The following is a 144179-nucleotide window of genomic DNA, read 5'->3' on the forward strand; positions in this document are numbered from 1 at the left end:
AATGCCCATGTACCGAATAAAACATACAAGTTAAATGGGTTTCCAACTCTACTGATGGTTTTCTCACAAACGTGGGCTCTAGCTAACAGCAATTGCTGCGTTTGGCTATCTGCACACTTTTGGCTAGAGCGCATGTATAACCTACATGAGATTATTATGGCCAAAAGAGCGAGATTTTTATTTTTCTTCAACGGCAGCAAAACATCGATTATCATGTCACCAGAATAAAATCATCGCTTTCACCACCCTGTGAATGTCATCATCATTTATTTAATCTGCAGTGGTGGAAAAGGCACTCAATCTTCATACTTGATTAAAAGTAAAAAGATGCCTAAAGTAAAAGTCACCTAATAAAATACTACTTCAGTAAAAGTCTAAAAGTATTACATTTTGAACATACTTAAGTATAAAAGTGAAAGTATAAATAATTTCAAATTCATTATATTAAGCAAAACAGACAGCAACATGTTTTTTTTATATTTACGGATAGTCAGGGGCACACTCCAAAATTCAGACATCATTTACAAACGAAGCATGTGTGTTTAGTGAGACCACCAGATCAATGGCAGTAGTGATGACCAGGGCTGTTCTCTTGATAAGAGCTGAATTGAACCATTTTCCTATCCTGCTAAGCATTCAAAATGTAACGAGTAGACCTACTTTTGTGTGTCAGGGAAAATGTATGGAGTAAAAAGTACATCATTTTCTTTAGGAATGTAGTGAAGTAAAAGTTGTCAAAAACATAAATAGTAAAGTACAGATACCCCAACAAATTACTTAAGTAGTACTTTAAATTATTGTTACATACACTATATAGACAACATTATGTGGAGGAATAAGCAGCTTGTAATGTACGCCTGGTTTACCTATCAAATTCTAGATTTACAATTACTTAATTTACACAAATGGTTTGTAATGTGAGTGATGTCAATTCAGGTACATACAAATCCATTGTGCTGATTTTATGATATCCTTTTAAGTGATAATACAGTAAATTTGATTTTTTTTTCCACAGACGTGTGGTGTTGCCCAGTCCTCCACCTACCTGTTGGAGTGAAAGACCAGAGAGGTGAATAGAGCAGGTTGGTAGAGAGGAGAGGATGGGTTAGGGGTGCGTTTGACAGAGAGTCTGTCGCATCCCCCCATGTGTCCTGCCAAGAGTGCTGATCCACATTGCACAAATAAGCCAAAGTCGAAGAGACACTGTCTGTCTTCAACACACTGCATTTGTTGCACAGAGCAAAGATACAGTGCCTTGCAAAAGTATTCATCCCACTTGGCATTTTTCCTATATTGTTGCTTTATAACCTGTAATTTAAATGTATTTTTATTTGGATTTCATGTAATGGACACACAAAATAGTCCAAATTGGTGAAGTGAAATGAAAAAAAGAACTTGTTTAAAACATTTTTTTTACGGAAAAGTGGTGCGTGCATATGTATTCACCCCCTTTGCTATGAAGCCGCTAAATAAGATCTGGTGCAACCAATTACCTTCAGAAGTCACATAATTTGTTAAATTAAGTCCACCTATGTGCAATCTAAGTGTCACATGATCTCAGTATTTATACACCTGTTCTGAAAGGCCCCAGAGTCTGCAACACCACTAAGCAAGGGGCACCACCAAGCAAGCAGCACCATGAAAACCAAGGAGCTCTCCAAACAGGTCAGGGACAAAGTTGTGGAGAAGTACAGATCAGGGTTGGGTTATAAAAAATATCAGAAACTTTAAACATCCCACAGAGCACCATTAAATCCATTATAAAAATGGAAAGAATATGGCACCACAACAAACCTGCCAAGAGAGGGCCGCCCACCAAAACTCACGGACCAGGCAAGGAGAGCATTAATCAGAGAGGCAACAAAGAGACCAAAGATAACCCTGAAGGAGCTGCAAAGCTCCACAGCAGAGATGGGAGTATCTGTCCATAGGACCACTTTAATCCATACACTCCACAGAGCTGGGCTTTGTGGAAGAGTGGCCAGAAAAATGCCATTGCTTAAAGAAAAAAATAAGCAAACACGTTTGGTGTTCGCCAAAAGGCATGTGGGAGAAGGTACTCTGGTCAGATGAGACTAAAATGTAGCTTTTTGGCAATCAAGGAAAATGCTTTGTCTGGCGCAAACCCAACACCTCTCATCGCCCCGAGAACACCATTCCCACAGTGAAGCATGGTGGTGGCAGCATCATGCTGTGGGGATGTGTCTCATCGGCAGGGACTGGGAAACTGGTCAGAATAGATGGAATGATGGATGGCGCTAAATACAGGGAAATTCTTGAGGGAAACCTGTTTGCCTTCCAGAGATTTGAGACTGGGATGGAGGTTCACCTTCCAGCAGGACAATGACCATAAGCATACTGCTAAAGCAACACTTGACTGGTTTAAGGGGAAACATTTAAATGTCTTGGAATGGCCTAGTCAAAGCCCAGAACTCAATCCAATTGAGAATCTGTGGTATCACATAAGATTGCTGTACACCAGCGGAACCCATCCAACTTGAATGAGCTGGAGCAGTTTTGCCTTGAAGAATAGGCAAAAATCCCAGTGTTTAGATGTGCCAAGCTTTTGAGACATACCCCAAGAGACTTGCAGCTGTAATTTCTGCAAAAGGTGTCTCTACAAAGTATTGACTTTTGGGGGGTGAATAGTTATGCACGCTCAAGTGTTTTTTTTTTTTTGTCTTATTTCTTGTTTGTTTCACAATAAAAAAAAAAAATTATCTTCAAAGTGGTAGACACGTTGTGTACATCAAATGATACAAACCCCCCCCAAAAAAATCTATTTTAATTCCAGGTTGTAAGGCAACAAAATAGGAAAAATGCCAAGGGGGGTGAATACTTTCGCAAGCCACTGTACATTTAAGAGTTTATTAAATGTACTGTAGAGCATATGTGGGAAACAGTATGGATAAATAAAGGGGTATTACAATCATATACCAAAATACCAAATACACTTCAAATTTGTGGATTTTGCTATTTCAGCCACATGACAGGTGTATAAAATCGAGCACACAGCAATGCAATCTCCAAAGACAAACAGTAGAATGGCCTTACTGAAGAGCTCAGTGACTTTCAATGTGGCACCATCATAGGATGCCACCTTCCCAAAAGTCATCTCGTAAAATGTCTGCCCTGCTAGAGCTGTCCCGGTCAATGGCAAGTCCTGTTATTGTGAAGTGGAAACGTCTAGGAGCAACAACGACTCAGCCGCAAAGTGGCAGGCCACACAAGCTCACAGAACGGGACCGCCAAATGCTGAAACACGTAAAAAATATTCTGTTCTCAGTAGCAACAATCACTACAGAGTTACAAACTGCCTCTGGAAGCAACGTCAGCACAATAACTGTTAATTGGGAGCTTAATGAAATGGCCGAGCAGCCGCACATAAGCCTAAGGTCAACATACGCAATGCCAAGCATCGGCTGCAGCGGTGTAAAGCTCACCGCCATTGGGAAAGGGGAATACGTAATCAGTTGTACAATTGAATGCCTTAAACTGAAATGTGTCTTCCGCATTTAACCCAACCCCTCTGAATCAGAGAGGTGCAGAGGGCTACCTTAATCGACATCCACGTCTTTGGCGCCCGGTGAACAGTGAGTTAACTGTCTTGCTCAGGGGCAGAACAACATACTTTTACCTTGTCACCTCAGGGATTCGATCTAGCAACCTTTCGTTTACTGGCCCAATGCTCTAACCACTAGGCTCATTGTACTCTGGAGCAGTGGAAACGCGTTCTTGGGAGTGATGAATCACGCTTCACCATATGGCAGTCCGACGGACTAAGCTGGGTTTGGCGGATGCCAGGAGAACGCTACCTGCCCGAATGCATAGTGCCAACTGTAAAGTTTGGTGAAGGAGGAATAATGGTCTGGGGTTGTTTTTCATGGTTCAGTCTAGGCCCCTTAGTTCCAGTGAAAGGAAATCTTAACGCTACAGCATACAACAACATTCTAAACGATTCTGAGCTTCCAACTTTGTGGCAGAGTTTGGGAAAGGCCCTTTCCTGTTTCAGCATGACAATGCCCCCGTGCACAAAGCGAGGTCCATACAGAAATGGTTTGTCGAGATCAGTGTGGAAGAACTTGACTGGCCTCCACAGAGCCCTGACCTCAACCCCATCGAACACCTTTGGGATGAATTGGAACGCCGACTGCGAGCCAGACCTAATCACCCAACATCAGTGCCTGACCTCACTAATGCTCTTGTGGCTGAATGAAAGCAAGTCCCCGCAGCAATGTTCCAACATCTAGTGGAAAGCCTTCCCAGAAGAGTGGCTGTTATAGCAGCAAAGGGGGGACCAACTCCATGTTAATGCCCATGATTTTGGAATGAGATGTTTGATGAGCAGGTGTCCACATACTTTTGGTCATGTAGCATACTTTACGCCACTGTTCATCTGTAGTCGAATAAGCTGCACGCTTTCCAGACGATTCGTAGTGTGAGGACCACACACCATATCAAGTTTACTTCAATATGATGGTTATTATATCAATATATGCGCATAAAGGTGTTTCCACTGCCATTATTCACATAATTAACTTTACCGACACAAAAAGATCCTACCATGTTGAACAAACAAATGATCTGTAAGCATTTACAAAATTGTACCAAAACGTCCTGTTTCCATCGCAGCAGTCATGATTATATGGTATGACTTTACCTGCATAAAAACTGTGGATGGGAATGTGGTTTATGATGAAAACACAATACAGTACCAGTCAAAAGTTTGGACACACCTACTCATTCAAGAGTTTCTTTATTTTTACAATTTTCTACTTTGTAGAATAATAGTGAAGACATCAGCACTATGAAATAACACATATGGAATCATGTAGTAACCAATTAAGTGTTAAACAAATCAACATATACTGCTAAAAGAAATAAAGGGAACACTTAAACAACACATCCTAGATCTGAATGAAAGAAATAATCTTATTAAATACTTTTTTCTTTACATAGTTGAATGTGCTGACAACAAAATCACACAAAAATAATCAATGGAAATCCAATTTATCAACCCATGGAGGTCTGGATTTGGAGTCACACTCAAAATTAAAGTGGAAAACCACACTACAGGCTGATCCAACTTTGATGTAATGTCCTTAAAACAAGTCAAAATGAGGCTCAGTAGTGTGTGTGGCCTCCACGTGCCTGTATGACCTCCCTACAATGCCTGGGCATGCTCCTGATGAGGTGGCGGATGGTCTCCTGAGGGATCTCCTCCCAGACCTGGACTAAAGCATCCACCAACTCCTGGACAGTCTGTGGTGCAACGTGGCGTTGGTGGATGGAGCGAGACATGATGTCCCAGATGTGCTCAATTGGATTCAGGTCTGGGGAACGGGCGGGCCAGTCCATAGCATCAATGCCTTCCTCTTGCAGGAACTGCTGACACACTCCAGCCACATGAGGTCTAGCATTGTCTTGCATTAGGAGGAACCCAGGGCCAACCGCACCAGCATATGGTCTCACAAGGGGTCTGAGGATCTCATCTCGGTACCTAATGGCAGTCAGGCTACCTCTGGCGAGCACATGGAGGGCTGTGCGGCCCCCCAAAGAAATGCCACCCCACACCATGACTGACCCACCGCCAAACCGGTCATGCTGGAGGATGTTCTCCAGGCAGCAGAACGTTCTCCACGGCGTCTCCAGACTCTGTCACGTCTGTCACATGTGCTCAGTGTGAACCTGCTTTCATCTGTGAAGAGCATAGGGCGCCAGTGGCGAATTTGCCAATCTTGGTGTTCTCTGGCAAATACCAAACGTCCTGCACGGTGTTGGGCTGTAAGGACAACCCCCACCTGTGGACGTCGGGCCCTCATACCACCCTCATGGAGTCTATTTCTGACCGTTTGAGCAGACACATGCACATTTGTGGCCTGCTGGAGGTCATCTTGCAGGGCTCTGGCAGTGCTTCTCCTGTTGCTCCTTGCACAAAGGCGGAGGTAGCGGTCCTGCTGCTGGGTTGTTTCCCTCCTACGGCCTCCTCCCCGTCTCCTGATGTACTGGCCTGTCTCCTGGTAGTGCCTCCATGCTCTGGACACTACGCTGACAGACACAGCAAACCTTCTTGCCACAGCTCGCATTGATGTGCCATCCTGGATGACCTGCACTACCTGAGCCACTTGTGTGGGTTGTAGACTCCGTCTCATTCTACCACTAGAGTGAAAGCACCGCCAGCATTCAAAAGTGACCAAAACATCAGCCAGGAAGCATAGGAACTGAGAAGTGGTCTGTGGTCTCCACCTGCAGAACCACTCCTTTATTGGGGGTGTCTTGCTAATTGCCTATAATTTCCACCTGTTGTCTATTCCATTTGCACAACAGCATGTGAAATGTTTTGTCAATCAGTGTTGCTTCCTAAGTGGACAGTTTGATTTCACAGAAGTGTGATTGACTTGGGAGTTACATTGTGTTTAACTGTTCCTTTTATTTTTTTGAGCAGTGTATATTTTTTATTTTAGGCCTGATTCAGTCTCCTCTGAACAGTTGATGTTGAGATGTGTCTGTTACTTGAACTCTGTGAAGCATTTATTTGGGCTGCAATCTGAGGTGCAGTTATCTCTAATAAACTTATCTTCTGCAGCTGAGGTAACTCTGGGTCTTCCTTTCCTGTGGCAGTCCTCATGGAGAGCTAGTTTCATCATAGTACTTGGTTTTTGCAACTGCGCTTGAAGTAATGATGGGCTGTCGTTCCTCTTTGCTTATTTGAGCAGTTCTTGCCATAATATGGTCTTTTACCAAATCTTCTGTATACCAACCCTACCCTGTCACAACACACCTGACTGGCTCAAATGCATTAGGGAAAGAAATTCCACAAATTAACCAAAGGCACACCTGTTAATTGACATGCGTTCCAGGTGACTACCTCATGAAGCTGGTTGAGAGAATGCCAAGCTGTCATCAAGGTGGCTACTTTGAAGAATCTTTCATCTTAAATATATTTTGATTTGTTTAACACTTTTTTGGTTACTACATGATTTCATGTGTTATTTCATAGTTGATGTCTTCACTATTATTCTACAACGTAGAAAAATCTTGCTGTTACATGATTGTACAAAACACAGGGCCCTAGATGAGCAATGGCAGACAGCAAGGGCGTGGTAGTATAGTTATCTGCGTTTCATGTGTAGAACATATTGTAATAACAATATTTTATAATGAATGAACTTGGTGTCTTGGTACTGTTTATGAAGTCATATTTAATTTTAACAATATTAAACAAAATAATCCAATAACACTCTGAAAATGTGACTTTTTTTAAATCGGTAAATCAAAAACGTACAAAATAAATTAATTGCTGTTCAAAATGAATAGGCTAATGAAAACAATATACAACAGAAGCATCACTTTAAATACATATTTTCCCCTCAGTTTTGGCTTTATAATTATAGTGTTAAACTGTTGATAAAGATCTACATGTAATACCAACAAAAATACACTATTCATTTCTGTATTGCGCTATCAACTCAGCCAAAGTGTTCTGTATTTCCATTTGACCAGGTATGTGTAGTTAACGAAAATCAACTCTTGATGCCAAACTGTTGTATAAACCTTTCCAGGCGGAATCTGCAGACCTGCTCCTATCTGTACCTGCTCCTATCTGTGACTGCATAATGAACACCCTTTTATGCCAATTAAGAACATTGTGAACAAGCAGTAATAGAAATAGATTATTCTTTACTTATTTTTTGTATTTTACCCTCCTTTCTCCCCAAATTTTGATCTTGTCGTGTCGCTGCAACTCCTCAATGGGCTCAGGAGAGGCGAAGGTGGAGGCATGCGTCCCCCGAAACATGACCCGCCTAATCGCGTTCCTTAACACCTGCCAAATTAAGCCGGAAGCCAGCCGCACCAATGTGTTGGAGGAAAAACGGTTCAACTGGCAACCAGGGTCAGTCCGCAAGCACCCGGCCCACCACAAGGAACCGCTAGAGTGCAATGAGTCCTAACCTGGACTACGCTGGGACAATTGTGCGCCATCCTATGGGACTCCCGGCCATAGCCGGTTGTGGCACAGTCCGGGAATGAACCCGGGTCTGTAGTAACACCTCTAGCACCGCGATGCAGTGCCTTGGCCTCCCTAGTGGCGCAGCAGTCTCAGAAAAGGGTAACTAACCACTAGCCTACCTGCAATAGATGATTCTTACATGATCAGCTTGTGTACATTGTCAATTAAATAATATTAACTTTGATTAGGGTGAACTTAACACAAAAAATTAGTACCATCTTATCATGTTTACAAAATATGTTTGTATGAATGTGTGTACCAAATCCATCCTGATTAGGAATCCAGGGACTGTGAGTGGAGGTGTGGCCATGTATAGGAGGGCCCTGCTTGGAGTAGAGACAGTGCCACTGCCGGGTGGGGTGTGGTGGGAGCAGGTGAGTGGGTCAGCCTGTGCTTCTTGAGCTGGCCTAGCTCCCTGAAACAGCAGCCACACTGGGCACAGCGGTAGGGCCTCTCCCCAGTGTGGATGCGCTGGTGCTTATGCAGACTGTCCAGGTGGCGGAAACGCTTCTCGCAATACCTGCAGGGATATGGCCGCTCACCCGTGTGAATGCGCTGGTGTGTCTTCAGGCAGTAGAAGCGGCGGAATCCCCGGCCACACACGTTGCAACGATGCACCTTATCCGAGCTCTCCCTTCGGACTTCAAAAGCCCCTAGAAGACCAGCGTCCCCTGCAGAGGGTGGGATAAACCCCATGAAGTTACCATCATTGTCACCATCATTATCAATGTGAGCTTGCGTCTGTGAGAGTTGTTGTGATGACTCAGGGAGGTGGGACTCCAGCATACTTGGGATCTCAGGGTCGTTTTCAATTTTAACTGTTCTTTTGACTTCATCCACCTCATCGAGCACCTGGATCAGGCCCAGGTCATTCACATTGCCTGCTGGGTGACTCTGACCCATCTCCAACTCAAAGTTGGTAATATCAGAAGTTCTGTGAGGGTCCTCTGCTGCCACTGTTCCTCCCTCCTGCTCCTGTTGAATTATTCCAGAGTCCTCTCCTCCACTTGCATGGACTTTGTACTCTGAAAGAGATAAATGATATCATGATCAGTGAGCAGGAGACTTTTCATTTGTTGAGTACATGCAAATAGGGTGATCCCACGACAGCATAGCCTGAATATATTTTTGGTATCGCAGATTGTTCTGGCAATTATCACATAGAAATTTAATTGGGAAGATGGATGATTGATATACTTTTTACATTTGTAATCATGATAAAAAAAAAAAATAAATTTAAGTGGCAATTTTAGGCCCTTTTTAGACCTATACATGGACCCAATGATCCATGAACCGTACATGATACAAACAGCTTAAAGTCGTTACACTCCTAATAGAGTGCTCTAAAATATGGAGTATCGCTATATTCTAAAATACAATTTTACACATGCATTTATTCAACGTTAAAACAACTAATATTAATATTTCAAAAGTACCCTTTTGATTTGGTAAATTAGACATGGTTTTAAACAATATACAAGTATGTCAAATTTCCTGAGTGGGGACTGTTACTTTTAAAGTTCTGATCAATTTTAGGACCAACACAGTGAATGCGAAAATGGATTCAAGGGGAACTCAGTGGTCCTCTGTACCTCAGTTGGTAGAGCATGACGCTTGTAACGTCAGGATAGTGGGTTAGATTCCTGGGACCACCCACACGTAAAATGTATGCACGCATGACTGCAAGGAGCATTGGATAAAAGCATCTGCCAAATGGCATATATTATAACTCCCTCTGATGGTGATTTGCTGAATCCTACAGGAGGGCAGTGGTTGGTTAATGAACTATAATGTCAATTTCCCACTCTGGAAATGTGATGTGTTTGATGAGTATATTGTTGCAAACAATGTCTAAAAAAATAAGCTAAATCAAAAAGGGCATTTTATGTTGAATACATTTGTGATTTTTTTTCTTAAGAATATAGCCACACTCCATATTTTAGAGCACACTATTAGGAGTATAATGACACCAACATGTCAATCGTGTACGGTTCACAGATCATAGTGTCTTTCAGGAACCATGTGTCATATTTTCTCAAATTGTTTGTGAAAAGGGTAAAATGCATGTTAAACATCCTTTCTCCCAATGAAGTTGTGAGAATTGACTATAAAATCTGAGATACCCAAAATATTTTTGGGCTGAGCTGGAGTGGAACCACCCAGTATAAATGTCTATGTGTAGGGTGTAAGCCTACCTTTCTCCGCAACTCCATCATCTGTAATGTAGAATTGCCCCTCTGTATCCTCCTCAGTGTGATGAGGTGAGTTTCCAACCTCTAATTGTGGCACTTTGGATGTTCTTGAGGGATTGGTAGAAGAGACAATGGAGGAGGATGTCCGTATTCTTCTCAAGTTTTCGCTGCTCCTGGGCCATTCATGCTGCACTGTTGGTAAGCAAAGACCTACACTGGGGAGTGACTTAGAAAACGGTGATCGTGTGGATGAGGCTCGAAACGACTTGGGCCCACGGGTCGTGAGCATGTTGGAAGGACTCCCCGAAGCAGTGGGGGGAAAGAGAAAAGGAGACTCTTCCGAACCAGGACCTAAAGCACCTGATCTAGGCTGGTTGTGATTAAGAAGTAAACACTGTTTGATGTTCTTCTCGGCTGCTGTCATGTAGTACCGTGTTGCTTTGAGTTCACCCTCAGATACGTCAAGTCTCTCTCTCAAACTTTGGTTCTCACGATGAGACTCAGCAGCAGCAGTCCGAGCTGCGGCCAGTTTGATACCAACTACTCTAGCAGTTTCGTTCAAAACGGCTTCTACTGCACACCTCACTGCCTGTTCGATGGTCGATGCAAGTTCATATTTGAGGAAAGAGACACTGGTCTCCATCGTCAAACTCATGGTAGTGATTCGCTTGATGTTATGTTTCCAACAGATCGAAAAAGTTACAAAGCCTCGGGATTCAGTCCTTGTTTGGTAAGCAAGGTAGCTAACCTTTTAACTGGCCACCGTGTTAGCTAGCTAACGTTAGTTCGATAGCAAGCCGTCTAGTTAGCCTCTGGCCAGACAACATACTGACTGTTTGAAATTCTTAAGAAAATAGCTTTTAAATCAAACAAATGAACAGCTAAATGAGTCATCTTGTTTCTCGAAGAATCTCACTGAAAAACGTGCTTTATTTATTTATTTATTTATTTATTTTCGCCAACTCACCTCCCCACGTATCAGTTTTTGAGTGTCGCATAATTATGACGTCACGGTGTATTCTTCTTCTTTGGTGGGGTTTATCAGTGGTTGGCATCCAACGTTAAGGTGTATTACCGCCACCTACTGTACTGGAGTGTGGGCCAGAGACAGGGAGAAACGAAATACTATCTGCCAGCCCCGTTGTTCTTAAAAAAAAGATAACAAAATATTTAAGACTATATCTAAAGACGTTCTACTCAATATACTTTTAAAACTAATTTCCTGTATCCCCTTCTCCCTCATACTAGATCTCAGCCTCTCTTTCCCTCTGATACTGCCCACACTGTAGCAATACATGCTCCACGGTCTGTGTTTCCTGGCAATAATCACACTTTCCTGTTGGATGCTTTCCTATCACATTTAAGGTCTTATTCAACCGGCTGTGTCCCACACTTAATCTTGTAAAAAATAGCCTCCTCTCCTGTCCCTTCCTGCCATCCTCCCCGACTTTCCTCTGTACTTGAAATAAATGCCTGCCCTTAGTATCTCTATTCCACTGCTCCTGCCATCTCTGCACCATCACTGTCCATATCAGGCTTTTTGCCTCTGCCTTGCTCTTTGAAACTACTTTACTTTAGTGGCTTTATTGTCCCCATGGGGAAATTTTGTTGCAGTGTCATGTAGATGTTTAAAGTGGTGTTTAACAACATCAACATCCCCACTATTAAGTGCTTGTGCCCAAGAACACTAAGGTAACCTGCCTAAATGACTACTGACCCGTTGCACTCACATCTGTAGCCATGAAGTGCTTTGAAAGGCTGGTCATGGCTCACATCAACCCATAAACCCTGGACCCACTCCAGTTTACATACCGCACCAACAGATCCACAGATGATGCAATCTCTATTGCACTCCACACTGCCCTTTCCTACCTGGACAAAGGGGTGCGTGCTCAGTCCCCTCCTCTACTCCCTGTTCACTCATGACTGCACGGCCAGGCATGACTCCAACACCATCATTAAGTTTGCTGATGACACAACAGGGGTAGGCCTGATCACCGACAATGTTGAGACAGCCTATAGGGAGGAGGTCAGAGACCTGACCTTGTGGTGCAAGGACAACAACCTCTCCCTCAACGTGATCAAGACAAAGATGATTGTGGACTACAGGAAAAGGAGGACCGAGCTCACCCCCATTCTCATTGACGGGGCTGTAGTGGAGCAGATTGAGAGTTTCAAGTTCCTTGGTGTCCACATCACCAACAAACTAACATGGTCCAAGCACACCAAGACAGTCGTGAAGTGTGCACGACAAACCTATTCCCCCTCAGGAGACTGAAAAGATTTGGCATGCGTCCTCAGATCCTCAAAAGGTTTTATAGCTGCACCACCAAGAGCATCCTGATGGGTTGCATCACTGGCTGGTATGGTAACTGCTCGGTCTCCGACCGCAAGGCACTACAGAGGGTAGTGCGTACGGCCCAGTACATCACCAGGGCCAAGCTTCCTGCCATCCAGGACCTCCATACCAGGTAGTGTCAGAGGAAGGCCCTAAAAATTGTCAAAGACTCCAGCCACTCTAGCCATAGACTGTTCTTGCCATGCTCCCGCATGGCAAGCGGTACCGGAGCGCCAAGTCTAGGTCCAAGAGGCTTCTAAGCAACTTCTACCCCTAAACCATAACACTCCTGAAGAGCTAATCAAATGGCTACCCAGACTATTTGCATAGCCCCCCCACACGCTGCTGCTACTCTGTTATTATCTATGCATAGCCACTATAATAACTCTACCTACATGTATATAATTACCTCAATTACCTCGACACCGGTGCCACCCGCACATTGACTCTGTACCGGTACCCCCGTATATAGCCCCGCTGTTGTTATTTACTCTTGCCTTTTTAATTATTTGTTATTCTTATCTCTTACTTTTTTAGGGATTTTCTTGAAACTGCACTGTTGGTTAAGGGCTTGTAAGTAAGAATTTCACTGTAAGGTCAATATACCTGTTGTATACAGCGCATGTGACAAATTAAATTTGATTTGATTTGTCTTGCCAGTACATCAATTGCCTCGTTCCCCTCCACCCCCACATGGGATGGGTTTGTTGCACCTCATAAAGCAGGTCTTGTCTGCTATGTGAGGTAAAGGACTGGAGACTCAGCAATACTGCACATGAATCAGAGCAAATAACTACTCTGTCTGGCTTGACTTCCTCCATCCACTGCAAGGCCTCACTCCTCCCTATCTGAGATACCTACTGCAGCCCTCATCCTCCACATACAACACCCGTTCTGCCAGTCACATTCTGTTAAAGGTCCCCAAAGCACACACATCCCTGGGTCGCTTCTCTTTTAAGTTCGCTACAGCTAGCGACTGGAACGAGCTGCAAAAAACACTCAAACTGGACCGTTGTCTCTCCATCTCTTCATTCAAAGATTCAAACATGGACACTTACTGAAAATGGTGGCTGCTTCGTGTGATGTATTGTATTGTATTGTCTCTACCTTCTTATGCTTTGTGCTGTTGTCTGTGCCCAAAAATGTTTGTACCATGTTTTGTGCTGCTTCCATGTTGTGCTGCTGCCATGTTGTGTTTCTACCACGTTGTTGTCATGTTGTGTTGCTACCATGCTGTGTTTTTATGTGTTGCTGCCATGGTATGTTGTTGTCTTAGGTTTCTATTTATGTAGTGTTGTGGTGTCTCTCTTGTCGTGATGTGTTTTGTCCTATACTGCAGGATGTCTTTTGCCTTTTGGTAGGCCATCATTGTAAATAATAATTTGTTCTTAACTGACTTGCCTAGTTAAATAAAGGTTAAATAAAATAAAATAAAAGACCAACAGTATGGCCATCAGCTCCGCCGTATATACAGCCAGATGATCTGAAATACGTTTCCTGACTACCACCCCACATTCCTGCACTACAAATGCTGACCCAGTACATCCTGTCCTTGGGTCTTGTGAACCATCTGTGTAAATGGCCACTTAATCCTGATACACAGTATCCAGACATCTCTTAAACAAATCAGATGGCTTAACACCCTCCCTATCTTTCTGTAGTCTCTCCAACACTTCTAGATCAACTACTAGCCATGTTGAATTTACAGGAATAGCTCCCGTTGGAATAAAATCCCTTCCATACAGTCCCATCTCCTTCACCTGGGCATTACCCACCCACCCACCCACCCAAAACTTATGTTCTGTCTTCGCTTATGTTCCCAGCATGCCTCTAAAATCCCTTTCACAGGATGAGACACCCCATGTCCCTGTAGGTTGACCCAATAATTCATTGCCAGCTGCTGTCTCCTAATCTGCAATGGCATATCCCCCATCTCCACCTGTAGTGTGTCTCATCACTAAGATGGGCCCACATAACATAGCACACCTCATCTTTCTCAGGTGAAGTTAACCCTGCCTTACCTATTGCCTTTTTCACCTCTGCCATGGTAAATGGTGCATTCAAGGAATCATTTACATTCTCTTTCCTATCCAGCACTCCAGGATGCTCATCTCTCGTTCTCTCTCTCCCCCTCTGCCACAGAGCTATTCACTTGGACAAACGCTTTGGCCATCATCTCTGCCTTCTCCACATCTGTTACTGCCACATCCTTCCCACTCATCAACAGTGGATAATTCCACTCCCTTCTGACCCCACTCATCCTTTTAATCATTAATCTCCCACAGGTGTCGTCCTTCCAATGGTGTCACAGGACCGACGCCAACATGACCTCTTTCCCTGATGGATAGTTCTCACCAGGGCCTGCTTATATTGAATCAGATGTTGGAAGTTATGTGTCCTTTTCAGTACTCCAAATGCCCTGTTCCTACTCCTCACAATATCCCCACACTCCTTCGTCTACCATGGGACTCTTTTCCTCCTCCTCCCTGAACTCATAGGTATAGCCTCAGTAGCTGCCTCCATTAACGCAGTTCTCACCCAGTTATTCATACTATCCACATACACTCGCATATCCACCCGAGCCATCACCTGCTCACTCAGCTCCTGCAACGAGTCCCACTTTGCCTACTCCATCCACTGACACCTCCTCCTCCCTCCGGCCTACTGTGCATACTATGGGGTAATGATCACTGTCGAGGTCAAAGGCAGACTCCCCCCCAAAGTGTGTTGTATGCATTAAAATCCCCACACCACATTACCGTAATTCTATCCTGGCCCTCCACCCTCTCCAGCACCTCCAGGTCCAATATCTGACATTATAGTAGTTCACTACCACTAGCACCCCTCCTCTCGACCACACCTCCACCATCACATATTCCTGTTCAATAGCATTTGGCAACCAACTTCAAGGTGCCTTACCGCCATCAACTGGACTGGAGACTGGACCAGAGACAGTAAAGGTCTAAATCCTACCCAATATTGTCGTCTCCATAAGGAAACAAAATACGTAATTAAATACTACATCCCCTGAAGATTTACCCAACAGTTCACTTAATCCTGGCTCTTCAACCGCATTACTCCTCAAATATAATAACAATCGCTCCCTTTCCTCGCATATTTCTGGCACTGAACTAGAACAGGTTCCACTGTCTCCATCTTCTCCTCCCAGTCGGATGTTTTCCAACCAATTTCAATGTACTATTGAGCCCTGTGTGTCCCAGTCTTAGCCTTGTGATTACACTTTCCTCCCTTCTCTGTTGGCCTGAGGACATCCTGCCCCCACCTCTTTCTGGATCTAATACAGATGTCTTCCTTTTCTCTCCCTGTGCCAAAACTCTTGCCATTTGGTTTTAACCACTGTTCTAATTAACCCCTAATCTCTGCAGCACTCTACCAATCAGGCCTTTATGGTAGAGTGGCTAGATGGAAGCCACTCCTCAGTAAAAGGCACATGACAACCCGCTGGATGTTTGCCAAAAGGCACCTGATGGACTTTTAGACTATGAGAAACAAGATTCTCTGGTCTGATGAAACCAAGATTGAACTCTTTGCCTGAATGCCAATCGTCAAGTCTGGAGGAAACCTGGCACCATCACTATGGTGAAGCATGGTGGTGGCAGTATCATGCTGTGGGGATGTTTTTCAGCGGCAGGGACTGGGAGACTAGTCAGGATCGAAGGAAAGATGAACAGAGCAAAGTACAGAGAGATCCTTGATGAAAGCCTGCTCCAGAGCTCTCAGGACCTCATACGGGGGTGAAGGTCCACCTTCCAACAGGACAATAACCCTAAGCACACAGTCAAGACATTGCAGGAGTGGCTTCGGGACAAGTCTCTGAATATCCTTGAGTGACCCAGCCAGAGCCGGGACTTGAACCCGATCAAACATCTCTGGAGAAACCTGGATATAGCTGTGCAGCGACACTCCCAATTCAACCTGACAGAGCTTGAGAGGATCTGCAGAGATGAATGGGAGAAACTCCCCAAATACAGGTGTGCCAAGCTTGTGGAGTCACAACCAAGAAGGCTCGAGCCTGTAATCATTGCCAAAGGTGCTTCAACAAAGTTCTCAGTAAAGGGTCTGAATATTTAAGTAAATGTGATATTTCAATTTATTTATTTTTATAAATAACACTGCTCACTTAACCTGGAAGCCAGCCGCACCAACGTGTCGGAGGAAACATCATACAACTGTCGACCGTGTAAGTGTGCATGCGCCCAGCCTGCCACAGGAGTTGCTAGGGCACGATGGGACAAGATAATCTCGGGCCTACCAAACTGCGATGCAGTGCTTGAAAATTAACACAATAAAGTTAAAATAACGAGGCTATATAAAGGGGGTACCGGTACCGAGTCAATATGCGGGGGTACTGGTTAGTCGAGGTAATTTGTACATGTAGGTAGGGGTAAAGTGACTATGCATAGATAATAAACAGTGAGTAGCAGCAGTGCAAAAACAAACAAATAGTCTGGTTGGCTATTTGATTAATTGGCTTGGGGGTAGAAGCCGTTTAAACCTCTTAGGGCTAGGGGGCAGTGTTCGGAAGTTCGGATGAATGATGTGCCCAAAGTAAACTGCCTGTTACTCAAGCCCAGAAGCTAGGATATGCATATAATTGGCAACATTGGATAGAAAACGCTCTGAAGTTTCTAGAATTGTAACAATAATGTCTGTGAGTATAAGAGAACTGATATCGCAGGCGAAAATCCAAGGAAAATCCATCCGGAAAATGATTTTTTGCAGGTCACAGTCCATTTCAATGCCTGTCTATGGGATATACAAATAAATAGCTCCCAGATTGCAGTTCCTATGGCTTCCACTAGATGTCAACAGTCTTTAGAAAGAGTTTCAGGCTTGTTTTTTGAAAATGATTACGTAGTTGTAGTTTTTCCAAGGTGTCTCTCATTAGAAATGTAGTCTTGTTGCGCGCGTGAATGAGGTGCGCGCTCTTCGTTATTTATCTTCCCTATTGAACATACTATTCTCCGTCTTAAATTGTATTGTTTATTTAGATATTAGAGTACCTGAGGATCCAAAACTTTTTGGATTTGTTTGTATGCATGTTGAAAGAGTGGATTACTGAATCAAGTGCACCAACTAAACGGACAATTTTGGCATATAAAGAAAGACTTTATCGAACAAAACGGCCATTTGTTGTGTTGCTGGGACCCTTGGGATTGCAAACAAAGGAAGATCCTTAATGGTAAGTGATTTATTTTATCTCTATTTGGGATTTTGTGACGCCTGTGCTGATTTGGAAAAGTATTTTGGTGTGGGGCGCTGTCCTCAGATAATCGCATGGTATGTTATCGCCGTAAAGCCTTTTTGAAATCTGACAATGCGGTTGGATTAACAAGAAGTTAAGCTTTTAAACGTTGTAAGACACTTGTATTTTCATGAATGTTTAATATTACAATTTTGTCATTTGAATTTGGCGCGCTCCAGCTTCACCTGATGTTGTCGATTTTGATCCCGCTAGCGGGATCCGTGCGCTAAGAGGAGCCTTTTGGACCTAGACTTGCTGTGCGGTAGCAGAGAGAACAGTCTATGAATAGGGTGACTGGAGTCTTTGACAATCTTTTGGGCCTTCCTAGTATATACAGTTGAAGTCGGAAGTTTACATAAATCTTAGCCAAATACATTTAAACTCAGTTTTTCACAATTCCTGACATTTTAATCCTAGTAAAAATTCCCTGTCTTAGGTCAGTTAGGATCACCACTTTATTTTAAGAATGTGAAATGTCAGAATAATAGTAGAGAGAATGATTTATTTCAGCTTTTATTTCTTTCATCACATTCCCAGTGGGTCAGAAGTTTATATACACTCAATTAGTATTTGGTAGCATTGCCTTTAAATTGTTTAATTTGAGTCAAACGTCTTGGGTAACCTTCCACAAGCTTCCCAGAATAAGTTGGGTGAATTTTGGCCCATTCCTCCTGACAGAGCTGCTGTAACTGAGTTAGGTTTGTAGGCCTCCTTTTCGCACACACTTTTTCAGTTCTGCCCGCAAATCTTTTATAGGATTGAGGTCAGGGCTTTGTGATGGCCACTCCAATACCTTGACTTTGTTGTCCTTAAGCCATTTTGCCACAACTTTGGAAGTATACTTGGGGTCATTGTCCATTTGGAAGACCCATTTGTGACCAAGCTTTAACTTCCTGACTGATGTCTTGAGATGTTGCTTCAATATATCCACATAATTGTTCTCCCTCATGATGCCATCTGTTTTGTGAAGTGCACCAGTCCCTCCTGCAGCAAAGCACCCCCACAACATGATGCTGCCACCCCCGTGCTTCACGGTTGGGATGGTGTTCTTCGGCTTGCAAGCCTCCCCCTTTTTCCTCCAAACATAACGATGGTCATTATGGCCAAACAGTTCTATTTTTGTTTCATCAGACCAGAGGACATTTCTACAAAAAGTATGATCTTTGTCCCCATGTGCAGTTGCAAACCGTAGTCTGGCTTTTTTACGGTGGTTTAGGAGCAGTGGCTTCTTCCTTGCTGAGCGGACTTTCAGGTTATATTGATATAGGTCTCGCTTTACTGTGGATATAGATACTTTTGTACCTGTTTCCTCCAGCATCTTCACAAGGTCCTTTGCTGTTGTTCTGGGATTGATTTGCACTTTTCGCACCAAAGTACGTTCATCTCTAGGAGACAGTACGCGTCTCCTTCCTGAGCGGTATGACGGCTGCGTGGTCCCATTGTGTTTATACCTGCGTACTATTGTTTGTACAGATGAACGTGGTACCTTCAGGCGTTTGGAAATTGCTCCCAAGGTTGAACCAGACTTGTGGAGGTCTACAATTTTTTTTTTCGGAGGCTGATTTATTTTGATTTTCCCATTATGTCAAGCAAAGAGGCACCGAGTTTGAAGGTATGCCTTGAAATACATCCACAGGTACACCTCCAATTGACTCAAATTATGTCAATTAGCCGATCAGAAGCTTCTAAAGCCATGACATCATTTTCTGGAATTTTACAAGCTGTTTAAAGGCACAGTCAAATGAGTGTATGTAAACGTCTGACGCACTGAAATTGTGATACAGTGAATTATAAGTGAAATAATATGTCTGTAAACAATTGTTGGAAAAATTACTTCTGTCATGCACAACATTGACTGTCCTAACCGACTTGACAAAACTATAGTTTGTTAACAAGAAATTTGTGGAGTGGTTAAAAAACGAGTTTTAACTAATCCAACCTAAGTGTATGTAAACTTCCGACTTCAACTGTAGGTCCTTGTTGGCAGTAAGCTTGGTCACAGTGATGTACTGGGCCGTACACACTACCCTCTGTAGCGCCATACCATATCACATACACATGGTTAGCAGATGTTAATGCGAGTGTAGTGAAATGCTTGTGTTTCTAGTTCCAACAGTGCTAAAATATAGTATATACATGTGATATGAGTAATGTAAGATATGTAAACATTATTAAAGTGGCATTATTTAGTGTGCATTATATAAAGTATCTAGTGATCCATTTATTAAAGTGGCCAGTGAGTGTGTCTCAATGTAGGCAGCAGCCTCTCTGAGTTAGTGATTGCTGTTTAGCAGACTGATGCAGATAGAAGCTGTTTTTCAGTCTCTCGGTCCCAGCTTTGATGCACCTGTACCGATCTCGCCTTCTGGATGGTAGCAGTGTGAACAAGCAGTGGCTCGGGTGGTTGATGTCCTTGATGATATTTTTGGCCTTCCTGTGACATCGGGTGCTGTAGGTGTCATGGAGGGCAATTAGTTTGCCCCCAGTGATGCGTTGTGCAGACCGCACCACCCTCTGGAGTGCTTTGCGGTTGAGGGCGGTGCAGTTGCCATACCAGGCTGTGATACAGCCCGACAGGATGCTCTTGATTGTGCATCTGTAAAAGTTTGTCAGGGTTTTGGGTGACAAGCCAAATTTCTTCAGCCTCCTGAGGTTGAAGAAGCTCTGTTGTGCCTTCTTCACTACACTGTCTGTGTGGATGGACCATTTCAGTTTGTCTGTGATGTGTATACCGAGGAACTTAAAACTTTCCACCATCTCCACTGCCCTCCCTTCAATGTGGATATGTGGGTGTTCACTCTGCTGTTTCCTGAAGTCCACGATCATCTCCTTTTGATATGTTGACGTTGAGTGAGAGTTTTTTTTTTTACATGACACCACACTCAGAGTGCCCTCACCTCCTCCCTGTAGGCTGTCTCGTCGTTGTTGGTAATCATGCCCACTACTGTTGTGTAGTCTGCAAACTTGATGATTTGAGTTGGAGGCGTGCATTGTCATGCAGTAGTGGGTGAACAGGGAGTACAGGAAGGGGCTGAGCATGCACCCTTGTGGGGCCCCAGTGTTGAGGGTCAGCGAAATGGAGATGTTGTTTCCTACTTTCACCACCTGGGGCGGCCCGTCAGAAAGTCCAGGACCCAATTACACAGGGCGGGGTTGAGACCCAGGGCCTCTAGCTTGATGATGAGCTTGGAGGGTACTATGGTGTTGAATGCTGAGCTTTAGTCAATTAACAGCATTCTTACGTAGGTATTCCTTTTGTCCAGATGGGATAGGGCAGTGTGCAGTGTGATGGCGATTGCATCGTCTTTGGACCTGTTGGGACGGTATACAAACTGAAGTGGGTCTAGGTTGGCCGGTAAGGGGGAGGTGATATGATCCTTGACTAGTCTCTCAAAGCACTTCATGATGACAGAAGTGAGTGCTACGGGAAAGTAGTCATTAAGTTAATTTAGTTTAGTACAGCCCGTCGATGTGAATGGGGGCGTGTTCGGCCCTCCTTTTCCTGTAGCCATGATCACCTCCTTTGTCTTGCTCTCATTGAGGTAGAGGTTGTTGTCCTGGCACCACACTGCCAGGTCTCTGACCTCCTCCCTATAGGATGTCTCATCGCTGTCAGTTATCAGGCCTACCACCATCTTGTCGTCAGCAAACTTAATGATGGTGTTGGAGTCATGCTTGGCCACGCAGTCGTGGGTGAACAGGGACTACAGGAGGGGACTAAGCACGCACCCCTAAGGGGCCCCCGTGTTGCCTACCCTTAGCACCTGGGGGCAGCCTGTCAGGAAGTCTAGGATTCAGTTGCAGATGTTCAGGGTCCTTAGCTTAGTGATGAGCTTTGTGGGCACTATGGTGTTGAACACTGAGCTGTAATCAATGAACAGCATTCTCACATACAGTAGGTCTTCCTTTTGTCCAGGTGGGAAAGGGCAATGTGGAGTGTGATTGAGATTGCGTCATCTGTGGATCTGTTGTGGCCGTATGTGAATTGGAATGGGTCCGGCATGATGGTGTTGATGTGAGCCAAGACCAGCCTTTCAAATTACTTCATGGCTACCGACGTGAATGCTACAGAGCTGCAGTCATTTAGTCAGGTTACCTTCGCTATCTTGGGCACAGGGACTATGGTGGTACTGTATGCTTGAAAAATGTACGTTTTACAGACTCTGTCAGGGTGAGGTTGAAAATATCAGTGAAGACACATTCCAGTTGGTCCATGCATGCTTTGAGTGCACATCCTGGTAATCCTTTTGGCCCCGTGGCCTTGTGAATGTTGACCTGTTTAAAGGTCTTGCTCACATCGGCTACAGAGAGCGTGATCACACAGTCATCGGGAACAGTTGGTGTTCTCATGCATGCTTCAGAGTTGCTTGCCTCGAAGCAAGCATAAAAGACATTTAGCTCACCCTGGTAGGCTTGCGTCACTGGGCAGCTCGCTGCTGGGTTTCCCTTTGTAGTCTGTAATAGTTTGCAAGCCTTGCCACATCCGACGAGCATCAGAGACGGTTTAGCATGATTCAATCTTAGTCCTGTATTGATGATTTGCCTGTTTGATGGTTCGTCTGAGGGCAAGGCAGGATTTCTTATAAGCGTCAGGATTAGTGTCCCGCTCCTTGAAAGCGGTAGCTCTAGCCTTTAGCTCAGTGTGGACGTTGCCTGTAATCAATGGCTCTGGTTGGGATATGTATGTACAGTCATTGTGGGGACGACATCGTCAATGCACTTATTGATGAAGCCGGTGACTGAGGTGGTATACTCCTCAATGCCATTGGATGAATCCCGGAACATATTCCAGTCTGTGCTATCAAAACAGTCCTGTAGCGTAGCATCCGTGTCATCTGACCACTTCCGTATTGAGCGAGTCACTGGTACTTCCTGCTTTAGTTTTTGCTTGTAAGCAGGAATCAGTAGGATGGAATTTTGGTCAGATTTGCCAAATGGGGGAGCTTTGTATGCGTCTCTGTGTGTGGAGTAAGGATGGTCTAGAGTTTTTTTTCCTCTGGTTGCACATGTAACATGCTGGTAGAAATTAGGTAAAATGGATTTAAGTTTGCCTGCATTAAAGTCCATGGCCACTTGGAGCGTTCTTTTGGATGAGCATTTTGTTGTTTGCTTATGGCCTTATACATTCTTGTTGAGTGCGGTCTTAGTGCCAGCATTGGTTTGTGGTGGTAAATAGAAGGCTACGAAAAATATAGATGAAAACTCTCTTGGTAGACCATGTGTTCTGCAGCTTATTATGAGGTACTCTACCTCAGGCGAGCAATATTAGACATCGCGCACCAGCTGTTATTGACAAATAGACACATACTCCCACCCCTCGTCTTTCCTGACATAGCTGTTCTGTCCTGCCGATGCACGGAAAACCCAGCCAACTGTATATTATCCTTGTCGTTGTTCAGCCACTACTCGTGAAACAGAAGATATTACCGTTTTTAATAACCCGTTGGTAGTATAGTCTCAAATGGAGATCATCCAGTTTACTCTCCAGTGATTTCACATTGACCAATATTACGGATGGTAGAGGTGGTTTACCCACTCGCCAACGAATTCTCACAAGGCACCCCGATCTCCCACTGCTGTATATCTGTATTTTCTTCACACAAATGATGGGATTTTGGCCTGGTCTCGGAGAAGCAGTATATCCTTCCCGTCGGACTCATTAATGAAAAAATCTTTGTCCAGTTCGAGTTGAGTAATCGCTGTTCTAATATCCAGATGCTCTTTTCAGTCATAAGAGATGGTAGCAGCAACATTATGTACAAAATAAGTTACAAACAATGTGAAAAGACATACAATAGCACAGTTGGTGAGGCAGGAGAACAAAATAAACATAGGTCCTTGAAAGCTTTTCTGAACAGCTCAGTCTTTTGCTGTGCCTTAATATTATATATTAACATTTTGTATCTACTAACCTAACACCGGTAGATGCTGGCCAGTGGAATAGACTAGAGAAATGTCAACAACTTCCTATCTCAGTCTGCCGGTCATTTGTGCCAAAAATGGTTACAAGCGAAAAGGTGGTTACCCCCAACTCAGCCAGCTCACAGAAAAATCTCCCCATACTGTCTGCAATACAACATTTCCCAGTCTCCACCTCCCCACATTCCCCACACTTCCCATCTAGGTCTTTCCAGACTAAAAGTTACCCACTTCCCAATCCACAATGAATCAACCTCATCCTTTTCAACAGAACCCCATCCCTCCTTTCACTCCCCAGGTGCCTATTGACTTCTGAATATTGAAAAACTGCCACCCCCTCTCCTCTATCTCCTACTCACGTTGACACTTCTGGGTCGTCCCCGCCGCTATAATATTCCTGCATTCCATCCCCCCTAACGGGACCACCACATCTCCCTCCTCTCTCTTCAGAGCTTCCTTAGCTACTTAATCCACTGCCTCATTTCTCCCTACCCCCACATGAGCTGGAACCCACAAAAAAACAACCTTTCTTCCCCACCCTATAAAGCACCATCAACAGCTCAAATAACAAGTCTGAACGTGTTCTAGACCTCCCTTATCTAAGCCCGACCAGGGCAGTGGCAGAGTCTGAATCCAAAAGAACCCTTTTACGCCCCACTTCTTCCACACACCCCAATGCCCACACTAGTGCCAACACCTCAGCAGAAAAGACTGAAACTTCATCAGGGCCGCATCAAAGAAGGTGGATACATTAAGATGTCTTATGCAGTCTGTTTAAAGTTGGACAAAATGATCACAGTTCTGATCTGCTGTGGCTCTCCATTAGGCACCAATGTAATAGCTGCTGGGTCTGGTCTGCCAAGTTCAGTGACTGTATAGGAACCAGAAAGAATAAGGGCGTGGGATGTCGACTCTAACACCATTAAGTTTGCTGACGACAAAATGGTGGTAGGCCTGATCACCGATGACGATGAGACAGCCTATAGGGAGGAGATCAGAGACCTGGCAGTATGGTGCCACGACAACAACCTCTCCCTCAAAGTCAACAAGACAAAGGAGGTGATCATGAACTACAGGAAACAAAGGGCCAAAACATGCCCCTATTCACATCAAAAGGGCTGTAGTGGAGCAGGTCGAGAGCTTCAAGTCCCTATGTGCCCACATCACTAAGGATCTATCATGGTCCACACACACCAAGACCGTCATGAAGTGGGCACGACAACGCCTCTTCCCCTTCAGGAGTCTGAAAAGATTTGGCATGGGCCTTCAGATACTCAAAGTTCTACAGCTGCATCATTGAGAGCATCTTGACTGGGTGCATCACTACTTGGTATGGCAACTGCTTGGTATTTCATCACAAGGCACTACAGAGGCTACTGCATATGGCCCAGTACATCACTGGGGCCGAGTTACCTGCCATCCAGGACCTCTATACCAGGCGGTGTCAGAGGAAGGGCCTAAAAATTGTCAAAGACTCCAGCCACCCAATCATAGACTGTTCTCTCTGCTACCGCATGGCAAGCGGTACCGATGCAAGTCTGGAACCAACAGGACCCTAAACAAGACTGACCATCAAGCCATAAGACTTATAAATAATTTGTTAAAAAGTTAACCAAATAGCTACCCGGACTATCTGCATTGACCATTTTTACCCTATCTGTTTCGACTCATCACATAAGCTGCTGCTACTGGTTACGGTTTAATTATTTATCCTTTATTCCTAGATATGTGTGCTGTACATACAGTGCCTTTAGAAAGTATTCATACCCATTGACTTATTCCACATTTTGTTGTGTTAGGGCCTGAATTCAATATTTATTAAATTAACTTGTTTTCTCACCCATCTACACACAATACCCCACAAAACACCAGTCTCAATGTCAACAGTGAAGAGGCGACTTCGCAATTCTGGCCTTCTAGGCAGAGTTGCAAAGAAAAAGCCATATCTCAGACTGGCTAATAAAAATAAAAGATTAAGATGGGCAAAAGAACACAGACACTGGACAGAGGAACTGCCTACAAGGCCAGCATCCCGGAGTCGCCTCTTCAATGTTGACGTTGAGACTGGTGTTTTGCGGGTACTATTTCATGTAAAAGCACTTCTGAATAAACTACCTTCTTATTTGTCATTACTCATCAACATTAGAATTAGAATTCCGAAAACCAGGTCTCAAGCATGGATTACACTTGAGGCCCATGCGATTTCCACAGAGTTGGGTATGGCTGCCTTTTCCTGTTACGCTCCTTGCCTATGGAATAGCCTGCAGACTAAACTTAAACTTGAGACTCTTGTCCCTCTTGCCCATTTTAAACATTTTTTTGGAGGATTTTTATTTTTGTATTGCTTGTAACTGCTTCGGGTAATGCACGTTCTTGTGCTGTTAGGGGAATAACCTATGTGTAAATGTAATAATCTGCTGCTGTATTTTTTTGTGTTATCTGTGGTCGTTTTGTTTGTCTTGTGTAGTTTCTTAGTCATTGTACCTAAACTGTATGTGTAAACATGTATACGCAGGGCCCAGCTGTAAAATAGACCTTGGTCTCAGTCTGTGTTCCTTCTTGAAATAAAGGTATAATAATGGAGCTACCAGTTGAGGACTTGTGAAGTGTCTGTTTCTCAAACTAGTCCTCTTGCTCAGTTGTGCACCGGGGCCTCCCACTCCTCTTTCTATTCTGTTTAGAGCCAGTTTGCACTGTTCTGTGAAGGGAGTAGTACACAGCTTTATACGAGATTTTCAGTTTCTTGGCAATTTCTCACATGGAGCTGAACAAGGCTCACATGGAGCCTTCATTTCTCAGAACAAGAATAGACAGATGAGTTTCAGAAGAAAGTTCTTTGTTTCTGGCCATTTTGAGCCTGTAATTGAACCCACAAATGCTGATGCTCCAGATACTCAACTAGTCTAAAGAAGGCCAGTTTTGTTGCTTCTTTAATCAGAACAACAGTTTTCAGCTGTGCTAACATAATTCCAAAAGGGTTTTCTAATGATCAATTAGACTTTTAAAATGATAAACGTGGATTAGCTAACACAACGTGTCATTGGAACACAGGAGTGCAGGAGTGATGGTTGCTGATAATGGGCTCTGTACGCCTATGTAGATATTCCATAAAATATCTGCCGTTTCCAGCTACAGTAGTTATTTACAACATTAACATTGTCTGCACTGTATTTCTTATCAATTTGATGTTATTTTAATGGACAAAAAATGTGTTTTTCTTTCAAAAGCAAGGAAATTTCTAAGTGACCCCAAACCTTTGAACGATAGTGTATGTCTCTGATAAACTCTCATTTTAACTGTTAGTGTAATTTACTTGCCTGATATGAAGGTTAATCTTTTGCGGGATAATTCACGCCTCTACCTTATTATTCACTGGTCTAGACAATTGGGAGACAGCATTACTAAGCTACAGTGCATTCGGAAGGTATTTAGACCCCTTGACTTTTTCCACATGTTGTTACATTACAGCCTTATTCTAGAATTGATTAAATCCTCATCAATCTACACACAATACCCCATAATGACAAAGCAAAAACAGATTCATAGACATTTTTGCAAATTTTCACATTTACATAAGTATTCAGACCCTTTACTCGGTACGCTGTTGAAGTACCTTTGGCAGCGATTACAGCCTCAAGTCTTCTTGGGTATGACGCTACAAGCATGGTACACCTGTATTTGGGGAGTTTCTCCCATTCATCTCTGCAGATCCTCTCAAGCTCTGTCAGATTGGATGGGGAGCTTCGCTGCAGAGCTTTTTTTAAGGTCTCTCCGGAGATGTTTGATAGGGTTCAAGTCCGTGCTCTGGCTGGGCCACTCAAGGACTTTCAGAGACTTGTCCTGAAGCCACTCCTGCTTTCTCTTGGCTGTATGCCTAGGGTCGTTGTCCTGTTGGAAGGTGAACCTTCTCCCCAGTCTGAGGTCTTGAGCAGGTTTTCATCAAGGATCTCTCTGTACTTTGCTCCGTTCATCTTTCCTTCGATCCTGACTAGTTTCCCTGTCCTTGCCGCTGAAAAGCATCCCCACAGCATGATGCCGCAACCACCATACTTCACCGTAGGGATGGTGCCAGGTTTTCTCCAGATGTGAAGCTTGGCATTCAGGCCAAAGAGTTCCATCTTGGTTTCATCAGACCAGAGAATCTTGTTTTTCATGGTCTGAGAGTCCTTTAGGTCCCTTTTGGCAAACTTCAAGCAGGCTGTCATGTGCCTTTTACTGCGGAGTGGCTTCAGTCTGGCCACTCTACCATAAAGGCCTGATTGGTGGAGTGTTGCAGAGATGGTTGTCCTTCTGGAAACTTCTCTCATCTCCACAGAGGATCTCTGGAGCTCTGTCAGAGTGACCATCAGGTTCTTGGTCACCTCCCTGACCAAGGCCCTTCTCCCCCAATTGCTCAGTTTGTCCAGGCGGACAGCTCTCGGAAGAGTCTTGGTGGTTCCAAACTTCTTCCATTTAAGAATGATGGATGCCACTGTTTTCTTGGGGCCCTCCAATGCTGCAGAAATGTTTTGTTACTCTTCCCCAGATCTGTGCCTTGACACAATCCTGTCTCAGAGCTCTACGGACAATTCCTTCGACCTCATGGCTTGGTTTTCGCTCTCTGACATGCACTGTCAACTGTGGGACCTTATATAGACGGGTGTGTGCCTCTCCAAATCATGTCAAATCAATTCAATTTATCAACTTGTAGAAACATCTCAAGGATGTTTACATTTTTTATATACATTTGCAAAAATTTCTAAAAACCTGTTTTCACTTTTTCATTATGGGCTATTGTGTGTAGATTGAGGAAAAAAATGCATGTAATCAATTTTAGAATAAGGCTGTAATGTAACAAAATATGGAAAAAGGGAAGGGGTCTGAATACTTTCCGAATGCACTGTATATGGAATTGTTTTAAGAAGTTGATTTTGAATTTTAAGACCTCTTGAAGTATAAAATAAATATATACAATAATGATTTGATACATTTATTTGGGCCGTTACTGCTATTAGCCAAAGCAAACACATTGAATAACAGATTCTCTACATTGAACAACAGATATCCCCCCCAAAACAATCTAAAGGAAGTTTCTATCCTATATCTGATAGATATATAAAAAAAGTACATGTATGAAACCCCTTATTTTTGGCACAAAACAGTCTCCATAAACTTCCATATTTTTTTTGACTGGTACCGGGAGACCTTCAGACAAGGGTATGTGTTCGTGAGAGAGTCTCACCTTTACACAGATGGGTCATTTTAGTGTGTAGTAGCCCAAACTGTCCGGACACTACAGGCAGAAGTTGGCAGATCGACTGTACTGACTTCAGACAAGTCCCAAGAGGCTTGTGGGGGTCGTAGACTTTAGAGCTGGTATGTAAAATAGATTTTTTTAAATGCTTGATTATATGCGAAGTTCCATTTCTGAACCATAATCAGTTTTCCTGGTCAATTTCCAAATGTACTGTACTTATGTATTTTTTCTTCTTAGAATTAGTTCTCTCCTCTATAACACGGATGCCACTTCAAGCGGCCAAGAGGTTGAATACAAGTAAGTGAAGCATTATTCATGAAAAAATCCATTGGAGGATGCATTCTCTCCTGCTAAGTACTGAATGAATTTCAGAGGTGAAACAAGCCCCTTTATTGTAATCTATCTTTCAATTAGGACAAGCATCATATTCCCCAGCATCATATTCACCACAGCAGCATGTGGAGGACAGCCATGGAGGTATGTAATACATTCACTTTTCCCAGATGACTTATCCTATCTGTTCTTTTGTGCACAGTATTTAGTTTCAAACAGGGCCTACATTGAGACAGTTCAACGTGCCAAATGATGGTGGTAGACATGAAGGTAAGAACATACCGACTTAAAATATGAACAGTAACTTTTTTGCACCATGTATGAATGGGTGTGTACATTCAGAGGAGACACAAGACCCTTTATCTGTGTAATCTGTCTTTCAATTAGGAGACTGGACAGCCCCAGGATCATATTCACCACAGCAGCATGTGGATGACAGCCATGGAGGTATGTAGTACATTCACTTAGCCAAGATGAGACTATGCTTGTCTGTCCTGTTTTGCACAGTATGTAATTATATTAAAAAGTAACCTGCAATTTTCCACGAGGGTAACTTACTTTTAACCTTTTTCAATTTTGTTGAATTTTTCAGGGTAGAAATGCAAAGACTCCAGAAAGAACACAGAGCCCTTAGGGAAGAAGTTAAGGTGTTAAGGAGTGGGCAATCAGGTGAGAACATAACTTTCACATCTATTTTTGGTGTATAATTGTTTTTAGGGGTGTGACAGTGATTAAGTGCTTATTTTTTTCTATAGGTCCGGGTGGTATCGGACCAATGGGCCAGTGGGTCGGTAGGAGATTTGTCCTTGCCTGATGATTTCAATCTCCCGATGGGGGACCGGCAAGGACTGGAGCTGCTGGAAACCAGGCTGAGCCAGGACACCGAGCTCCAGGAGACACTGTGTGCTCAGAAATGTATATAGACATTGCTTTTTCCCGGGAAGGAGCAAGCGACATTCAACTTTGACCCTGTTGTTGCGACCGTTGTCTCGGATTTACATTTACTATGTTACTTCTACCCCTGAGTCCAGGTTGGAAATGCACGTTTGTGACTGCACTGGGCCATTAAGGGTAGGTTTAGTGTAGCTTAACTTCTTCCAGTGAGAAGTAATTGGTAGCTTGGTAAACTATATTTTCAGAGTAGCTTCACCAACACTGTTCCTATCCTACTCTTGCAGTCAGTGTCCTTAGGAACTGGGCTTCATATTGATGTGACCCAACAACGTATCCAAGGACTTCATGGCCATAGTAGGTGACATTCTCTTAAAATGGGAATACATTGCATTTTATGAAAATGATGGTCTCTGTTTTGTTGAATGTTCACTGCCACCCACTGTTTAAGCAAAGAACTGATCAGCCTCTCTTGCTTGCAAAAAAATGGAGAGCGAAATGCACCATTGTGTTTATCTAAAGGTTTAATCAAAGCTTTGTGGTGAAAAGATAAGAGCGGTCACCTGGTTTTGGAATTTAATCCAGTTAACAATGCTTTTTTAAGTAAAGCATATTAAATGTGGACTTTGCTCTGATTTAGGGGAGCCCCTATTGGAACAAAAACATCTGACCATTTATGCTTATGTGTAGTTAAGTAAGACATTTTTAGTGGCATGTATAATATTTGCATGCATGTGTATTTTCAATCTGTGGATGTATGGCTCCTTGTGTCCATCTCTTTGCTCAAGCCCTTGCTGTTGCTAGGCAAGCTATCCTCATTTACTACAGTCACTTATGGCCTGCAGAGGGACAGGGCAGGTGGGATATACCATTGCCTTACTTTGTGTAGGGGAAGGATGCTTGTCCCTGCCTATAATATTGCAGCCTCGCTGTTTCACTTCCTTGGATGTCCAAGCCCTATCACCCCTTTGTCTGACAGAGTGCACTGCAGCCAGATCCAGAGATGGTAGAGTCTACTGTATTCTGTTGAACTTCAAAGTACACCTTTCGACTTTTCCAATGACCTTTTGGAATACACTGACACACAGAGTGTCAACAAGAGCAAATCATGCATTCTCTTTAGATGTGTGTTGATCATTTACCTATCCACAGACTATGGCAGATCCCGACTCCCATTCAATCAAAACAAGTCACTAGATTTCTGGGGTCAGCCCCCCAAATCAGATTATGTTTGCTGAGAGTAAGCATACTTCTATCAAATTGAAATTGAGTTAGCTTTTTTGACTGATCGAGGGCCTAGGTAACCCCCCACCCTAGGGTCATTATTATAAATTATCATTAATGGTATGTTTGGTTAAACAATGGTCTGCTCTAGTCAAACCATGGGAATATATTTCTCAGGCCCATATGGCCATTTAGTACCAGCTGCTTGGTTCTGGTTTACTCCTGTCTTACAAATGCATTAAAATATAAGAATATAATTATTATGTATATATTGTGTGTGTGTTGTGTGGGTCTCTAAGTTCAATGACAGTTTAAAAATGCATTAGATATAAGAATAATGATTATGCATATTATGTATTGTGTGTGTGGTGTGTGTGTGTGTGTGTGTGTGTGTGTGTGCATGCACAGGCCTCTGACCTTTTTATCACACTGTAACCTTCACACAGTCTTTTGACAGTAAATAAAGAGCAAGGTTTAAAAAAAATCTGGACAGACAGAGGATTTAGAAATGAGCGGATTACTCACTATCATGAATATAAAACCATGGCTTGATAAAACCCCAGCTCTCACCAGTCTATGGCCTTGCTCTCTCACACTCACATCTGCTAATTATAAAATAATCCTTAGGTGTATAGCCTACATCTCCAGGGATAATACAGTGCTTCGGAGTAATTAGTCTACTATGAGGTATTAATTACACAAGTACTTTAATCAAAACGTGAAGGGGACGAAGTAAGAAATCTGCTATGAGTGATGAATTGAGGCGGATTGGAGCCACTTCAACGGTTTTGGTTTTCTAGGTGGGTGGGCTCTTGTAGTAATTTTCCTACAGTGGAAGTAGTTAACGCTATAAGTGCACACTGTACTGAGAGATATAGTCTTAGGCCTAATCAATAACTAAGACACGAAAAGGGTTTTCATAAAGGAGACAAATGCGGCCCTGTGATGTTCAAGATCTGCAGTAGATCGAGGACCATCTGAGAGTCATCCCACCCGTAGCCTATCCAGTAGACATCAGAGGGGGGTTCTAAAATGGTACAGTCTCTCCGAAATGGGTGTGGTTGAATCGTGCTTACGAGATCTAACGTTAGCAAGCGCAGACGGAGTGATTTAATCTGAAACTACGTTATTTTATTATAATACTGCAATTTAGAGCTTTGAATACAAGAACACCTCATGCGAATATGCATTAGGCCTATTGCATGTTTTTTTAATTTGTGTACCAATGGGTGGGTTTCCTGCTCCTCCGGCAAGATAGCCCAGTCGCTTTTAAAATATCATTTACATTTTTCTCTCAAGAGTTTAAGCCTCTGTGTTTGGCAGTTTATTTAATAATTCATTTTTTTGACGAGGAGGCGACGGTCATTACGAAGCGAGGGAGTGAGGGGAGAGAAGGAGGAGGGAGATATCCGCGAACTAGCAGAGGAGGAAGGAAGCGAGGATCACGAAAACCACAATCAAGAGAAAAACCTAGTCATAAAAAAAGCTATTTACTAATTTCATATGGTTCAATGCATTTTCTTTGATGCGTGGACAGATTGCAGTTGTGTTCAACCCGCTCCAACAAAGATGTTTTCGAGTTTATGAAGGTCTCGGGCGTAGAAAGGCAAACCATTCTGAAGAGGAAACGGGAACACAACAGCAGAACTCATCTTTTCAAGGGGTCCAGTCAAACGGAGATATGGTGTCTCTGTACTTCGATCTAATATTTATTTGATGTGTAGCCTACATTGGAGATTCACTGAGCAAAAATCTAGAGAAGACAAGGAGCAGAGAGGATATTGAAAATATCTGCATATTTCTGTCCCTATATTGTTTTCTTTTCTAAGGAAAAAGGGGCCAATAAACATCCCCAGCCTATTTGAAACATTAAATCCAGACTGTATTCGAGAAAGACTACCAACCTCATCGGAAACATTACCTAACAGGTAGCCATCCATTATAAAATGCTGTCAGAATTGTCATGGATGTAAGATGGCTGGATGATGTAGCCTACCAGTGATGGGCCTATTCATGACTAGGCTCATCATTTCGCTGAAATTATATTTCATCTGTATGTTTTGGTAGCCTAAATATAGACATATGGACGAATCTCCCCACTGTACCAAATGCTTTTCTATTTGCATATAGCATAACTTGCTGTACATTCTTGCGATAACCTATATTAACACAGGCAACCCCGTAAAGTGTTTGCATATTTAGCGGCTTGGAAAAATGACACGGTTGCCAGGGTGTCAGTGCCATTAACCGCGAATGCCAGAGGTTTACTGCTCGTGGAATTATGGCCTTAAATTCATCAAGTAGCCTAACAGCTACCTATATTAAGTAGCCTCCATACATTTGTGTGTACTGGGTAGGCTACTGTTGCTTGTAGTGAGGGAGTAGCCTAGCCGTCTGAGCTGCGCCCCAAGGCCGATGTAAGCAACCTATTTGTTGATGAGGGAGGGCTATTCTAGTGTCTATGCTGCAATTTGACCTTAAAGTGGATTTTACATTTTATGCAAGGAATTTATTTAGAATTCTATTATAGAAAATGATGCTGTAATGCACTCAATCCAATAACGCTAATATAATGTGCTTATTACTTTAGCACTCTTGGTTCGCTGTGAAATGTCAACCGAATAGACCAAGTAGGCTATCGTTTACTGTGCATGAACATAAGGGGTGGGGCCACACTGTATTTTGCATTATTTTCCAAATGAGAAGCAAGTCTTTGACCTATAGTTTAGGTAGCTTCTGTCTGTCAGTTGTCATGGGTAATATATTGTCTTGGAGAAAATGCTTAATAAGCTATTGTGGTGACATTGATGGCCACCTATTCAGCACAGGACACGTGCTGAGGTCCACAACCACGTATAGTCAATAAGGATAATTTACATCCAGCCCTGCCCTGTGTTTTGCATCATTTTATACATCTTTCAAAATGATTTTACTAGTGGACAAACACTTCTTGAACCAATTCTACCAGAAATGCTCCCTTAAAATGATGTTCTTGAGGGAGGGTTAGGAACTGGAACGTGTGTCCAGACAACAACGGATTGGGTTGGTGACTGCCTGGCAAGGTGGATTGCATTGCACATACTGTCCAGAAAGCATTGGGGAAAGGAGGAAACCAAAAAAGGGCCATTTGATGATGTCAGTGGGCGATGGTGGATCATCCCATCCCATGATGCCCAGTCCTCTCCTCTCCCACCCAGTCCTCTCCTCTCCCACCCTGGTATCTGATGGTGATGCACCACCACCAAGCCCTCAGTGCTTTATTGGCTAAATGAGCAGCTGTGCCAGGAGACTGGGACCCACCAATTTCCCCTGGTCGCCTTCCATTAGTGCTGTGTGATCCATCAGGTTGGAGGTTCCCACCGGGAACAATGACCCAGTTAATTGCTCCTCTCCCTAGCCTAGTAGATGGTGATGATGTGGATGTTCCTGTTTGTTTGTGTATGTGGAGTTGGAGGCTTTTAATAACATGGCACATGTGATGTGAGTGTTAGGTAATGTTAACATTGAGGCACTGGGATTAGAGGAAATATGGAAAATGTATATTACCTGACACTGCTGTATGGGCAGTGTACCTGTCTGTGAATGCATCTTCCTTTTTAATATGCGTGTTTTACAAGTACCGGTACACCGCCACCGAAAGAGGTACAGTATCGACAGTGATGCAAATCGAATGTGCAAAGCAGAGTACAATGGCCAGAGGTATTTCATCAGTGTCGTAACGGATTTGAATAGGCCCACAAACTCATGCAAATACTAGTGGCCATTTTTGAATAGGATTTGAATGTGAAACCTCTCTCTCTCTTCGAATTCCCTGTGCATGTGATCAAAAACACATCTGTAGGGCTAATTATGTTGATATGGAAGTGTATGGTACAGCAAATATTGTTTTGGTGAATTTAAATAATACAAATAGGCCTACCATAGTATTTTCAGTCACATTCAACTGTGACGGTAACAATGGAGGTCTAGCGGGTGAAAAATGTAGTAATTTGGAAATGTTGTTTGTGATAATGCTAGTGTCAGCCGTTTTCAGTAGTGTATTTCACTAGATGATCGAGATCTTGCTGTAAAATAGTTTTCATTTGTTTTGATACTGCAGCTTGAACAATGTCATTTTGTGTCCACTAGAATCGACCATAATCGCGGCAATGTTGAATCATTAACAAGTCATTGTTAAAACATAGTAAGAGCCAGGTAATAACATAGTAATTATGCAAATATCCCACTTGCAAATTCCTTGAATGATAGCTATGCTAAATAGAGATTCAAAACTTTTTTGTTTTATTTATTCAAGTAGGTAAATTAGTTAAGAACAAATTCTTATTTACAATGACGGCCCACCCCGGCCAAACCCGCTGGGCCAATTGTGCGCTGCCCTATGGGACTCCCAATCACATCTGGTTGTGATACAGCCTGGAATCGAACCAGGGTCTGTAGTGACACCTCTAGCACTGAGATACTGTGCCTTAGACCGCTGTGCCACTCAGGAGCCCCCCTTTAGAACACAACACAAACACACATACATTTTGTTCAATGTGCTTGTAATGAATGATAAATGCCTGCCTGCCTGCAGTAATCCTAATCTTGTTTCTGTGCATTAAGTGGTTCATGGATATCAGAGAGAGCCCATTAAATGATGAAGCTCTCTCTCAGATTATACCAGATTACAGATTATTCTCCACAGTTAAACCAGACAAGGCTGTACTACCATAAATATACAGATTACAGAGCTTTACGTATCGTAGATGTGCTATGTTAGTAAACCGTGCACTTAAAATACTGAATTAACTATTATTTTATATGCCCAATTTACTCTGATTCTAGCTGCCGCTCTGCAGCCATGTTTGTGATGGTGTTAAACAACTAGCCTCCAGGTGAAATATGCCAAAATGATTATGATCAGATCAAACCCATTGATCAGGTTGAGACCAGCAGAGGACCACGAGACCTCTGATGTAGTTGGAGTCGATTACTCACCATGATAACACTGCAATCAAATCATGCAATCTGATACGCATGCCATGTACAAACATAGCGCATATTACATTACAAGCAGAAGATTGGTTTGTTCTGACGCAGGCACTGTCCATCATTCTAATTGGACATTTCTGCTCTTAGATGGAGTCCTAATTTTGAACTTGATATCTCAGTCTGGGCGATCTACATGAATGTTTTAAGTTTAAATTCTCATGCTGTTTTTCCATCCTTTGTTCCCACCAGGTGACTGACTGAGTGACAGAGGACTTCGACGAGGCCAGGGACCAATCCAAAATGAGCGAGCTGGAGCAGCTGCGTCAGGAGGCGGAGCAACTTAGGAACCAGATAAGAGTATGTGTGTCAGAGACTGTTACTGATCTGGGCACACATTTACAAAGAGTCCCAGAGGCTAGGCATGCTGATCTAGGATCAGTTTTGCCTTTTAGATTACAGGATATATCCTAGATCAGCAATCTTACTCTGAGACTCTTTATGATCTCAATGAAAGCAGTAAAACCATTGGGTTTAGAAGAGAAGGGGGTTGGTGGAAAAGGGAGTAGGCCTAACACACCATATTGAGAGGTGGGATATTTGCCTGGGTGAGATTGAGAGAGATTGCTAATGCTTGTCTAACCACTCTCTGTTTCTCTGTCTCTTAGGATGCCAGGAAAGCATGTGGGGACTCAACCCTGACACAGGTAAGTATCACACATACCCGCATAAAAGAGAGTATGGCTGTGTTTTGACAGCCAGCCCAATTCTCATCTTTTTTTCACTAATTTGTATTTTGCCCTATCAGATCAGCTCTGTAAAAGATCTGATGTGAAAAGATCTGATGTGCGAAAAAAGATCAGAATACAGGGCATTACATTGACACAGTAACCCTGTGATGAACTTGTCTTCTTTACATTGCTTTTCTGTGTGTTTGTGTGTCAACCAGATAACGTCAGGTCTGGATCCCGTGGGGAGGATTCAGATGCGGACGAGGCGCACTCTCCGTGGCCACCTGGCTAAGATCTATGCCATGCACTGGGGCACAGACTCTAGGTGGGTGTAACGTTATGCCAACCCATTAGGGGGCTTCTCCCTCTCTTCACACTCTCTCACTCATATACCACACATGGCAGTACAAAAGCGGTGCTTTTTTTGATGAGGTATAACACAATGGCTCTACCTTTTTGTCTCCGCAGGCTCCTGGTCAGCGCCTCTCAAGATGGAAAACTGATCATCTGGGACAGCTACACCACTAACAAGGTGAGAGCTGCACCCAAATAACAACATCTCCCCTGGTCTCACCAAGGGGCCTGGAAAGGTTGACTCACTCTCAGCAAACTAGGCAGCCTTCAGGGATTGGAAATGAAATGGGAGCTGACTGTGTGTTTTGACTCATCTCATACTTCTACTTACATCATAACCTACCAGAGTCACTTTGCCATTCAAACATTGTAAATTATATTATGCAATGGCTCCCCCTGAAAAGATCCCACAAATTCAATATAGAGGAAGCACAATGAACTACTATTCTGCTCCTCCTCTGTCTGGACGTGGACTTGGCTCTGGACTCCTGCCTGGCCCCGTTAATGATACTACTCTCTCCTTGTCCATGGCCATGCCTTTATTCTGTGACACACAGTGACCAACTCTTATCCCCCCTCCAGATGCATGCTATCCCCCTGCGCTCCTCCTGGGTGATGACCTGTGCTTATGCCCCGTCTGGTAACTACGTGGCCTGTGGAGGTCTGGACAACATCTGTTCCATCTACTGCTTGAAGACCCGCGAGGGTAACGTCAGGGTCAGCAGGGAATTACCCGGACACACAGGTGAAGAAGCATTACTACACACAAATACCTATGTGACTAAGCTTGAGTCATTTTGTGTTCATTTTTATTGAGGAATCATAGAAGTGTCTTAGCTAGGTTATGTGAGTTTATTTGAACCTCCCTGATTCTAACTTCCCCAGTGACACTACATATGGTTATGTATGCAGTTCACTTGAGTATTCCTACCTGTTCCCTGTCCCACAGGGATCCCCAGGTCCCAAACCCCTAAACAAGGAAGACTTTAATTCACATGGCTAATTAGTCACAGGGCAACACAATTATAACGAGCTGAGACATCAGCCAGAAAACCTAGTGAGTCCCTTAGCTGTGTTACAGCGCTAGCTCACCTGGGGCTTTTAAATTACTCACATTCGGGAGGACGAGTATTGTTGAAATGAAGTCTTACTCCTCGATCACACCTACAGCATCATTTCGTAAAATGGTACGCAGCATCATCTGGATATGTGTGCAACAAAAGTTCAACATTCACCTTCTGCTACCATTTCTGTCAAGTCGTCTACGCATACAGTCTGACGCATACGTTCAAGAAATCCAACGTATGCACAGCACAGAACGCACTGCAACTGCCTCTGCAACGCAGTGCTGCAAGGAAAACGCAGCGTTCCATTGGAAATGAATGTACTTCTGGTGTACCTAAATGTAATGAAGCTGTTGGTGTGATCGAGGCGTTAGTAGGAGCACCATACACCATACTAGATGTTTTTATTTGTGCTACAGGTTACCTGTCCTGTTGCCGTTTCATCGATGACAATCAAATCATCACAAGCTCAGGAGACACTACCTGGTGAGTCCTGATGGATCCGTAACCAAGGCTTATGGAGAATGCAAATATAAATATACTACATTATATTGTCTATACTGTAACTAGCTATGAGCTAGCCTAACCCTACACTCAAAATGATCTGACAGCAGTTGTTAAATCCAGTGGGTCGCTCTTCTGTTCTCTTACCCAGTGCACTGTGGGACATCGAGACAAGCCAGCAGACCACGGTGTTTTCGGGCCACAGCGGTGACGTTATGAGCCTGTCCCTGTCTCCAGACTTCCGCACCTTTGTGTCCGGAGCCTGTGACGCCTCCATTAAGCTGTGGGACATCAGGGACAGCATGTGCCGACAGACGTTCACGGGCCATGAGTCTGACATCAACGCAGTCTGTGTGAGTGTGCTGACCTGCTTTCTGGTTCATGTCATGGCATTAAGCCAGGAAACCATACTCTAAGACATGTCACCGTTCCCAAAGTCCTTCATGTTAGCTGCACTAGCTAATTCTGAATGTCTAATGTACCTAATGCTAGCTGATCTAACCCATGTCTGTCACTCCCTCTCTCTCTCTCTCTCTCCTCTACAGTTCTTTCCCAACGGCAGCGCCTTTGCCACCGGCTCCGACGACGCCACCTGCAGGCTGTTTGACCTGCGCGCCGACCAGGAGCTCAGCCTGTACTCTCACGACAACATCATCTGTGGCATCACCTCCGTGGCCTTCTCCCGCTCCGGACGGCTGCTGCTGGCCGGCTACGACGACTTCAACTGCAACATCTGGGATGCCATGAAGGGAGATCGAGCAGGTCAGTGGGGTGGTGTAGTGGGGTGGAGTAGGAGCAAGCTGCTGTCTTTTAACTGGCAGCCATTGTTGTATAGTTGTGTCTGGCAATGCATCAGACCCGAGACTGAAAACAACTGATAACTTAAAAGGGAATGTTATATCTTCTAATTACATTGAGATGTTAGACTTCAATTCACAAGCTGATCTCGGTCAAATGTAATTCAACCCTCTAAGGGATCCGTGTGTTAACAGTTCAGGGGTATTTGAAGATGGTGGATTGATGAGATAGCTAACCAGGACACCATATGATAACACTTGTTTGTTTGTCCCTCTCCGTGTCAGGAGTGTTAGCCGGCCATGACAATCGCGTGAGCTGTCTAGGTGTGACTGATGATGGCATGGCGGTGGCCACTGGGTCCTGGGACAGCTTCCTCAAGATCTGGAACTGACAAGTTACCTGAGCCATGCCACACACACACACACACACACACACACACACACACACACACAGAAACACACATTACACACACACACACACACACACACACATAGACACATACATACAGAGACACACACACACACATACCCACACGCAAACACAATATTGATCATACAAAGTATTCACATCTCACATTTTGGTACACATAGTTTGCACACTGTATTCACACTGTACGTAAAGATGTACACATACACACATACACATTGAAACATTGTACATAATATATATATATAACGCCAATTAGGTATGAGTTTACACAGACACACAAATGCCACTTGCAATTGTACATGTTACCAATCACATTGTATGCAGGAAGAGTCCACCAGAATTACAAACAAATGCCCACACTACCCACAACAGATATATATGTACACAGTACACACACAGTTATGATACATTTGTAATTGGAACTACCATAAAAGACGTGACCAAATTCAATAAAATCCTGACATATGCTAAACTAAAACACGCATTTGAAATGTCACAAATTACCAGATTTTTCAACACAAATGTGTTCACACACACACACACACACACACACACACACACACACACACACACACACACACACACACACACACACACACACACACACACACATACTTTAAGTGCATACACACATACATGCACACACAAACATATAAAAATATATACATGCACACACATCTACAGTACATGTTTATTTCTGAGCGAAACTCCAACCCTTGAACTAAATGGGGGAGACAATTCTGTTTTTCGTTTGTTTACTCAAGTCCCAAATATCCTTAAATCTGATTTTCTGTGCTACAGTAGGTTTGTGTGTCTCTGTAACAGGGTGAAAAAAGTCACAGTTGAAGGAATAGAGAGTGATGGGCTGGAAAAGCATGATAATAAGTGAATCCAATAACACTCAAGACACTACAGACAGGGAGATAGATAGATAGAGAGCAGAAAGAATGCCCACAGTGACACTGTTAAAGGAAAATCAAGATAAACCATCAATTCTCTCTAGTTTCTTCTGGCTCAAACAAAATGCTATCATGTAGTTACTGTTTTTATAGATATGTACACCCACATATATAAGTAAATATATGATAGTTTTGATTTTGATGTTTTTGTTGTATTAATTTTTTACGCCTATTTTATTCATGTTTTCCCTGTGTGCCTCAGATACACTTTAAGGATAATTAATAGAGAATAATGATGAAATTAAACTAAATGAAATCAATAAAATGAGAGATTCATAAGGTGAGCGAGATTATCAAGAGACAACTCTCAAATAAGCAGGGGGCAATATTCATACTTTGACTTTGTCAATATATTATGTCAACTTTATGATGGTATACATTGTACATACTATTAATAAATACACGTAGCCTCTCTTGCCAGTTTTGGCCAGTTGTGTGTACTTCTTTTTTAACATTGTAATTTGTGTTTAAAACCATGCATGCTAGTTTTCAAGGGAGATATATGGGGATCCTGTTCAGCACACAACTTGAACATAAACAGTGAATTTTACATGCTTTGATGACCCAATTTAACCTTGATGAAACCTACCTGATGTCCAGATTTGTGCTCTAATTTCGCAACATACTACTTACTATAGACTGATTAATGATATAAATAGTTACTGGTCATTTTTAGAATGGTCAGATAATGTATTCATGTTGCGTTCCGATTCTCTACCCTTTTTCCAGAAGTGTGCACCCGTTCACTCCCCCACATGGGGATTGGATTGGTGCATACCAAGACCAGAGGGAGTTCCCAACAATGGTTTATATATACACTAGATGATAACCTGTTTTGAAGCCACTGTACCTCCATCTTGGCACACCCAACCACTGTAAAACATATTTTGGAAGCTAAAGAAATGCATTTATTTAACGTCTAAATTTGTATTGACAAGTTTATTATATTAGATGCTTTAACGCATACTTATATGTGAGCTAAAGATATTAAAATGTTTTCCTTAAAGTATAATTGTTTAATGTTCTGTTACTGTCCCCACTACAACATTATTTAAATACGTAATTTTGTCCTTGAAACATTTAATTGAAATACTGTAGAATTCCTTTCATTCATTTGGACTGCTTCATCTGGAGTGCCAATATGGCCGACCAGTGGCGTCAAAGCATCTCATTCGCCAATGCATAGCATCAGCAATCCAGGGTTTATATACATCACTGGTTTCCACCATGTTCTTTAAACCAGTCTATTCCTTTTAATTCCACAAGGTGGAGTATAAATCCACACTTCAGGGAAATGGTTGAATATTGGACCGCAAGCCTGGTAAATGTGTCTGTTGGAGTGAAGTCCTGCATGATGGTGGTTGGGAACTGGAGGCCATATATACAACACATGCTTAGCCCATTCTCTCATTGGATTCATTGTTCCTCATGCTTTACACCCAATCTATGAATAAAGAAACTATTATAGACCGTTTAAGATGAGATCAATATAGCTTTATTTTTCAAACAATTCTTCATCAAGACATTTACAGACTCATGAGTTCATTCAACACAATCTTTTAAAATATTAAAGTTCATCAGTCTATTTAATACAATCTGAAGTTAACCCCTCAAAACAGAAACACTAAACAAACATGGTAAAAGACATTTCATTTCTCAAAAACAAGAGATTGAAAAAGAAAAAGTAGAAGAGATTATAGACCCATCCAAAGATATCAGCTTTTTCAGCTTTCAGACTTTCACCTGTACTGATTCCCACAACAAGCACCTATTAAAAATCACAAATCCATTCATACTTTAATCTTATTCTACAAGAACCAAGATTTCGTTGTACAGCAGGGTTTCCCAAACTCGGCCCTGGGGCCCCCCCTGGGTGCACATTTTGGTTTTTGTCCTAGCAGTACAGAGCCGATTCAAATAACCAAATCATCAAGCTTTGACTATTTGAATCAGCTGTGTAGTACTAGGGCAAAAGCCCTGTGGTACAGTATTACTATATAATATATGTGAATGGAGTGTCTGATTAGTGTGTGACTACATTGGGTGGAGCAGGTCATTGCCTCAATAGCAAGAGGCAGGTAATAAAACACTACACAGAAGCAGGAAACCCACCCAACTGTTTATCATGTATTATAATTTATCATTCATTTATTGATCCTCCTCATACTTCATCATAAAGGCAATTACTGGATAAACGCATTAATGCAAAACTAGCATCACAACTGTTAAAGTGATGTTTGTGTATTATGCTGACTGTGGATTACAAGGTATATTTTCTTGGGATTAAGACAAAAAAAAACAGATTAAGCAATATATGGATAGCTCTCAATTATGAGACACAGACAAACAGTCCATCTTACATTCAGTTTGCTAAAGGCCACGATAAACACCCTCCCACCAAAGTCACACAGACAGAGACAGCAGAGAATCCAACTTAACACTCATATTGCTTATGAAGGAGAAGTGTCAACGTTTGATATGGCAAGGACAGCCTTCGTGATATGCCTGTTTTGTGGGGCTGAAAAATTCGATTCATGTAACAAAGCCCATTTTACTGTTACAACTTTGTCGTAACACTACACTTGACTGATACTTTATATTTAGGATGGACAATAGAAATGTTGCTATACAAAAATTAGATGGCTCACTTGATGACAAATTGTTGACCCTCTCCATCCACCCACCTTTCTGTCTCAGCTGGTTACTCCTGCATCGAACAGTACATGTCCTCAATAGACTGGTCACTTCATCTCAACCAACAGTATGACTACTAGTTAGGCTGTATCAAGAGGAATCTGTAATCCACTGGAAATACATGCAGCTCAGCCATCACTCTCATGCATCTGTCACACCCACCAAAACAGTCCAAACATTCAGTCTTAACGTACACACCCACATTCATAGCCTTCCCCTCTCTACTGTAGATTAGAATACATTGTGCTTAGATTAATGAATATACCAGACAGTAAAGTACGTTATAGAAATCTGTTTTACAGATATACATTCATTTATTTAAATCTCTCAATATCATTTACATATCCTTTAATAAAATAGTCCTTTCAGAATATATTAAGTTGGTTACTTTCTCACTGCATCTCACCCAGTCCACACACACTTGACCACCAGCAAAAACCTGCTTCTTTATCTCCATGTTTCTAGCCCCTCTAACACCACATAACAAAACCCAGGTCACTGGCTTCAGTTTCATTTGAACATATGAAATACTATTAAACTATTCGCAACAAATGTGAAGTAGCATATGGCTTTTCTATGGTATTTTGGCCCCTCTCCCACTGTCTAGAGAACCATCATATCAAGAGAGATGCATTTTTATAGGCATATCATTTTCTACATTCCAAATTGGTTTGCTGCCATCAACTGCACATTCTCCCTGTGCCTATATTCTAGTCACATGAATGTGTCATACAAGCAGATTGTATGCATTGAATGAAATGAACGCTGGTTGAAATTCTCTAGAGAATGTTTCCTCCTCCACATGGTGGCAACAGATACAGTCCCTGTAACTGGTGAGTCCATTCAATGTTTAAAGAGCAGTAGTTAAACATTGCAGTTATTATTACAAAATTAAATATAATCATTGACAATGTAAAACATTAAAAGTTGTTGAAACATATTGGGACGTTCTGGTTTCTATTTAAGTGCACTTATTTGGCACAGAACACCATTCTTAACGAGGGAGGCAACTATTAATTATTTTGATCCGTCTGTCAGTAACACCTCTTCTTCATGAAGTTCAGAGTTAGAAGATTGAGTGGAGGGTCATATTCACCCCCCCCCCCCCCCCCGTTCCCTACTCCAAGGCACTGCTTAAACTGTAAACATGGCAGTTTGGCTAACTAAGATAAGAGGACTTTTTCACAGCTGCCAGAGCTACTCGTTGAGTGTGTGTAAAATGTGACATTTGCGATATCAGTCACAAATGGCACACAGATGATATTGAATGCACTAGCCTAGAGAAAAACTATTCTAAGAATTGATACTGAATTGTGATACAGGATGAATTGCTCAGATATGTGCATGCAAGCATGCTCACATAAGAGTAAAATATAGAAATTGTAACTGTACTAAAAGTGTCAATCAATTATGTTCTTTACTCCCTTATATATTTTAATATATATTTAATGTTATAATATTTACTAAATATATTTATAATATATATAATTCATTTAGCATAAACTACATAACATACCCACAGCTTAAGCATTTCCCCTGATCTCTAAAAGAATCAAAACAGATTCATGTATGTCCAGAGGACAATTGGGAACTTTGGTAGGGAAAACAATAGCAAATACACTATATTCAACAACTTGTTGCCTTACAACTAGTTTAGTAAGATGATAAATGAAAGTGCCCAATGAGTTTGAGTCCTCTGGTTCAGTATTGCAGAGACAAATATGCCACAAAACTGGGCCTGCTAAAGAATCAGTCAGTGGATTTCAACACTGGCTCAAGAATCACACAGCTATTGCTTGGAACCACACTGATCGTTCAGTATTATCCACTGCAGCCCTATCCCTACAAACCAACATCTCCGAGTACAAACATAACAAGATCCATACCAATGAACATAATATACATCGATAACAGAGGTTACAGAGAGAGTAGATCTAGCAAGAGGGAACTATTTTTCACTGGATTACAGCCGCCAGCTGAGAGCCTGAACCCCAGCACTATCCCCCAGGTAAGGATCATGGACACCTGCTGCCATTATAATATTCTAACAAGCACATCACTCGCTCACCCAATTCCTTTGTCCTCTATATTACTGTCACATCAAAAACCTTCATACTTCATCACCCCTCGACCCCCACATCGTAAGTCACCTCACTGCCTAACTCTGGTACATTTTACACATAACAAATTAATTCAACCTAAACTCCCCTTTCTGAACAAGAACTGCACTAGAACAGCATATATATTGCAATATAACGGCAATATAACAGTAGAGAGTAAAAGTAAGAATGCCAGTTAGGCTAATACCAAATACAGAAACAGTACAGATAATATCAATTGTTTGCAGAGATATTGTTTAAATTCTTGACAAGAGAAAAGTTTAATATCTTAAGTCTGTTCGATAGGCTCCTAAAATGGTAAATAGCTCCGTCCCCGATATGAAACACGGGGAGAATAAAGAAATAGAAAGCATGACACTAGAACACAGCATTTTACCAGGACCCGAATGTTACCATGTTCACATAATGGATAGTCGGTCTTCCTAGGTTTTTTAAAACCTCCTTTCAAAATTTTTACCAAAAAAAAAACATGAACTCGAGTTTTAATCAAATACCAATTTTTCTTTTTGAATGATGAATTTAACAATTAAATCATAGGGAATCTGAAGCTTAGCATTTTGAGTGTTGCAACAATACTTCAGGGTGTGCCAGCGCAGTATATATATCAGGTCAGTGGCCCACCCTGAATGGAGGCGTTATATACACGTCATGTATATGACTTCAATCTACCCATGTTCTCTTCCATTTAAACATGTTAGATACTAGCTATTTACAATTCAATCTTGACTTATATTGGCTGAATCTTGCTTTCTTTAAAATGTATTTCACCAGGAATTGAATGTTTTTAACATACCCCCAATAAGAAGGAACTAACCACGGTAGTTACAACTAAACACAGGCGCACCAAGTGACTGAGGTACAATAATACAGGACAAGTATATACAGTACAAAGTAGAGATATTACATTAGAAGCCTGTAGTGATGTATCATAGGTAGGTACCATTCCAGAGGGAGATCAATCAGATCAGGGGAGACAGAAGATGGCAGGTGAGATGGACTCTGTCGTGAAGATTTAGGCTGGAATGGATTTACAGTATGCTTGTGTGTTGGCGAGCGCGCGCGTGTGTGTGTATATATGTGTATGAGTGTTTTGTGTCTGGGACTATGTCGCTTCACCAGTTCATGATGCAGTTCCTGTTCAGGGTCATGAAGTAGACCTGGCTGCTGCCTCCGGAGCGCACCGAGGCAAAGAACACCTGAGACACACATTAACAAGACATTAGGCTTACTACTCATATTCAATGAGACCCCAGTGCATACAGCTGTACATACCGGAGGCATAAACATAGATCACTTAAGTGATATTTTGAATACCAATGTGTGTGTGACCCACCTTGTCATTCCTCTCACAGAGAAACTTGAGCCTCTGGGCTCTCTTGTGCATGAAGACTCCGTCCAAATGGCCTGTCTCTACAGCACGGATCTCTATGGCCTTCTCTCCCCAGCCCATGATCTGGTTAGAGCAGATATGTGCTGCACACAGAGAGAGAGAGAGAACTCAGAACATGCCAATTTCAAGAGAAAGAAGTGTGTGTGCGCCTGTGACTGCGTGCAGGTACACATGCGCCATACCAACGGAGGTGGGCATCTCGCCCCACTGCAGCACCACATCTTTGATGATGCGTCCGTAGGTGTTGACGTAGACTCCCTCGTCCTCGTAGCACAGCAGCATCTCCATGCCGTCTGAGCTGGGCAGGAACACGATGGCATGGGGCATTATCTGGATCTGGATCTGGGGACACACACCGGGGCGAAGGACTAGAATCTTGTTTTACCTAACACAGTTGATGCACTGATTCTAAGTCGCTCTGAATAAGACTGAAGTGATTAAAATATTAAATGCATGTAAATCTTGAAAGAAAGTGGTAGAATCTGTGAGGAGGTTTTCACATCGATACCTTTCGGGTCTGGGCGTCTAATCAATGAAACTTATCGTTATTCATGTTTTATAGATATTTTAGGTGTGAATTAAGTCCAAAGCTTTATTTGATTTGGAAGAATTTGTCTGCGTGCGTCTTGTCCCATGAGGAACTCCTCCACTCACATGCACTGGGATGTAGATGTCATAGTTGTTCCCAGAGTCGACATCGATAGCGTGGAAGCCAGCACTGGAGCCGTAGATGACCTTCAACCTCTGTCCTTCCTCCACTGTGAGGTCAACCAACTGGGGTCTGTGGGGCAGGTCACCAAAGGACTAGAGGAGAGTGACAGAGGCAAAGAGAGAGGAGAACATGGGGTGTTTTGAATGTTGTTCTGGTCGACTGGCTGAGGGGAAATAGAACTCCTGGCATTTAGAACAATGAGGCAGGAAAGGTGAGACCTACCTTGAAGGCCATGAATTTGTGATAAGGCTTGGGAGCCCAGGCGTATACCTCCACCGCGTTCTTCATAGCTATCACCAGGAACTTGATCCTCTCATATTTCACTAGACACATACAAAGCGGGATTAGAGCCATTATGTGACGCTATAAATAAACAGTGCCAAAAAGGAAAAACCAAATGTGTAAATATACATTGTTAGAAAAACTGAATGCATTGATAATAGATACAAGGTTCAATAATGGGTCACATCACTGTTACTCCCGTCTCCTCCCTTCCTTTACTCACCCACTTTGTAGTGGACACATCCCTCCATCTCCCCTACGGTGGTCCAGCCCTGCTTCTTCTCCACCTCCGGGTCATTGTGGAGGATCTTGTTCCTCAGCCAGGCCAGGTAGTACACACGCACCTTGTTCTTCTTACCTGGGATGGACACACACACACACACACACACACACACACACACACACACACACTGGATAAGGGGCTTAGTAGCAACAGGTGGAGTTTGATGCACAGGTCCTTTTCCACAGGTTTATTAACTGAAGTGAAACGTTCAGAACGTCGCAGATAGAAATGCTAAAGTTAGAATCCTGTTAGCTCTATCTGAAGGTTTTGTGACGTTGCACTCTCCTAAACAGAACCCAGGTGAGTGCAGAGCAGTACTAATCAATCACCTGATATGGTGATGAGCAGGTTGAGTCCCTCCAGGACGTCCATCTGTTGGAACCTGCGGGAGTTGATGAGGGAGTAGACCTTCCCCTGACCACTACGGTCCAGCAGCTTCAGACCGTTCTCTGTCCCCACCAGCAGGTTCACACCTGGGGACCACACACACACGCTTAGATACAAATATCCCCCTTAATGCAATCAATCAGGACGTACAATGTGTGAGAAATGTGATACTCAAGCCGGGTGGAACAAAGCGTGTTACATGTGGTCATTGAAATACATATCATTCTATGTTTCATTTGAATTCTGTGGCTCATATGATTAGAGTGTGGGCTATAGCCAAGACCAGTGTGCCGTCTGTCTCACCCCAGAGAGCAGCACAGAGGATCTCAGAGTTGAACCTCTTCTTGTACTTGCGGATCTCGGGGGTGTCGCTGTGGGGGCGTGTGTTGGTGGGGTTCACGTTCACCATGGAGCCTTTCCTCACCTCCATCTTCAGCTGCTCAAACCTGGAGCCCAGGCCTGGACACAGCAGGAGTAGAGTTTAGAGGGAGGAGAGAAACACAAGCCGTAGTTCTCTATGAATGCTAAAACTTCCTTAAGGGAATGATATTGAATCAAGCTACTGTGGGCAACTGCTGCCGTCCTGCATTGTGAGACATTTCCATGACTTAGATTTATCAACAGCAGTAAGTAAGAGATGCTGATGATTGTGAGCAGAGTACTGAAAATAGAGGGAGTAGAATAGGAAACTAGGTATGTGAAGGTATATAGGGGAACCTCATTTAACCCCTTATGATAATGACCAGTTCTATTGTCTGTACTTACTGCCCAGAGAGATGGCATCCACAGGGCCTGGTGGTTGGTACATGCCCAGGTCGACAAAGGTGGTGAAGGAGGACTTGCCACTTGATGCCTTGACTAGACCCCTGGACTGATACTGGGGGAAACAGGAAGGGAGTGAGAAATACCACTGGTAATGGGGTTTATGCCAGAGAAACATGTACATGGAGAGACAGATTGACAGTCAGAGACAGTCTGAGAGACAGTCTGAGACAGTCTGAGACAGACAGACGGTCAGACAGAGGGTCAGACAGACAGAGAGACAGACAGGTGGTCAGACAGGTGGTCAGACAGGTGGTCAGACAGACTTACATCATAGACAGAGTCTTTCCCAGGAGAGGAGTGGGAGGCGGAGTCAGTGGGGGAGTGGGAGGGCTGCACCACATCAGGCAGGTTGGTGTATCCATTGTGGCTCCGCTTCTCTGGTGTCTGCCGGGCAACGGGGACAAACCACAGTCAAACTCCAAACACAACCGCTACATAAGAGTAAGCTGACCACCCACACACCCCCTCATGTCAGTCCTATAGGTGTGTGTTTAATGCAGATTAGTCCAGTAGGCTACTTCCTGAGAGACAGATGACTCACCTTCTGCACCAGCATGGTCTGATCCCCGTAGCCTCCAGCCTGCCCCTCCTCCCCTCCCTCCCCCTCTTCCTCATGAACCACCATGGTGTTGACTGAGTCAGAGTCTGCATCCCGGGGACTAAAGAAAGACAGGAGAGGAAGTCAGGGAGGAAGACGGGAAGGAAACAGAGGAAGGTGACAGAGCAGTGTGCAGTGGAGGATATGGAGTGGACAGGAAAATAAAAAGACAAGGAATGGTCAGGCTGGCGGTAAAAGTGGACAATGGGCTTTCAATAACATTAAGTAGCGATGTCTCTAAAAAGCAGTTCCTGTTTATCTGTGTGCCTCTCCCACCCTGGTACTGACCGGTCTGTGGGGCTGTCCTCCTCCTCATTCCCCTCTCCACTCTCACTCTCCTCACTGCTCTCACTGCCTTCTGAGGATGAAGAGTAGTCGTTGGCCTTCACCGGAGGTCTGGGCTGCTCCTCAGGGCGCTCCTTAGCATACAGCCCATGGTCCTGAACACAAACAGGCACACGCAGACGACACAGACACGCAACAGACATTAGGGAAGCATAGAGCTGGGCGTTTCCTCAATAGTTAACATACTTTGCCAGCATACCAGGACTATGGCAGGCTTGTGTAACTTAACACAGCAGCCTGACATAGTGGAAGCAAAAACATATCACAGCACACACAGAGATACTAACCTCTCCTATTGCTCTCTTGTAACTCTGTGCATTGGAAGAAGCAGTGGACAAACAGGGAAGTGAGTGCAGAGGAAAGGGTGTTATCAACAGGTACAGAAAATAGGATCATAAAAAGAGAGCAACTGTTAGTGCAGGTGTCAATATCCAGTTCTAGGGATTGGGGAGTGAGTACAGATATTACAATAGTGCAGAATAGTCAGTGAAGAGAGCAATATAGATTTCTACAAGTGATAAGCTTAAAATAAGATGAGTCTGAACAGCTGAGAAGAGATAAGGGTGTATAAAGTGTTGTCTGATTATCCATCACGCAGTGTTCAGAGTGTGGGGGGGGGGGTTACAGGTGAGGGGTACTTACAGCAGGGCGACTGGGGCGGGACGAGGTGCGTGACTCCCCTGGCTTGTGCCCCTTCATGCGCCCGTCATGGCCTAGTATGGGGGAGTCCATTTTGGAGGAGCCTGAAACCAACACACTAAATATCACATCATTGTTGGGGTTTGCTTTCATTTGGTAAGAGGGATCAAGAGATGGAGAGAGAAGCAGAGTCAGCAACAGTGTGATTTACTCACTGAGTATACGGTGCCTCTCCAGAGAGCCAGTCTGGGGCAGATTGGATACAAGGTGCATGCCATCTCCTCTCTCCCAGCGGTCGTTGCGGCTGAGGTCTGGGTTGCTGTTAAGGAAGACACCAAATCAGTTATCTGGCCTCAGCAGTCAATATCATAACTGTGTCATGATCTACCATCATTCATGTGTCATGATTAGAATCAGAGTAATCTCCCCTGACAGACGTTTAAAGGCAAATCTGGGAGACAGGGAGTAAAACAGTTTCTGATGGGTGTGTTGAAACACGGTGAGCTGATTATTTTGATGAATCACGATATCCCAGATGTGTTGCTTAGAGTGGGAACAGGGATTTTAGCCACAACTCTAATAAACACTGCTTACATGTGAAATATTAGTGGAAAACATCAGATACCTCCATGTTGTCAGCATGCAGGAAAACATATTAATAAACACAGGTGGACTTTCTGGAGAAGGAAGGAGGGACTGGGCTTTGGCAGAGGGAGGCACGGACTTTGTTGAGACAGATTGGAAAGTGTTTTCCTCCAGAACCTAAATCAAGTAGTGGGAAATTGTGCGTTCTTGACACCGAGATTAGACAGAGTAGCTCAAATGTGTCCGCCTGAGTTACCTGGCTCTGACTGGATGCCTGATGCCAGACGAGAGGTTGGTGTTGAGAGCTGTGGCAATGGAGGCTGTCCTCTGGGGAATCTGGGAAAGATACAGTGAAATACCACATTAACATATAGATCTATATGCCCTTTAGAGAGCTCCAGACTGCGACCATTTAGTCACATTTTGTGACCCCTCGACTTGGCTGTGCGAGTAAAAAAATGTATTCTACATGGTCGCTTCACTCAAAACGTCTAAAACCATGATTTGGTCAAACAGTAAAGCACATTATCCTTATGATTCCTGTAATTAAAGTGTCTGCCTGCCCCTGTAAACTGGGGCCTGCTGCTGTGTCGAGGGGGGAAAAAAAATGCCACGGGAGAATTCTTTCTGATTGTATAAGATTTCAAAATCCAATTGCGGGGAAAACACAGCTATCCGGTTGTCACGGTCAAAGAGGTGGTTCTCAGCTTTCTGTAGTATAATTTATATTTCTCAACTCTGAGCTCAATAGCAACTATTTTACAACCAAGATAATTCAAATCAAATTTTATTAGTCACATGCGCCGAATACAGTAGGTGTAGACCTTACAGTGAAATGCTTACTTACGAGCCCCTAACCAACAGTGCAGGTTAAAAAAAGTATGAATAAGAACAAGAGATAAAAGTAACAAGTAATTAATGAGCAGCAGTAAAAAAAATTGAAAATATACATGTAGGTAGAGTTAATTAAAGTGTCTATGCATAGATCACAACAGAGAGTGGCAGTGGTGTGGAGAGGGGGGGGGGGGGGGCAATGCAAATAGTCTGGGTAGCCATTTGACTAGATGTTCAGGAGTCTTATGGCTTGAGGTTAGAAGCTGTTTAGAAGCCTCTTGGATCTAGACTTGGTGCTCTGGTACAGCTTGCCGTGCGGTAGCAGAGATAACAGTCTATGACTTGGGTGACTGGTGTCTGACAATTTTTAGGGCCTTCCTCGGACACCGCCTGGTATAGAGGTCCTGGATGGCAGGAAGCTTGGCCCCAGTGATGTACTGGGCCGTTTGCACTACCCTCTGTAGTGGCTTGCGGTCGGAGATTGAGCAGTTGCCATACCAGGCAGTGATGCAACCAGTCAGGATGCTCTCGATGGTGCAGCTGCAGAACCTTTTGAGGATCTGAGGACCCATGCCAAATCTTTTCAGTCTCCTAAGGGGGAATAGGTTTTATCATGCCCGCTTCACGACTGTCATGGTGTGCTTGGACCATGTTAGTTTGTTGGTGATGTGGACACCAAGGAACTTGAAGCTCTCAACCTGCTCCACTGCAGGCCCGTCGATGAGAATGGGGTCGTGCTCAGTCCTCTTTTTCCTGTAGTCCACCATCATCTCCTTTGTCTTGATCACGTTGATGTCCTGGCACCACACAACCAGGTCTCTGACCTCCTCCCTACAGGCTGTCTCGTTGTTGTCGGTGATCAGGCCTACCACTGTTGTGTCATTAGCAAATTTAATGATGGTGTTGGAGTCGTGCCTGGCCGTGCAGTCATGAGTGAACAGGGAGTACAGGAGGGGGCTGAGCACGCACCTCTGAGGGGCCCCTGTGTTGAGGATCAGCGTGGCGGATGTGTTGTTACCTACCCTTACCACCTCCTTAGCTTAGTAATGAGCTTTGACGGCACTATGGTGTTGAACGCTGAGCTGTAGTCAATGAATAGCATTCTCACATAGGTGTTCCTTTTGCCTCTGTGGATCTGTTGGGGCGGTATGTTAATTGGAGTGGGTCTAGGGTTTCTGGGATGATGGTGTTGATGTGAGCCATGACCAGCCTTTCAAAGCACTTCATTGCTACGGGTCAGTAGTCATTTAGGCAGGTTACCTTAGTGTTCTTGGGCACAGGCACTATGGTGGTCTGCTTAAAACATGTTGGTATTAGACTTGGACAAGGAGAGGTTGAAAATGTCAGTTTAGACACTTGCTAGTAGGTCGGTGCATGCTCGCAGTACACGTCCTGGTAATCCGTCTGGCCCTGCGGCCTTGTGAATGTTGACCTGTTTAAAGGTCTTACATTGGCTGCGGAGAGCGTGATCACACAGTCATCCGGTACAGCTGGTGCTCTCATGCATGTTTTAGTGTTATTTGCCTCGAAGCGAGCATAGAATTAGTTTAACTCATCTGGTAGGCTCGTGTCACTGGGCAGCTCTAGGCTGTGCTTCCCTTTGTAGTCTGTAATGGGTTGCAGGCCCTGCCACATCCGACAAACGTCAGAGCCGGTGTAGTACGACTCGATCTTAGTCCTGTATTGACGCTTTGCCTGTTTGATATGGTTTTGAGATACGGAGCGCACGAGATGCGCATAGGCCACTGCGATTGCACAGGCCTTATGTTTATTGGGACATTAACGTTAGATTATTACGTGGCTACTAGCAGTGGGTATTATATTTCGAGTTAACGATCTAGCTAATGTGTTTTGAGTTTCCACTTACTCAGGCAGTGAACTAGTCCCAAATAAATTAAAATACAGATAATTCTGTAGCCCTGTTTTAACAGTAAAATATAACAATAGCTTAATTGTCAACCCAAAATGCATGACAATCACTGGATTAGGTTGCACATTAAAATATTTTGAATCACAACATGAAAAGATGACGAAACAAAGTAGTTCTTGAATACTGTCTCAGTAGTCTATTACACTTAAATAACGCACTGAGAGTGACTTTATAAGATGATCAAAAGATATATATATATTACGTAACGCTGTGAAAAAAATTGGTGTGACCAAATCCTGGGCTGGTGCCACCAACTGAAAAATGTAGTGGCACAAGCGCCACCAGGGAAAACGTTAGTCTGGAGCGCTGTCTTTAGTCAACATCTAAAGACTAAAACCCAGCAGGTGGTCTCTGACCTTGGGCGGCTGCTCCATCTCTGGCAGGCGGATCCAGGGGCCGCGGTCCTCCCTTGTGCGAGGCTGTGGGGCGGGGCTCTCGGAGGTGGGGTCGGAGTTCTGTCGGACCAGCTCCCTGGAGTGGACGGGGCGGGGGGTGGGGGTAGGGGATGGGTCCTGGGTGGGGAAGGCGGACATGGTCTTAGTGGGCTGGTCACACAGGGACTGGGAGCGGGGGACAGGGGCAGCGTAGGGCTTCAGCGGAACCAAGTGGGCCATCTGGAACTGCAGGGGGGCAGTGGTGAGGAAGGAGGGAGGGGAGTGTGAAGGTGGAGGAGCGGGCAGGATAGGGCAGTGAGAGCAGGCAGGGTAGAGTGGGACAGGATGGAGGATTGTGCATGTTTTAAGATGGGGAATAGAGGGATTTTTGCCATTTTATGAAATGGCAATAAAACAATATGAAAGCAATAAGAAGGGAAGAGGATGGGTCCAGGAGGAGAAGGGAGAAAAGGAAGGTAAATAAGATTGGAAATAAATAAAGTTCAAAGAAGCATTATTAGACAGGAGGTAATGCAGCTCAAGAAAGAAAGACATCGCAGTCTCCACTGTGCTAAACCAGTATTTGACCAAAATGTCTGCAATGTTGTAACAAGGGAAAACATACAAATAAAGTACACACTGACTAATACATTCCCAGATGAACACCAACACACCTTGCCCTGTCCCCCCTGAGGTTCAACCGGCCGCTGCATAGGCGGGGTCTGAGTAGCCTGGCCCCCTCCGGATTGGCTGATGGAGTCGGAGCGTGATTGGATGGCAGTGTCAGAGACAGTGGTGCAGATTTTGGGTGAGCCCTGCCTGTTGAGCTTACTGCGCTCCTCCACCTGAGACAAAGGGAGAGAAGGAAAGGGAGGCAAAGACGGGGGACAGGAGATGGTGAGAGGGAGGGAGAAAGCATATCACACAGAGATGTTGATTCAGACTAACTTTCAGGAAAAAAGATGACACCTAAGGTGATACTACATAACTGCTTGTATATGCTAGCTTGTTTACAGGGAAATAGCTAAATGTATTCCACTGGTATTACTCTATATTACTCTAGGTTATAAAACACTATGTAATGAAAGGTGTGGTCCCTAGGGTTATCTAAGGTGAAGTAAGAGCATGTTCCACTGTTCCTGTCTGTGTGGTTATTGTACCTCTCGGGCCCAGGCGGGCTTGTTGTTTGGCTCCAGGTTCTTGCTGTAGTGGTATAGGGGCTGGGGCTTCTTGTCCTGTTGCTGCTGCTGCAGGGACACCAGGTAGGCATGCTCCTGCTGCAGCTGCCTCTGCAGACGCTCAGACTGCCTCTGCTCCTCCAGCTGCTTACGTTTGTACTCCTGCACACACACCATGATATGGTCAAAGCAGACTTACTAACAACTGAGCATGGCTAGTACACAATACACAACGCTTTGACATGCCCCCAAAACAGAGACAATCCCACATACAAAGATGGGGACATCATGCAGGGTATACATAGACAAGGGCTGATTCTCCAGTTCTCTCAAGAAATGTTTTCATCAAGTAAAAAGCAACATACAGAACATGGGGTGTTTGATGCCTCTAGTGGTGAGAGGTGTGAAGTGCAAGAAGGAGGAGGAGGGTGAGCAGTATGCCCTGCAGGCAGAGGTAGGGGTAGACTAGGGCTGAGGAGAGGAGGTGACTGCAGGATAAAGGAAGGAAGAGAGTTACCATGAGCAGTGCCTGCTCCTGAAGCAGCTGCTGCTGAAGGATTTCTAACTGCCGCTGTTCTTCCTCTAACTTATTTCTTATGAACTCCTGAAGAGAGGTGGAGGAGGGGTGAAGAGGGAAAGGAAAGACAATGGAGAAGAGGATAGATATAAATAGACCACGATGTGGGGGGTGGGGGGTGATGACTGTCATACACTAGTTAGTATACAGCCCTAGTGATTTGTCATGGCTTTAAAGTTCCACATTCACACTAAAAGCTAAATGGTATTAGCTTTTTTCTATTGAATATCTACTGTTAAGAGTACAATACAGTTCCATACAGGCATCACGTCTTCTATCAGTCCTAGATGCAGGTTAGTTATCGTGAAGAAACGGGCCATGGTAGGAGAGTTAAAACGTTGGAGAAAAGAAGACTAGGAGAGTAGATTATAAAACGTAGGTTGACTGTGATATAATGCCAGTCACTGTGTGGTAGAGGTAGAGCGGAAACGGAGCAGCAGAAACTGAGCTCTTGCACAGAAAACACACTAATTTAGATCCCGGCTGCCATGGCAACCAGCGCACGGACATTCCACAGCTAGAATGGCAGTAGGCTGCAGAGTAGGCTACACCCACACCTCTCCCCAATTGGCTGATTGTGCTCCTGTGCTTCTCGTGGTTGGTTACCTGCTCCCTCTCAGCCAGCCTCCTATCCTCCTCCCTCCTTATATCGTCAAGTCTCCGATGGGGGCCCTTTTCTTGCTGTCTCACCATCTCTCGCTCTTTTCTCTGTTGCTGAGAGGGATGACAGGAGAGAGAAATTAGTGTGGAGGCCACTTTTGCACATTAGTTGTGGTTATAATGGATGCCTTGCATAAACCTTTAGTTTTTTTCCCCCTCCACCGCGAGAGGAAATGGAAAGAAAGAGAGAGGAAATGGAGAGAGAGAGCAAAAGTAAAGAGAGCGAGACAGCGAGAGAGCAAAAGAAAAAAAGAGTGAGCGAGCGTGAAAGAGAGAAAGAGCAAGCGAGCGAGATGTTAGTTGTGAGTCACTGCCAGCCCCCGTTACCAACAGCCACTGCAGCCCTGCTGAGACCACACAGCTCCCTGATTCAAACACTCGGCCAGTTGTTCTTTTAATTGCTATCACCCTGAATAGTTTTAAGCCTTCTGAAAAGACACTACAGCCTCCCTATTAAAACAACTCCCTTAAGAGAGGATGCCTCTTAGAATTAAGACGGCACTTGCTAATGACACGTTTTACATTTAAATGCTCGTCTTCTCTTTTGTTGTTGAGAATTAATGATTAACAATCTCGAGAGAATATTGAGCTATCATTTTTACTTCTCTCCCTGACGGTAAGTTGCTTCCTGACCTTGTGATAATCAATTCCCATCTACTGCACACTGTATGCAGGTAATCCAACATTAATTGAGATTTAAATCCAGTGGAAGTATTTTAATTGGCACAGAAATTATGTGCAATTATTCATAATTATCATCATTAATAAAAACATTATTATAGATATCGTCAAACCGTTGGTGTTACCAACTTGCTAAATTAGCAAGCTTCATATCCTGCTGTATTACGGTATCTCCCAAAACAGTGTACAGTGTGTTATGGCAATGTACATAACAGCTTAGTACAATCCCAGTAAACCTGTCTACTGTGAAAGCCTTAAGACTTGGAGTGACATAAATAGCTAGATAAAAGGCTTGTGATGATTCATTCTTTGTAAGGTGGGATGAAGTCAGCTGAACCATGTTGGTCACAGGTTTAACCTCAAAGGGTAAAAACGTGGTTTGCTTAAGCAAGCTAAAGAACACAAGCCGCAGTTGATAAGGTTGTCTGTTTGTGTGTGTGTGTGTGTGTGTGTGTGTGTGTGTGTGTGTGTCAGTGAGTCTGTGTGTATTACCTCTTCCAGGCGGCGGCGCTGTTCTTTCTGCTCCTCGATGCGTTTCTGTCGGTCGTGCAGCAGCTGTCTCTTGTGTTCCTCTGGGTCTCTACGCTGGGCAGCCAGCTGGGCCTGCTGTCTCTTCAGAGCCTCCGAGCGCTCCTTGTTCTCCTGCTGAAGACGCAAGAAGTCCCGCCTCAACGTCGACTCACCCGGGACATTCAGGATGGAGGTACTGGAGGAGAGAGAGGTGGAAGGGTTAGAACGGAGGATTTAGATATGGAGGAATATAGCAGGATGAGGTGATGAGAAATCATAGTAGAGAATCAGGAGATTGTGTCATTAATCTCAGGACACTATAGTATTATATTACGGGGGTAGTAATGTTATATGGGTAGTGTTGAGTTACCTGGACTCCCTGTCTTCCCCACGGTTCTCATCCTCCTCATCACTGCCACTGTATTCATACTCCGTCTCCTCTGAAACAAAGGGAGTGAGAGAAAGAATGAACAGATATGAGAAAGTATATCACATAGTAGTGAAAACATACTAGGTAACTGCCAAAAAGGAAACACATGAGTAAATGAGGGATACAAAGTATATTGAAAGCAGGTGCGTCCACACAGGTGTGGTTCTTGAATTAATTAAGCAATTAAAATCCCATCATGATTAGTCATGTATAAAAAATGCCCAGTTGCCCATTATTTTGGCTACCGTGGCTAGAAGAGATGTCAGTGACTTTGAAAGAAGGGCGTTAAAGGACCACAGGGGGTTTAAAGGGTGTGTGGTTATGTCTCAGTCACCAGATCTCAACCCACATTAACACTTACAGGAGATTTTGGGGGCTGCCTGAGACAGCGTTTTCCAACAAAACACCAAATTATGGAATTTCTTGTGGAAGAATGGCATCACATCCCTCCAATAGAATTGCAGACACTTGTAGAATCTATGCCAAGGTGCATTGAAGCTGTTGTGGCCCAATGACCTATTAAAGACACTATTTTGGTGCTTCCTTTATTTTGGCCGTTATCTATATGTACTTATAATGACAATAATCCACCCAATCCTCTCAGTCAACCTCAACCCTCCAACCATTATGCACATAGACATGTGCAAAACAAAATATCTCATGCCCAACCCAAACCCACAGAGGCGTCAGTCAGGCTCAGGCCGGCCCTTCCCTCGCTCACCCTTCTCGCCCCTCTTCTTGCGTGTGCGGTCGATGTGGTCTTTGAGCTGGATGCGGACCTGGCGCTCCGTGGGCTGGTCCCGGATGAACGAGTGCTTCAGGAGCTGCTCTGTGGTTGGCCGGCTGGTGTACGTCTTCACCAGGCAGCCCTCTATAAAGTCTATAAACTTCTTAGACCTGGAGGAGGTGGGGTGGGTGGGTCAGGTGAGGAAGAGGGAAGTGTTGAGTAACTAACAGGTGTTTGGTGGAGAAAGATGGGAGAGCTGGTATGAGTGGGAATTTTAGGAGGCCTGGTATCTCCTGTAGGTCGCATGTATTTGGGAATGAAAACTATTCCAAGATGAGTGTTCAGAAAGAAAGGAGAAGAACAGGGAAGGTCTGTGTGCGTGGGAGTGAAAGAGAGACAGAAAGACAGTCCGAGTATCCATACATTAAATGTACAACAGTGCCTCTTTCGGTAGATTTTTCACTGATATTTTCATTAGGATGTACTTGGTGTATCAATTGCAGTAAAGTTATCCACATGACTTGTCTGGAGGCCAATAGCTATCACTAAGGTATGTTGAGCAACAACTTCATTCAATACATTCTTGTCTTAGTCATTGAATAATTTGTATGAGTAGTTTAAATATGTGATTTGCAGATGACTCACTTGTTTGAAGTCTAAGAATTTCTTCCTACATGCCTGGTTTGTCAGGGGAAAAAATCGTTCAAGTAAAAAACAGGCTACATTAGTTTAAGTTAGGGCTGTTGTGGTGACCGTATTACCGCCGCACCGGCGGTCACAAGTCAGGAAGGCAGTCAAATTCTACATGACCGTTTAGTCGCGGTAATTAGGCTTCTCCAAGTTCTGATGCTGCTGCTGGTCATTAGTAGCTTACCAAACTTGCTAACTGCCTGATAATCAGCACTATATTGTCCCTCTAATTACTCTGATACAAAAAGGTGTAGACATTACCGTGAAATGCTTACCTACAAGCCCCTTAACTCCATTTATTGAACTGCATTTTTGGTTAAGAAAATATCTACTAAATAAAGTACATTTAAATCCAAAAAGTAACAAGAAAATTACATAACGAGCCTATATACAGGCGGTATCGAGCCAATGTGCGGGGGTACAGGTTAGTCGAGGTAATTTATAAAGTAACTATGCATAGATAATAAACAGTGAGTAGCAGCAGTGTAAAAACAAGGGTGGGGGGGGGGTGTCAATGAAAATAGTCCAAGTGTCCATTTCATTAATTGTTCAGCAGTCTTATGGCTTGGGGGTAGAAGCTGTTAAGGTCCCAAACTTGGCTCTCCGGTACCGCTTGTAATGCGCTAGCAGAGAGAACAGTCTATGACTGGTGTATTTGACAATTTTTTTGGGACTTCCTCAGACACCGCCTTGTATAGAGGTCCTGGATGTCAGGAGGCTTGGCCCCAGTGATGTACTGGGCCAAACGCACTACCCTCTGTAGCGCCTTACGGACAGATGCCGAGCAGTTGCCATAACAGGCAGTGATGCAAACAGTCAGGATGCTCTCAATGGTGCAGCTGTAGAACTTCTTGAGGATCTGGGGATCCATGCCAAATCTTTTCAGTCTCCTGAGGGGGAAAAGGTGTTGTCATGCCCTCTTCACAAGGCGGTATGCAAATTGGAGTGGGTCTAGGATTTTTGGGATAATGGTGTTGTGAGCCATGACCAGCCTTTTAAAGCACTTCATGGCTACAGACGTGAGTGCTACGGGTCAGCAGTCATTTAGGCAGGTTACCTTAGTGTTCTTGGGCACAGGGACTATGGTGGTCTGCTTGAAACATGTTGGTATTACAGACTCAGACAGGGAGAGGTTGAAAATGTCAGTGAAGACACCTGCCAGTTGGTCAGCGCATGCTCGGAGTACACATCCTGGTAATCCGTCTGGCCCTGCGGCCTTGTGAACGTTGACCTGTTTAAAAGGTCTTACATCGGCTGTGGAATGCGTGATCACACAGTCGTGCGGAACAGCTGATGCACTCATGCATGTTTCAGAGTTACTTGCCTCTAAGCGAGCCTGGAAGTAATTTAGCTCGTCTGGTAGGCTCGTGTCACTGGGCAGCTCTCGGTTGTGCTTCCCTTTGTAGTCTGTAATGGTTTGCAAGCCCTGCCACATCCGATGAGCGTCGGAGCCGGTGTAGTACGATTCGATCTTAGTCCTGTATTGATGATTTGCCTGTGATGGTTCGTCGGAGGGCATAACGGAATTTCTTATAAGCTTCCGGGTTAAAGTCCCACACCTTGAAAGCGGCAGCTCTACCCTTTAGCTCAGTGCGGATGTTGCCTGTGATCCATGGCTTCTGGTTGGGTATGAACGTATCGTCACTGTGGGGACGATGTCATCGATGCACTTATTGATGAAACCAGTGACTGGTGTGGTGTACTCCTCAATGCCATGGGAAGAAACCCTTAACATATTCCAGTCTGTGCTAGCAAAACAGTCCTGTAGTTTAGCACCTGCGTCATCTGACTGCTTTTTTATTGACCGAGTCACTGGTGCTTCCTGCTTAATTTTTGCTTGTAAGCAGGAATCAAGAGGATAGAAATATGGTCAGATTTGCCAAATGGAGGGCGAGGGAGAGCTTTGTATGTGTCTCTGTGTGTGGAGTTAAGGTGGTCGAGAGTTTTTTCCCCTCTGGTTGCACATTTAACATGCTGGTCGAAATTAGGTAAAACGGATTTAAGTTTCCCTGCAATAAACTCCCCGGCCACTAGGAGCGCTGCCTCTGGAAGAGCGTTTTCCTGTTTGCTTGTGGCCGTATACAGCTCGTTGAGTGCGGTATTAGTTCCAGCATCAGTCTGTGGTGGTAAACAGACAGCTACGAAGAATATAGATAAACTCTCTAGGTAGATAGTGTGGTCTACAGCTTATCATGAGATGCTCGCCTGAGGTAGAGTAAAACCTTGAGACTTCCTTAGATATCGTGCACCAGCTGTTGTTTACAAATATACATAGACCGCCACCCCTTGTCTTACCAGAGGCTGATGTTCTATCCTGCCGGTACAGTGTATAACCCTCCAGCTGTATGTTTTTCATGTCATCGTTGAGCCACGACTCGGTGAAACATAAGATTACAGCTTTTAATGTCTAGTTGGTAGGATATAGGTGCTTTTTGTTCGTCCACTTTATTATCCAGCGATTGTATGTTGGCCAATAGTATCGAAACAACTAAAGTTAAAATAATAACTCTAAATTAAGCACAAGTACCTAAACTCAGCAAAAAAAGAAACATCCTCTGACTGTCAACCGTTTATTTTCAGCAAACTTAACATCTGTAAATATTTGTATGAACATAACAAGATTCAACAACAGACATAAACTGAACAAGTTTCACAGACATGTGACTAACAGAAATGGAATAATGTGTCCCTGAACAAAGGGGGGGGGGGGGGGGGGGGGGGGGGTCAAAATCAAAAGTAACAGTCAGTATCTGGTGTGGCCACCAGCTGCATTAAGTACTGCAGTGCATCTCCTCCTCATGGACTGCTCCAGATTTGCCAGTTCTTGCTGTGAGATATTACCCCACTCTTCCACCAAGGCACCTGCAAGTTCCCGGACATTTCTGGGGGGAATGGTCCTAGCCCACACCCTCCGATCCAACAGGTTCCAGACGTGGTCAATGGGATTGAGATCCGGGCTCTTCGCTGGCCATGGCAGAACACTGACATTCCTGTCTTGCAGGAAGTCACGCACAGAACGAGCAGTACGGCTGGTGACATTGTCATGCTGGAGGGTCATGTCAGGATGAGCCTGCAGGAAGGGTACCACATGAGTGAGGAGGATGTCTTCACAGCGTTGAGATTGGACTGAGCTTGTCATTGCAGGCAATGATGCTGTGACACACTACCCCAGACCATGACGGACCCTCCATCTCCAAACCGATCACGCTCCAGAGTACAGGCCTCGGTGTAACGCTCATTCCTTCGACGATCAACACGAATCCGACCATCACCCTGGTGAGACAAAACTGCGACTCGTCAGTGAAGAGCACTTTTTGCCAGTCCTGTCTGGTCCAGCAACGGTGGGTTTGTGCCCATAGGCGACGTTGTTGCCGGTGATGTCTGGTGAGGACCTGCCTTACAACAGGCCTACAAGCCCTCAGTCCAGCCTCTCTCAGCCTATAGCAGACAGTCTGAGCACTGATGGAGGGATTGAGCGTTCCTGGTGTAACTCGGGCAGTTGTTGTTGCCATCCTGTACCTGTCCCGCAGGTGTGATGTTCGGATGTACCAATCCTGTGCAGGTGTTGTTACATGTGGTCTGCCACTGCGAGGACGATCAGCTGCCTGTCCTGTCTCCCTGTAGCGCTGTCTTAGGCGTCTCACAGTACGGACATTGCAATTTATTGCCCTGGCCACATCTGCAGTCCTCATGCGTCCTTGCAGCATGCCTAAGGCACGTTCACGCAGACGAGCAGGGATCCTGAGCATTTTTCTATTGGTGTTTTTCAGAGTCAGTAGAAAGGCCTCTTTAGTGTCCTAAGTTTACATAACTGTGACCTTAATTGCCTACCGTCTGTAAGCTGTTAGTGTCTTAACGACCATTCCACAGGTCCATGTTCATTAATTGTTTATGGTTCATTGAACAAGCATTCTTTTTTTGCTGAGTTTATTTCTTTGATAAAGGCTCAACACAGAATAGTTGCATGTGCACACGCCCTCAAATCATGGAGAAAATATTTATATTTTATTAAACTTTGTTCAATTGTAATCATCATACTATAAAATAATGCCACAGAATTATAAGCAAATATTGTCTGCTAAATGAACTAGTGTAGCCCACAGCTATTTGTCATAGCCACATCAGGACCTAACATGGACAACTCAGAGTATGCTATTCTGAAATAGACTATGTTTTCTTCATATCATGCTTCTTTAGACCTGTCTAAAATAAATAATGGATTTATTGGGAAGGTGTAGGCTATATCACATGGATTTACTATGTGTGGAAACTAGGAGATGCTAAATGTGTTTTTGTTAATTAACTGTCAATTACCTTAAGACCGACAGTTATTTGCTTGACAATCACCAGCTGATGAAATTTCGTAACCACCACAGCCCTAGTGATAACATTTCTGTCATGCCACTGTACCATGGCCAGCTGGTGTAGGATGTAAATAGCTCAGTAAAGCACAGCAGGGCTATGGTAAGGAAGGAATCTTATCATTACAAAGGGAGGGCAATAGAGGGTGGGGAGCCAAGAGAAAATAGCTGTGTCCTAAAATAAAACTGAAGTTTTAGGAAAAACAACTGCAGAAACCAAACCGCACACTCACCACTTCTTGGACTTGAGTTTGGGAGGGGGGTTCCTCGGGATGAGGAACAGAGCTCTCATAGGGTGCATATCACACAGAGCTGGGGGGGGGAGAGAGAGGGAGATAATGATGGATTGGTACAAAGCATTTAAATCAAAAGAGCATTTAAATACTGCTTGTACACTACTATACAGTATAAACATGTAATGATCACAATCCTTATGCATACAACTGTAGTCCCAATCAATATAATGTGCTCTTGATAAACCCGATCCTTATCCTTTCTTTGTTGCCTCACACCTATTGCGCCATTGTCTTGTTTGAGCAACACGTACGTATTGTCTTCCAAGCATAGCTAGCTTAACCTGTCTGGTTAGGTTATCAGCACAACAACAAAATGCCCTTTGTTAGGACAAATACACTAACGTTAGTTCTGATACTGCCCAAGGCATGCAGTGCGTTTCATTTCAGTACTTTCAGTGACTACATGTGGACTTCAGGAAACAGCAGAGGGAGCACCCCCTTATCCACATCAAACGGGACAGTAATGGAGAAGGTGGAAAGTTAAGTTCCTCGGCGTACACATCACGGACAAACTGAAATGGTCCACCCACACAGACAGCGTGGTGAAGAAGGTGCAACAGCGCCTCTTCAACCTCAGGATGCTGAAGAAATTTGGCTTGTCACCAAAAACACTCACAAACTTCTACAGATGCACAATCGAGAGCATCCTGTCAGGCTGTATCACCACCACAACCGTAAGGCTCTCCAGAGGGTAGTGAGGTCTGCACAACGCATCACCGGGGGCAAACTACCTGCCCTCCAGGACACCTACACCACCCGATGTCACAGGAAGGCCAAAAAGATCACCAAGGACAACAACCACCCGAGCCACTGCCTGTTCCCCCCGCTATCATCCAGAAGGCGAGGTCAGTACAGGTGCATCAAAGCTGGGACCGAGAGACTGAAAAACAGCTTCTATCTCAAGGCCATCAGACTGTTAAACAGCCATCACGAACATTGAGTGGCCGCTGCCAACATACTGACTCAAATCTCTAGCCACTTAATAATTAAAAATCGGATGTAATAAATGTATCACTAGTCACTTTAAACAATGCCACTTTATATAATGTTTACATCTCATATACTGTACTCTATACCATCTACTGCATCTTGCCTATGCCGTAAGGCCATCGCTCATCCATATATTTATATGTACATAATCTTATTCATTCCTTTACACTTGTGTGTATAAGGTAGTTGTGATATTGTTAGATTACTTGTTAGATATTACTGCACGGTCGGAACTAGAAGCACAAGCATTTCGCTACACTCACATTAACATCTGCCAACCATGTGTATGTGACCAATAACATTTGATACATGATGATTACACGACCAGTTTAAGTATGTCATTCTTGACAATGTTTGTGATGTATAAAAACAGTTTATGTGCATCTGTGGGAACTTTTTAATGGTGATACATGTACCAACGTGCACACTTCACCGTTTTGCACATTTAGTCATCACAACAGAATGGATGTCGGTTTGTTCACATGAGTTAAATCAGTCTGATCATGTCAGACCAGAGGGTGGTTTTATCAGGTTTTGAAAAAACAACAGCAATGCTAGCTAACAATGAGCCAGTAGCCTCCCAGTCACCAGTAGAAACTCAGTGTTAGTGAGAATGTGAGAAAGTCCATATTGCATAATTCATTGACAACAGGCATCTGACGACAACAGCCCTCGACTGTCTGGGCTGTGTCACGCATACTGGGTGGGTACAGCAACAGCAGGAGCTCCAGGGAGAGAATCCTTCTCCGGGCAGGCATCCCACTTCAAAGCTGCCTACGGTGGGAGCAGTGTGCAGTGATATGTGCTTGTGTTGTGCTATGCGGTTTGATATAGAGAAGGCTCTCTAACACCACAGATCAATAGCCCCCTCACCTCGTATCTTACATGAGCAGCACAGTGGTGAATGAGCCATCTCAAACACATGGCTTGATTTATGAGCCAGTGACGAGACTGGAGTTTCATAATGTGGGAGATGATTAAATCTCTCCACTGCAGGCTTATGTTATGCAGAATGTGCTTTTGAGAGTTTAGGAGATAAATATCAGCTGTTTGAGTGTGTGGGTGAGTGTGGATAAAAAAGGGTAATAAAGTGGAGATAAATGCGTGTGGGTGGGTGTGGATGAAAAGGGTAATAAAGTGGAGATAGATGTGTGTGGGTGGGTGCACTGAGCTGTACTTACGAGGAGCTCCCTCTGCTGTCTCTATGGCTGTGATCCCCAGGGACCAGATATCGCTCTGTGGAGACACACGTGAGATTTACTACCCACTCTCATACACAGACAGACACGTTAGGATGGAAAGGGGTCATTACCCTGTAGTCATAGGTGGAGTCGGGGTTCTCGTCACAGGCGATGACCTCAGGGGCCATCCAATAAGGTGTGCCGATGAAGGTGTTCCTGCGCCCCACGGTCCTGTCCAGTTGAGCACTCACCCCAAAGTCCACTGCACACAGTGGAGGACAGAGACTCAGTAATACTGGCTACAGTTAAGTCTTGATTAAGTTGTAGATAAAACCATAATACAAATATGTAGTGTGCTTGATGGTGAGACAATTGAGCACTATATTCAGACTTAGGGAAGCTGCTATAAAACACAGACTGGAAGATTACATATGGAAACAAAGAGCAGGATTACATATTCATCACAACCAGGGTTTGGACCCGGTTTGAGGAAAGGTAACAGAACTGGGAACGAAAGTGATCTCTAGTGTTCTGGAACAGAACCGTTATTTTAAAATCTTGAGAACCGATTAATAATGTTCTTTTTTTGTTACAAAAATATTCCTGTCTAGTATATAATCGTGATTTGGTGTAGTTCTAATGCTAGTAATAGCTTAAACACAGTCCAGTTCAAATGACGTCATGATGTTCAGCGCATCAAGCCGAGCCCCCTTCATGTCCACCCCGCTCCCTCTCCCCACCAGTGAAATTTCAATCGCATCTTGCACTTTTCTGACCAATTAAACGTGTAAACAACTAGCTTACGCGTTCCATAGCAAGCTTCTCTATCTGTGCTAATGGGTCGAGGAAATTAATGATCCATTTTGTAAAAACGATGTTGATTTCACAGGCTCAAAAAATAATGAAAATGTACTATGAACAGTCACTTTCTCTTGGTTTGAACCAATTTTGTAAATGTATTTTCTGGCCGGAACACTGGAACGGAAAACATACAAATGTTTGATTACAACAAGCCCACACACTGTACAGAAACACATGTAAACAACAAGCAGCAGCAGAGCAAACACATTAACAGTTTAGAATCAATCATCTCACCGAGTTTGACCTCTGCGTTCTCTGTCAGCAGCACGTTCTGGCCCTTGATGTCTCTGTGGATGACCTTGTGTTGGTGGAGGTGCGAGAGGCCCTGGGTATTAGAGAGGGGTCAGAGTTCAGTCAGAGGTTTGAGGCCCTCTGGAGGGCGTCTGTAATGGCACTTTTCCAATGCAGGGATTTACACTGGTGCTTGGCCTAAAGACTGTTTTGTAACAGTTCTATAACGGGTGCACTGTGTTTCCTCACCCTGAGGATCTCTCTGCAGATGTAAGCGATCCAGTCCTCCTTCAGAGAGTTGCCCTTGGTGTTCTTTACCAGGTCTGTCACTGAGCCAGCCCCACAGAACTCCATCACTAGCTGTACACAGACAGGAAGGAACTTAGCACACATAAATACAATGTTCAGTGTGTCTGTAATAAATAATATATGCTGCATGCAATAACCCTAATCTAGTTTCTGTGCATTATGGGGTTCATGGATATCAGAGAAAGCCCTATAAATGATGAAGCTCTCTCTCAGATTATACCACCAGACAGGGACAGAATCCATCAGACTGACCCAGAGCTGGTCATCATGTCCAGGTGGGCTCTTCTTGACGAAGGCTCCGTAGTAGGTGGCGATATTGCGGTGATGGCTGTACTTCTTCAGCATGTTGATCTCAGCCTTGATCTCTTCCTCTTCCTCCTCAGTCACGTCCATGACCTTGATTGCAGCCAACTGGCCTGTCTTCACGTGACGCCCCTGATTAAAGGCAGAGCAGACTTGATCATCTTAACTGGTCAATCGAAAACGAGAAAATTAAGGGAGTACAACAGATGTCAGCTCTAAAAAAATATATCCTACATTTGAGACAAAAATCTCTAATAGATCAAGAAACTCCTGCCCTGGTTTAATCCGTTTTGAGAGTGATTATGCTGTATGTTTCACCACGTCATTTACTCTTCTTCTCTCCCCTCTACTTTTTAGTTCTCTCCATATTATCTCATTACCACTACCTGTCTCCTGGGGTCCTCAAACTGACAGCCTTAGCGTGGTCCAGCACAGGTGCACTATTCTGGCCTAATCTCAGATTTACTACCACAGCTGGAGTTTGAGACACTCAGGGGAGTAACTCAGACAGCCTCAATCTGAGCTTCAACCAGCTCAGTGGTTCATCTGACTCATCCCCTCAGTGTCTCTCAGCTTCTAAACTGGGTCGCTGGCCCAAACTCATCTTACCTTGTACACCTGTCCATAGGTCCCATTTCCCACCACCTCCACCAGCTCAAAGATCCCTGCTGGGTCCTGGAAGAAAGAGTGATAGATTCATTAAGATTGGTTGCTCTCTGGCAGACTGAGACCAGAACACCAGGCCAGACAGACTGGGAGACAAGATGCAGAGACAGACATGGTACATTTAAATAGACTGGCAAATATATAGGCCTAGAGCACACAAGCATGGAGGCCTGAGCACTATTGAGATGTTTTGAGACACATAGAAGCTCTACACATCCATCCACCACTGAGGTTATAGAAACATTTGCAAGAACATTACTATTTTTCCCTACCATAAGATAAAACCACAGGTGATGTTCATAATGGCTACTTCTAGCTAAATGCTAAAATTAGCCATCGCTTTTTTTCCCTGGATAGGGCAAAAAGGCTCCCAGTTCCACTTTTACAGTGTGATTCATTATGGCCTGTGTAGGATCTGTGGGCGTTGGGGCTGCTTTGGGTTGGAAGCGTACAGCGTGACCATCCTGCTTTCATCTGGTTCCAATAATGGGTCTGTCTCCTGACTTTTTCAAGTGTTTGTCTTTAACAGAGAGAAAGTATATAAGAAGAGGAGAGGGGTGTACAAGAGAATGAGGCAAAGATAGATGTGAGCATTAGGGCTACGGAGGTTGAGAGAGAAATGAAATAAACATAATGGGAATGACAAATCGTCCAATTAGTGCATCTATGCTGTGTGTAAGAGGAGCACAGAGCAGGAGAAGCAGGATCAAACTGACAAAAGGGTTGGAGTAAAAGCGCTGGAGTACAAGTGTACAAAATAGAGAGAAAAAATGAGATGACAGGGGGAAGAGGGAACGATGGCATAGAGGAGGCTAATGCAATTATCCAGAGGGAAGAGAGAGATGGCAGCATCGCCCACGTCCAACGCAGAGAGAGGGAAGGAAGAAAGAGATGAAGGTGGGGGGTTGTGCGGAAGCTAGGGAGTGTGGAGCGCTGTACCAGCAACAAAACTGTCAACATTGATCAGAAAGTGCATTGGAGGAATACACACTGTGGACCTGTTAACGTCACTTCAGTCAACTTAACTTGGGTGCAGAAGTGCAAACTCCACTCATTAATAATGCTGTTGGATCTTTGTCTGTCAGAAGACCCCCCCTAATGTCTGTACTTACCTAAAGAAAAACAGCTTTTCCTCTCTCTCTCGACAAATAGGCCTATCAAATTCACAAATAATTAGGCCTTTAGATTCACTGTCTACTATCAAAAACTAAACTCACAGAAACCATAAAAAAAATGTCATAATCGAGAAAAACAACTGTCTGCAAAGGGGTCGGTCGCTCAAGAAATAGCCTAGAACAGATTTGGAAGTTGGAAGGTAAGCGTTGATTCTTGACACGTCCTACCACCTGACATTTGTTGATGTGGGGACTCAAAGAATTCAAGGCATCCCAACAAAAAAATCCATTACACAAAGCCTGTTCTACTAGCTAACATTTGAGTCTTCCACAGAAAACAGTCATGCACTAGTACTAGCCTAGATTGTACTTGTAGGCTATGTGAGTGTGTATGTGTAGCAGGCAGAGTGGGTGTTATATAGGACAGCCAACAAACAATGAGCTCTAGTGAATCATCCCTCTCAGAGCTCTCTCTCTCATCCCTCTTCTCTCAGAATGAAAAATGAAATAGCATTGCCTGGAGAGGTCTGGCCTGTAACTTGCTGTACTGAAATCGCAAAAGTGTGTAGGTGAGATATACCGGTAGATATTAAATCTCCCTTCCTCAAACTAAAGTGCCTCTACTCTGTTGTTACATGCCACTAGTCTTCGTTTTGATGATATACTGACACTGGATCATGGTATCAGAACAGTCAACCTACATGACGGTCCACATTACAAATAGATAACTTGAATGTCTATGGTCCTGGAGAGTGAGCTCCCAGGTGTGGGTTTGTTAATTATTTCTAACTTTGATGGTTTTGGAATATGCAAAGCGGGAGTTTCACAATACACTTGTGGACCATTGTGTGCATGTCAGAGAGAGAGTGCAGTGAAAAACTCACCTTTTGAATTCCCCCAAATCTATTTCAATCATGCTTTGATAGCTCTTGGAAGAAATGTTCTTGAGATTACGTTTTTATTACTTCTAATGACACAAAAAATAAAAGCCTAAGAGGAAGTCTTGTAGCACAACACACTGTGGTAAATACGTTTGTCAACACCTGTGTGTTGTGGTCTGTGAAGTTGTATGATAAGACACGGGTAAAAAGTACACAAGATACAGTGCAACTGTTTGATAGATAGAAGTAGATCAATGTGGACTAGTTTTAAAAGGATAAATGCAACGTATATACAGGCCTGTTTTAAAAGCCATCGATCAAACGAATCAGGCCTTCATCCTGCTCACCCATGCACTTATAAAAATGGACTCAGATTGACCAAGGTGATATGGGGGAAAAAAACAAGATAGTGTAGTCAGTAGTGACATCCAATAGACTCAAATCTAGCAACCCTCTCTGTGCGTAACCCACAACTAGCCATTTACCTAAATATAACATTAGGTAGCTAACGTTAGTTAGCTCAAGCAAGCACCAACAACGTACTGCTCTAGTTGTTTCAAGTTTCCAAAAAATGTATTATCAGTGAACTTTTGTCACGAGCATTGTGACAACTGTCTGCAGCTTTGAACTAGCCTAGCTAACGAGATGTACAGTAGCCACTTACCCTCAAAGCTGCGAGGTCTATCTCATCCAAGCTTCGTGTGGTGGCGTTTTCAGACATGCTGGCAAAAGTCGTAGCTAACGTTAGTTAGCTAATAATTTAGCTACAAAATAAAAGCAGCAACCAGTAGAAAATCCAGGTGGCCCAATGTTTAACTTAACTGTGTCCTGAGCTGTCAAGTCCCGCTCAGAACATCAATCCCTGATGAGACTTGACTTGCTAACTTAACTAGCTAACATAAACAAATGGTTGCAAAAATGGCAAGGTAAAAAGCAGTTATCTAGCTAGCATACTAAGTTCAATTGCGTTACAGAGACCCAATCGTGTGCTGCACTCTCTTACTGCGTTCATTTTGGCAATAACGTCACTGCGTAAATGCTGTTTGAAGGTCGTCGACAGATAATTTGAATGCTTCTAACTCAAATACGATGCAATTATAATGTTAATGTTTGTGACATTAACAAGTAGATAGCTAGCTTGCTAAGTTAGCAGGCTAGATAATAACAGCGTAATACAAAGGTGGTCCGCAGCAGAGCTGTCACTTTTCAGTCTGCCACAACATGAACGCTATTAGCTAGCTACCCACGCACAAATCAAAAATAAGATTTATTGTACTTAAACATGGATTTTAACTACTCGTAATTCCCATCCGGCAAATACTTAAAATGTTCCACAAATGAAGTAGCAAATGGCGAGCCGCCCGATCAATGTGGAATGTACGGCTAGCTACGTCAAATGTTCGATATCCGTACACAAACTTTCATTCCTTTCGCGTTGACAGTGATCGCGCCTTGCACTGCCTGTACCGACCGTGAAAAAACAAACAGTTTCTGTGCAGTCCCAATTGACCCTCGATCGATAAGCGTCATGGAGCTGGTTCGTACTTCTAAAATATATACTTTAGCTAGAGTAGTTGGTACCAATGACTAGGCAAGTCATTTTCCGACAAAAATAGTGCATAAACTTATTTCCTCGCCATGTTTCGGTATGGCACATAGGGATAGTCAGAGGACTCAACATTGTATATGTTCTATGGCGTCTGATCGCATGGGCAGCGCCTTCTTCTTCTATGGTATTATGGGGGTCCGTAAACAAATGTTAGAGGTGCATGCCGCGCCAACTGGACGGGGGTGAATAAATACACAAAAGAAAAATAAATTAATTACAGGAATGGAAAAAAACATGAATCACAAAAAAAAAAAATACCCAAAAATGATAATCAACAAAAAGATTCCCACTCCTTCAGATAATTCATTCTTCCGTACTCAGGCTCTGGGGTGGGACTGCTCGAGACAGTACTCCAAGCAGCTCTTCAGATGTAAAATATTTTAATATTTTCTACTAAGCTATATAGTATTGTTTTAAATCATTTTGCTATTTGAGTTGGAATTTTAAGACCCCTTGAAGTTTCCATATATATATATAATATATATATATATATATATATATATATATATATATATATATATATATATATATATATATATATATATATACGTTCAAAAGTTTGGGGTCACTTAGAATTGTCCTTGTTTCTTAAAGAAAAGCAAATTTGTTGTCTGTTAAAATAACATCAAATTGATCAGAAATACATTGTAGACATTGTTAATGTTGTAAATTACTATTGTAGCTGGAAATGGCTGGTTTTTAATGCAATATCTACATAGGCGTACAGAGGCCATTATCAGCAACCATCACTCCTGTGTTCCAATGGCACGTCGTGTTAGCTAATCCAAGTTTATCATTTTAAAAGGCTAATTGATCATTAGAAAACCCTTTTGCAATTATGTTAGCACAGCTGAAAACTGTTGTTCTGATTAAAGAAGCAAAAAACTGGCCTTTAGACTAGATGAGTATCTGGAGCATCAGCATTTGTGGGTTTGATTACAGGCTCAAAATGGCCAGAAACAAAGAACTTTCTTCCGAAACTCGTCAGTCTATTCTTATTCTGAGAAATGAAGGCTATTCCATTCGAGAAATTGCCAAGAAACTGAAGATCTCGTACAACGCTGTGTACTACTACCTTCACAGAACAGAGCAAACTGGCGCTAACCAGAATAGAAATAGGAGTTGGAGGCCCTGGTGCACAACTGAGCAAGAGGACAAGTACATTAGAGTGTCTAGTTTGAGAAACAGATGCCTCACAAGTCCGCAACTGGCAGCTTCATTAAATAGTACCCGCAAAACACTAGTCTCAACGTCAACAGTGAAGAGGCGACTCTGGGATGCTGGCCTTCTAGGCAGAGTTCCTCTAGTGTCTAGTGTCTGTGTTCTTTTGCCCATCTTCATCTTTTCTTTTTATTGGCCAGTCTGAGATATGGCTTTTTCTTTGCAACTCTGCCTGTTGTATTTGGCGCATATGACAAATAAAATTATATTTTATTTGCTGAGCACTTGTTGGCTGCTTTTCCTTCACTCAACTGTCCAACTGATCCCAAACCATCTCAATTGGTCAGGCGATTGAGGAGGCCAGGCCAGCTGATGCAGCACTCCATCACTCTCCTTCTTGGTCAAATAGCCCTTTCATTGTCCTGTTGAAATACCGCAAGGCACTACAGAGGGTAGTGCGTACGGCCCAGTACATCACTGGGGCCAAGCTTCCTGCCATCCAGGACCCCTATACCAGGCGGTGTCAGAGGAAGGCCCTAGTCATTGACTGCTCTCTCTGCTACCGCACGGCAAGCGGTACTGCAGCGCCAAGTCTAGGTACAAAAGGCTTCTTACACGGCTTCTTCCCCCAAGCCATAAGATTCCTGAACAGCTAATCAGTTGGCTTCCCAGACTATTTGCATTGTCTCCCCCCCCCCCCCCCCCCCCCCCCCCTCCCTCTTTTACAGTGCTGCTACTCTCTGTTTATTATCTATGCATTGTCACTTTAACTCCACTTACAATTACCTCAACTAACCGGTGCCCCCGCACATTGACTCTGTACCGGTACCCTCTGTATATAGCCTCACTACTGTTATTTTACTGCTGCTCTTTAATTATTTGTTACTTTTATTTTTTACATATCTATTTTTCTTAAAATCGCATTGTTGGTTTGTAAGTAAACACTTCACTGTAAGGTCTACACCTGTTGTATTCGGCGCATGTGACAAATACAATTTGATTTGATTCACACAGGCTCCTCTGAACAGTTGATGTTGAGATGTGTCTGCTACTTGAACTCTGTGAAGCATTTACTTGGGCTGCAAATTCTGAGGCTGGTAACTGAAATCATCCTTTACAGCAGAGGTAACTCTGGGTCTTCCTTTCCTGTGGCGGTCCTCATGAGAGCCAGTTTCATCATAGTGCTTGATGGTTTTTGCGACTGCACTTGATGAAACTTCAAAAGTTCTTGAAATGTTCTGCATTGACTGACCTTCATGTCTTAAAGTAATGATGGACTGTTGTTTCTCTTTGCTTATTTGAGTGTGTTCTTGCCATAATATGGACTTGGTCTTTTACCAAATAGGGCTATCTTCTGTCAACACAACTGATTAGCTCAAACGCATTAAGAAGTAAAGAAATTCCACAAATTAACTTTTAACAAGGCACACCGGTTAATTTATATGTATTCCAGGTGACTACCTCATGAAGCTGATTGAGAGAATGCCAAGTGTGCAAAGCTGTCATCAAGGCAAAGGGTGGCTACTTTAAATAATCTCAAATACAACATACATTTTGATTTGTTTAACACTTTTTTGGTTACTACATGATTCCATATGTATTATTTCATAGTTTTGATGTCTTCACTATTATTTTACAATGTAGAAAACAGTAAAAATAAAGAAAAACCCTTGAATGAGTTGGTGTGTCCAAAATTTTGTCTGGTGTTCGTGTGAGTCTCATCTTTACACATCGGGGTGTAGTCCAAACTGTTTGGACGTTACAGACAGTTGGCAGACCGGCTGTACTGACATCAGATGAGTCCCAAGTCTCTTTTCCCATTCTTTTAGACAATTGCCCATTCCTCCTTGTTTCCACCGCCATAAGATTTATGTTCACCATCCGCTTCTGCCATCTTCCTGCCGTCCATCCACCTCCCATAGTCCTCTACTCCGGAAACCGTCATCCTCCCTCCCCATGGGCAGTGCCAATGAGGCCATCTCCATTTTGAAGTAGTCAATGTTCTTCTTCCACTACTTCTTTGAGTTGGTTAACAATCTGAAAGGGTGCATACTGCCACCTGGAGTGTGTTGTTTGAACAGACATAAAGCCAAGGTTGGCGATTTACTGCTACCTGCAGTTATGGAATGTTTTCTCATGAGTATAATTCACTGGCTGACCCCTCCTGATGACCTGGATGGAATTATGTGATCCTTGCTTAACACAAAGATAGTCAACTGTGTGGGACTATTTCAAAATGGTGAAAGTGCTCAATGGCACTGCCCTGCTCAAACATGCATTTGGGCACAAAAATTCCTCTATCGCTGTTGTACAGCCCTTTTCATCTGTGTTGTCGGCTATTTCATCCCTTTCCAGCAAGTGTGTATACAACACCCTTTCCTTTCAACTCTTTTATTTGTTCTCTCTTCCCACTCCCCTCTGCCTACTGAAGAGTGCTACGGTACACCATCAGGGACAAATTACCTGAGAGGTGATCAGTAATGCATATTAGTGCCTTGGCCTGTAGGCTCGGCTAGCCTACTGTTTACCTGGCTGACTGGGAAAATCAGATTGACATGAGACTTAAAAGTCAAAACCAGAGGCAAGTTAACTAATACTGTTCATACTAAAACTTTAAATGTTTAAATGTTAGGATGTTTATTAAATGTTACAAAGATACATTCTCACACATGATCATTGAAAAAAATAAAAGCAGAGGCTATAACCTAGTTATTATAATAATTAAGTGATACATACATTTGATGCACATTAAAATGTTTTAAAGCATAGTGAAAGTTAGGCCTAAACTGTTTAAAGTTGGCAGACAGGTTTGTGATTAGACAGTACATCTTTAACATTACCATCTATAAATGGGGTTTAGACTCAGCATAAAGTAGTATGGTGAATATAATTACCATTGATAGAGTTGAGAAATTACACATTTTATTTGGTGAAATGAAAATATGAAACCAATGCCAAAATCTAAAACAAAATTAATAGTAGTTGTAGTAGGCATAGTATCATCAAATGAAATCAAATGTTATTGGTCACATAGACATATTTAGCAGATGAAACAATAGTAGTAGTAGGAGGAGGATGAGAAGGAAGAGGAGAAGTAGTAGTGGTGGTGGTGATAGATTAAGTAGTGGTAGAAGTAGTATCACTAAATAAACATTGCCATTTCAGTTAGTCTAAATAACTTGGTAGAATAAATTGGTTAAGCTCAATAATTTGATTATGCTGAGATAGGGACAACATGCTAGAATTCAGCATACACATGAGACTATCAATGGAAACATAAACCTGTTACATGCATATAAAGACTGGCAGAAAAGAGAACATCCCTGCTCCTTGTTCACCTGTCACTTGATTCCTCCCATCCCAGATTAGAAACTGTGCTTTACAAAAACACTATTTCCTTGCTCCCCTATCTCAAAATGAAGTGGAATGTTCTGGACCACTGACAACCGGGTAAGTAATGTAACAATAATGTACTTGGTTGCCATGGTGACAGCAAAAATACGCAACAATTAAAGCACACCAGGTGCACCCCCTGAATATCTTTTTCCTCATTCCCCTCTATTCACTCCTTGACCCTCTTATGGTCCTTTGCCTTCCTCTTTTGTCATGGGCTCTCTCTCACATCCATGTCTTCCATGTCACCTTCAATCTTTTCATAAACCTCTGTTTGATTCAGTCCATCGCTCATCGTACTCTGCCCCTCTGTTTAGCTCTCCTTTCCTCTTTTGGCCACAATCTAGTCAGCTCTTTGTAACCGTCACCATAACAACCACAAATGTTCTGACAGATTTGCTGGTACTGCATTGAGAGGGTAAGAGAGAGGCAGAGACAGAGCGAGAAAGAAAGAGGCAGAGAGAGGCAGAGACAGACAGAGAGGCAGAGAGAGAAAGAGAGAGGCAGAGAGCGAAAGAGGCAGTGAGAGAGAGTGAAAGAGAGAGGAGAGCTATCCACCCACAACCTTGCAACAATACATGTACGCTATGTTCTTCAATCATCTGAGACTCTTGACTTCTGATCTCCATTCCTCCCCCTGCCTATCATACAGTGGCATCCTGTTCCTGTTGTGTTCTATAATGGCAGACCCATACCTAAGCCCTTTGAAAAAATAAATACTCAGGTTCAGTATTATATCAACAAACAAATTTGGTCAGTTGAGTATAGCAATGATCCAACATCATAAAAATGTACTTTTAACATTACAAGAGTGGTAAATCCTTCAAATAACTATGTCTCAAAGTCACTTGAAGCACATACAAGGCTCATAATGCATTAGTATACATTATCATCTGGTGCTGAATTTTTTCTTCTTCCATTTTAACAGAGTTCAAATTCACTCTGTATCATATATGTAAACATCCTAAACGCCTTGCATTTATTTGCATTCTTCAAAGACACATCAGTTAGTGTTTTTTGCTAGGTGAGTTGAGTATACATTTTGTTCCAATCTTTTGATTTACAATGGAGCGGAATCTGGTCATTGCGATACAAATCTATAAAGCGCTCTCCTGCTGGACTGGGCTTTTCCAGTGTCATCTTGGTCCTTGTAGCCTGGTACTCTTATGTCCAGAGTTCTGTTGGAGCCATGCCCTCCTTGCTACCCAGTGGGGGAAGCAGATTCTCCTCAGACAGGAAGTTGAGGGGGAAGTGGACCAGTAGCCCCCTGACGGCCTCCAGCTCCTCTTTAGCCTGCTGGGGGTGTGTGTCACACATGCGTTCCAGGCCTGAATGCTCCTTCAGCTCCCTCATGTTGTGGACAGAGTTGCACGGGAGGCAGCGGAAGACCTGTTCCGGGTAAAGGGAAGGGAAGGAACAGTCCATGGGAAAGGTGAGCAGCAGAGAGGACAGGGAGAAGGGAAAGAGAGAGTGGATGTAATTGGGGATGCACATAAAAAAAGAACAAAAATAGCTTTAATTCTATTCATTTCCATTCATACCTTGTCATAAATCTTAGCATTCAGTTTTGCCGTCGTGTTCCACCCCACAAAGAATAACTGGTCACTGATTGGGTCATCGATATCGATCTGGGGTTCAGAATCGGCTCCTAAAAGCACCCTAGGAAGCACATGCACATAGAGTTGTAAGTCAGTTACTGCCAAACAGCTATGTTAACTGCACATTCAAACTGTTGCTAGAGTGACAGTTCGTAATACAGTATCTGAGTAGAGGTTGGTGAAAAAAATTCATATTTAAAAAAAAAAAATGTTTTAATGAATTCCTTCATACAGAGAATGATGACTACGCCTGCGCAAAATTGTCGTCTTAGATGGTTCCCTTGGAAACTAGAGGATATACTTGGTAGCTGCTGATTCGAAACGAATAGCTCTGCTGGCATAATAGGCTGCAGACAAGCTCTGTGAGAAGTATGCATATTCTGTCTAGGATCTTTAGGTACAGTTTCATTGCATCACAAATGCCAACAATTGCTAATCAATAGATCCATCCACTAGCAGGGGAGTCAGCGTTATTAGTATGTCAGTGTAGGGACCTTGGTTACGACCTCCCTCGCTAATATAAGGCAGGCTATGTGAGAGTGGTTCATCTCGTGAGAAACCTTTCATGTCCAAACACACCCAGGTTCAACACAGACACACTACATGACCAAAAGTACGTAGACACATGCTTGTTGAACATCTCATTCCAAAATCATGGGCATTAAAATGGATTTTGTCCGCCCCTTTGCTGCTATAACAGCCTCCACTCTTCTGGGAAGGCTTTCCACTAGATGTTGGAGCATTGCTGTGGGGACTTGCTTCCATTCAGCCACAAGAGCATTAGTGAAGTCGGGCACTGATGTTGGGCGATTAGGCCTGGCTCGCAGTCGGCGTTCCAATTCATCCCAAAGGTGTTCGATGGGGTTGAGGTCAGGGTTCTGTGCAGGCCAGTTCTTCAACATCGATCTTAACAAACCATTTCTGTATGGACTTCGCTTTGTGCACAGGAGCATTGTCATGATGAAACAGGAGAGGGCCTTCCCCAAACTGTTGCCACAAAAGTTGAAGCACAGAATCATCTAGAATGTCATTGTATGCTGTAGCATTAAGATTTCCCTTCAATGGAACTAAGGGGCCTAGCCCAAACCATGAAAAACCGCCCCAGAACATTATTCCTCCTCCATCATACGTTACAGTTGGCACTATGCACTGGGACAGGTAGCGTTCTCCTGGCATCCGCCAAACCCAGCTTAGTCCGTCAGGTCTGCCAGATGGTGAAGGGTGTTTCATCACTCCAGAGAACGCGTTTCCACTGTTGCAGAGTCTGAGCCGTTGTTGCTCCTAGACATTTCCACTTCACAATAACAGCACTTACAGTTGACCGGGGCAGCTCTAGCAGGGTAGAAATTTGAGGAACTGACTTGTTGGAAAGGTGGCATCCTATGACAGTGCCACGTTGAAAGTCACTGAGCTCTTCAGTAAGTCTAAAGGCCGGAGAGGGAGTATACGTGACAAAGGCCATTCTACTGCCAATGTTTGTCTATGGAGATCACATGGCTGTGTGCTTGATTTTATATACCTGTCAGCAACAAGTGTGGCTGAAATAAACACATCCACAAATTTGAATGGGTGTCCACATACTTTTGTATATACAGTGGGGAGAACAAGTATTTGATAACCTGCAAAATCAGCAGTGTTTCCTACTTACAAAGCATGTAGAGGTCTGTAATTTTTTATCATAGGTACACTTCAACTGTGAGAGACGGAATCCAGAAAATCACATTGTATGATTTTTAAGTAATTCATTTGCATTTTATTGCATGACATAAGTATTTGATACATCAGAAAAGCAGAACTTAATATTTGGTACAGAAACCTTTGTTTGCAATTACAGAGATCATACGTTTCCTGTAGTTGTTGACCAGGTTTGCACACACTGCAGCAGGGATTTTGGCCCACTCCTCCATACAGACCTTCTCCAGATCCTTCAGGTTTCGGGGCTGTCGCTGGGCAATACAGACTTTCAGCTCCCTCCAAAGATTTTCTATTGGGTTCAGGTCTGGAGACTGGCTAAGCCACTCCAGGACCTTGAGATGCTTCTTACGGAGCCACTCCTTAGTTGCCCTGGCTGTGTGTTTCGGGTCGTTGTCATGCTGGAAGACCCAGCCACGACCCATCTTCAATGCTCTTACTGAGGGAAGGAGGTTGTTGGACAAGATCTCGTGATACATGGCCCCATCCATCCTCCCCTCAATACGGTGCAGTCGTCCTGTCCCCTTTGCAGAAAAGCATCCCCAAAGAATGATGTTTCCACCTCCATGCTTCTTCCTCCAAACACGGTGAGTGGAGTTTAGACCAAAAAGCTCTATTTTTGTCTCATCAGACCACATGACCTTCTCCCATTCCTCCTCTGGATCATCCAGATGGTCATTGGCAAACTTCAGACGGGCCTAGACATGCGCTGGCTTGAGCAGGGGGATCTTGCATGCGCTGCAGGATTTTAATCCGTAGTGTGTTACTAATGGTTTTCTTTAAGACTGTGGTCCCAGCTCTCTTCAGGTCATTGACCAGGTCCTGCCGTGTAATTCTGGGCTGATCCCTCACCTTCCTCATGATCATTGATGCCCCACGAGGTGAGATCTTGCATGGAGCCCCAGACCGAGGGTGATTGACTGTCATCTTGAACTTCTTCCATTTTCTAATAATTGCGCCAACAGTTGTTGCCTTCTCACCAAGCTGCTTGCCTATTGTCCTGTAGCCCATCTCAGCCTTGTGCAGGTCTACAATTTTATCCCTGATGTCCTTACACAGCTCTCTGGTCTTGGCCATTGTGGAGAGGTTGGAGTCTGTTTGATTGAGTGTGTGGACAGGTGTCTTTTATACAGGTAACGAGTTCAAAACAGGTGCAGTTAATACAGCTAATGAGTGGAGAACAGGAGGGCTTCTTAAAGAAAAACTAACAGGTCTGTGAGAGCCGGAATTCTTACTGGTTGGTAGGTGATCAAATACTTATGTCATGCAATAAAATGCAAATTAATTACTTAAAAATCATACAATGTGATTTTCTGGATTTTTGTTTTAGATTCCGTCTCTCACAGTTGAAGTGTACCTATGATAAAAATTACAGACCTCTACAAAATCGGCGGTGTATCAAATACTTGTTCTCCCCACTGTATAGTGTATATCATTCCCATACCACTCAACCTCAGTAAACCTCTCTATCAGTGAACTAATTTAATGTAAAATCACAGACAGTGCAGAAGTGTATGGACTCTTTCCTGAGTCCTAACCTGAAACACTCTTTGCGCAGGGCCAGAGTGAGGGGTCCAGCCTGGTACTCCTCTCCCCCCATAATGGAGGGGATCCTTTCCTCATCCTCCACCAGCACAGCCAGCTCACTGTCCCGGCTTCCCAGCATACTGCGGTCATTGATGTTAGCTGAGCCTGGATGGAGGGAGCACAGAGAGAGTGGAGGGAATAGAAACCAGAGAGAAGAGAAAAAGAGAGACAGAACCAGAGACAGAAAGAGAGAGCAAAGAGAAGCGTGTTGTGACACTAATATCAGTGACGATGGCCATAGATGCTGCAGTGACTTGCTTACAACAAAGTATATGAGTTGGTAGCAGCAAACTTTCTTAATACCAAGACTGGGAAGATAGAAGGTTAACAAAAAACATTGTTTATAAACCCCTTTCCTGTGTCTCAAGGCCTCATCCTTATCTAGCTGACAGAAGCATCATAATTACTGTACCCTACCCAGTCCCAGTGTAATCATAATAATATCATAGCATGGAGCCATGCAACCTCAAGAGTTTCAGTGGGTTGTACCTAAAGGAGGGACATTACACAGTGTGGAGTGCATGTTTTTATATAACGATTCCAATACAATCTACCTCGGGAAAAAATGCATTCATCTTCAATGCGGGTGGTGCCTTTTAAGTTCCCCTTCCCTCCCTCCCCTAAAGTCCAGTATGTTTTTATAACTGAATATTTTATTAGCTCTGCATATCATTCACCTTGTGATTATTATGCAGAGACAGTAATTAGCAGCTTGTGATTGATCCCAGTGATGAGTCACAGTCACAAGCTGCGTCGGAAATGGAACCCTATTGCCTATAGTACACTACTTTTGGCCAGAGCAAAGGTAGTGTACTACAGTATATAGGGAATAGGGGGCCATTTTGGAAACAGCCACAGTGATGCCCCATCCCGTCTCATCTGTAAGTGTGGCTGTGATGACAGTGACTCACCGATGATGTAGCGGCGGTCATCAGCTATGAGGGTCTTGCTGTGTACGTAGATGAGCTCTGTGACCAGGGACTGGGAGAGCTGGGAGTGTGTGCGCAGACCACACAGGGTGATGTACTCACTCCACTGGTCCTCAACTGTGGGTAGGGAGACACTGGTTGGCTGACACACTGGCATAGAGCTAAAGCCAATGAATAAATGAACGCTAACGAAACAGGACCACAATTTAAACATGAGAAGACAGATGGGTGTTATAGGAAAAGAGGATGAAATGATTAAGTATGGGGAGAATGGAGAACTATACTATAGATAATATAGATAGTAAAGTTAGATACCTAGTATGAGCCTTCAGTTAGCGGAGGGTAAGCCAAACACAGGAGAGAAAGAAAAGCAGAAATATTATCAGAGATGAGACAGACAGACGGACAGTAATTCCAGATATTAGGTTGAATTGGAAATAAGTGAACAAAACTCACGTTCTCTCAGTCTCATCAGTATGGAGTACTCTCCACGGCACATGGTCCTGTCGTGAAAAATACATATTACTTACACCATCAAATCAATCTTTAAAGTTGTTTTCTTAAAACACAAAATGTATGTTTTAAAATTATGCAGTATGATACTGTAAGTTATTGTGTGCTACTTTTTACTGTGTGTGTGTGTGTGTGTGTGTGTGTGTGTGTGTGTGTGTGTGTGTGTGTGTGTGTGTGTGTGTGTGTGTGTGTGTGTGTGGGCCCATAAGGGAGGGTTCTGACCTGTAGGTGAAGTGTAATATGGCCTGGATGGCTTTCCCACCCCCCTCGCTGATGTCTCCTTCAAACCCAGGAAGCAGGGGCACCACCACAAACACCCTGTACTTCTTCTGCTCACTGAGGAACAGCAATAGAGTTAGGGAACAGGGTAGAAGAGGAGAGGGGGTTATATATCATTTCATTCAACATTGTTTTCAGGCAATATTCCAAGAGTATGGAAATCAGCTCTTGTGCTGCCACTCCATCAGGGCGGGGAAAGTAGGGATCTTAATCATTATCGGCCCGTTTCAAGGCTTCCATGTCTGGCTAAGATTCTTGAATCCTTGGTAAATGTACAATTTATCTTTTTTTTTTTATCTGCGAAATGTATTTTAAATGTAAACCAAACAGAGTTTAGGCCTGGCACTATTAAAGAAACAGTTTTAGTTGTTAATGATCTTGTCAATGCTTTCGACACTAAAGTGAAATGTGCTACTTTGTTTGTGGATCTGTCAAAAGCTTTTGATACTGTTGCCTGAGCTCTGACGCCTGGTTCATGGTTTCATGATTATCTCAGTGAAAGAACTCAGGCCATCATGATACAATACCAGTCAGAAATTCAGACACACCTACTAATTCCAGGGTTTTTCTATTATTTTTACTATTTTCTACATTGTAGAATAATATAATCAAAACTATGAACAAAAACACAGACGGAATCGTGTCGTAAGCAAGAAAAGTGTGAAGCATTTGTTTATATTTGAGATTCTTCAAAGTAGCCACCCTTTGCCTTGATGACAGCTTTGCACACGCTTGGCATTCTCTCAACCAGCTTCATGAGGTAGTCACCTGGAATACATTTCAATTAACCGGTGTGCCTTGTTAAAAGTTAATTTGTGGAATGTCTTTACTTCTTAATGCGTTTGAGCTAATCAGTTGTGTTGTGACAAGGTAGGGGTGGTATACAGAAGATAGCCCTAATTGGTAAAAGACCAAGTTCATATTTTGCCAGAACTAGCTCAAATAGCAAAGAGAAACGACAGTCCATCATTACTTTAAGACATGAACAGTCAATGCGTAAAATGGCAAGAACTTTGAACGTTTTTTCAAGTGCAGTCGCAAAAACCATCAAGTGCTATGATGAAACTGTCTCTCAGGAGGACCACCACAGGAAAGGAAGACCCAGAGTTACATCTGCTGCAGAGGATAAGTTAATTAGAGTTAACTGCACCTCAGATTGCAGCCCAAATAAATGCTTCACAGAGTTCAAGTAACAGACACATCTCAACATCAACTGTTCAGAGGAGACTGTGTGAATCAGGCCTTCATGGTCGAATTGCTGCAAAGAAACCACTACTAAAGGACACCACTAAGAAGAATAGACTTGCTTGGGCCAAGAAACACGAGCAATGGACATTAGACTGGTGGAAATCTGTCCTTTGGTCTGATGAGTCCAAATTTGAGAATTTTGGTTCCAACCGCCGTGTTTTTGAGAGACACAGAGTAGGTGAACGGATGATCTCCCCATGTGTGATTTATATAGAATTCAAGGCACACTTAACCAGCATGGCTACCACAGCATTCTGCACTGATACGCCATCCCATCTAGTTTGCGCTTAGTGGGACTATCATTTGTTTTTCAACAGGACAATGACCCAAAACACACCTCCAGGCTGTGTAAGGGCTATTTGACCAAGGAGAGAGATGGAGTGCTGCATCAGATGACCTGGTCTCCACAATCACCCGACCTCAACCCAATTGAGATGGTTTGGGATGAGTTGGACTGCAGAGTGAAGGAAAAGCAGCCAACAAGTGCTCAGCATATTTGGGAACTCCTTCAAGACTGTTGGAAAAGCATTCCTCATGAAGCTGGTTGAGAGAATGCCAATAGTGTGCAAAGCTGTCAGCAAGGCAAAGGGTGGCTATTTGAAAAATCACATATAAAATATATTTTGATTTGTTTAACACTTTTTTGGTTACTACATGATTCCATGTGTGTAATTTCATGGTTTTGATGTTATTCTACAATGTGGAAAATTGTAAAAATAAAGAAAAACCCTTGAATGAGTAAATGTGTCCAAACTTTTGACTGGTACTGTACATAAAGGTGAATCTGTTAAAAATGGTAAACTTCATCTACAGTATATATTTATATATATTTTGTGTAGAATGCATATGTTTATATTGTATTATGCAGGGTGCATTTGGAAAAGAGAACTAGGTCTCAATACGTCTTCCCTGTTAAAATAAAGGTTAAATAAAACATCTAAAAAAAACATTGGCAACAATGTGGTATTTGTGACATTAACAATATTGAATCATGATTATTTTACTTGACTTGATACAGACCATCAACTGACAAGCATGTATAAAACATGTATAACCAGGGGTGAAAGTAAGTCGGTAGGGTCTGGTATGGCGTCCCGGCAAAATAAATAGTGCGGGTACGCCATACCGGTAAAACATGAGCCTATCACATTATCCTAGGCCGTCATTGAAAATAAGAATTTGTTCTTAACTGACTTTCCTAGTTAAATAAATAACAGTAAAATAAAAAATAAAAACAAAATGTAAATCAAACTGTAAGCTATTACACCACTTTTTATCATTACCGCATGTCAGAGGCATGAACAATTTGAGAATTGACTTGAAAATGGGTGGTATAGCCTACAGTTCAAAATGCAATGTGGTTAGACGTGAACACTGACATTTTGCCAAGGCAGAGTGGAGTGGCCGACACTGAGATCTACGTGGACAGCAGTGGACTCATAACTTCTGTCCTAATGACAATCGCCGAATGTCATGACACTTTTTGGTGTTTTGTGTAACAGATGTCTCTTTCCATTCACCACTTTGTTTGGAGGCTGGAAATATGTTGTGAGTGGATGAAGGTGCGCAGGTAGCCTAGTGAAGGAGCCCTTTGACGTGACTACTTTGACAATCAGATGAAAACATCATGATCGGTTGTTTATGCCATAACAAAAGGTAATACTTTTTAAAAGTTAAATGACAAGCATTTACGACTAGGCCCACAGAGATGCTATTGAATGAATAGGGATTCTGTATGTAATTCTATGATTGGGCACAAGCACATATAGGAGGTCCCGAACCAGGAAGAAATGAATTCTACTTTCACCCCTGTGTATAACCCAGTGTGATGATCAGTCCAGTAAAATCATGTTATACAGTAAACCCAGCCGTGTGCTGACTGATTAAACCCAGACAGACAGAGCGAGAGACATGGTGGTAGAACCACACCTGTGTGCACGTAGGATCCTCTTCACGATTGCGTCACCGATGCCATTGTGCACGTTCTTCCCATCAGCACAGCTGATGAAGAACTGGTTCTGAGAGCAGAGAGGTAGACATTTGAGAATTTATACCACAACCCATACAACCCATGCATTCAATTGGACTTGATCGGACCATGTGGACTGTGGATGCATAGGGGACTGCCGTTATCGCAACCTTGACCTCCAAGTTGACTTTAGTACAGAGATACAGTCACAAGACAGCATGGGGGAGGCCAGGGCACTGAATTACCATCTTGCATTACAAAAAAACAACCTTGTCTCCTGGTTGATTTCTAGGCTTTTACAGCAATCAAACAGATAGGTAGAGAATATAGATATGGCATAGAATTAGCATGGTTTTGACTCTGGCAAATTGGTGCAATGAGTCTGGTAAGAGTCTGAGACCGAGTCTGGTAAATGGGTGCAATTAATTAATGTGTATGTGTATATAATGTATGTAGTGTGCTGGTAGCAGAGTTACCTCGATGTAGATGTAGTGTTCGCTGTTCTCGATGGTATGGATGTAGGCATTGAGGATAGAGTTCTCACAAGTTCCGGCTGACCAGCGATCCACAGAACGCAACACCTGAGAGAAAGAGAGGAGAAAATTTAAATCAATAAGCAATTGATCATCAAAAAAAGGAGAATGAGAGGCATTTCTGTGAGCTTGTATGTGTCCGAGCGGGTTTGTTCACGCTTATGTATGAGCATGTGTACCTGCACGGAGGCCTTCCCAGAGCCAGGCACAGTGAATGGCAGTGCATCAGCAGTACTGTGAGACTTGGGCAGAAGGCAGGGGAAAAACGTGCTTCTAATGTTCTTGTACTTAAAGATCTGTAGGAAGACAAAACAAAGACAATAAGAGCCAGATGTCTCTCTCACATAACCCTAGTTGTGTCTAGGGTTGTCCTTTGGAACCTAGTTTAGAGGTAGTGTACGTACATCCAAGTAAAGCCATGAAAGAAAGATCCTTAAGAACCTCTCATTTGACCTCTGACCTTGGCAAAGTTCCAGCGCTGGATGAAGTGGCGGGCCACGTCCCTGGCAGCTTTGCCATGGAGGGCAGCAGACAGGTCACGCCACGGCATACGGGGCACCTCAGTGCGGTCAATGTTGTCTGGGAAAACAAAAAACACATTCAAATTAAGGATTATCCCTCCGGTGTGTGTGTGTGTGTGTGTGTGTGTGTTAGTAAGTGACAGAGAGAGTGGTAGTGGGTGTTATGAATGGGGGTATAATGTGTGTATACTGTACCTTCGAATGGGCGGTCCAGTTGGACCCAGTCCCTCTTGATGAAGTTGCTGTAGTCCTTGCCAAGCCACAGCTGGGTGTTGTTCTTCAGATCCTCAGCATTTACCTCTTCCGGCTCTGGAGGCTTTGGATCCTGGGCTGAGTTGGACCCATCCACCTGGTCACCTGAATCAGCTGCCTAGGAGGCAGAATAGGACAGTCTGGCAATGAAGTCACTGCTTAACACCAGGTAACACTATGAACTATGGATTATCAGTACACAGGAGAAAGAAAGAAGAATCTTGACTTTGTCTTGTGATGCATCACCTCTGGCTTAGAAATTGTAGCCTTTGGCACTTCTTCAGAGATGTGATTGTCTGTCTCCGTGGGAACTGTGTCAGTCAACCGGTACTGGCTGTCGTCCCACCTCCCAAAGGCCAGGTCCAAGCCTCCAACGAAGGCCACTGATTGGTCGATGGCCACCATCTTCTCATGATGGGCCCAGAAAAACACCACAGCGGACATGTGGTTTGGGTGTCGCATCACCTGTTGGAGACATCAGTGAAGCTAAGGACACAAATCTAATTTAAAAAAAATGAATTTTAAATAATGACACAGTATAACACCAGCAATGAAAGCATGATGATGCTATGTGGGTTGGTTTGGGAGGTGTAAAGCACCACCTGATTGCAGAGCAGAGATTAGAGTGTCTTAGACAGACCTTGATGTTGGGGTGCATGTCCATCAGTGTCCTCTTGCTGTGGCCACTGTTTATACCCAGTGCCATCTCTACCTCCTTGTACAGGAGCACACACACTTTGACACCTTGTTCCTACACAGAGAAAAGAAAGGATGGATATACACAAAAGGTGGGAAGGAGGAAAGGACCCAGCTAGAACATTTGGTTCCTTGGATGTTGCGGGAAAGTATATTTTTGGTTTCACATTGGTTGTGGGAACGAAGCCATAAGTTTCCTGACCAGTAAAACTGAACGTTTTTTAAACATTCTGAGAACAGAAGTGAAAATGTAACCTGTTCTGGGATTGTTTATTTTTAAGTTGCAGGGAGGTTTGCAGAAATCTTTACTTGAGTTCATTGAACGTTTTCCTGGGAGGAATTATTAATGTTCGGAGATCTGAAAATATAGGTTATTTGTAGGTAATTAAATAACATTCTGAGAACATTCTCTAAATGTTGTGAAAGTTTTGTTATGGTTATTATTGACTCTAAGAACTACATTTTTAGGTTATTTTTAGGTTTTTGAATAACTTTCACTGAATGTTTCAATAAGACTTTTAATAGCATTGCTCGCTTACTTTGGGTTAACTTTTTTCTTAGAATGATCTCTGAACGTTACGAAAGTTTTCTTGTATTTTTTATGGAAAGTTTTCTTCATGTTCAGTTAACGAAATTTAGAGCTTATTGAGATTAATGGGTACAATTCACTTTTTTGAACAATTCCAGAATATTTCCAAGAACTTGCATAAAAGAGAACCAACCATACATTCTCTGAATGTTCTGGGAACATCACTTAAGTCACATCATTTTTTTGAACATTCCCAGAATGTGGTAAAAATATGACATTAAATAGAACCACATGGGAACTTGTGGTGGAATGATCTGTTAAGTACTGAAATTCCCACAGAAGAATGTTGTTTCTTAAAGTTCTCTGAACAATTTGAGAACATGGCTTTAAAAAGAACCATGAGGAAACCTGTAGGAAACATTATGCCGAAAGTACTGAAATTCCCACAGAATAACATTGTTTCTTGACATTCTCTGAACTATTTGAGAACATTCCCAATGTCAAACCATTTGGAGAAGGTTCCTAGAACATTACCAAAAATGTAATTAAATGTAACCATGTTTGAACTTTTGGAAAACATTCTGTTAAATGAAATACCAAGTAAATAATATATATTTTTTGTGAAGTTCCTTAAATGTGCTGAGAATGTTCCAAAGCCAAGCAATTATCCTGCACCATTCCCATAAAGTTGGGGAAGGTTGTATTCAAAATAACCAATATGATAACTATGCTCACACCAAGCTCTAAGAAACAAATGGTTCTGAGAACATTATGTGCTGGCTGGGAAGGGATTAACCTTCAGTGCTTTCAGGAGAGGAGGGAGGAGGACAGGTATAAGGGAGACTATAAACATATGTTGGCAGGAGAAAGGTGGGAAGTAAATTCGTACTGCTTTGCGTTTGAGGATCTGGTCCAGGCGCCAGTATGTTCCTGTAGCTGGCCTCTTCAGGAAAACCTCTGGGCTGAGCCTTGGAGGGAGGGAAATAAATATTCACCATGCAATATTAACCATGTACATATTTACACTGTGTCCTGCTGTTTACAGACTAATTAGAAACAAACCTAATAAATGTTGGAAAAAGTGGTCTCCGTTGTTATTGAGAGAGTGAAATCAAATATTTGTTTTGTTTGCTGTATGCTCTAATTTAGCTAACGACATAGTAGAGCCATGTATACAGTATACCGTATAGGGCTCTGGATAACCACTCTCTGTAATTACGGAGAGCACTGTGCTTACTGTACATGAAACTTGGAACACAGAGTATTCCTACTAGCCATAAAGATATACTGCATAATAATATAACGTTCTATTCTATTTCAATTGTGCTAGCTCTGCTCCTCACCACCAATCTGTGATGAAGATCTCCTCCTTGGCCTGCTCCAGAGCATCAGCCAGGTCTGCAAAGTAGCCACTGCCATTTACATACCTTTAATACAACCAATTCATAAACAGAGACATTACATTCAAGTTAAGGGAGCACAAAGCTATGGATGTATACAGTATGTACAAATACCACATCATCATCTAATGTGAAGCAACACACACACACACACACACACACACACACACACACATCTGACCATTTAGTGAGTGTGTTCTCCCGTGGTGGGGCAAAGCCCCCAAAGCGTTGGACCTGGAGGAATTCACAAGGCTCAGCCAGCCTGTTGATCTCATGGCTCCACCAGTGAGCCTGTCTGTAGCTGTTACACTTGATGACCAGATTCCTAAAACACACACACACACAACGCTCATGTAAGAACACACATACACATATGAGGCAACAGAGCGAGGCAATAGGGGAGAGTGGGGTATGTTGAACCAAATAATTATTTGAGCCACCCCAATTGTTTCTAGAAAACCATACACAAAATTAATCATGTGGCCAAATATTTAGGAAGAGTTCATCATTTCATAGAGTCTGTGAAGTAAGAAGCCATATGGGGAAAGTGGTAAGCAAGTTAGGTCCAAAAAACTGATTTTCACAAAGTCAAATTAATTTATTATGTTATAGGTTTCATGATGCTTGTATCTAAACCAAAGTAGATAGTTGAAATAATGTTTTATACATCAGTTGAGACTATAAGCTAAGATATGAGGTCCTAAACCTAGCATGAAAGTATGTCCTTGTAGCTGTGTGGACTAACATAGTCAACATATTTGCCTTGGGGTAAATTATGCCAACGGCCATGGGGTAAGTTGAGCCAATGTCCACCATACCCCATACATATTATCATCACATTTAGTCAGTTTCGTGCATAATATGCATAGTATATTTGCAATGTGTCATGTATGAACTCAAGATGCATATTTTATTGTTACATAGTAGACATCTTCATGCCCCCTGTATACAAACATAAAACAAGCAGGGGTCTAGCCCCCCTTGAGATTCTTGAGAGAGCAGCGAAGGGAGAAGTGAGAAAGGAAGAAGTTCATTTGAGCAGCAGCAAGGGATGAAAAAAATAGACTGAATGACACTGAAAAGGTTCAATGACAAAAACCAAAATGAACATGTACCTGTGCGAATGAGGCTATGATAGAGTAGCAGAGGCACACAAGGTCTTATCTGACGACATGGAGTCTGAGCTTCCTAAACATATCAAGAATCTTGCGGACCAGTTTCATGGGCTTTGTAGCCTCAAATGCAGAGAACTTGCCTAATAATTGACACATTGAAACATCCCTGTCCCAGACAACTGGTCAAGAAATGGAAGGGTAAGTGATATTGAACAGAAAGATCTATATCTGAATATAGGCATACGTTTAAGATATACAATACACCACATTAATTAATTAAACGTTGACCTATCAGCACCATTACTTACGGTCACAGGACACCATCAACCACTTACCCCAAGGTCACTCAACTTACCCTGTCCCATTCTCAATTTACCCCAAGTTGTGCCAAGAGACCACTTTTTTTGGACAAGCTATGTTTTCAAAACTGTTATGTTTACATGAATTCCGATTATTTCCAGCGATACACAACATCCTGAAATATATGTATATATATTTTTTTTAGAAATAATACTGTATGTGACATGTTCCAGGAATCTGTGTATGTTGCACATCACTACTACACAGGAGAGGCATTTTAATGTTTAAAATTGTTATTTTTTTATAAAAATAAGTTCTGGGGAAGAAATGCCTTATTGAACATGTGGACTGTCAATTGCCTTAATAACAAACGTGTATGCCATCTGTAAATAAATAAAATAAAAATAATGAATTACAAGCCTAGTTGGTTTAACAACGAAAAAAGACAGGAACCTTCCTGCTAGCCATGATTGGCTGAGATAATGGATGGGCTGGACATGAGTTCGGATTGGTCTGTCATGTAGCATGCTTCTGTTTATAACACGAGTTGCTCATTATGTGTAGATAATCCTTTCTACCAAGGATTTTTTTAAAGATATCATGAAGAACTGAAAAAGTGTTGCTACTGCTGAATTTAACAGGCACTATAGACAAAGATCAGTGGGAAGAAGTTGTGATGTACTACCATTTGCATTGCTAGTTATAGCCTAATGTTAGCTAGTTAGCTAACATTGAACCTAGTTGGTTAGCTTCAGCTACCTGCAGATTCATGCATGGTGCATGGTAGTATGGGTTGGGATTATGGGTCTAAACAAAAGACTCCACTATGCAAGTATCCTTTCACTGTACCGTTTACACCTTCGGTATCCTGTGCATGTGACAAATAAACTTAGATTTTATTTCATTTAGTGTGTGTTTACCAGAGACGGCAACGTGAAGAACAACATGACATGCACCAAAGTCAGAATAGGATATAGGCCAAGGACCAGATAAGGTATATTTTTACTAATACTTTTTTTCTATTACTTTCACCACTTTTAGTCTTAATTTTTGGTTGTTTACAACAATACCTTATTCACTCTGTTAAGTACATGGCCTCACACGTGAATCCTTAATTAATATGGGTGGGGCTAAGGCTTATACAGGTGATAACGATGCTGAATGGGTGTAGAAAAATAAGAGCTCTCCAGTTGGTGAAACACAAAATTTTCTCAAAAGTAGTGTTACAAGTTTATCAACTTTCAAAGCAGAATTACTTTCCCATTGTTCCTCTACTGCAGTGTATGATATACAATTGTATATCTCTGAGTCTCTACTTTTATCCAATGTAAAAAACATAAATTCACATTTTGCTACATAGGAACGAATCAAGGAGGTGGGTCACATATTGTATTCCCCTTGACATAGTGATGCGGAATGTAAAAAAAATCTCAATTTACCCCACACTCCTACCTGCCTGCACGAATACACACACAGCTAGGGATTGACTCATAAATAAACAATTAAGAATACAAATGTGTACTTCCCAAGTGTGATCTATATTTGAGTGTACACTTTTATGGTGTGTCTGCCTACAAATAGATAATAACATTTTGGACACCACTGTGGACTTACCTGGTGAAGTTCTGAATACAGACCCCATACTTGGTATCAGTGTATGCACGGCCCACTTGAACTTTGAACTCTGGGTCAAAGACCAGTACAAAGCAGACGACCCCGTTTTCCCGGTTCATATAGAGCAGGAAGGAGTCCTTGACCACCAGCCAGCGCTTTGACCAGCGGAAGCAGAACTGGTGATGACCAATACAGTTCAGCCCCTGGATACGATGACCTCCTGACCTTTTGAAGATGGAACCCTCCCTGAAATGCAATGACATCACTCACATTGCTCACACGGACATAGAATTAGTCACATTAAAATATACTGAATAACATTCACTCTCACTTTCTCATATACCATCACACACTCTCATAGACTGTTAATATTGCTTACAGGCCTTTGGGTCCAAGATCACTGACAAAAGAGAGAGCACTGACATCAAGGAATTCCAGCTGGAATCAGAACAAGATAGACAGTGATGACAGCACATCCTGACACTGAATGATAATTGGTGTGTGTGTGTGTGTTTCATCTTCACTCACCATGCCGTGGAAGTTCTTACAAAAGGAATTCTCCAAAAGGCCATTTAGATATTCTTCAAGATATTTCTACAACAGAGAAATCAGAAATCAGGACTGATAGCCTACTAGCCCGCAGGGGGTTCTGAGAAGAAAAAAAAGTATATATATACAGTATATACATACAGTTGAAGTCGGAAGTTTACATACACTTTAGCCAAATACATTTAAACTCAGTTTTTCACAATTCCTGACATCAGTCACGTGATCGGGTCTTTCTCACAGGCTACAAGTGAAGACAGACACATTGGGGATGCAACTGCACGCGTTCTTATCCAATTCCGAGGTGCATATTGAAGACATTGGAAGAACTGTCTACATTTACTTTTTGTCAGCCAACAAGATGAGTAGGCCTAACGAACAGCAAAAGCACTAGCCTATGTCAATCTACTATCCCCCATAGTACAAAAGTTTACCTATTCTATGCGAGAATTAAATATTCCATAGTCTGAGAGAACACCGTTATCCAAAGTGACCACAAATGTGATTATGCATGCATGTAATGCTTTTATTATAAAGGTGCATTTTTATGCTGAAAATTATCTTCCCCAAACTTGAACCTCACGCGTTGCGTATGTATGCCAGTTAGGCTTTACACCCGTTATAAAGCGGATTAATGTGCTTAAATTTGAAGAAGTTATTTGGTCACTTTATTTGTGATACAAACCTCATGAAAACATATAGTCCAATGTGCTAGGCTACATTAGATGTGTGACTATGATTTGAAAAAGTCACAAAACAAAGTGATCATATACAATTCCCAAGTGATAGGCTAATATTGTCACCCATCACACTATTCTTGATTTAATCTTGTCTTTACATATACTCAATAATAAATGTGTGAAATTTGTTTTGATTTAGAATGGACCATTATCATGCAGCTATCTCAAAACAGGGGCACCGGGGGAAAAAATACGTCAGCTACGCACTTAAATAGCGAATGGAGGACGCTTTTCCAGTGGTTAATTTTCATGCCAGCCAGGTAGAATATACTGCTGTTTTAAAGAGAAGCAATGTGCTCAATATTAGGAAGGCTGAGAAATAAATATACTAGACCTAGCCTGTAGAAAGCTGATGGTATCCTCCTCTTTTTAATAGAGGCCATCACTCTGTTTTGTCACGCAATTGCATAGCCTATAGAAATGTTGCACAACATGAGCTCATGGGCTCTCATGAAGTGTTTGATTAGATTTTCGATTACATTTGCATTGACGTCACAGTGATTAGAGGGGCAATAAAGTACAGAGTACCAGGAAGTTAGCAAGTTTGGTAGGCTACTAATGACCATCAGCAGCATCCGAGCTTGGAGAAGCCTAATTACCGTAAATGGTCACATGGAATTTGACTGCCATCAGGACTCGTGACCGCCGGTGTGGCGGTAATATGGTCAGGGTAACAGCCCTATGAGCGATCTCTTAATAACTAAATAGATTCCCTGTTGCTATTGACGTCATTCCAAAGGGTCAGTTTAACAGAGCAAAATAAAATTTAACCATACTTTATAAGTCATATATCATCAATATTTAGGCCTATATAGCATTTGCAAAGTCATCGACAACTATTTTTTTCAATTCAACTCAGGGTTCAACTAAAAATATACAAACCATTATAGGCCTAGGGTTTCACGCTTTGGTTGTTTTTAAATTTAATCGTCAAGTTGTTAATAAATATGTTGGATTCATGTCTCCATCTCAACCAAAAATCTATGTTAAAGAATAGGACTAAATCAAATCAAACTTTAAATGCACTTTAATTAAAGTTTGATTTGATTTAGTCCTATTCTTTAACTTTGATTTTTGGTTGAGATGGAGACGTGAATACAAAATATAAATTGTTAATTTGTAGACAAACTGGAATTAAAGCCAGACTAAGTCAGTGGAACAAAAGATAAACTAATGTAACAGTTTTTATTCAACCTTAAAATGAGTAACACACCCATGGCCACATTTTGAGATTACTGTAACTATAAATGTCTTATCATAAAAGGTGTGCATTATGCATGTTCAAGATATCATACAAAATTTGCAGGTCTGTGGAGATATTCACAATAATCTGTCCAGATTCTTGCACTACAGATGTAGGATCACAATGTTTCTGCACAGTAGGAAATGCAAACTTGTAGCATATTCAAGGTTTAAAAAGGCTTTAAAGGTATGTAATTTCCACTTTAAAATGACAGACTTGATTTGCCCTACTGAAAAATGTATCAACCCCTACAAAAAAATTCCATTAATTATAATCCACATAATAATTCACATTGCCTGTTGCTGCAAGATTATTTTCCTGCTGTAGCAAACTGGCTCAAATTAAGATCCTAAATCTGTATGTACTTTTTATGTAATCTCAACTGCAATCCAGGTCATTTAGTTGTGCTATTATATGAAGCACATTTTATTCCCATTTGAACTTTGTGCTTTTCAACGGTTGAAAGCAAAGTTATAACACATTGGGAATTCAACAAACTTCTGTCTGTCTTGAGTGGGTGCATAAAGGTGGAAATCTCATTGATCAACATCTCAACCAAATATTACCCACATTTCCATGTTGTATTTCCACCATTGACATGGTGTGCCCAGTGGAGTGAGCCTTTATGTGAGACTGAGTTATGTGTGGGTCTCTGTCTGCGTGTGTACCATGGTGTTTATCAGAGTCTGTCTTTGTGCATACTGTATACAGTTTGGGTGGGTCAATGAATGTAAGAGTGATACCGGTTTACTGGAGGTTTGTCTCATCCTCTCAGTGCCGTGTAGACTTGGCATCTCCTCTGTCATAGCCCTCAGCTGTGCTCTCTGGGCTGCAAATCTAAAAAGAGATATTTGAATATTCTAAAAATGTTCCTTCTTAAACTCATACAGAAATCACAACAGGTCTTCACTCTGATTTGAATTGCATCCCCTCTAAACAAATTACTCTCCACTCAGATGATGGGTTGCTTTGCATGTCTGAGCTTTAATTGGTGCTCTGAGTCTGACCTTCCCAGAGGCAGGAACTGAGCCATCATCTTGTGCTTGTAGAGGTCACGATGCAGCTCCTGGAAGTGCTTGTACTTCCTCTTGACCGTCCAGGTGAACTTGCCATGGGTCAGCTTCACAGTGTACAGAGAGCACACACTGACCTGGTAGAGAATACAGTACATGTCATACACCTACAGTTGAAGTCGGAAGTTTACATACACTTAGGTTGGAGTCATTAAAACTCGTTTATCAACCACTCCACAAATTTCTTATTAACAAACTATAGTTTTGGCAAGTCGGTTAGGACATCTACTTTGTGCATGACACAAGTCATTTTTCCAACAATTGTTTACAGACAGATTATTTCACTTATCATTCACTGTGTCACAATTCCAGTGGGTCAGAAGTTTACATACACTAAGTTGACTGTGCCTTTAAACAGCTTGAATAAATTCCAGAAAATGATGTCATGGCTTTAGAAGCTTCTGATAGGCTAATTGACATCATTTGAGTCAAGTGGAGATATTTCAAGGCCTACCTTCAAACTCAGTGCCTCTTTGCTTGACATCATGGGGAAATCAAAAGAAATCAGTCAAAAAATTGAAGACCTCCACAAGTCTGGTTCATCCTTGGGAGCAATTTCCAAACGCCTGAAGGTACCACATTCATCTCTACAAACAATAGTACGCAAGTATAAACACCATGGGACCACGCAGCCGTCATACCGCTCAGGAAGGAGACACGTTCTGTCTCCTAGAGATGAACGTACTTTGGTACGAAAAGTGCAAATCAATCCCTGAACAACAGCAAAGGACCTTGTGAAGATGCTGGAGGAAACAGGTACAAAAGTATCTATATCCACAGTAGAACAAGTCCTATATCGACATAACCTGAAAGGCCGCTCAGCAAGGAAGTGCTGAGCACTGCTCCAAAAGCACTGCTCCAAAATCACCATAAAAAAAGCCAGACTACGTTTTGCAACTGCACATGGGGACAAAGATCGTAATTTTTGTAGAAATGTCCTCTGGTCTGATGAAACAAAAATAGAACTGTTTGGCCATAATGACCATCATTATGTTTGGAGAAAAAAGGGGGAGGCTTGCAAGCCGAAGAACACCATCCCAACCGTGAAGCACGGGGGTGGCAGCATCATGTTGTGGGGGTGCTTTGCGGCAGGAGGGACTGGTGCACTACACATAATAGATGGCATCATGAGGCAGGAAAATTATGTGGATATATTGAAGCAACATCTCAAGACGTCAGTCAGGAAGTTAAAGCTTGGTCACAAATGGGTCTTCCAAATGGACGACCCCAAGCATACTTCCAAAGTTGTGGCAAAATGGCTTAAGGACAACAAAGTCAAGGTATTGGAGAGGCCATCACAAAGCCCTGACCTCAATCCTATAGAACATTTGTGGGCAGAACTGAAAAAGCGTGTGCGAGCAAGGAGGCCTACAAACCTGACTCAGTTACACTAGCTCTGTCAGACGGAATGGGCCAAAATTCACCCAACTTATTGTGGGAAGCTTGTGGAAGGCTACCTGAAACGTTTGACCCAAGTTAAACAATTTAAAGGCAATGCTACCAAATACTAATTGAGTGTATTCTGACCCACTGGGAATGTGATGAAAGAAATAACAGCTGAAATAAATCACTCTCTCTACTATTATTCTGACATTTCACATTCTTAAAATAAAGTGTTGATCCTAACTGACCAAAGACAGGGAATGTTTTACTAGGATTAATTGTCAGGAATTGTGAAAAACTGAGTTTAAATGCATTTGGCTAAGGTGTATGTAAACGTCCAACTTCAACTGTATATACACATTTACAGTTCTCACACACACACACAAGCATGCAGCAATGCATATTATATACAGACACACAAATAAACAGTATGCATATGTACATACTGTACACAGACAAAAAAGGAATGCACACACACACACACACACACACACACACACACACACACACACACACACACACACACACACACACACACACACACACACACACACACACACACACACACACACACACACACACCTTGGAGCGTGTGGTGTATCTCTCAGTGCTGTCCACTCTGCAGATGACCTGGGTCCCAGGCAATAATACCGGCACACCTGCCTCTTTTACGTCCAGCAGATGATGGACCACCAGGAAGGGACGCTCTTCTTCTGTGCGGGGGCAATCCATCATCACAGATTAATAAAACACCACAACTGGAGTCTCTCATCAGTCTGATGTGATGTAAAGCTATTTGGATGGAGGGAATAAAAAAATGTATAGGCTATATAAACAACTTATGTCTGTGTTTCCTCACCTCCTTCCTTCATGAGACCATCTAGCTCTTCCTTGCTTAGCTCATAGTTGTCCGTGATGAAGCGCTTTGTCTTTTGGGTCTCCGCCGCTCCCCCCTCTGGACTGGAAGGGGTTTTGCAGCATGCTGGTGCTGGACTGGCCATTGTGGTCTATCCCTTTTATTACACAGAAAAGGAGCACTAAATATGAATCACAGTCCACCATCATAATCTTCAAGACATCTAGCTATGGTGTCCAAAAAGTTAAAAGCACTGGCGTCTCAACAAAAGTGTTGTTGAAGTTTGACTAAGTTAGGACTGCTACTGCCAAAATATTTCTTCAGAGGCTACACTGTTTGCAAGATTAGTTGGAGTATTGTTTTTCTCTATGAGAGAGAGGAACGCAAACATGGTTAAATAACTGAGAAACTCTCAAATCTAGCTGGAGTCCCACTACAGGCCAATAGTGGGACTCTACAACACTATGACAGAGTCATTTAGACTAATTTCAGGCCTGTGCCAATAAGGCAGAGAACAATTTTTCACACACGTTATGTAGGAAGTACAGTACCGTAAAGGATACATAACACAGCTAAGTAATAAATAGTGGGAAAATTGATCTATGAACTAGGAGAAACTGGGGCTTCAAGTGTGTCTAAATATAATCCTGGGACCTCTCAAGTGCCTCAGACACCGCAGTAAAACAGGCAGTTCACACCGATCACACCACAGCAGCAAGCAGGTGTAGAGGGACTAGTGTCAACAGCTAAATATCATGTGTGCACAATGACATTTGGGTGGGTACTGAGGAGCTGAAGAGGAAAAAAATAAGAGATAACAGCTTTAAACAGCAAATACAGAGAGCCATCACCGCAATCATGTGTTGGTGGTGTTTACCTGGTTTATCATCGACAGTGTGATACATAAGAAGCCTGGGACACAATGAGAGAGAAGAAGGGTGTGTGCAAATGCATGTGGGTTGAGGGATCCGATTGGCTGACAAGATTTGTTTCTAGGGCAACCAGGTGGAACACAATCCAGAGAGAGAGAGAGAGAGAAAGCATTGTCAAAATGTGCACCACCGTCTCCTACAAGTCTCTTACTATGCAGAGTATCATTTCTAAAGAAAATATGTACTTTTTACCCCCATATATTTTCCCTGACACCTAAAAGTACTAGTTACAATTAGAATGCTCAGGCAGGACAGCAAATGGTCCAATTCACACACACCTATCAATATAACGCGTTGTCATCCCTACTGCCACTGATCTGGCAGACTCACTAAACACAAATACTGCATTTGTAAATGATGTCTGAGTGTTGGAGTGTGCCCCTGACCATAAATAAATAAAAACAAGAAAATGTTGCTGTCTGGTTTGCTTAATATAAGGTGTTTGATCTATAGCATTTACTTCTACTTTTTACTTTTACTCAAGTAGAGATTGAGAGATTGAAAACCAGATAGGACTACTTTTAGACTTTTACTCAAGTAGTATTTTACTGGGTGACTTTCACTTGAGTCATTTTCTATTAAGGTACTGTATCTTTACTTTTACTCAAGTATGACAATTGAGTACTTCACACACAACTGGTGGCTCCATAATTATTGTAAAACAACCAGTACTCCCATGGAACCAAAATCTATGATCAGCCAGTTAGTTGCTTAATTTATTACACCATAATCAACACTTTCTTAAAAAGGTTCTATATTCTAGCTAGTTTGTCATTAAAATGACTGACTAGCTAGAAGATTTCCCCGCTTAATCCACAATTCTTCATAGCACCTTTATAGCCGATGGAAAGTTTTTGTCATAGCCTCCACCCATCCCAGTTTCACCATTGCAGTTACAGAGTTCCAAAACACTCCAGGGAAAAAACTCAAATCTTGGCATACGAGCGTAGGAGAAGATTTGGCAATGTGAAACAATAATGAAGGGTCCCGTTGAAATGTCGCATCGGCCCTTATTAGCAGGCCTATTTACGTGTTGTTTAAAACAATTTCTAAATCACGGTAGTTCCCTTTAAATAGTTAGAGGGGGTAATTTGGCAGAGGCGTATGCTACTTACTAAAGCGTCACACAGAAAACATCTGAAAGACGATGGTCAAATTCCAAATAATTCCGTATTGTTGAATCAAAAAATCTGTTAACTTCTACCGTTTTTCATTCCAGTTCCTCCGTCCTAGTACACTTAACAGTAGTTTTTTTTAAGTAAAAGAGAAGCGTGAGACACGCCCGATACCGTACTCACTCTAAATGATGCACGCATAAATGTTTCTTCCGGCTGCATGGAATGTTCATGCATTATTCATGAAATCATTCACCGAGACTAGATACTACTATAGCATAATTAATCATATAGGAGTTTCAATATGATACAGTAGCGCGCGATTAGTTGTCCGCATAAACATTGCATTTCTGTATCAACAATGTATACATTTTCCTTACATATGACCTATCCATGATCATAGAAAATGTTGCATTGTGGCTGGCATAGGAGACAGCAGCGCTCCTGGCTACAAGCCAGGTTGTCGGTGGTTGTCAGCATTAGCCTGCATTGCGATTCTTCTATTAAAGGTCCAATGCAGCCGTTCTTATCTCAATATCAAATTGTTTATTGTGATTGTTTTCTATTAAAATGCTAAAAAAATAAACAACAACAAAAAAAGACTTCTTAGCAAAGAGCAATTTACCAAGCAATCATTTTTCTAGGACTATCTGGAAGTGGTCTGAGTGGGGAGGGGAAAACTGAAAACTAGCTGTTATTGGCAGAGAGATATGGAATTTGGAACTCTCTTTATTATTGGACTATTAGCAAATTTACCGCCTGGTGATGTCACCAGGCAGGCAAAAACTCCACCCCACCAAAACAGCTCTTTTTAAAAAGCTCCTACACTAAAAGTGCATTATCATAATTGTTTTACAATTTCGCAGTATTATTCCAACCTCATAGTGTGGAAATATATATAAACACAGGGAAATAACGTTTTTGACTGAACTAGGCCTTTAACATTTTGAAGTAACAACTACTTTTTTTTTTTTTTTTACTACTTTTTGCATAAAATCTTTGGGTGGAGACTGCAAATTTGGATGAACCAGCAGAAATTGTCCAGCCATAGTGCTCACATGATGGTCAGTCATTCAAGGTCAGACGGACTGAGCACACCCTGTACACTCAGTGGAAGTAGCAAATAAAATGTGTTCAACCTGAATATATTTTTTATCTCAGATTACATTGTTTTAATATTGGAAATACAAAAAAAAAATTATATCTAAATAATATGAAGATCAAAAAGCTTTTTTTTAAAACACATTATTTTTTGCCCAAAGAAACATCAAAACATGGTCTTAAAGGTGTGTAGCCTATTCTTATGTAACTCAAAAGTTGGTCAAAAGTTGGTGAGGGTAGGTAACAACATCTCCACCCCGCTGATCCTCAACACTGGGGCCCCACAAGGGTGTGTTCTCAGCCCTCTCCTGTACTCCCTGTTCACCCATGACTGCGTGGCCATGCACGCCTCCAACTCAATCATCAAGTTTGCAGACGACACTACAGTGGTAGGCTTGATTACCAACAGCGACGAGACGGCCTACAGGGAGGAGGTGAGGGCCCTCGGAGTGTGGTGTCAGGAAAATAACCTCACACTCAATGTCAACAAAACAAAAGAGATGATCGTGGACTTCAGGAAACAGCAGAGGGAGCAGCCCCCTATCTACATCGGCGGGACAGTAGTGGAGAAGGTGGAAAGTTTTAAGTTCCTCGGCGTACACATCACGGACAAACTGAAATGGTCCACCCACACAGACAGCATGGTGAAGAAGGCGCAGCAGCGCCTCTTCAACCTCAGGAGGCTGAAGAAATTTGACTTGTCACCAAAAACACTCACAAACTTTTACAGATGCACAATCGAGAGCATCCTGTCGGGCTGTATCACCACCACAACCGTAAGGCTCTCCAGAGGGTAGTGAGGTCTGCACAACGCATCACCGGGGGCAAACTACCTGCCCTCCAGGACACCTACACCACCCGATGTCACAGGAAGGCCAAAAATATCATCAAGGATAACAACCACCCGAGCCACTGCCTGTTCCCCCCGCTATTATCCAGAAGGCGAGGTCAGTACAGGTGCATCAAAGCGGGGACCGAGAGACTGAAAAACAGCTTCTATCTCAAGGCCATCAGACTGTTAAACAGCCATCACTAACATTGAGTGGCTGCTGCCAACATACTGAACTCAACTCCAGCCACTTCAATAATGGACAAATATATGTAATAAATGTATCACTATACCATCTACTGCATCTTGCTTATGCCGTTCGGCCATCACTCATTCATATATTTTTATGTACATATTGTTATTCATTCCTTTACACTTGTGTATATAAGGTAGTTGTTGTGAAATTGTTAGGTTAGATTACTTGTTAGATATTACTGCATGGTCGGAACTAGAAGCACAAGCATTTCGCTACACTTGTATTAACATCTGCTAACCATGTGTATGTGACAAATATAATTTGATTTGATTTGGTTGTGCTTGGATTCCCATATGATTATAATCAAGACTTGGACTCAGGCAAGCAGTGTTTTGGAGGTGGTCTGGAGCTACCTCAGTCTTCAACATGGTCTGATATTTAAAAACCATCTCAAACTGCCATTTCAAGGTTGAATAGCCACATATTGTATGTGCACCCTCTCTACAATGATCCCAACAGTCTTTCGATAAAACATTTATTAGATTTAATTATTACAGTATTAATAACATAAAATACTAATAACACTCATTATACAGTATTTTTGTGTTGTCTAAAACAAGTACAACATAGTACTTTCAAGTAATGGTTTGAATCTCAAAAGTTTGTACTGACTCTATGTACCATCCAACACATCCTCTTAATACTAAAACTCAACATATTCAATGTCCATAATGTAAAACCAGGCTGTATCGCAACCGGCCGTGATTGGGAGTCCCATAGGGTGGCGCACAATTTGCCCAGCGTTGTCCGGGTTTGGCCGGTGTAGACCGTCATTGTAAATAAGAATTTGTTCTTAACTGACTTGCCTAGTCAAATAAAGGTTCAATTTAAAACATTTAAAAAAAAATAAAAAAATACACAAATTGTTGTATGAATTGTTGTTCATGATGATTGCATAGATTTGATTTGTGTATGCTAACATCAGCAGCACAGGGATTTTAATTGTGTAGGATTGTAATTGTATACAAAAAAGTAACATATTTATATAACATTTTAAAAATGAGGCACAAATTGGACAGAAATGAAGGCCTCAGTTTATAACTTTTAATTAAGTCTCTGTGTCATTGTGTCATTCTTAGAAATCAAACAGAACAATTCACTTAACCATGTAAATGTATTGTGTGTAAATTAAAGTAACTAGTTAAATCAAATATTCTTATAGTATATGGTCTTCTTACATTGCATTGTATCCATCAGTAAAAACCCGTGTCACATATACTCTGAGTATACCAAACATTAGGAACACTTTCCTAATATTGAGTTGAACACCCCCCCTTTTGCACTCAGAACCGCCTCAATTCGTCAGGGCATGGACTCTACAAGGTGTCGAAAGCGTTCCACAGGGATCCTGGCCCATACTGACTCAAATGGTTGCCACAGTTCTGTCAAGTTGTCTGGATGTCCTTTGGGTGGTAGACCATTCTTGATTTCTTGATACACATGGGAAACCGTTGAGCATGAAAAACCCAGCAGTGTTGCAGTTCTTGACACAAACCAATGTGCCTGACACCTATTACCATACTCTGTTCAAAGTCACTTACATTTTTTTTCAAAATTCACCTTCTGAATGGTACACATACACAATCCGTGTCTCAATTGTCTCAAGGCAAAAAAATACTTATTTAACCTGTCTCCTCCCCTTCATCTACACTGATTGAAGTGGATTAACAATTGACATCAATAAGGGATCATAGCTTTCACCTGGATTCACCTGATCAGTCTATGTCATGGAAAGAGCAGGTGTTTTGTATGCTCAGTGTACCATACAGTGAGATAGAAGAAAGACAAGAATTGTGCAGGGTATAGGTGATCTGCAGCGTCCTCCTACGGTGGTGTGTAAAGACTAACGTATGAATAAGGTTGAAGGCTAAAACAGAGATCTAACTTCTTCATTTTGTTCTAACATAACAAAGCCCACAAAAGCCCACAGCAGACTTGTTGAATTCATTTCACAACTGCTTCGCCACAAACTGTTCGAGGTTTGTGGCATTTTCATGTCACAGGCCTTATAAAAAATAAAATGCACACATGTAAATCACACAACAATAAATGGTTAAGCTAAAACTCAAAACACAGTATGAAATATTTATAAAAAAGGATGACGTCATATCAAGACGATACCATTTTCAGTCATCTACTGCTAAAAAGACAAATAAATAAGATAAGTAAGAGTAAGAAGTGAATAAATCTTATCTCTCAATAATATGAAGATGATGATGATGTGTCCTATAACCTGTGACCAGGTTAGGGGGGGGGGGGGGGGCTTGCCTTGCCCCCCTAACTGGGGAGGTATCGTTTGTTTTCCCCAGGGAATGGAAAATCTGGGACGGAGTTGAAATGTCCCGTGAGGAAGATGGCGACCGTTCCGATGGAGAAGAGGGCCATGGCCACCCAGAAACAAACCTTGTCAATCATCTTCCCAATCAATACCCAGCTCTCCATTTCCTATGGGACAGTTAACGTGAGTCAGAAGGGGGTAGAAGTGGGGAGATAATAACCCACAATGTTCTATCAGGATTTCTCAACTCTCAGCTCATCATGGGCCAGTATTCACAAAGTGTCTCAGAGTAGGCCTTTTAATCATAATTATTTATTTTATCACAAATAAATCTGGATCAGCACTCTTTGTGAATACGGCCTTGAACTGGCTGAATTCAGATGAAATTGACCTCTGATCCCCAGAGTAAAAGCAATACTTACTGATCCAATGTCATTTGCTTGCTTTGTGCTCTCAGTGATAAAGTTACAAGCATCCACACATTCCTTGATCTCAGGAGCAGCTTGGGCGAGGCTCTTGTACAGGCTGGCTGTGGCGCTCACATCAATACCATCCACTAGAGGGTAGCAGAGACACATCAATACCATCCACTAGAGGGTAGCAGAGACACATCAATACCATCCACTAGTGTAGCAGAGACACATCAATACCATCCACTAGTGTAGCAGAGACACATCAATACCATCCACTAGTAGGGTAGCAGAGACACATCAATACCATCCACTAGAGGGTAGCAGAGACACATCAATACCATCCACTAGAGGGTAGCAGAGACACATCAATACCATCCACTAGAGAGCAGCAGAGACACATCAATACCATCCACTAGAGGGTAGCAGAGACACATCAATACCATCCACTAGAGGGTAGCAGAGACACATCAATACCATCCACTAGAGGGTAGCAGAGACACATCAATACCATCCACTAGAGGGTAGCAGAGACACATCAATACCATCCACTAGAGGGTAGCAGAGACACATCAATACCATCCACTAGTGTAGCAGAGACACATCAATACCTTCCACTAGTGTAGCAGAGACACATCAATACCATCCACTAGAGGGTAGCAGAGACACATCAATACCATCCACTAGAGGGTAGCAGAGACACATCAATACCATCCACTAGAGGGTAGCAGAGACAAATCAATACCATCCACTAGTGTAGCAGAGACACATCATACCATCCACTAGTGTAGCAGAGACACATCAATACCATCCACTAGAGAGCAGCAGAGCACATCAATACCATCCACTAGAGGGTAGCAGAGACACATCAATACCATCCACTAGTGTAGCAGAGACACATCAATACCATCCACTAGAGGGTAGCAGAGACACATCAATACCATCCACTAGTGTAGCAGAGACACATCAATACCATCCACTAGAGGGTAGCAGAGACACATCAATACCATCCACTAGAGGGTAGCAGAGACACATCAATACCATCCACTAGAGGGTAGCAGAGACACATCAATACCATCCACTAGAGGGTAGCAGAGACACATCAATACCATCCACTAGAGGGTAGCAGAGACACATCAATACCATCCACTAGAGGGTAGCAGAGACACATCAATACCATCCACTAGTGTAGCAGAGACACATCAATACCTTCCACTAGTGTAGCAGAGACACATCAATACCATCCACTAGTGTAGCAGAGACACATCAATACCATCCACTAGAGGGTAGCAGAGACACATCAATACCATCCACTAGAGGGTAGCAGAGACACATCAATACCATCCACTAGTGTAGCAGAGACACATCAATACCATCCACTAGAGGGTAGAAGAGACACATCAATACCATCCACTAGTGTAGCAGAGACACATCAATACCATCCACTAGAGGGTAGCAGAGACAAATCAATACCATCCACTAGTGTAGCAGAGACAAATCAATACCATCCACTAGAGGGTAGCAGAGACAAATCAATACCATCAGAAAAGTGGCTTGCTGGATAATGCACATACATTCCACTCCGTATTTATTTGGATAGTGAGGCTAAAACGTTTAATTTAGTTCTACTCCAGAATTTTGGATTTGAGATCAAATGTTTCATATGAGGCGATAGTACAGAACGTTACTTTTTATTTGAGGGTATTTTCATACATATCTGTTTTACTGTTTAGAAATGAAAGCACTTTAAGTATTTAGTCCCCCCATTTGAAGGTGTCATATTTGGACAAAGTAATTCATAGTATATTAAAGTAGTCAAAAGTTTAGTATTTGTTCTCATATTCCTAGCACACAATGACTACATCAAGTTTGTGACTCTACAAACTTGTTGGATGCATTTGCAATTTTTTTAGTTTCTGTTTAGGATTATCTTGTGCCCAATATAAATGAATGGTATATAATGTATTGTGTTATTGTGGAGTCACTTTATTGTAAATAAGAATATAATATGTTTCTAAACACTTTTAGAATAATGTGGGTCCTACCTTGATTACAGATAATCATTCATGAATCATGAATAATGATAAATGTGAAAGATTTACAGATGCACAAAGATCATACCCCCAAAACATGCTGACCTCTCACCATTACCAATAACAGGGGAGGTTAGCATTTTATATCATACCCCCAAAACATGCTGACCTCTCACCATTACCAATAACAGGGGAGGTTAGCATTTTATATCATACCCCCAAAACATGCTTACCTCTCACCATTACCAATAACAGGGGAGGTTAGCATTTTATATCATACCCCCAAAACATGCTTACCTCTCACCATTACCAATAACAGGGGAGGTTAGCATTTTGGGGGGGGGTATGATATTTATGCTTCTGTAACTTACTCACTCATCACATTATTCACGATTCAACATAATCCAAAACAAAATAAACTGCAAATACATCCAACAAGTTTGTAGAGTCACATGCTTGATGTAGTCATTGCATGCTAGGAATATGGGACCAAATACTAAACTTTTTACTACTTTAATTAACACACTATAAGTGCATTTCTCCAAATACTTATGACACCTTCAGATGGGGTTACTAGAAATGTGTTCATTTCTAAATGGTAAAACAGATACACTATGTATGAAAATACCCAAAAATAAAAGGTGACATTCTGTACTGTCGCCTCAAATAAACATTCCCCCATGTGCTACCCTTCGCTCCCTACTAGTATCTCTTTCCTTAATCTTACCAAAGGATCGTGTGAGGCCATGCCTCTCTCTCTGTTTGTCAAACATCATCTCGCTGCGTGGTTGTTTTAGCACATACTCCTCCGCTCTCTGCATCAGGCCGAACGAGCTACGCCGTCGCTCCCTCACTCCATTCACCTCCGCCTCCGCCTCTCCATCGTCCACCAGAGGGTCCATGCCCAGGAATCGAGGGACAAGCTCCAGGAAGACCTGAACAGAGGAAAGGTGGAATAGGTATTAGTTTGGCAAAGAAAAGGTTGAATATTCGTTCTGATAAAGTAGCATTTTATCATATTGTATTGTTTCTTAATACAGATGACATTTATTTTGTCTATTCTACGTTTGTTTGGGCTAGTGTCACAGGAACCTTGATTTTGATTTCGAATTTCTACCATGTTATTACACAGTTACTGCATACATACGTGTTTGATAGTGTGAGACATGGTGTGGGTATTTGGACTGCGGAGGGAGATGTTGAGCACCACGATTTGGTTGGTGGCGATGAGCGTTGTCACAGACATGACAAAGATCAGGTACCTGGGAAGAGAAGAACAGACAGATGTGGATGGAGAGGGATTTGGGCTCTCTTATGGAGTTACAGAAATACTGTATATGGAGGAAGGCAGTAAGCAAGAGACTGGAGAAATTCTTACTCACTTGCCAATGAGAGGGACATTGAGAGATGTCTCAGGGACCTTCTGAGCAATAAGAAAGAGGAAGACAGTCTGAGCCAGCAGGACAGAGATGGCCACAGTCAACTTCTGTCCCCCAGCTGTGAAGGGGACAATGGAGAGTCAGATGGGTACAGAAGGGAGTGCAGTGCTTTTCCCATCATCATCCTCATAGATGACAACAGGCATACTATATTGTACTCTAGCAATTCCAGACATAACATGAGAGTGTTCAAGTGTTTCCAAATGCTTCCAAGTGCTTTAGTTGGGATGCAGGAACCTATTGACATTCTATTGCACAGGCAAACCGAGTCCAACTAAAGTCCAACAACATACAGTGCATTGTATAGTTTGAAACTCAAAACCATTAAATCTATGTTGGAGCATTTCTTAAATATAAATAATTTGAAATAATAGTCAATATACAAAGCAACACTAGTAACTCTAGCGGACAACTGCTAACTTCAGTTGGTGATGGCATACTGCATCATCTTCCCGTTTCACTAACCCTAAGTTACACCCTTACACCACTGACCAATCAGCACCAACGTTGCCACTGACCCTGTGCAGGTAGGAAGTAGGCCAGGACGACCAGGGAGGAGATAAGTGAGCAGGGCAGGATAATGTTGATGATGTAGAACAGAGGTTTCCTCTGGATGACCAGGTTGAAGGAGATCTCCTGGTACTCCAGGTCATCAGGACTGTAGCGTGAGTTGATCAGCTTCCTGGCTGGCCGGTGCTTTATGGCCCACTCACCATTCTCTAACAGGTTGGAAACAAAGACACTGGGATGAGTAGAAGCCATTTCATTAGGATTTGACCAGTTGACGGGTTGTGTCAGTTGTTTGCAGATAGGTGTAGAACTACAGATTGATTTTGAGGAACTACAAAGTTTCATATACTGTATTTGGGTCACACATGCAGAACCAGAGTAGTAGTGGAAAACTATTAAGGGGGGGGGGGGGGTAGTAGGTTTTGAAATAGAATTTATTCAAATCCATAAAAACAAAACATTGCAACATTAGTGTGTGTATACCAGTGAAGGCCTCAGGATCAATGTCCACCCACTCAATGGGCTGTTCAGTCTCCGTGTCAACAGCCAGGATGATTTCCAACTCATTTGCACTGTATGTCTGGGACCTGAAGACTAAAGTGCAGTTCTGGTAGTCAAAGGGGAAGTAGGTGATTTCTATGGCACATGTGCTGCGGTAGATAGCTGGAGGCAGCCAGTACATGTAGCCACTGGAGTAGATTAACACATTGGCATAGTAGGCCACGTCAAACTTGCCATCAATGCTGCAGAGGAGGGGGGAGAGAGGAGAGGGAACAGAGGAGGGAAAGAGAGGAGGTGGAAGGAAAGGGTAGAGAGAGCGATGAAAAGAGTTCAAGAGTCTATTGGTCAAAACATAACAGTGCCACAGAAGGAGGGAAATCATGAATGAGGAAAAAAGCCAAAGGAAAAAGAAGTTGAAAGCCCTCCTCTACTGACTCACTTGTTCTCAAGGACAATGTCAGGAAGCCACACTGTGTTGTAAGGCACACGGATAACCTCGATGCCAAAATACTCAGAGGTGTTCCAGGCCAGGCGAATATCATTCCATTGCTGTGGGATGGAGCAGAGGGTGAAGGCAGAGTAGAGAGCGGGAGAGGATCAGAGGGAAATAAAAGACACACAGCTAGAAATCAGGTAAAAGTAGGAGAAAATAAAAAAAACATAAATAATCTAGTCAAAGACGTATGCAGGAAACACATGATAAACTAATTGAGAAGATACAATATCAAAAAAAATTGGTAAACAATGAGAGATGCACTCACAATCTCAATCCAGACATTAGTCGTGAGAGTCTCTTCCTTTTCGTTCTGTAACAGAGGAGATATATTATGGTCTGATGCAGACATTTGTCTATTTTATTTGGGTAGCCTACATAACTTTACAGGAATAAATGTGGAGGTGCAGTGAGATTGTGAAAGGGTATTTGGTAACTGTGGCAACTCTATGGGATTATGCTGGGCAGTTTGATGTGATAGTACTGTACTGTACCTAGGGCTGTTGTGGCCACACTGCTGCCACCACACCAGCGGTCACAAGTCATGAAGGCAGTCAAATTCCACATTACCATTTACTCATGGTAATTAGGCTTCTCCAAGCTCTGATGCTGCTGCTGGTCATTAGTAGCCTACCAAACTTGCTAACTGCCTGGTACTCAGCACTCTATTGTCCCTCTAATCACTCTGACATCCATTCAAATGTATTCGAAAATCTAATCAAACACTGAGAGCCCATGAGCTCATGTTGGGCAACATTTATATAGGCTATGCAATTGCAGGAGAAAACACAGTGACCACTAATAAAAAGGATGCCATCAGCTTTCTATAGGCTCCGCCTACCATATTTATTTGTCAACTTTTCAACTACAGATGGCGCCGGGGAGGATGGCTGCCGCTTCATGGGCTCTTAACCAACCGTGCTTTTCTGTTAGTTTTTCGCATTTTTTGTCATTTATTTTGTATATAATGCTGCTGCTACCGTCTGCTATGACGAAAAGAGATTCTGGAACAGCGATTACTCACCTTGAACTGTACGAAGAATTTCTCTTTAAAAAGTCAGATGAAAGGGATTTACTCCAGACACCCGAACAGGCCTTCATCCCCGTCATTCGCAGGAGAAAGAGACTGAAACGATATCGCGGAAAGAGATTGGGGTACCATGTGAGGATCCGCCAACGAGTGGCTAATCTGCCCTTGCCATCCGTACTACCGGCCAACGTACAACTGCTGGAAAATAAATTGGACGAACTAAAAGCACAGATATCCTATTAACAACTGTAATATCTTATGTTTCACCAAGTCGTGGCAGAACGACGACATGAATAACATACTGCTGGCATTAAAGTGGCCGGGGACTTTAATGCAGGGAAACTTAAATCCGTTTTACCTAATTTATATCAGCATGTTAAATGTGCAACCAGAGGGGAAAAAAACTCTAGACCACCTTTACTCCACATACAGAGACGCGTACAAAGCTCTCCCTCACCCTCCATTTGGCAAATCTGCCCATAATTCTATCCTCCTGATTCCTGCTTACAAGCAAAAATTAAAACAGGAAGCACCAGTGACTCGCTCAGTAAAAAAGCGGTCAGATGAAGCAGATGCTAAGCTATAGAACTGTTTTTCTAGCACAGATTAGAATATGTTCCGGGATTCTTTCGATGGCATTGAGGAGTACACCACATCAGTCACTTGCTTCATCAATAAGTGCATCGATGACGTCGTCCCCACAGCAACTGTACGAACATACCCCAACGAGAAGCCATGGATTACAGGAAACATCCGCACCGAGCTAAAGGGTAGAGCTGCCGCTTTCAAGGAGCGGGACTATAACCCGGAAGCTTATCAGAAATCCCGCTATAACCTCCGACGAACCATCAAACAAGATCTTTTCAAATCATCATTAGAGTCACATCATGCAGCCTTACAATGTATTAAAAATCAAAACATATAGCCCAATGTTTGTAGAACAACTAAAGAAACATTAATAACTCTAAATTATGCATATAAGAGTACCTATTTCTTTGTTAACCGCTCAACACAGAATAGCCGCATAAGCACACTCCCTCAAATCGTTTGGAGAAAATATCCTTTCTATTTTATTCAGCTTTGTTCAATTGTGTTCTTCATACTATAAAATAATGCCACAGAATTCTGAGCAAATCTTGTTTGCTAAATGAACTAGTGTAACCCACAGCCATTTGTCATAGCCACATCAGGACCTAACATAAGGACAACTCAGAGTATGCTATTCTGTTCTTCTGAAATAGACTACATTTTCTTCATATCATGCTTCTTTAGACCTGTCTAAAAAACAAAAAAATGATTTATTGTGAAGGTGTAGGCTATATTACATGGATTCATTAGACTTTTTTAAATGTAGACATTCCAACGGTCTGTGTGTGGAAGCCAGGAGATGCTAAATGTGTTTTTGTTAATTAACGGTCAATTACCGTGAGGCCGACAGTTATTTGCTTGACAATCACTGGCTGATGAAATTTCGTGACCACCACAGCCCTAAGTGCACCCAGCACGGTTGAAGCACAGGACTGTTTGGTAATGCGTATGGAATGTTGTTGGGTTGCAGCAGGTGTGTAAAATGTGTGTGTAATATGTTTGGTATGTGTTGTGTGTTGTTATATGGCATTGTTATGTTGCAGCAGTAAGTCAAGTCAAGTTTATTTGCAAATGCACAGCAGAGGAGGCTGGTGGAAGGAGCTATAGGAGGACAGGCTCATCGTAATGGCTGGAATGGAATAAATGGAACAGAGTCAAACATGTGCTTTCAATATGTTTGATGCATTCCATTTATTCCATTCTAGCCTTTGCAATGTGCCCCTCCTATAGCTCCTAACACCAGCCTGCACAGGATACACGAGGTAAACAGGACAATGAAATGCCTGCTTCAATGGAATTCTTATTGAAATGCGTAATGTGTTTAATGTATGTGTGTACTGTGTGTTGTTGGCGTTATACTGTCTCTCACCAGGGAGATGAGGTTGGTGAGGATCAGCTTGACCTGCACCTCCACCTTGTCAGTGGGGTGTGCCGCTGGACGGATGTTCTTGTTGTAGCCTCTGAACAGGTCCCCAATCAGCTTAGACTCCTCATTACAACTCACTGCACAAGGCAGAGAGAGAGAGAGAGAGAGAGAGAGAGAGAGAGAGAGAGAGAGAGAGAGAGAGAGAGAGAGAGAGAGAGAGAGAGAGAGAGAGAGAACACAGTAGAGTGCCATGGCAATATATGATGAGATATGGGTGGAGTAAAACCCATAGGGACTACAACACATAACACTTACCATTTCAAACGACCCATAACACATAAAATACCAAATGACCTTAAATGGTCAGTGACAGATTGCTTTGCTAAAATCAGCCATTGAACCCTTTTCAATTTACATGTTTGACATTTAGGCATGTCAACCCTAACACCAAAAGTTGTAACAATGTTTGTGAAAGTTTTCACAGTGCCTATAAAAACATGAACATGACATCTGCCTCACAGGAACAATAATAACAAACCCATAGAAACATCAAAACAACAGTCTCAGACACATTTGGCATGGAGACGGAAATTAATAGTCAAAACACAGAGAGGTGCCATTGCCAAGAGCCTTGATCTTGGCCATGAGAAAAAACAATCAATATACGCACTTACCTGGTATTGTCACACCCCAGAGTAGGCCTGCAGTTGCAATCAAACACGTCCAAAAGGAGTGCGTTGCCATCGCAAAGTTCTCTGCTCTTTACGCACAGTTCCAGATTTGAGTGAAGTACAAATTCAAAGAAAGAGAAAGCGAGAGGTTATTTCTGAATGGCTCGTCGTCTCCCTTATCCCGCTGCCCCTCGTCTCGCTTCTCCAGCTGTCGCTACCCTTGGCTCGGGTTACACACCAACCGGGAAGCGCTAAAATCGGTCTTAAAGTCACACTCGGGTCGTTCATAAAAGTAATCATTATCATTATTCTATGGGGTAGTTATGACAATACTCTGATTATGAAGGGGACGTTTTCTGCTTGATATGTCAGCGGGTTTCAAACTAGTAATAGCCCACAACGTTCTGAATGTAGTCTGGAATGGTATAGTGTCCATTTACAAAGTAACCTTATCTGTTTTACAAATATTGCATCTATAGGCCCAATATGCCGAAACCACAGCTGACCACTTCGAAAACGTGTGTGTGTGTCGACGCTACTGGTGGGCAAGGTGAACAGGTGACAGGGATCCAGTGTGGAAGCCGCTCCATTGCACTGCCCCCACTCTCTACCCGGGGAGGGTATAAATAAATAGTGTCTATGCTGCGCTCCTTGCAGTTTGCACTGCGGGGCTCCGGTGAAACGGGAACAATCTCTGGGGGATTGGGGTGGGGTGGGGTGGGGTGGGAGGATTTTGTCACGATGACGGCTGGTTATAGACGACAGATAGGATGGGGTACCGTGAAGATGAATTATGTACCAGGGCATGTGTATGTATGTGTGTGTGTTCAGATTGGAGACGCCGGATGCGCCTGTTACATTTCGTTGAGTGACCAAACACCAGCCAGTGGCAGCAGAGCAAGCGCTGCAGTGACTATGTGCGCAAAATGCCGTGTACCCTGAGCATGCGCTGACCAAGTGTCTTCACTGACATTTTCAACCTCTCCCTGTCTGCGTCTGTAACACCAACATGTTTCAAGCAGACCACCATAGTCCCTGTGCCCAAGAACACTAAGGTAACCTGCCTAAATGACTACCGACCCGTAGCACTCACGTCTGTAGCCATGAAGTCTTTGAAAGGCTGGCCATGGCTCACATCAACACCATTATTTCAAAAACCCTAGACCCACTCCAACAGATCCACAGATGATGCAATCTCTATTGCACTCCACACTGCCCTTTCCCACCTGGACAAAAGGAAAACCTATGTGAGAATGCTATTCCTTGACTACAGCTCAGTGTTCAACACCATAGTGCCCTCAAAGCTCATCAATAAGCTAAGGACCCTGAGACTAAACACCTCCCTCTGCAACTGGATCCTAGACTTCCTGACGGGCCGCCCCCTGGTGGTAAGTGTAGGTAACAACACATCCGCCACGCTGATCCTCAACACGGGGGCCCCTCAGTGGTGCATGCTCAGTCCCCTCCTGTACGCATGACTCCAACACCATCATTAAGTTTGCTGATGACACAACAGTGGTAGGCCTGGTCACCGACAATGATGAGACAGCCTGACCGTGTGGTGCAAGGACAACCTGTCCCTCAACGTGATCAAGACAAAGGAGATGATTGTGGACTACAGAGAATGGAGGACCGAGCATGCCCCCATTCCCATCGATGGGGCTGTAGTGGAGCAGGTTGAGAGCTTCAAGTTCCTTGGTGTCCACATCAACAACAAACTAACATGGTCCAAGCACATCAAGACAGTTGTGAAGAGGGCACGATAAAACCTATTCCCCCTCTGGGGACTGAAAAGATTTGGCATGGGTCCTGAGATCCTCAAAAGGTTTTTCAGCTGCAACATTGAGAGTATCCTGACTGGTTGCATCACTGCCTGGTACGGCAAATGCTCGGCCTCTGACCGCAAGGCACTACAGAGATTAGTGCGTACGGCCCAGTACATGACTGGGGCTAAGCTGCCTGCCATCCAGGACCTCTACACCAGGCGGTGTCAGAGGAAGGCCCTAAAAATTGTCAAAGACCCCAGCCACCTCAGCCATAGATTGTTCTCTCTACTACCGCATGCCAAGCGGTACCGGAGTGACAAGTCTAGGACAAAAAGGCTTCTCAAAAGTTTTTACCCCCAAGCCATAAGACTCCTGAACAGGTAATCAAATGGCTTACCTGGACTATTTGCATTGTGTGCCCCCCCCCCCTCAACCCCCAACCCATCTTTTTACGCTGCTGCTACTCTCTGTTTATCATATATGCATAGTCACTTTAACTATACATTCATGTACATACTAGCTCAATTGGGCCGACCAACCAGTGCTCCCGCACATTGGCTAACCGGGCTATCTGCATTGTGTCCCGCCATCCACCACCCACCAACCCCTCTTTTACGCTACTGCTACTCTCTGTTCATCATATATGCATAGTCGCTTTAACCATATCTACATGTACATACTACCTCAATCAGCCTGACTAACCGGTGTCTGTATGTAGCCTCGCTACTTTTATACCCTCGCTGCTGTATATAGCCTGTCTTTTTACTGTTTTATTTCTTTACTTACCTATTGTTCACCTAACACATTTTTTGCACTATTGGTTAGACCCTGTAAGTAAGCATTTCACTGTAAGGTCTACACCTGTTGTATTCGGCGCACGTGACAAATAAACTTTGATTTGATTTGATTTGAGAAGTATACAGAATGGTGTCATCTGCGTAAAGGTGGATCAGAGAATCACCAGCAGCAAGGGCGACATCATTGATGTATAGAAGAGAAGAGAGTCGGCCCGAGAATTGAACCCTGTGGCACCCCCATGAGACTGCCAGAAGTCCGGACAACAGGCCCTCCGATTTGACACACTGAACTCTATCAGAGAAGTAGTTGGTGAACCAGGCAAGGCAGTCATTTGAGAAACCAAGGCTGTTGAGTCTGCCGATAAGAATGTGGTGATTGACAGAGTCGAAAGCCTTGGGCAGGTCGATGAATACGGCTGCACAATATTGTCTTTTATCGATGGCGGTTATGATATCGTTTAGGACCTTGAGCTTGGCTGAGGTGCACCCATGACCAGCTCTGAAACCAGATTGCATAGCGGAGAAGGTACGGTGGGATTCTAAATGGTCGGTGATCTGTTTGTTAACTTGGCTTTCGAAGACCTTAGAAAGGCAGAGTAGGATAGATATACTCTAGGTCTGTAGCAGTTTGGGTCTGGAGTGTCTCCCCCTTTGAAGGGGGGGATGACCGCGGCAGCTTTCCAATCTTTGGGAATCTCAGACGATACGAAAGAGAGGCTGAACAGGCTAGTAATAGGGGTTGCAACAATTTCAGCAGATAATTTTAGAAAGAGAGGGTCCAGATTGTCTAGCCCGGCTGATTTGTAGTGGTCCAGATTTTGCAGCTCTTTCAGAACATCAGCTATCTGGATTTGGGTGAAGGAGAAATGGGGGAGGCTTGGGCGAGTTGCAGTGGGGGGTGCAGGGCTGTTGACCGGGGTAGGGGTAGCCAGGTGGAAAGCATGGCCAGCTGTAGAAAAATGCTTATTGAAATTCTCAATTATAGTGGATTTATCCGTGGTGACAGTGTTTGCTAGCCTCAGAGCAGTGGACAGCTGGGAGGAGGTGCTCTTATTCTCCATGGACTTTACAGTATCCCAGAACTTTTTGGAGTTTGTGCTAAGGCCTGCTCGCTAAAGTGTTTTAAGGAGCGTTTGACAGTGATGAGGGTTGGTCGTTTGACCGCAGACCCATTACGGATGCAGGCAATGACGCAGGGATCGCTGAGATCTTGGTTGAAGACAGCAGAGGTGTATTTGGAGGGCAAGTTGGTTAGGATGATATCTATGAGGGTGCCCGTGTTTACGGATTTGGGGTTGTACCTGATAAGTTCATTGATAATTTGTGTGAGATTGAGGGCATCAAGCTTAGATTGTAGGATTGCCGGGGTGTTAAGCATGTCCTACTTTAGGTCACCTAGCAGCACGAACTCTGAAGATAGATTGGGGGCAATCAATTCACATATGGTGTCCAGGGCACAGCTGGGGGCAGAGGGTGGTCTATAGCAAGCGGCAACGGTGAGAGACTTGTTTCTGGAAAGGTAGATTTTTAAAAGTAGAAGCTCGAATTGTTTGGATACTGACCGGGATGGTAAGACAGAACTCTGCAGTCTATCTCTGCAGTAGATTGCAACACCACCCCCTTTGGCAGGGATGGAAATTTCAGGGTTTTTGATGGTCTTCCTAAGCCAGCATTCAGACACAGCTAGGACATCCGAGTAGGCAGAGTGTGCTAAAGCAGTGAATAAAAAAACTTAGGGAGGAGGCTTCTAATGTTAACATTCATGAAATCAAGGCTTTTACGGTCACCGGAAGAACAGAGGAGGAGTAGGATAAGGGTACGGATAAAGGCTATAAGAACTGGTCGTCTAGTACGTTCGGAACAGAGAGTAAAAGGAGCAGGTTTCTGGGCGCGATAGAATAGATTCAAGGCATAATGTACAGACAAAGGTATGCGTAGCCGAGTGATCATAGGGGTACAGTGAGTAGTTAGGCTGGCTAGAGACACGGCGATTCAGACAGCTAGCGGGCCGGGGCTAGCAAGCTAGCAGAAGGGCCTTAGAGGGACGTCACCTACAACACCCGATGTCACAGGAACGACAAAAAGATCATCAAGGACAACAACCACCCGAGCCACTGCCTGTTCACCCCGCTATTATCCAGAAGGCGAGGTCAGTACAGGTGCATCAAAGCTGGGACCGAGAGACTGAAAAACAGCTTCTATCTCAAGGCCATCAGACTGTTAAACAGCCATCACTAACATTGAGTGGCTGCTGCCAACATATTGACTCAAATCTCTAGCCACTTCAATAATAAGAAATTGGATGTAATAAATGTATCACTAGTCACTTTAAACAATGCCACTTTATATCATGTTTACATACCCTACATTACTCATCTCATATGTATATACTGTACTCTATACCATCTACTGCATCTTGCCTATCCCGTTCGGCCATCGCTCATCCATATATGTATATGTACATATTCTTATTAGTTCCTTTACACTTGTGTGTATAAGGTAGTTGTTGTGAAATTGTTAGATTACTTGTTAGATATTACTGCACGGTCGGAACTAGAAGCACAAGCATTTCGCTACACTCGCATTAACATCTGCCAACCATGTGTATGTGTCCAATAAAATTTGATTTGATTTGATAGGCAATCGTGTCGGGAAAGAGCTTTTTGAATGTCTTTCTATCTTTTTTAAAATACTGCCTCTGTTTCAACTGTTGGTGGCTTAGCTCCTTCTAAATGTTTCTTTCAGAAGCTCTCTTTGTGAGGACCAGATTGAGCTCTTCCATAAATTGAGATTTCTTTGCTTCCCATTGACATAATCAATTCAAATCAAATCAAATTATATTGGTCACATACATATAGTTAGCAGATGTTATTGCGAGTGTAGCAAAATGCTTATGCTTTTAGATCCTACGTGCTGCCAGCAGTATCTAACAGGTAATATCTAACAATTCTACAACAAAACCTAATACACACAATCGGGTAAAGGAATGGGATAAGAATATATAAGTATAAAATATATGGATGAGCAGTGACAGAGAGGTTAAGATGCAATAGATAGTAAAGAATAGATAGTGAAAAATACAGTATACATTATATACATATGAGATGATTAATGCGAGATATTTAAACATTCTTAAAGTGGCATTATTAAAGTGACTAGTGTTCCATTTATTAAAGTAGCCAATGATATCAAGTCTGTAGGTAGGCAGCCGCCTCTCTGTGCTGGTGGTGGCTGTATAACAATCTGATGGCCTTGAGATAGAAGCTGTTTTTCAATCTCTCTGTCCCAGCTTTGATGCACCTGTACTGACCTCGCCTTCTGGATGGAAATTAGGTGAACAGGCAGTGGCTCGGTTGGTTATTATCTTTTTTGCCTTCCTGTGACATCGGGTGTTGTAGGTGTCCTGGGGGCAGGTAGGTTGCCCCCGGTGATGCATTGTGCAGACCTCACTACCCTCTGGAGAGCCTTGCGGTTGTGGGCGGTGCAGTTGCCATACCAGGCGGTCATACAGCCCGACAGGATGCTCTCAATTGTGCACCTGTAAAAGTTAGTGAGGGTTTTCGGTGACAAGCCACATTTTTTCAGCCTCCTGAGGTTGAAGCTGCGCTGTTGTGCCTTCTTCACCACACTGTCTGTGTGCGTGTACCATTTCAGTTTGTCGGTGATATGAACACAGAGGAACTTAAAAATGTCCACCTTCTCCACTGCTGTCCCTTCGATGTGGATAGGGGGGTGCTCCCTTTGCTGTTTCCTGAAGTCCACGATCATCTCTTTTGTTTTGCTGACATTGAGTGAGAGGTTGTTTTCCTGACACTACACTGTGAGGGCCCTCACCTCGTACCTGTAGGCTGTCTCATCATTGTTGGTCAATCAAGCCTACCACTGTTGTGTCGTCTGCAGACTTGATGATTGAGTTGGAGGCGTGCAGGCCACGCGGTCGTGGGTGAACAGGGAGTACAGGAGGGGGCTGAGAACGCACCCTTGTGGGGCCCCAGTGTTGAGGATCAGCGGGGTGGAGATGTTGTTTCCTACCTTCACCACCTGGGGGCGGCCCTTCAGGATGTCTAGGACCCAGTTGCACAGGGCAGGGTCGAGACCCAGGGTCTTAAGCTTAATGATAAGTTTGGAGGGTACTATGGTGTTGAATGCTGAGCTGTAGTCAATGAACAGCATTCTTACAATAGGAATTCCTCTTGTCCAGATGGGATAGGGCAGTGTGCAGTGTGATGGCGATTGCATCGTCTGTGGATATATTGGGGCGGTAAGCAAATTGTAGTGGGTCTAGGATGACAGGTCGGGTGGAGGTGATATGATCCTTGACTAGTCTCTTAAAGCACTACATTATGACAGAAGTGAGTGCTACGGGGGCAATAGTCATTTAGTTCAGTTACCTTAGCTTTCTTGCGAACAGGAACAATGGTGGCCATCTTGAAGCATGTGGGGACAGCAGACTGGGATAGGGATTGATTGAATAAAATCAATAAAAGGGCAGGGCAGACTTTGTGGAGTTATTGATTGACAAACTCATTTGGCAAACTCATTGACAAATTCTGCAATTTCATCAATTGCAGGAAAATATCCGATGACAAATCTCCTTTGTTGTGTGTGGGTTTATACATGATTAACATCACCATGACAGCAAAAAACATCTAAGTGAACACGCTGCTTTCTTTTATCTGCAATTGATTGGTCTTGGCGCATATATTTGGGAACCCAAAACATTGAGTTCAGTAGTATGTAGATGACCATGAGACTCGGTAGTGCACTCTGAGTGTGTGGACTGTGTTGACCTACCGTTGGATCAATAGTGGAATTTTAATAGTATGGAGGGCATGATAACATTGTCAGAGTACAGAGTCCACATTGAATGATAAACAAGCAACAGACAGGAACAAAAAACAGCGTATTTACATAGAGTATAACCTGCCCTTTATTTACTGAACTGTGACTTCTGTGGTCAATTTGTTCTCTTACACTACCTCCCCTCTAATATATAAACATGCTGTTAGACATTGGGTAAGCCTGGATGTAGGACTGTGTTTTTACAGGGACATGCTGTTAGACATTGGGTAAACCTGGATGTAGGACTGTGTTTTTACAGGGGGGTGATTACAGAAAAGTCTTGGTTGTGTCAGCTGGTGTGGAGAATGGATATCGCTTTGGTGGAACAGACCACACTTGCTTAATCAGCTAGCGGCTGATTGACTCAGATTATTTCTGGACCCTTCCATTGATCAACAAAGCTGAAGACTGACACAGAGAGATCAACAGTTTGGCAAATAAAGAGGGAGCCAGGAAAGGAGAAGGACAGAGCATAGAGAAAGAGAGCAGGATCAGGATGGTTTTTGAAACAGAGAAAAAGGAGAAGTTAGGGTGACAGATTTAGGAAGACAAGTGGGGGTCAGAGGTAAAGGGGCCAATAGAGAGACAGAAACAGAATCTGAGTGGGGAGATCAGAGAACTCACTCACATGAGGAAGAGGCAGCGGTATGGATAGATAGAGGCTGGCAGGCGTAGTAGCATATTCAGGGAGAGAGGGGTGAGAGAGAGGGCCAGGCTGACTCACACACATCCGTGTGGGAGCATGGGAGTAAAGGGCAAGGCAGCTGTGGCCACCGGGGTTCTAATGCTCTTCCTCAGCTCCATGTGGCAAGGGCACAAAAGCCAAAAGGGCACGAAAGCCAAAAGGGCACGAAAGCCAAAAGGGCACGAAAGCCAAAATTAACATATTTGTCTCAAGCCAACACTGAGGGGAGGCTGTATGTGTGGCTGAGCATGTGTCCGGTATAGTAAACATTCCATGTGTTAGCCAGACTATGTAATGTAGCTTTATTGATTTACACATGCCTCACTTGTTTGCAATGTATAGAATAATATTACATGGTGCCTGCTGTCACGTTGGTATGAAGAGATTCAGGAGACAGACGCAGGAATGCGCAATAGTTTTTTAAATTAAGCCCCAAATTACGTTGTGCCGTGTAAAGGCACGGAGACGAAGATCAAACAAACACGTAACAAAAACACAGGGTTGAAACCCAAACAAAAGAGCGAGGAGTACCTAGACTAAATAACACTGGCGCACAATGATTTTCATCTGCGCAATCCACAAGGGCACTAAAGTCAAAACACACAGCACAGGTACTCACACGCACTAACGGACATTGTAACAATAATCGACAGCCCAATTGAAACCAAAGGGCACACTTATACTAACCAGTGGGAATAGGGGACAGGTGTCCGTAATGAAAGTTCCAGAGGGATCCATGATCCCTGCTAACCTAGGAATCTCTAGAAGTTTGGATTTCCTCCTGTGGTGGTTAGGTTTCTGGTTAGGCTGGGTTAACACCACACACCACCACATCTTGCTACTCTACACAATAATCAGGGCAAGCTTTGCCTCTATTCTAACTTCATCCAGCACCGTAACTTTAGTTGCAGTGAGGAAAACATATACTTAACAAAGGTATTAGAATAGAGAAGGAGATAGGAGTGAAGCACAAAGAAATATTCGATTTACAAGCAGTTAACTTCAGTTCATGATGCAAGGATATGTGCTATACACAAGTTTGCAATATGAGACAGAACGTATGAGTGATCTAATAAGCCTTTATTACCCCCCATCAAGTACACATTGTCCCTGAGGTCATGAAAGTGTGTGACAGCTTGGTAGAATGGTCAGAAAGAAGGACATAATCTAATAACTTTGTGATTATAAATGATGTCTGTCTGTCTAACAGAGTGAGGTTTCGTCACTATTCTGAAGGATTAGATGTTTTGGTTGCACTTTGTTTTACAGTTCAGAAATGAACAGGTATCAATTTAGAAATGACATGATTCATTGTAATTACCGTGTAATAACCAGAGTGATAATTATATCGTGACATTCGAGCGGGCTTCTTTTTTTTTCACTGGATTGCCTCTTTGTGCACACGCTTTTAACAGTAAAAATGTATTAACTTTTTTTGGCTGTCCCCATAGGAGAACCCTTATTGGTTCCAAGTTGAACTTGTTTTGGTTCCAGGTAAAACCCTTTTGGGTTCCATGTAGAACCCTCTTTAGAAAGGGTTCTACATGGAAACCTAAATGGTCCTACTTGGAATCAAAAGGTTTCTACCTGCAACCAAAAAGGGTTATTCAAAGGGTTCTCCCATTGAGACAGCCGAAGAACCCTTTAAAGGTTCTAGATAGCACCTTTTTATCTAAGAGTATACGCAGTCATTAGATATTGGAATGTTGTTATTTGGTTGGGTTGTCAACTAAACACAGTTTGTTACTTTTGTAATAAAGTAAATAGCCTGAAGTTAAGTCACCTGAAACCCCACTTCTTTAAGGAATACCTGGGATAGGATATAGTAGGATATAGTAGGTGAATGCACCAATTTGTAAGACGCTCAATCCAAGCGCGGCCCACGCTTGGATTGCGTCCTACCTGACAGGTCGCTCCTACCAGGTGGCGTGGCGAGAATCTGTCTCCGCACCACGTGCTCTCACCACTGGTGTCCCCCAGGGCTCTTTTCTAGGCCCTCTCCTATTCTCGCTATACACCAAGTCACTTGGCTCTGTCATATCCTCACATGGTCTCTCATATCATTGCTATGCAGATGACACACAATTAATCTTCTCCTTTCCCCCTTCTGACAACCAGGTGGGGAATCGCATCTCTGCATGTCTGGCAGACATATCAGTGTGGATGACGGATCACCACCTCAAGCTGAACCTCGGCAAGACGGAGCTGCTCTTCCTCCCGGGGAAGGACTGCCCGTTCCATGATCTCGCCATCACGGTTGACAACTCCTTTGTGTCCTCCTCCCAGAGTGCTAAGAGCCTCGGCGTGACCCTGGACAACACCCTGTCGTTCTCCACTAACATCAAGGCGGTGACCCGATCCTGTAGGTTCATGCTCTACAACATTCGCAGAGTACGACCCTGTCTCACACAGGAAGCGGCGCAGGTCCTAATCCAGGCACTTGTCATCTCCCGTCTGGATTACTGCAACTCGTTGTTGGCTGGGCTCCCTGCCTGTGCCATTAAACCCCTACAACTCATCCAGAACGCCGCAGCCCGTCTGGTGTTCAACCTTCCCAAGTTCTCTCACGTCACCCCGCTCCGCTCTCTCCACTGGCTTCCAGTCGAAGCTCGCATCCGCTACAAGACCATGGTGCTTGCCTATGGAGCTGTGAGGGGAACGGCACCTCCGTACCTTCAGGCTCTGATCAGGCCCTACACCCAAACAAGGGCACTGCGTTCATCCACCTCTGGCCTGCTCGCCTCCCTACCTCTGAGGAAGCACAGTTCCCGCTCAGCCCAGTCAAAACTGTTCGCTGCTCTGGCACCCTAATGGTGGAACAAGCTCCCTCACGACGCCAGGACAGCGGAGTCAATCACCACCTTCCGGAGTCACCTGAAACCCCACCTCTTTAAGGAATACCTGGGATAGGATAAAGTAATCCTTCTAACCCCCCCTTAAAGATTTAGATGCACTATTGTAAAGTGGTTGTTCCACTGGATATTATAAGGTGAATGCACCAATTTGTAAGTCGCTCTGGATAAGAGCGTCTGCTAAATGACTTAAAATGTAAAAATGTAAGTCTATCTTACAAACTAATGTAACAGTATTCAACCTTAAAATGAGTACCACATCCATGGCCACATTTTGAGTTAGTCTAGAGTAACTATAAATTATTATGTATTCATAGACAGCATGCATGTTCAAGATAGCATGCACAGGTCGCAGGTCTGTGGAGATCTTCACAATTGCTGTAATAATCTGCACAGAATCTTGAACAGCATTGATCACTTGCACCATGTACTTTTAATGTAATCTCAACTGCAATCCAGGCCATTTGGTTGTGCTATTAGATGAAGCACAGTGATAACACAGTAGCCCTTGCCTGCAGTCAAATGGGTGGAATGTTATTTATATTTTTCATAATTTCCTAATTAATAAACATAATTATTTTTTAAACGCCAAAGATATGGTTTTGTTATATTTCAGTCATTTGTGATGTGTATAAAGTGTAATATTGGGATGCAAACTCAACATTTTATACATTTCAACTCTATATCTGACATTGTGTCACATCCTGACCATAGTAAGTTGTTATTTTCTATGGTAGAGTGGTCAGGGCGTGACAGGGGGTGTTTATCTGTTTTTGTATGTCTATGTTCAGTTCTAATTTTTGTATTTCTATGTTGGTCGTTGTTTGGCATGACCTCCAATTAGAGGCAGCTGGTTGTTGTTGTCTCTAATTGAAGGCCATATTTAAGTTGATGTTTGTCCTACATGTCCTTCTGGGTGATTTTATTTTGAGTAGTGTGTTTTTTTTCCCTCTCTGCATCACGGTTTGTTGTTTTTGTAATTCAAGTTTATTTATGTATGGCATTTAGTTTCACGGTCAATAAATATGTGGAACTACGAAAACGCTGCATCTTGGTCCTCTCCTTATCACAGCCGTGACACATGGTATAGGTGTCTTCTTTTTTTAAGCCCATAACCATGTGTGTGGGGTGTATACTTGTGTTTCAAAGTAGATTTGTTTAAGACTACCAAGAAACACTGTGTGACCCTGATTTAGCCCACTGCAGTAAAAGATTTTAAGTTGTTGTATAAATACAAAATATCAGATATTGTATTACCATTTGAACATTGTTGTGCTTTCAAATGGTTGAAAGTGCAGTGATAACACATTTAGATGACAACTAAACCAAAAATCAGACATTGTTTTTCCATTAGAATTTGGTTGTGCTATGAGATGGGTGAAAGCATAGTGATAACAATATTGAAAATTCAACATACTTCTGGCTGTCTTTTTGAGTGGGTGAATAAAGTTTGAAATCTCATTGATTACCATCTCAACCAAATATTACCCTCATTTCAACGTTGAAATGACGTGGCGTGCCCATTGGGGAGTAAAAACATTTTTCCCTCAACTTTGAGAACATTGTATCTTACTCTTAGCAGTCTTCTTTCTCTTTACAGATGGATATTTGGATTACCAATGGGATTTTTGTCGTACATGTTAAAATTAGTTAAACAGGGTAAATCAACGAGAGAGAGAAGTATTGTCAAATACAATTAAAACAATTCTAAACTTACTTGTACAGCTGGATTTTATATGAATGGACTCAATATGGATAACCAAATTTACTCAAATTAATCTATTACTCTTTTTCTCCCTTTCCCCCTCCCTCTCAATCTTTCTCCCTCCTCTCTCTCCCCCCCCCCCTCCCCCTCCCTCCTATCCGTGACCTGGCCCTGCGGAAGGCAACTAGCAGCCGGAAGGCAACTGGACTTCCAGCAGACGACAGACTCCGGGTGTCGTACTCTGCTCTGGCTGCACCGGGCCCTGCTGTGGCTGCAGGGCTTCCTGGAGAAGCCAGCTGTGGAGCCCCTCTGAGCTCTGGCGGGAAGCCTATCAGCACACCCTGGGCCACCACCACTCCTGGTTCGTACGCAAGAAAGCAGATATAGCCTTCATCGCCATGCCTGAGCGGGGATTATTCTACAGCCTGGTGTGTGTGATGAACCAGGAGATGGCCACCAGAATGGGGCTGAACAGGGTGGTCCGGGCCATCGGAGAGGTGTATGACAGAACTCAGGGGGCCCTGGAGGAGCATGGCATGCTAGACCTGCCGTAGGAGAAGGGGGGGTTCTGTTCCTGACAGACCAGCCACACCTGGATATTACAGTAATACTCTTTTCACACTACTGAGTGGAACTGTACCAAGCCAAGCTGAGCTGTACTGCGCTGGCCTGGTTACACATCCGCCACTGGTGCCTTGTTTCATATGCTGTACTATCAACACACCATCTACTATCAGGCTAAAGTTCACTAGCAAGAACAATGAGCTGCTCAAGTAGTCATGAGTGAGTGCTCCCAACAGAGTTAACCAAATTGTATTAAGGGCCATATGACCACGGTGGCCATATGACCAATGTGCAGGTGAAAGCAATCAACTGAATCTAAACTTCTTCTTCGTTGTACAACTGATAAGTCATTGTCATATCACTGTTTGTGTGAGATCATGTAATGGACTTTTTATACTGTTGGAAGACCGGAGACCATATGAATTCTGTCTGGTTGAAAAACAAGTCTAATTTATTAAGTATTGTTGTAAATTAGGATGATGCTGCCAATTTATTTCCATAGGTCAGTGATTGTTGTGAGTGACTGATATGTTTATGCGTAATTTGGCATTGCCGTCGTTGAATCAAAGGCCAATCCCAAGGCAAAGGACTTTATCCATGCCCCACACTTTCATTATGTCATTTGTAAATATTTTCTAGGACTGCTGTACACATCAGATGGACATTATTCATGGTAATCAAAACCACATTTACAATGCAGTGATTCACTAGGATCTTTGCTACTGTTGTTGTCATGGTTTAAGCATTCCTACACATTTTACACTGTACAAATAATATTTTTGATATGTTTACATTATCTAAATGAATCTCTGACTTGAAAAAATGAAGCAATCACACAATGATATGCAGTGGTGTAATGTACTTAGGTAAAAATACTTTAAAGTACTACTTAAGTAGTTTTGGGGGTATCTGTAGTGTACTCCACTATTTATGTTTCACTACTTTTACTTTTACTTCACTACATCGCTTAAGAAAATAATGTACTTTTTACTCCATACATTCTCCCTGACACCCAAAAGTTCTCGTTACATTTTTAATGCTTAGCGGGACAGGAAAATGGTCCAGTTCACACACTTACCAAGAGAACATCTCCAGTCATCTCTACTGCCTCTGATCTGCCAGACTCACTAAACACAAATGCTTTGTTTGTAAATGATTGTTTAGTGTTGGAGTGTGCCCCTGGCTATCCGTAAAAAAAAAAAACATGCCTTCTGGAATTTGAAATTATTTATACTTTGACTTTATTCTTTTACTTTTGATACTTAAGTATATTAAAAACTCAATACTTTTAGACTTTTACTCAAGTAGTAAAAGTACTGGTTGACTTTAACTTTTACATGAGTAATTTTCTATTAAGGTATCTTTTCTTTTACTCAAATATGACAATTAGTTACTTTTTGATCTCCTGTTGCAGTACTCGACTATCTCCTCTAGAGGTCATAGTGCCATACTACAGAAGCACATCACTCTCACCCAACCCTGAAGTGAGTAACAAAGTCATTTAAATGGCATTTGTGACATAATCCCTTCTACCTCACAAGCACTCACCACTCACTTGGACACATGCTGTGAATGGCATAATACCACCATTGAAGAGATTTTTGAATGTAAGCTACAATGACTTTTTGACCTCAGAATATATTTTGGGGAATTAACTGTAACCAAAAAAACTATTAATAACCTGTACTGTGACGGTTAGAAAAAATGAAAAATGCTCTTGAGATTGATAATGGAGACAGAAATATTGCTTTAGGTTGTTAATGGAAAGAGTCAACATAAATCACTGTATATCTGTGAGTCTCTGTGTGTGTGTGTGTGTGTGTGTGTGTGTGTCTGTGTGTGTGTGTGTGTGCGCGTGCGTGTGTTTGCGCGTGTGTGTGAGAGAGAGTGAGAGAGCTGTTGCATGCACAGTATATCAGCCACCTGCGTTACACTTGATCACACTATTTTAAACCCACAAATACCTCTAATGCTATGTAATCCTTGCTCTCTCTCCCTGTCGTCCTCCACTGGATCTCATTCCCAGAAAGGATGAACGGAAAGAGAGAGGCAAGGAGAGAGCCAAAGGGCATAGCGCAGAGGAGGAAGTGAGGTAGAGAGAGTGTGAGAGAGAGAAAGAGAGAGAGAGACAGAGAGAGAGAGAATGTGCAGGGTGGTGAGAGTTGAGGCGAAGGTCAAAGACTGGGTGTCAAGTTCTGTTATAAACTTGTAAAGTGGTCAGTGCAGGGTAGACAAGTCAAAGCTGTGGCTCAGTTGGTAGAGCATGGTGTTTGCAACACCAGGTATGGTGTGTGCAACGCCAGGGTTGTGGGTTCGATTCCCACGGGGGGCCAGTACAAAAAAAAAATGCATGAAATGAAATGTATGCATTCACTACTGTAAGTCGCTCTGGATAAGAGTGTCTGCTAACTGACTAAAATGTAAAACCACTAAGACATTTTAACATCATGAAGCACTGTCCAATCTGAGAACAGAGTCCAAGTCTGACAGTCAGACTCTAACACATTCACTTATCTTGCATCTTTTATGAAGAAAGTGCTAAAATGTAGTGGTTTTAGTTCAATTGTTTCGAGGTTCAAATTATACATTGTAATTTAGGTGATCTACAGTATACAGATCTACAATGTCTCCCATGAAAGGTATTTAAAGCAAATGTTATTTGTCACATGCGCCGATGTAACGCCCTGGCCATAGAGAGGGGTTTTTTGTTCTTTATTTTGGTCAGGCCAGGGTGTTACATTGGGTGGGCGTTCTATGTTCCTTTCTCTATGTTTTTGTATTTCTTTGTTTTGGGCCGTGTGTGGCTCCCAATCAGGCACAGCTAAAGCTCGTTGTTGCTGATTGGGAGTCACACATAAGGAGCATGTTTTTCCTTTGGGTTTTGTGGGTAATTGTTTCTGTTAGTGTTTTGCACCTGACAGGACTGTTTGGCTGTCGGTTTTCTTATTTTTGTGTAGTGTTCTCTTTTGTTCTAATTGGTCTACTCTCTCTCCCGACGGCCGTTACAGCCGAATACAACAGGTGTAGACCTTACCGTGAAATGCTTGCTTACAAGCCCTTAACCAACAATGAAGTTTTAAGAAAAATAAGAGTTCAGAAAAAAATATTTACTAAATAAACTAAAGTAAAAAATAAAAGAGCAATGATAAAATAACAATAATGAGGCTATATACATATGGTACCAAGTCAATGTGCGAGGGCACCGATTAGACAAGGTAATTGAGGTAATATGTACATGTAGGTAGGGGTAAAGTGAATATGCATAGATAATAAACAGCGAGTAACAGCAGTGTAAAAAAAAAGGGGGGGGGGGTCAATGCAAATAGTCCGGGTAGCCATTTGGTTAGCTGTTCAGCAGTCTTATGGCATGTGGGTAGAAGCTGTTCAAAAGCCTTTTGGACCTAGACTTGGCGCTCCGGTACTGCTTGCCGTGCGGTAGCAGAGAGAACAGTCTATGACTAGGGTGGTTGAGTTTTTGGCCATTTTTAGGGCCTTCCTGGTATAGAAGTCCTGGATGGCAGGAATATATGCTCTGGGTACTTGGCTAGATGCCTTGTCCTGATGTCAGGCTAGGTAAGTGGCCATCATCTGCCAGAGGAGAGCAGAGAATAGGATACATGAGTGTTGGAGGAGCTGCATAGGGATTATCATGGTGAATGAGATTACATTAGATTACATCCATCTGCCTGACGCTACCTTTTGACTCCCTTGGTACCTTACTTCCCCTTTTCCCACTAGGTTGAAAATATCATGTACATTTTCAAGCTAGTTTCCCCAGAGGTTCAGTATTGGGTAGCTTCGTCTTTATACAAAATCAGTTTGGATCATCAAATAGTTTTGTTAGATTACTGTTGACTTTACAGAACTCATTGTTGAAATATTTGACAATTGACTTGTGAATGATTCTGTTACAGCTCACATGAACAAATACTATAATATACCATGGTATAAACACTATTTTACAGACTTTACTGTAGTATTTAATGTAGTATACTGTAGTTTACTGAAGTATTAACAGTTAGTAAAAGAAAACTGTCGTATATACTATAATAATTAACATAGTGTTTTTGCAGATTGTAGTATACTATTGTATTTACTGTAGTGTTTTTAGGACTGTACTATGCTGTACTATTTACTGTAGTGTTTTTGCGGACTGTGGTAATTACTGTAGAGACTTTGCAGACTTTACTGTAGTATTTACTATAGTGTTTTGTTTTATTATCTTTGTCATAGAAGTGGAGGCTTCCTCCTTCAGGAAACCTACTAGAGAAATACTGGGGTCTGGATGGATAGTACAGCACTTCTGCTCTTTTCTATAACCTGTAGGGAACACAATATGGTCTATACTTGGCATGCAGGTTTCTCACTTATGAGTGGCACAAATTGCGAATTGGGTAAGAGGAATGGGCAGGGTATACAGTGCCTTGCAAAAGTATTCATTCCCCTTAACGTTTTTCTTATTTTGTTGCATTACAACCTGTAATTTAAATAATTTTTATTTGGATTTCATGTAATGGACATACACAAAATAGTCCAAATTGGTGAAGTGAAATGAAAAAAAATTACTTGTTTAAAAAAATTCTACTAAATTAAAAACGGAAAAGTGGTGCGTGCAGATGTATTCACCCCCTTTGCTATGAAGCCCCTAAATAAGATCTGGTGCAACCAATTACCTTCAGAAGTCACATAATTAGTTAAATAAAGTCCACCTGTTTGCAATCTGTGTCACATGATAAATCACATGATCTCAGTATATATACACCTGTTCTGAAAGGCCCCAGAGTCTGCAACACCACTAAGCAAGGGGCACCACCAAGAAAGTGGCACGGAGCACCATTAAATCCATTATAAAAAAAATGGAAGAATATGGCACCACAACAAACCTGCCAAGAGAGGGCCGCCCACCAAAACACACGAACCAGGCAAGGAGGGCATTAATCAGAGAGGCAACATAGAAACCAAAGATAACCCTGAAGGAGTTGCAAAGCTCCACAGCGGAGATTGGAGTATCTATCCATAGGACCACTTTAAGCTGTACACTCCACAGAGCTGGGCTTTACGGAAGAGTGGCCAGCAAAAAAGCCAATGCTTAAAGAAAAAAATAAGCAAACATGTTTGGTGTTCGCCAAAAGGCATGTGGGAAATTCCCCAAACATATGGAAGAATGTACTCTGGTCAGGTGAGACTAAAATTGAGCTTTTTGACCATCAAGGAAAACGCTATGTCTGGCGCAAACCCAACACCTCTCATCACCCCGAGAATACCATCCCCACAGTGAAGCATGGTGGTGGCAGCATCATGCTGTGGGGATGTTTTTCATCGGCAGGGACTGGGAAACTGGTCAGAATAGATGGAATGATGGATGGCGATAAATACAGGGAAATTCTTGAGGGAAACCTGTTTCAGTCTTCCAGAGATTTGAGACTGGGACGGAGGTTCACCTTCCAGCAGGACACTGACCCTAAGCATACTGCTAAAGCCACACTCGAGTGGTTTAAGGGGAAACATTTACATGTCTTGGAATGGCCTAGTCAAAGCCCAGAACTCAATCCAATTGAGAATCTGTGGTATGACTTAAAGATTGCTGTACACCATCGGAACCCATCCAACTTGAAGGAGCTGGAGCAGTTTTGCCTTGAAGAATTGCAAAAATCCCAGTGGCTAGATGTGCCAAGCATATAGAGACATACCCCAAAATATTTGCAGCTGTAATTGCTGCAAAAGGTGGCTCTACAAAGTATTGCCTTTGGGGAGGGGGTGGGGGGGTGAAGAGTTATGCACGCTCAAGTTTTCAGTTTTTTTGTCTTGTTTCTTGTTTGTTTCTCAATAAAAAATATTTTGCATCTTCAAAGTGGTAGGCATGTTGTGCAAATCAAATGATAAAAACCCTACCAAAAATCTATTTTAATTCCAGGTTGTAAGGCAACAAAATTGTAAAAATGCCAAGGGGGGTGAATACTTTCACAAGCCACTGTATGCTAATTAAATACTGTAGTATTTACTATAGTTAAAAAAGTATTGTGTTTTTGCAGACTGTAGGGTTTTTTACAGACTTTACTGTAGTATTTACTGTAGTATTCTACAGTATTCTACACCATTCTATAGTAAGTACTACACATTATCGAGAGATACTACAGTGTGTAGTGTAGTATTCTACAGTATACAACACTTTACTACAGAATTCTATAGTAAGTACTGTAGTATTTGATAGTAAACTGTAAAAAAAAAGTGATGTGGGAGATGTCTGCTTTTACTCTGTCAAGTCTTAGAATAGAGTTATTTTTATGTCAGTGTTATATTATCCTGGGTATTCTATGTCTGACTGACTGACTGTGTGACTGAAGGAGGGATGAGGATAGACAGACACACTGAACTGAGATAATACAATTATATAAAATGACGAAAGGGAACAAAACAGACAGTCCGGTTGTGTTTCTTTCAATCACGTTTATTGATTTCTCTATCATTTTTTACAACGAACATGAGCAAAAAATATATATAAATACAATAACAGCAAAAAAAGATCCAAAGAGAATAGAATTATCAGCCATTTTCATTTTTGGGTGAGACTATCCCAATGTGTTTCAAAGGATTTCTGCCTTAGATCATTTTGAATGATCTGTCTGATTCAAGATAGTCTTAAATCAGGGATACGTTTGCTGTTCTTTTCAGGGTGGACCTTCGTGAAAAGCTGTGACTTGCTGCTTCAGAAGTGAGTTTGAAACAACTAGGTAGTTCACACTAGTTTGCCACATGCAGTGGTCACAGGCGAGTATTGTGCTGTTTGAGGATAAATCCATTGCAGTTACTGTAAATATGCATCTTTCTGTTGAATCAGTGTAACTGATCAAACCAAGATGATACCCTCCTTCATCTCATCATACTGTGGCCCATATAAAGACATGCACTGTTCATCTGAAAGAGTATTCAGTAGACAATGACTGAGAAAGAGTGGAGCGCTCATCATTGCAAACATTCAATACTGTAAGGTTGAAAACAAAATAGAGAAAGAAGGTAACCAAAAAAAAAACATGTTCTACATTCAACCATACTTGGTATGTGTTCAACCAGAGTCAAGAGTTTACAGGTCAAACACCTACCAGGTAGCACCCCTGTCTTATTACAATCCAAAGCTAATACATAATCTCCTCTTTACAACAAAATAACAATAAAAATACTTTATCTCTTTTGAAAACAAAACTTTTAAGTGTTTCTATTGTTCAATCTTGAAGATGTGCATTGGCAGACTTATAACTGTATATCTATTTGTGAACATAATATTTACATGTTCTTCCTGTCTTCTTCCTCACTCTCTTGATGATTAAAGTTACTATAAATTTGTTACAGCCATTCCAAGAATAAAAACATCATCAGCAACACAGGAAATAAATATATTGCTTTTTAAAGACATCTCCAAATGATCATATAAAAACGGATATAAGGAGATAACATTAAATAACATTCGGCGATATTGGGGAACAACACATCTGTCCACCCACCAGGAGGCACTGTTGTTATTTAGTGAAACCTGCTCCTTCTGTGCGTAGCGTTTATATAAGAATAGGACTTCCTTCATCCTTCATAAATTAAACCCTTTCTCTTAGAGATCTGTGGTTTGTAGTTGCAGCACGATTATTTCATACTGTTAAAATGATCATGAATATCTTTGGTTGGAGGGAATGTGGCAGGACTACTTTTTTGTAGGCAGAAAAGAAAAGCATTCATTTTACAATTGGAATATATCCACATATATGTATTTGTGTGGCTACACACACCATGGATACACACCATGGATACACATTTACTTGTAGATTGAATTGTGAATGGAATGGGCTCATGGGACAAAACATCTTGTGATACAACATGGCAATACATGGGTCACATGGATAAAACCATGATAATAATAATATAGACCTTAAAGTAACTGTGGAACCAAGCACATACCATAGTCATTCCTCACCTGACATCTTTTAACAGAAAGGGTGGATGATTCTCTCTCTCTGTGTGTGTGTGTGTGTGTGTGTGTGTGTGTGTGTGTGTGTGTGTGTGTGTGTGTGTGTGTGTGTGTGTGTGTGTGTGTGTGTGTGTGTGTGTGTGTGTGTGTGTGTGTGTGTGTGTGTGTGTGTGTGTGTGTGTGTGTGTGTGGACAAAAGAGAGAAGGGGGGGGGTTGACACAAGAAGGAGGAACTACAAAGAGAGGATAAAGTACCTGCTCTAGATTATCAGACCAGATTAAGAGATTACAGTGAAATCTCAGCATGCGAAACAGACTGAGTGGAGCAGGAATGCTAACGAGGAAGTAGCCCTGTTCACTCCATTGTCTCACAATGTCAAAAACAAGGACTATTGGTAGGCCACACGCAACATGGATGTTTAGCATGGAGTCAATTGACTTTGTTCAGTCAATCCTCAACGTGTATTATACAGCTATCAAACAAAACAGATTATTTATATACTGATTATTATTATACTGTCAAGTCTTCATGATGATGATATTACTGAGGTGCAACTTCAACCAAAATGAAGGAAAATGGATTGATATACACCTTATACTAACTGAGCGAAGAAAGGTCCTAAAAGTCAACCCAACCTTTAAGCTGAGTGAACAGATGCTAGGGTTCTAAAAGTGTCGCTATGACGTTGAAGCAGGATCAGAGTCACATTGCCACAATGTCACAGCCAGTGTTCCGCAGCACTCGCTCAGATCCATAGATTCCTCAACTGGTTTTTCTCATTATGTGTACCGAGTCAAGGGCTGGATTCAATCTGTATGCCGAAGTTTAGCGTTATGGATTGAATCCAGCCCCAAGTCAGCAGCACATCCAGGGCATCTGTGCGCCAGCACATTGACCATTATTCTAGAGCAACTTCATAAACGCTCTTGCACATGCTCAACTGTAGGTGCTTTTAGTTATAGTACAGCCTCCAACTACAAGGTTGGTTGGTCTGTTGCACCCTTTTCAAAGCAAAGTAATGGTAGAGAATCCTACCAAAATAAAAATAAATCAAACAGGTTACCGTTATCACCAAACCAGCCTTACAGACATTCTGGCCGATGTAATCAGATGTTGGACACAGCCTTCAAACTGAGATGCACTATTACAGTAGTAACAAGTCATGTACAACTGAATACATTGGTACGACATGTTTGAATATACATTTAAACAAACGTAGAAACAAAACAAATGCTCTATTTTTCCTTCTCCAAAGAACCATAAGCATCTCGTCTTCATAGAAAAACACAAACCAGTGCAAATCAATACAAAATAGAAGAACAGCATCTCTTTCTGATATTTGTTGGAACAATAGATGCGATGTACATGCAAAAAACTATGAACAAACAAACTAGCCCTAAGCCTTGAGCTGTAGGAACACAGATGTGAACATAAACCATGTAAGAACAATGTAGTGTATATTCATGTTATGGAAGCCTAATCCGATTTATGACCATGTGCAATTCAAGTGTTTATGACAAAAGAGTCCTGTTTAATGTGTAGAATGTGCATGATGTGTCACTCTTAATTAATATTGCACATTGCATATGCAACTTCCCGACCTACAGTATGCATTCTGTCTTGCAAAATGGAATTTGGTCATACAAACAAACGTACAGTACATACTCACACACCTACAAACATACGCACACACATACACAGACTCAAAGGTCTTGACCTCTGTAACTCCCCATGTTGGAGATGCTATCTTCTTATGGGTTAAATTGGATGATCACTGCAGAGTGCAGCGTGGTCCCTCCTGGTGGCCAGCAGTTTAACATAGCCTTGTTTATAATTCCCACATAGCAGAGCAGAAAGCTGAGACATGGGGCCTCGCGCCTTCTTAGGGCTCTAAAGACAATACACACATGCAAAATGTCTCCATCTCTCCATTCATCCACAAAAATATGTTTTTTCATCATATGTTTTAGCTGTTGGATTATTTTTAAGCGCAACAAAATAGACATACTGATATAAGGTTATGATATATAAATAGATATACACGTTTTGTATTGTATTTTGTGTATATTTGTATATAGAGGGGCACTCTATAGGGAGGCAGCGATGAAGGAGCAACAGTAAACTGGTAAGAGGCGTTGCTTCTCCTTGCAAACTTTGAAATCATACATGTTTATGTCCACTATATCCCCTAGTTAGTCATGCAGTATAAATAGACTTCACCTCAAACTAATTTACAGAAAAGAATCAAAGCCCACACACAGAAACAGAGACAGAACTACCACCCGTTTAACTCCACCATTCTGACATCATCACTCCACTGGACACACAATGCCCGACATCTAGGGTAAACTGAAGTTGTAAACATATTCTATTCGACAAACGTAGGGTGTTAATTCTGTTATCTGTCCCTGTGTGTGTGTGTGTGTGTGTGTGTGTGTGTGTGTGTGTGTGTGTGTGTGTGTGTGTGTGTGTGTGTGTGTGTGTGTGTGTGTGTGTGTGTACCTGTGTACAGAATGTAGAGGTGGGTGGACATGTTAGTGAGAGAAAGAGAATGTACATCTAGCCTTTAGTGTTGATCCTCAGTTTGAAAGACACTTTCCCCGCAAACTTGTCTCTTAGAGTCCCAGGAGGAATGTTGTTGGAGATGATCCTGCACTCGATATTGATGTCTTCGTTGAGGGTGATGTTGAGGAACTTGATGGCAACCAGTGGCTGGGAGTAGTTCACCTGGGAGTAGTTAACAATTTTGAAGATATTGTTACATAAGCTTTAAGCATTCTGTTTCAGCAACATTTGATCTATAACATGTTGAAAGCACAGTCAAAATAATGCGTAATGACATTGGAACAAAAGATGAGTTAATCTAACCATAAAACAAAGATTTATAAGTGATGATTTCTGAGTGTTGCCAGGTTGGTATTGGGGGATTTTTACCTGAGCTTTCTTGCCATAGTAAGGGTAGTACATGAGGTTGAAGGTGCCATTTTCAGGGTAGTATTCCACCTCTCCAATCTTATCAGAATCTTCTTTCTGCAGGGGCAGAAGATCAAGGCCATTAGTTAGAGCATGATCTGTCGGAAGTGTGTGGGCGAGCAGGGAAAGACTGCCCAATCTGAAGGACTGGATGAGCTTTGAAAGGACACCATGACAATTAGAGTAGACTATTTATTTACATTTACTTTAGGCATTGTGTCTACCTGTATATGCTATGCAATAAAGCTGCTGAACCTCTATATCTTGGAATATAAAATGACGAGGGTGCTAGTGTAGCACTAGCAACTATACACCACATATCTACTTCTCTATTTGTCACTAAGATCACTACAGTGGCACCCTTACCCATTCATCTTTGCCAACTTTGTACCTCTGAGAGTGGAAGGACAAAATGGACGGTAACAGAAAAGAAGAGAACAACAATAACAACATACACATAGGGTTTGAAATTAGGAAATGACATTGGGTCATGCAACACAGACGAGCAAAGAAAGACACAGACATGAAGGATGGTAATGGGGGACATAGATGAGAACAAGAGACATGATGGGTTCATTCTGAGAGAGAGAGAGAGAGAGATAGAGAGAGAGAGAGAGAGAGAGAGAGAGAGAGAGAGAGAGAGAGAGAGAGAGAGAGAGAGAGAACTGAAAGAGAGAGAGGCTCACCTTTGCTCCACAGGTGACAAATGGAGCCTGGCCATCCTTTCCTGGCAACATACCAATGACCTAGAATACAGACAGACCAACAGACAGACATGCGTTAACCTGGGAGTTCCACCACCATCCCCACTTCATCCCTCCTGAAAGCGGATCCAGTCAACTGATCATTGTTGCGATTGTCGATAAAACAATTCAAAAAATGGCCAACATTGTTTGTACTTAATTGGTATGATCTCTTCCAGGTTCCCAACCATTCACATGACTGCTCCATCCCCCTCTCCCGTACGTCTCCTAGCAACATGCCAAGTTCTTCCCTCCCCAGCCCTTCTCTGCTCTCTGCTTCTCCCATACCCGGTTCAGCTTGATGATGATGCATGGTTTGCCAGCCTGGTATCCATAGGTATGGTCATCGAGGCCAGAGCATTTCTCTAGAATGGTGCGGTTGAACTGGCAGGAGCGCTTGGGGTTGTTCTTCACATCACCACTGTCTGCCTGAACAAAGTACTGGTCCGGTGTGCACTCTTCATTCTTCTCAGCCTGCAGAGAGTTGTTGTAGGCTGGATGGGAGAGAAATACATTTTCACCCTGATGTTTTCCACAATAGAAATGTAATTACGTGGGACAGACACACAGCGAGGCAGAGACAAGCTGACAGACAGACAGACTCACAGGAGAGGAAGTTGTCCAGTGTCTTGATGTACATGTCCCAGGTCTCAGTGTTGGTGGTGTTGTAGGTGATCTCCATCGCCTTTCCCCTGGGTCTGATCATCATGCCTGCAGAACAGAGAAGAGAGAAGATGGGGAGGGCTTTTAGCCAACATCACATGTATACTATACTATGTGTGATTGTCCGGGCTGTTACTGACTATACAGTAGCAGTTGTAAAGAGACTTGCCAAAATGTTAGCTTGGATTCTGAGGTTTTAGTGTATCAAAACCTCTTAGAATGTGGTATTGGTGTGTTGGTGTATTAGTTCATCCTACCTGGTGTGCCAAGCCTGTCCTGCCAGGTGGGTTTGTAGTCATCCAAGGTCTGCAGCATGACGTACATGGTGAGGCAGAACATGCCTGCTAGGAAGATGTAGAACACTAGGTAGAAGAGCAGGATGAGGCCTGGGAGGGAGACAACCAGCAAACAGATACAGTATTAACATCACACAAGATCAAAGGAAATGGAACATTCAACAAAATATGGCTTTTCCCAAAATGGCACTCTATTACCTATACAGTGGGGCTATTTCAGATGATGGCCATTCCATATTCCCCAATTATACAGAATAGGGTGCCATTTATTATTTGCCCTGTGTTATAACAAAGCCTTAAATGCTGACAAGTGAAAATGTCATGTAGAGTAGGTGTTATGTTGTCTATGATCCAAGTCTTTTTTTGGACACTTTGGACACACAACCTGCACATAAAGACACACGCCCTTCCCCCAGTCTTAAACAAGGCAGATTAATCCAGGATTGAATGTCTGGTCTTTGTCCTAATTCATTATTAAGTAACACTAACAATGGGGGAGAGAGCCGAGATGAGGGGGAGGGTAAAAGAGAGGGAGGGAGGAGTGGTGACAGAAGTAGAAAGGGGAGGAGGAGAGAAGACCCCTGGAGATTAGGGCAGGGGGTCAGGGGATTAGCTGCCATGTACAGTATTCCACTAACACAAACCGTATGGAGACCAAACCAACACGGTAACATATCAGCATTGGGCCCAAAGGGAACGGGTGGCTACTGAACCATTCTGTTGGGTTGATAAGATAAAATCACCACAGCTGCTAAATATTATATGGTCATACAGGATGTGAGATATACAATTAGTGTAAAATATAATGAATAAAACAGGTGAGTTGACTGAGCCTATCAGTAGCCCTCCTTCCCTTCCATCTGCCATCTCAGCATTGTCACCTGAGACCAGTCCTGGGGTGTAGGCCTGCTGTGTCTCTGCTAGATGGCCCCCAATGTGGAGCTCCACACCTGGGCCCTGTCAAAGAACAGCATGAGGGCTCCCTCTGTCAGCAGGCCTAGAGCTGTGTGGAGCCGTGGGCCTCACAGCGCAGCCAGGCTTACAGGGATCCATAACCAAATAGCAAGGGGAAGCTCCTCCATGGGATAAAGTTACAGACACTGGAGCTTCTTGGTGAGTGAGAGGGAATGTGTAAGTGTGTCTGTCTGCCAGTCCCCAGGGTGAGGGGATCTACATAGATATGTAACCTTATAGAGAGGATCGTAAGCGGAGAGGAGAGCAGAGCGGCATCCTGTGGGGTGAGATGTGGTGAAGAGAGATAGGGATGGAGCGGGAGCTGTGGTACTTAGTGTGTTGGAAGGACAAACTCTGCTGTACAGGCCCTGGGTCTAGCCCTGGCTCTGGAACAACCAATGCTGAGAGGGACTACCATCAGGGAGGGGAACCTGACGTTATTTATCTGATCTAACATTATGGGGCGTTATGGTGACCACAGATACCACCCATCCCTGTGGGGAGACAGACTGGGTGTTGTGTGCAAACCCAGAGGGAGGGTCACCTTCCCCCTGACCACACCAGGAGGGTGTCCAGTTCACTGGCTGTTCTGCCTGACCTCTCATCACCATGCCCCGGCCGATGATGGACACCGTGCCCTCTCTCTTTCACTCTTACACCGCCTCTCTCTTTTCATCCCCCCATCACCGGGAGAGTTGAAAGCAAAGAACAAAATGGCGGGGCTGAATAGGGCGGTAGCATCCTGTGCTTTCCCTCCTACAATGGCAACATGGACGCCTTTTAAAAGGTGTCTCTTTTCTTTTTGTTTGTTTGATTAGTGTTCAAACGCGGTGGATGCTGTTTTGAAGCTGGGTTATGAAACAAGAGGCTTTGAATGGAAAATGTGGTAAGGATAAAAGAATATGCATGTGATATGGCTGTTTTAATATTCATGTACTTTTGAAATTGCCGATGGATCTAAGAACTATTTCCATAATTGTGAAACACACGCACACACACACACACACACACACACACACACACACACACACACACACACACACACACACACACACACACACACACACACACACACACACACACACACACACACACACACACTTGCATTTCCACAATGAACAGTAGTGCCACCATGATTGGGATGGTTTTCTACACCATCTTATCTGAGCAGTGTGCACTATTAGTGGAAAA

At 42.8% G+C, this 144179-nt stretch overlaps 6 protein-coding genes across 14 annotated transcripts in view; 1 reads left to right on the forward strand and 5 right to left on the reverse strand.

Moving 5' to 3' along the window:
* Positions 1-7182: 7182 nt before the first annotated feature.
* Positions 7183-11204, reverse strand: LOC106567880 (uncharacterized). Its single transcript, XM_014137729.3, has 2 exons — positions 10207-11204; positions 7183-9036 (listed from the first exon to the last, which is right to left on the reverse strand). Exons 1-2 carry the CDS (start codon positions 10856-10858, stop codon positions 8285-8287), a joined length of 1404 nt encoding a protein of 467 aa, XP_013993204.3. The 5' UTR covers positions 10859-11204; the 3' UTR covers positions 7183-8284.
* Positions 11205-32457: 21253 nt separating this feature from the next.
* On the forward strand, positions 32458-41637 carry LOC106567879 (guanine nucleotide-binding protein G(I)/G(S)/G(T) subunit beta-2). Its single transcript, XM_045692262.2, has 10 exons — positions 32458-33338; positions 36631-36738; positions 37047-37085; positions 37328-37434; positions 37578-37641; positions 38046-38208; positions 38947-39013; positions 39183-39384; positions 39577-39793; positions 40114-41637. The coding sequence occupies exons 2-10, from the start codon at positions 36682-36684 to the stop codon at positions 40218-40220; spliced, it is 1023 nt and encodes a 340-aa protein (XP_045548218.1). The 5' UTR covers positions 32458-33338; positions 36631-36681; the 3' UTR covers positions 40221-41637.
* A 2551-nt stretch (positions 41638-44188) lies between these two features.
* Positions 44189-73581, reverse strand: LOC106567878 (misshapen-like kinase 1). 6 transcript variants are annotated; one of them, XM_014137725.3, is made up of 32 exons: positions 72527-73581; positions 69810-69875; positions 69150-69332; positions 68838-68948; positions 68592-68682; positions 67628-67758; positions 67497-67551; positions 65263-65341; positions 59973-60148; positions 59192-59261; positions 58804-59017; positions 57577-57684; positions 56911-56997; positions 56376-56555; positions 55890-56060; positions 55198-55353; positions 52334-52413; positions 51708-51811; positions 51496-51596; positions 51141-51164; positions 50797-50948; positions 50452-50569; positions 50178-50294; positions 49851-49962; positions 49389-49544; positions 49028-49171; positions 48639-48773; positions 48356-48456; positions 48076-48225; positions 47604-47763; positions 47365-47504; positions 44189-47227 (listed from the first exon to the last, which is right to left on the reverse strand). In XM_014137725.3, exons 1-32 carry the CDS (start codon positions 72581-72583, stop codon positions 47144-47146), a joined length of 3813 nt encoding a protein of 1270 aa, XP_013993200.3. In that variant the 5' UTR covers positions 72584-73581; the 3' UTR covers positions 44189-47143. The 6 variants fall into 6 exon arrangements, with proteins under 6 accessions (XP_013993200.3, XP_013993197.3, XP_013993199.3 ...); XM_014137722.3 differs by having other exon boundaries at positions 55198-55461; XM_014137724.3 differs by lacking the exon at positions 56911-56997 and having other exon boundaries at positions 55198-55461.
* A 3671-nt stretch (positions 73582-77252) lies between these two features.
* Positions 77253-102877, reverse strand: LOC106567877 (phospholipase D2). Of its 2 annotated transcripts, XM_014137719.3 has the most exons (25): positions 102689-102868; positions 101519-101633; positions 100645-100798; positions 100368-100498; positions 98337-98479; positions 98073-98166; positions 95329-95394; positions 95180-95238; positions 94801-95046; positions 91953-92096; positions 91715-91798; positions 91261-91339; positions 89787-89897; positions 89393-89611; positions 89090-89264; positions 88834-88952; positions 88553-88669; positions 88317-88421; positions 87801-87889; positions 84567-84680; positions 84288-84334; positions 83814-83948; positions 82854-83007; positions 79567-79684; positions 77253-79414 (listed from the first exon to the last, which is right to left on the reverse strand). In XM_014137719.3, the coding sequence occupies exons 3-25, from the start codon at positions 100784-100786 to the stop codon at positions 79190-79192; spliced, it is 2916 nt and encodes a 971-aa protein (XP_013993194.1). In that variant the 5' UTR covers positions 100787-100798; positions 101519-101633; positions 102689-102868; the 3' UTR covers positions 77253-79189. The 2 variants fall into 2 exon arrangements, with proteins under 2 accessions (XP_013993194.1, XP_013993193.1); XM_014137718.3 differs by lacking the exon at positions 101519-101633 and having other exon boundaries at positions 102689-102877.
* A 2458-nt stretch (positions 102878-105335) lies between these two features.
* On the reverse strand, positions 105336-116433 carry LOC106567876 (acetylcholine receptor subunit gamma). 2 transcript variants are annotated; one of them, XM_045692263.2, is made up of 11 exons: positions 116197-116433; positions 115526-115659; positions 112807-112851; positions 112485-112594; positions 112028-112287; positions 111553-111753; positions 110978-111092; positions 110743-110857; positions 110323-110530; positions 107575-107708; positions 105336-107319 (listed from the first exon to the last, which is right to left on the reverse strand). In XM_045692263.2, the coding sequence occupies exons 1-11, from the start codon at positions 116264-116266 to the stop codon at positions 107152-107154; spliced, it is 1560 nt and encodes a 519-aa protein (XP_045548219.1). In that variant the 5' UTR covers positions 116267-116433; the 3' UTR covers positions 105336-107151. The 2 variants fall into 2 exon arrangements, with proteins under 2 accessions (XP_045548219.1, XP_082816516.1); XM_082960390.1 differs by lacking the exons at positions 105336-107319; positions 107575-107708 and adding an exon at positions 109012-109073.
* Positions 116434-135831: 19398 nt separating this feature from the next.
* The window catches only part of LOC106567875 (sodium/potassium-transporting ATPase subunit beta-2), a 10728-nt gene continuing 2380 nt past the window's right edge, over positions 135832-144179 (reverse strand). Inside the window, exons 2-8 of one of the 2 annotated variants that reach the window (XM_045692265.2) lie at positions 141996-142124; positions 141682-141786; positions 141364-141569; positions 141019-141078; positions 140699-140725; positions 140294-140389; positions 135832-140086 (exon numbers count right to left, since the gene is read on the reverse strand). In XM_045692265.2, coding sequence (XP_045548221.1) covers positions 139919-140086; positions 140294-140389; positions 140699-140725; positions 141019-141078; positions 141364-141569; positions 141682-141786; positions 141996-142124 — 791 coding nt within the window. In that variant the 3' untranslated portion in view covers positions 135832-139918. The remainder of the gene's footprint in view (positions 140087-140293; positions 140390-140698; positions 140726-141018; positions 141079-141363; positions 141570-141681; positions 141787-141995; positions 142125-144179) is intronic. The other variant, XM_014137716.3, reaches the window with a different exon arrangement.

This window comes from Salmo salar, chromosome 13 (genome assembly GCF_965601325.2).
Source record: "Salmo salar chromosome 13, fSalSal1, whole genome shotgun sequence".
Taxonomy (NCBI): domain Eukaryota; kingdom Metazoa; phylum Chordata; class Actinopteri; order Salmoniformes; family Salmonidae; genus Salmo; species Salmo salar.

Excerpts from the sequence above, each read along its gene's own strand:
- LOC106567879 (XM_045692262.2), top strand. The coding sequence starts at position 36,682 with ATGAGCGAGCTGGAGCAGCTGCGTCAGGAGGCGGAGCAACTTAGGAAC. Across the intron at positions 37,642-38,045 it reads ACAGCTACACCACTAACAAG|ATGCATGCTATCCCCCTGCG; the intron begins GTGAGAGCTGCA and ends TCCCCCCTCCAG. Across the intron at positions 39,385-39,576 it reads CTGACATCAACGCAGTCTGT|TTCTTTCCCAACGGCAGCGC; the intron begins GTGAGTGTGCTG and ends TCTCCTCTACAG.
- LOC106567876 (XM_045692263.2), bottom strand. The coding sequence starts at position 116,266 with ATGGCAACGCACTCCTTTTGGACGTGTTTGATTGCAACTGCAGGCCTA. Across the intron at positions 115,660-116,196 it reads CTGGGGTGTGACAATACCAG|TGAGTTGTAATGAGGAGTCT; the intron begins GTAAGTGCGTAT and ends TGCCTTGTGCAG. Across the intron at positions 112,288-112,484 it reads GACATTGTCCTTGAGAACAA|CATTGATGGCAAGTTTGACG; the intron begins GTGAGTCAGTAG and ends CCTCCTCTGCAG.
- LOC106567880 (XM_014137729.3), bottom strand. The coding sequence starts at position 10,858 with ATGAGTTTGACGATGGAGACCAGTGTCTCTTTCCTCAAATATGAACTT. Across the intron at positions 9,037-10,206 it reads TGATGGAGTTGCGGAGAAAG|AGTACAAAGTCCATGCAAGT; the intron begins GTAGGCTTACAC and ends TATCTCTTTCAG.
- LOC106567878 (XM_014137722.3), bottom strand. The coding sequence starts at position 72,583 with ATGTCTGAAAACGCCACCACACGAAGCTTGGATGAGATAGACCTCGCA. Across the intron at positions 49,963-50,177 it reads GGAAAGACTCTGTCTATGAT|TATCAGTCCAGGGGTCTAGT; the intron begins GTAAGTCTGTCT and ends TGTTTCCCCCAG. Across the intron at positions 49,172-49,388 it reads CCTCTGTGCTGCTCTCTGGG|GTGTGAACCTGCTGGTGGGG; the intron begins GTGAGACAGACG and ends TGTGGTCCCCAG.
- LOC106567877 (XM_014137718.3), bottom strand. The coding sequence starts at position 100,786 with ATGGCCAGTCCAGCACCAGCATGCTGCAAAACCCCTTCCAGTCCAGAG. Across the intron at positions 95,047-95,179 it reads GATCTTGGACCCAAAGGCCT|GGAGGGTTCCATCTTCAAAA; the intron begins GTAAGCAATATT and ends ATTGCATTTCAG. Across the intron at positions 88,422-88,552 it reads CTGGGAAGGCCTCCGTGCAG|GTGTTGCGTTCTGTGGATCG; the intron begins GTACACATGCTC and ends TCTTTCTCTCAG.